This window comes from Clarias gariepinus, chromosome 23 (genome assembly GCF_024256425.1).
Source record: "Clarias gariepinus isolate MV-2021 ecotype Netherlands chromosome 23, CGAR_prim_01v2, whole genome shotgun sequence".
Lineage (NCBI taxonomy): Eukaryota > Metazoa > Chordata > Actinopteri > Siluriformes > Clariidae > Clarias > Clarias gariepinus.
In genome coordinates this window covers 25,530,001-25,645,151 of record NC_071122.1, presented here as the reverse complement: position 1 = coordinate 25,645,151, position 115,151 = coordinate 25,530,001, and the positions used below count along the sequence as shown (strand labels likewise).

The window sequence follows — 115,151 nt, the reverse complement described above, 5'->3', positions numbered from 1 at the left end:
AGAGAAAGAGAGAGAGAGGGAAATTTCAGAGAGATTTCTTTACTCCCTGACCTAATTTGATGCTGTACAGTACATAGCCTTATTAAAATAATAACAAATTTAAAATATATTAAGACTACCAAAAAAAATGGTCATCTAGTATTACGACTTGAATAGGTATTAAAAAAATCATTTAGTGGTTGGTTTCTCTGTGGAGTCCTCAGATGACTGTTCTCCAGCTGAACACACCATCCTCTCTTTTATCTTCTTATTGGTGCTTATCATGAGAAAAGGACTGAATGTGGCATAGCATGATTAAAAAAATGCTCTCATGTCCACCACCACAGATGGGACCCGGGCCACAGTCAGCATATAGATCCAGATCATGTTATCGATGCCAAAGAACATGGTGTACAGCACCACCAGCATGACAACGGCTTTAGCTGCCTGCATTTCCATGGAGGTTCCATGCTGAGTACGTCGGATGGACCTTACCTGTCTGCTGTGTTTTTTTAGGAGGATGAGGATGTAGCCGCTGGAGACCAGCATGACAGCCACGAAGGCAAAGTCTCGTGTTGAGAAGATTGCACCATTCACCACGTATGTCAGGCTGTCACGGAAGTTTACATAACAGAAGCCGAGGTTGAGGGTAAAAGCAGGTACTGTGCCATTCTGAGGTGCTATGGCGAAAAGTGGACAGGAGATGCAGACAGCCATGTTAAGGAGCCACAGACTTATAAAGCTGGGCACTACCAGCTGTGAAAGACGAGATTTCAGTTTAGTCAGGAGTGGCCCAACTGATGGTGCAATGGTAAGTGCTTGGAAGACGCTCAGCATGCAGGTGAGGCAGATAGAAAGGGCGCGGCTGATGCGGTATGCGTAGACCACCAGTTTGCAGCCTGGATCATCCAGCAGGTTGTGCAGGCCGAAGATGACCATTGTCTTTGGAATACCACGTGTCAGCATTTGCAGCAGGTTGCTGAAAGCGAGGTGAGCCAGGATTTTATCCACAGGCTGCAGGCATGCCTCTACTAAAGCGATTTGAACGTATGCCGTCAGCACAGATGTGTTACCCAGAATGCCCAGACCTGTCTGCAGGAGGAACGAAACTCCTTTAATGGTGTTGCAGAGATCCATGGTGCCTGGTTTCTGATTCACACAGAAAGACAGAGACAGTCAGGAAATGCAGCATGGAACAAATTATTGAAGAACTAAAAATAATTTTAACTCAACTATATGTATTGGAAGATTTTCCTGCCATGAATTAAAGGTCACCTGGAGCTTCTTGGAGCGACGACTCACACGCATTTGTAGTCTTCTTTGCCAGACTTAAATTCAATATGTGCATATTTATAATGTGTACATTTCCGCTGGGGCCTGACGCACCCCAGAAGAAAACACAACAAGATTTCAGGTAACCATGGAAACCAGAGTCACCAAGGAAGGTTAATTTGAGTCCCACTTGCTGAACACATTAACCTGGTGTTGGTAATAATCAGAAGTTATTTAATGATGAATGAGGGCTTGTGTGGTTCAGAATTTGACACACAACCTAGAGATGATGAATCCCACTTCCTTGATGTCTTTCTCTGTCTTTCTCTGTCTCTCTCTCTCTCTCTCTCTTTGAAAATTGATAATTACGTTGATCATACAGCCCACTTGCAATACCTAAACTTTGGGAAACTCTAAATACAGTTACGTTTTTACTTATAATTGTTAATTTTCCTTTTGTATAACAACTTGTGACACCCTTACATTTAACAGTTCATTTACATTTACATTTGCATAATTTACATTTAGGAATTTGGCAGACGTTCTTATCCAGAGCGACTTACAAAAGTGCTTGAGTTTCTGCTATTGGATAGATCCTTACACTAGGTTGCTACAGTAGGTTACTAACTGTGTCAGTCAAACTCCGTTGGTAAGGTTTTTTTTTTAATTAGTACTGAAGAAACAGATATGTCTTAAGTTGTTGTTTAAAGATTGCCAGAGACTCAGCTGTACGGACATCTAGAGGAAGTTCATTCCATTATTCAGAATTCATTATATCTTACTTTTGATAAAGTAGTTATAAACATTGTGTTATCACCAGCTCCCTTTTTCTCTCGTTTGAAATCTATCATAAAATTGTCTTGGGTTACTTTGCTGTAACCCTGTTCCCTGAAAATGCAGGAACAAGATGCTGCGTGAAAACCTTATGGAAACATCTTTTTGTGTTGCCGGTTGTGAAGCATGTGTGTGTCAAACACGCCAAATTTTTTACTTATGTAATCTCGGTCAGGTGACGTCATCTGATGAATTACACCTGCAGGTTATAAATAGGAGTCAACTGAAAACATTTCTCAGAAAAATTTTGTCTGAAAGGACGTCCAGTCACCCAAGCAGTGCGGCATTAGAGCGCAGCATATTATTCCCGCTTTTTCAGGAAACAGGGTTACAGCAAAGTAACCCGAGACGTTCCCTTTTAAAAGCTACACTCGATGCTGCGTGAAAACGCTATGGGAACGAGAATACCAACGCCGCCGCACTGCAAGTGTCTGGACCCCCAGGGTTGTGTTGCCTGTGCGCACAATAGCCAATGAGGTCTCATACCTAGCTCTGGGAGGCTGTCTCGAGGACCTGTAAGCCCGGAGTAGCATGAATATCCAAACTATAGAATCTAACAAATGTGTGCGGAGAAGACCAACCTGCCGCATAACACACTTGCTGCAAGGGGACACCTCTTGCCAGTGCAATAGATGAGGCAATCCCCCTGGACGAATAAGCCCTGATTCCTAGAGGCAAAGTGTGACCACGCGTCTTGTAGGCTAGGGCAATAGCAACTCTCAATTCTCTTGAAAGAAGTAACTATAAGAAAAACCATCTTAAGGGTCAGAAGCCGGACAGGCGCTGACTCTAGTGGTTTGGAAGGGGTGTCAACCAGAGCCCATCAGTCAGAACATGACAAGCCGAAATAGCGACTACGTAATAGGGTACTAGGGCATAAGCCTAAGGACAACTTTTCTTGCAGAACTCCAGCACTGAAAAAACTCGGCAGTGGACTAGGACATGTTTCGCCATGCACCACTTTCAAATCCCCTCACCTTGAGGGCATACGTTCTTTTAGTGCGTGAAGGTTCCAGGGCTCCCAACTCCATATGCCCTGGAATGTAAATCACCTTGAGGGACAGGAACTCTTCCTGTGCCCAAAGCAGAATCTAGTGCACTAGCTTATTTAAGTGGCGCGAGCACAGTTCACCCCGGCAATTATGTACGAGACTACCGTAGTGTCGTCCACTCGCTCTAGGACATGGTAACCTCTCATCTGCTGAAGGGAGTGTTTCAGGGCCCGTAATAAAGCCATCATTTCGAGGCAATTAATGTGCCACGTGAGAAGATGGCCTCTCCAGCTCCCTTGGGCTGGACGGCCATCTAAGACGGCACCCCAGCCCATAAGGGAGGCGTCTGTCGTTAGCGCCTCGCGACGACAAAATGCACCTAGAGTGGAACCCAAAGTCAGAAACCGGGGTCTAAACCACATAGAAAGGGTACAAAGCCACCTGGCGAGTTACTGGTATTTGCATCCGGGGATTGACCCTTAAGTTAATCCCCTGGCTTTTAGCCAAAATGTACATCGCCCTGCGGGACAGGAACTCCTTCTGTGCCCAAAGCAAAACCTGGTGCACTAGCTTATTTAAGCGGCGCAAGCACAGTTAGCCCCGGCGATTATGTACGAGACTACCATAGTGTTGTCCACTCGCTCTAGGACACGGTAGCCTCAACTGCTGGAGGAGGTTTTTCAGGGCCAAAATAAAGCCATCATTTCGGGGCAATTGATGTGCCACGCGAGAAGATGGCCTCTCCAGCTCCCATGGGCTGGACGGCCATCTAAGACAGCACCCCAGCCGGTGAGGAAGCGTCTGTCGTTAGCATCTCGCGACAACAAAAACGCACATAGAGTGGGACCCAAAGTCAGAAACCGGGGTCTGAACCACATAGAAAGGGTACGAAGCCCTTGGCGCGTAACCCCTTATTTGCCTCCGGGGATTAGTAAAATCTCTTTGCTTTTAGCCACAACTGAAACGGTCTCATGTGCAGAAGGCCCAAAGGTATCACCGTGGATGCAGCTGCCATGTTCGGCATCCTGAAACATGGCAGGAAAAACATGGCAGGAGCATGAACACCGACCTCCTGGGGGGGCCAGGGAGAACAATTCATTCTTGAAAGGAATTCTACTTGCCCCTCCCCTAGGTAGCCACCCCCACGGTCCTGGGCGAATGAGCCTCAGGACTTCTTTTTGAAGAAGACTTCTTTGAGGGCGATTTGCGAAGCGCGGCGCGCCGCACCCCAGTCTAACGAGGGGGTGCCCGGCTCATAACACTCTCTTTCTGTGCTTAACGCCTCGCGAGACATCATCATATAACCCCGTGCCTTTGCATCAACGATATTCGAATAAATCGAGGTTGATGGCATGAAAAACACGGGATGAATAAGGCTCATTCCATGAAAGAGTTAACTCGTCATGAAGGTTGCCAAAAAAAAGGGAGAGAGAGAGCATTGCTGAGGCTCCTCCCCCCAGCTACCTGACAGAAACCTGTCGTCTAAATTTTGAGCGCTTGGGGAAAAATCCCGTTTCCGCAACATTGTTTGTAAATTAATTTAATAACATGTAGGTTTATTTAAATTAACTGAAATATGTTAGAAATTCAGGCCTGGAGCCTGTGTCAGGAAGATTGGTGCACAAGGCAGGATATACCCTTGATGAGGTGCCAATCACTGCACCAGCACACATACTTAGTCATACACTATGGGCACTTGATCAGCCTACACAGCATGTCGTTGGACTATGTGAGTAAACCAAAGTATGCGAGAACATTTAAACATGCACAAAGACAACAACCAAACCCCCTTTGGAGATGAGTTTCAAATCAAACTGTGGAGATGCGACCATGCTAATCATTAAGCCACTGGGCTGCTTGTAGAAAGAATCAAAAGAAAAATAGATTTACCATGGAGTAAAAGCAATGATGTAAGTCCAGGCTTGCATTTATTAAACAGTGGCAATGCAGACTTTCTGCAGGCAGAATACAGAAGCACTGCATTGGACTGAGGAAAAAAAAGGAAAAGTGTGTTATTTTATTTTATGATGTATGTGGCAAAGAAATATGGGAGAATTTTATTATTTTTTTAATTGGTGCAAATTTATAGTTGATATAAATCAGTTGACAAACTCCAAAACACAAATGAATCAGATAAACAGAACATAATAATGTGACCTGAGACCCAGGTGCTATCTGGGATATTACCCCCTTATAGTATGGCTCCCTAATTATGGCTACCACATTCCATAATGGGTCTAGGACCATCATTTTATTTCCTGGGGTCAGCTTTTCCAAAGCCCAAGTTGTTGTTGAGGTACAGTAAGGTCTGGAGGCAGGGACTGTGCTTTGTGTAACCCAGGTTACTATCCAGCCTGGAGAGGCTTAAGATTTGTGTGTGTATGTATTTGTACACACACTCATTTTGAATTGAGTGATTAGATATCACATTAGACGTCATTAGATATTAGAAAACATCACAGTTTAAACAAGTATATATAAATATGTGTAGTTGAATTGCCACGTGTAGCTCCGCCCACTGTCGATTGCGTCATTGCACAACGCGGTCTGCTTCACTAGGTCAGAGAAGTAATGGCAGACAGCGTGCAGTTCATTTAAATTTGTGATTCCGATGCAAAAAAAGGATAAAAAGAAAAAGTAAGAAATTAATTAAATAAAACACTTGAGTTTAAAATTGTTGTCATGAAGGAGAAAGTATTAAGCTGTATTATTTCCATAAAGTAATCAAGGAGCTGGGCAGTTGCATCTGGTGAGATCTGTGTAAAACAGCCTTTCTGTGGTGCAGGAGGATTTATGCTAACTGATATCACTCATTTCTTGGTGAGTAAGCTCATGGGTTATTTTATATGCTTTTTGGAGTTAATATTATTTACTTTTTTTGAGAGTTAAGTGAATTTAAAACATGCCATAGCTATATGTTCAGTAAGTGTAAAGAAAAAAAGAGTAAAGAGGTAAAAAATAGGTTTATTTATTGGTTAAATTAAGGATGTTTCGTTTTAAAAGAATTGTACTAAGTTATTTAGGTGATAAGTGCAATGTTTGTAACCTAGCCTGCATGAGGCCTATGCTAACCACGTGGTCTTGGGTGTTTTTATCTATAAGCTAATTAGGTACACTTGCAGCAGTTAAAAATGTTTTTTTACATTAATGCTATGCTCTGTGTGGAGATTGTAAATGGAATGCTAAAAATGTGTTGATATTATTGTGCTTTACCGAGTTGGAAATGTTCAAGTTGAAATGTTGGAAGTGGTTAAATGGGAATTATTTCTGATTAATTGTTTTTGCCTTGTTTTTGCAAGGTTGGTTTTTTTTTTCCCCTTTACTTTCTACTTTGAGTCTTTTGCCTGAGTTCTTGGGAGTTGGACAAGAGATCCTGGATTTCATAAAACGTTGTTTCTGCCATCTGCAAAGAGCACAACGTTGGCAGGAACTGGTGAGCCAGACCATTTCGGAACTGGGAAAATTGTCAATCATTAGAGTAGGGTTGTGCCGATAGACGATACTATTGTCTATCGACGATAGTCTCGTCTATCGACGATAGTCAGCTATATGGACGATACAGATGTCGCCATTAAAAACCCACGTTTCAAGAAAAGGAATCCCGTGACTTGCCACGGCTGCGCACGGCAAGCTGTGAAAATGCCCTTCATTACCTGTAGGGGGCAGTCGTGTTTCAGTCTGAAGTATTGTGTGTCTACTGAAGCCGAAAATGTGTTCTCTCTCCTAGTCACCCATTGACAGCAAGCGACAGAGCTCATAAACATGTCGAGCTCAAACTGTAAATACTGATAAGTATTAATTCTTCATTTTCTTCTCTCCTTCAATGATGATACTTCTTCGACGGCGCTTTCTTCATTCAGTATAATTATTATTAGTAGTACTGCTCCGAATTGTGATTGTGATTTTTCCTTATTATTGTAACGCACCCGCGCGTGTGTGCAAAAAAAACTACAATGAGGTATGATATGTTAGCCTAAAACAATTGTTTTATTGTGTTTATGCGCTTTAAATATACACTAAACAATAAACACTGCCTTGTGCAAAGTGAAAGTGAGTTGCGCGTGCAACTTTTTGATCAAAAGGCTGATAAACGCGTGCGCAGATATGAGCAGATTTATCGATAAAACAACAGACATGAAATGAAAAAAAAAATAACCACAAAAATATGTACTACTCTCTGAATACAACGCGACAGCACGCAGAATCCCTGGGCTTTGACTACTATCGTGTATCGGCGATCTTACAGGCTGACGATAGGACGATATGACAATGGGCATTATCGCGCAACCCTACATTAGAGCGGTAGGACCATTTTGTAGGTTTTCTGTGGACATTGTTACAGAAGACAGGATTTGTTTTGTCTTTGAAGAATTGCATTCCATACACCTCTTCATTCATCTTATGGACATTTAACCGAAGGGTTTTGATATTGTATTGTCTTTTGTTTCTTTGTTTGTATTGAATTGTATTATTTTATTTAGTATTTTTGTTTTAAGGGATCGATTTAAATATATTTCTTTATACAGAGTATACACAGGTATTTACAGTTAAAGCAAACGAGGTAAATCAAAAGGTTGAGCTCAACACACACACACACACACACACACACACACACACACAGAGGGCCATATATAAAAAGAAAACCATACACATTTCCTAAAGAAAAACATTTTAAAGTCAATTAAATTAAAGATTATTTTATTTCATCATTTCTCAAATCAAAACAAAAAAATAGTATTTTGTGAATTATTTATGTTGTAACTTTCATTTGTTTGTGTAAATATTGCCAATGCAAATAAGAAATCCCTTTTATTTTTGCTAACTACAACTTGGTATTGGTAATTATTTCCCTTGTCTCGTTGCAACACTGGCTCATGAGCGAATGTGGTCTTCTGATATGGTCCATAATGCAGAATTCTTCGCTTAGTGTCTAATACTAAACGTTTGATAATACACAGTAGTGCGGAACCCGTTACATTTGGTACCCTGATTAGGTTGTTAGCAGGGAGGCTGCCCTGTTGGGCTCCAACTGCAATGTTGCTGAAATGGGTGCCTTATTATATGCAGTCCAAAGTGATCCTGTCAATTAATATGGGAATTTGATGGGGGAGCCCAGCTGGGATTTGATGTGTCAGCCAGACTGTGACATGGCATGGGCTCATGGCTGGAGGAGCCAACTATTTGCTCTCTGGCCGGAGCCTGATTGAAAGAGACATTGGTTTGTGAAAACAGAACCTGCCTCTGTTGAGAAGCTGACTGTGAGAGGGCTTGTGCTCCTGGTAGGAGAGGCCAACTCTTTGTTCTTTGGCAAGAGTCCGGCTGGAACAGGACTGGGCCTTTGGAAGTCAACTTGGCACTGATCTGGAAGTAAGCTGCTGTTCGGGCAGTGCCACTCCATCATAGTTTGGACTGCACAGCTCTGGTCAAACCAGTAACTGACACACTGTATGTGGACCCCCCAGTTTCTGCTGGCTCATAGGTTCATTACTTTTTATTTCTATTTGCGATACAAAACTACCATTTGATAGCCTTTATAGCCCCTCTTTGGGCAGCATGAAATATTGTGTAAGGAGAGACACAGCAAGCTCTCTTTACAAAGCAATGACTTATCTCCATAAGATGGCATATGAGACAGAGGTCACGTTAACCAAATGTTTTCCAGCAATAATGTTAGACTTGGTAGATGCCTAACACTCGGTATATCCCGGGTAGAGATAAAGTGGTGTTAATGAATGCTTGTGGATGACTGATTTGGCTGAATGGTGGTTTTGATACCTGGTGTGGGTTAAGCTCTGCACTGCGGTGAGAAGAAGCCTCACTGGAATGCGGAAGCACAGAGTGCCGTCACGAGTGCACTGGGGCAAGGGGCAGTGTGTATGACACTTGCCTTGCGGTGAAGCGGAAGCATGCAGAGCCGATGTGGGAAGAGAGAGAGCTCCATGATGAAAGCTGACATGGGCTGGACCAGGTTGAGTCAGCTGGTGAAAGAAGCACGAGCTCGGCGAGGTGTGAGGATAAATCGTGGTAATAGAACAAACGAGGATGAAAGCCGGAGAGACGAGAGAAAGTCTGTGATCCAAGCTCGTAATCGGTAACATGTAAGAGGTCGATAATGGAAAATAAGAGAAAAGGGCTAGGTGAAGACGTAGTCAATGAAACAAAACATGGTCGGTATCTGGCAGGCTGAGACGAGAAAAACTCTGGAATATTGGCCTAGTGAGGCACACAATAAACTGGTGACGTGGTGGTTTTAGAGCGTGGTTTATATAGGCATATAGTGATAGCGTACAGGTGTGTGGAGAGCCGAGAGTGAGGTGGTGAAATGAAAGGACTGGTTGGGAACATGGAATGGGAGTGCTCAGGTGACCATGGTAGGCTGTGGCTTGACGTCGCGTGACAAATAATGGAATTTTTAAAAATGTATTTATACATTTGAAAGATGTTTGATGTGTGTCATTAATATGCATTTATGCAAATTCAGCACAGAGTATGTATTTGTACCAGTTTGTTTTATGCTAATTTGTAGCTCTATTTTTACATTATCAATTTATAAATAAAAAAGTCTATAAAAATATTTTAAGCTTTTAAATTTAAGTGTATTTAAAATTTTTTATGTGCAGTACTTAAAAGTAAAACTAAAGTTAAGTGATTATTCTGTAAGTTTAGATTTAAAATGAGCCTGAGAGTTTTTATGCTGTTTGTTAGTATCAAAGCCCCTGACTTCATCTTTAAAGTACTGACAATAATAATAATTTAGATAAGTGATCATAAATTAACACAGTTTAGAGGTTTTCCTGTTCATTGAAGGTCATGTTTTAGAGTAACATAAACAGTTTCCTCAACTTTGACCTGTGCCAATTAAAACCACTGATCACCTACTTCTACAAGCTCTTTTACTTTATCCACACTATTGCCATATCATTGCTGTTACCTGTGGCAAACTTCTAGGCTTTATTTTAGGTCCAGGTTCATTTCCCATATAAAAAATACACAACTCTTCAGTCTTCAGATTATTCAGAAGGACATGATTTGCCTGTGCTTTTATTCTAATGACCATATGCATCTATCCCTGCTGACTTATTTACTGAAAATCAACTCATAAAATTTATAGCTGAAATTTATGTATATTTATAAAAATTCTTCATGACAGTGTCCATTGTTTGACGTGGTATACAAGTAAAATTGAGTTTAATCGAAATAGAAGCAGAGAGGATTCCTTACTCCCTGACTAATCGAATTAGGAACTAACAGCGACCATAACACAATGACAATTTATAGCTTATCAAGAATGCTAAAATATGTATTATCATTACTCTTATCAAACTTAAATGGAAAGAAATTTATTTAGCGTTTTGGTTTCTCTGAGTCCTCAGCGGACTGTTCTCCAGCTGCACACACCATCCTCGTCTTTATCTTCTTATTGGTGCTTATCATAAGCATAGGGCTGAATGTGGCATAGCACGCGGAGAAAAATGCTCTCATGTCCACCACCGTAGCAGGGACCTGGGCCACAGTCAGCATGTAGATCCAGATCACATTATCAATGCCGAAGAACACGCTGTACAGCACTACCAGCATGATGACACTCTTAGCTGCTCGCATTTCCATGGAGGTTCCTTGCTGAGTGCGTCGGATGGACCTGACCTGCCTCCGGTGTTTGTGCAGGAAGATGAGTATATAGCTGCTGGACACCAGCATGATGGCCACAAACGCGAAGTCTCTTGTTGAGAAGGCGGCACCAACTGCCACGTATGACAGGTTGTTAGGAAATTTGACGTGGCAGAATCCGAGGTTAAGAGTGAAGGGAGGCACAGTGCCATTTCGAGGCGCAATGGAGAAAAGTGGCGCAGCGATACATACAGTCATGTTGAGGAGCCATAGACCTACAAAGGTGGGTACCACCAGCTGTGAGAGTCGAGATTTTAGTTTGGTCAGGTGCGGTCCAGCTGATGGTGTGAGGGTGAGTGCTTGAACGACACTCAGCATGCAGGTCAGGCAAATGGAGAGGGCACGGTGAATGCGGTGTGTGTAGACCACCATTTTGCAGCTTGGATCATCCAGCAGGTTGCGTAGGCCGAAGATGACTACTGTCTGTGGCACACTACGCGTAAGCAGTTGCACTAGATTGCTGAAAGCCAGGTGAGCCAGGATTTTGTCCACGGGTTGCAGATATGACTCAACGTAAGCAATATGAGCGTATGCCATCAGCACCGACAGGTTACCCAGAACTCCCAGCCCTGATTGAAGGAGGAACGAGACTCCTTTAATAGTGATGCAGAGATCCATGGAACCTGGTTTCTGAGTCAAACAGCAAGACAGAGATAGTAAGAAAATGCAACATGCAACAAATTACTGAAGAACAGAATTATTTTAAATAAACTTTATGTATATGTTAATCATGTATCGACATAAATTAAAGGTCACCTGAAACTTCTTCTTGCGACGGCTTACACGCATTTGTAGTCCTCTTTGCCAGGGTTAAATTTAAAGATATGCATATTTATAATGCATACTTTTCCGCTGGGGCCCGCCACACTCCAGTAGAAAACAACGCAAGATTCCAGGTAACCATGGAAACCAGAGTCACTAAGGAAGGTTAATGTGAATCCCACCTGCTTAACACATAATTAGCCTTTTATTGAAAACATCTACACATACAGGACTGAAACACAAACATCCAGCACAAATACACCAGTACAGTATGCCTACTTTAATAGAACATTATCGTCAAGACATCATTAGTGTCATGACTGTGCAATCAATCAAACAAACAAATCAAACAATAAACAACTCCCTGAGATGGAATTAGGTACACACATTGTTTCTGTTATTACTCCAAAGTTTATTACTGTATTTTATACATTTTACACCATACCAATAAGCTGACATTGTTTGACGTTCACAAAACAATGTTCCTGTTCTTACATGAGATTAAAAGATTAAAGTAAATCCTTATTAATCTCAAAGGAATTTGTAGAAGAACTCCCGTCTTACCTCATCAGCCACTTTTTTCTTTCTTATGAAATCAATTAGAAAAAAACACATTTATGCCTGTTCTGAAGTCCTTGTAAATAAAAAAACTGATGTTGCGACTGTATAATGTAACACTGAGCCTCCTTTCATCAGCCTTAATCACCTTACTGATGATTGCACTTGTTCCCCACTGTACAGATTCCTGTGAATAAAATATTATCATGGATACAATAAGGCAGTTAAAGGAGAGCATTAAAAATAAAAATATAAAATTTGATGGCTTGGTCAATGTAGCAGAGAGATGGTCACTTCTTTGGAAGACTTAATGCCACAAAATTAATTAAACCAATTAAACAAATGAACAAAACAGAACTAGTCACAGGACCTCTGCATTATCCTTACCTTTAATATTAGCATAACTTAAAAGGAAACTCAGGTACACAACACAATCATCACAAACTTGTGGAAACATGAATAAAACCACAAATCAGTTGACAAACTGTCTGGGGCAGGAACTCTGCTTTTGTACCCTGGCTATGTTGTAGCCAGGAAGGGTGCCCATTTAAGCTCCAACTTTAATGTGGCTAAAAAGAGTGCCTTATCATCTCCACTGGAATTGTGGCTGACAAATGGTTTGGAAGCCCGGATGGAACTTGTTGTGGGAGCCCATCTGGGACTTGATAGGTGAGCCAGGCTGTGACATTGCATGGGTTTGTGGAAGTAGAACATACCTCTTTGGCCTCTGATGAGAATCTGACTGTAAGAGGGCTTGTGCTCCTGGTAGAAGGCCACTTTGTTCTTTGGCAAGAGCCTGGCAAAGAGCAGGGGCATGGCTAGGACAATGGGCATAACTGGGACAGGACTTTGGACTGCTCTGTAAGCAGGTTGTTGTTCTGGCAGTAGGGACATACATAGTTACTAAAAGCATCCAAAATGTGAAGGATGAGTGTAAGCCCTGGGACACTGGCTGTAGACCATCCAGGTTCTCCTGGCTCACAGGCAAATATTTAAAAGATGCCAGTGGAAGTTTAAAAGTCTAGAGGTAGAAATGCATTGTATTTTACCTTACTTAATTGTGTTATTAGCCCTTGCAATGATTAGACACACATGAAGCTAAAGCATGTATTATGAAACTCTGCCATACAAAATAACTAGTCAATAGCCTTTACCATCCCTCTGTGGGCAACATGAAATATTATAATATGTAAGGAGAAGAAGCAAGCTCTCTTTACACAGCAATAAATCACTCGCACATGAGGGCATATGAGGCAGAACACATCGGTTTTAATGAATCAGTCCAGGAGCACGCTCCTCTCCCCTTCTCTTTTTGGCCACATGGTAGCAGTGTTGGGAAAGGAGGCAGAAATGTAGTCAAGTAGATTGATATGCTTTACATTGTATATTTGTGTCAAAGGCGTATAAGACTTAGTTTGTCTGACTTAAGAACAAATCGGACTAACAAACGTGCTCCTGGAATGGAACTTGTTTGTAAGTAGGGGACAACCTGTAACTGTAGCGAGAAACACACCTGCCTGCATCACTGGTACAGCAGGATCGCATGCTTAAAGTTTTTCTCCTGTTTTGCAGGATTGGGAAATCCCACATTCACAGAGTCTTATAGACTTCAATATCAGTTCTGTGGCTTTATCTTGGTAAAAAAAAAAAAAAAAATTATTTGATTGATGTAATATACCACAAATCTTGTCAGAGCATGGTTAGCATGGAGAGTTCTGTTTGATTTGCACATTTAATATGATCAGTGTTATTAGCCTTGTTAGTCCGGAGAGTTTAGTATTTTTTTACATACCGGGTTAGGGCTTATTGTTCATCTGTGTTTATTTATTGTAAATTTGAAAAATCTTAAAGGTCCTACACATTATATTTTTCATTAAATTTTAATATGATCTTTAGGGTCCTAATGAAAAGTTTGTATTATACGTTAATTAAAAATTCAAAAGGATTGTGTAAAAAAACACTACTTTTACCTGGTAAAAACTAGCTCAGTTCTCAGCAACCTGTTTCAGTACATGCTAATTTAAATGCTCATGACCTGCTGAGCCCCCCCCCCCCCACCCCCCGTTCTGTGGGGCGTGACACGTCGGGTATGGCGACGGAAGTGTAGTCCAGTGCGGGCAATGCTTTGGACTGCATTACCCACAAAGCATTGCCACAACGCAGTGCTTTGTGGGTAATGAAGTCCAAACTGGAAAACTATGGATTATAGAGCCCGAGCCTGTTTTCTTCAGTCGTTTTTGGTTTGATTTAAGTACGGAACCTACGCGGAAGTTTGTAATATCGCCTGACAACACAGAAATTAAAAGAATGGACATGCATCGACTCGATTTGTCTTTCTCATCACTGCATGGGCATGAATTAACGGGCTGTTGCGCTGCCGCGAGCAACAACAACAAAAGCGGAGAAACTTACTGAGAGAGATACGGACGCGATGTGTTTACTGATGTGTTTACATGACTTTTTAATCTTCGACAGACATCGTTATAAACCATCTAACGTAACAAAGGTAAGCATAATATAGTTTTCCGACTACGTACACAGTTTGCAACTAGACAATCACCTCAATGCATTGTTTATTAAAAACGGGCGATTAGGGATTATATAGAGACGGATGTACACAGAGAAGAAGCCATAACCATGTTCTATTAGAGTATAAGTTAACTTACACTCCGCATTCATCGTGAATATTAGAAAAGGCGATCTGCAAAGAGTCATAGTAAAATAAATTACACTCACCGAGCCTGGTGAAGATGAAGCAGGAACACGAAGCGTTAGTACAGATCCGTTTTTTAGGAGCAGCTTCCTAGTAAAACCTGCTTTATATTGACCCGCGTTTATAAAGCAGTCTGGTGAAAAATGATTATCGCAAACATGGCGGGGACGTTAGCTTTAAAAACTAAATTCAGCCACTGCGTCCTCAGTGGCTCAGATACCTAACCCTAGGTAGGTACCCTAGGTCGCTAACCCTAGGTAGTGAATGACGACTGCTGTGTTCGCTATTACACCCAACAACTGTACACAACACTCGCTTAGGCGACATTTTGCTCCAGCGGCGAAAAAACAATGGCCGACAGCGTCTTCTCACTCGGGGCGGGTCTTTGCTAAAACACCAGTGTCAATCAACTTGTGTAGGAGCGTCCTCTGTCGGTTTGGCGTCACATCGACAGGCTTTTGCCATTGGCCTGATTTCAGAAGGGGGATGTTACTGTAATAAACGAAAAGAAAACCACTGGGCGGCTCTTTATCATCGTAGAGTGGTTGTGTACGCACTCTCCTAACACACAGTTCAGTCCAAACAGCTTAAAATAGTGCATGTAGTGCTGTATGACCCCTTTAAAAATATGAGTTTACATTTATGATGTGACGGGGTGATTTGAAATCTTTACACAGGGTCATTAATATTCATTAATATGCATTTATGCAAGTCTTAACATAGTGTGTATTTATACTGATTTGTTTTATTAATCCAGTTTTGTTTGCAGCTCCATTTTATAATAATTAAATATGTAAAGGAAAATTGCAGCAATGTGAGGAAACAAAAAGCAGCAAGTGGTACATTTAAATGTTGACTTTGCGATGAAATATATTATTTTAATGTTGTAAATTTCAGTGTACCTTTTAATTTTATGAGCAATACCTAAAAGTAAAACAAAAGTTAAGTGATAAGCTGTGTGTTTAAATGAGATAGAGATTTAACAAACAGCCTGAAATCTGCAATCATAATCCTGACTGCATCTTCCAGTGCCAGTGGATGTTATATTGTATGTGCTGTTTTAATCAGAGAGAAAGCAAAAAGCAAATTTGTGGACAAAGCAGATTAGTTTCAAACTTGGAAATGAAGATCCAAACTACAAAATGAATGGGGACAAATTCACATAGAAACACTCCAAAATCTTGTGGACAGCCTTCCAAGAAGAGTGGAAGTAGTTAGAGTTTCAAAATGGAGACCAACTCCATATTGAAATACATGCATTTGGATACGATGTAATTGCAGATTTGGCCAAAAACTTTTGTCATAATCATAATTTTCAAAATGCATTTTGATGTGTTTAAGTCTTTTCTAATTTAATGATTTAGATTAATGATCATAAATAAAGACATTATTGAGGTGTTTCTGGGCATTAAAGGTAAATTATTTAAATGCATTGTGGACTGTTTACCTGGATGACTCTGACTTTGATCTGTGCCCATTAAAACCACTGACACTTCCACTTGTACATGCCCTTTTTTCTTTGGCCACACTTTGGGCACAAGTTTTGTTTTATTTTAGGTTCAGGGTCATTTCACATATAAACTCTTCAGTTAGATCAGATCTTTCAGAAGCACATGATGATCAAAATTGAATTCAATTGAAACATAATTTTTTCTTAAGATGCAGCAATTATGACTACGTGATACAACAGACTGACTGAAAAAGTGGTTTTACAAAACAGATATTTTGGAGAGACTTCCTTAAACCCTGACTAATCAAATAAAAAGGAAATAGCATAACACAACAATAACAATTTATAATATATCAAGAATGTTAAAATATTTATCTATTATCACAATTTAAATGTAAAAAATCATTTAACATTTTGCTCCTCAGCCGACTGTTTACCAGCTGCACACACCATCCTTTCCTTTATCTTTTTATTGGTGCTTATCATGAGAAAAGGACTGAATGTGGCATAGCAGGCAGAGAAAAATGCTCTCATGTCCACCACCATAGCCGGGATCTGGGCCACGGTCAGCATGTAGATCCAGATCACGTTATCAATGCCGAATAACACAGTATACAGCACCACCAGCATGACAATGCTCTTAGCTGCTCGAATTTCCATGGAGGTTCCTTGCTGAGTGCGTCGAATGGACCTGACCTGCTTGCTGTGTTTGTGCAGGAGGACAAGGATGTAGCCGCTGGACATTAGCATAATGGCCACGAAGGCAAAGTCTGTTGTTGAGAAGACAGCACCAACCGCCACATATGACTGGCTATTAGGAAATCTGGCATGGCAGAAGCCGAGGTTGAGGGTAAAGGGAGGCACGGTGCCATTCTGAGGTGCCATGGAGTAAAGTGGAACAGGGATGCATACAATCATGATGAGAAGCCACAGACTTACAAAGGTGGGCACAACCAGCTGTGAGAGTCGAGATTTTAGTTTTGTCAGGTGTGGCCCGGCTGATGGTGTGAGGGTGAGTGCTTGGAAGACGCTCAGCATGCAGGTCAGGCAAATGGAGAGGGCGCGGTGGATGCGGTGTGTGTAGACCACCACTTTGCAGCTCGGATCATCCAGCAGGTTGCGTAGGCCGAAGATGTCCACTGTCTGTGGCACGCTACGTGTCAGTAGTTGCAGCAGGTTGCTGAAAGCCAGGTGAGCTAGAATTCTGTCCACGGGTAGTAGATACGACTCTACATAAGCAATATGAGCGTATGCCATCAGCACAGACAGGTTACCCAGAACTCCCAGCCCTGATTGAAGGAGGAACGAGACTCCTTTAATGGTGATGCAGAGATCCATGGAGCCTGGTTTCTGATCACACAGCAAGACAGAGATAGTGAGAAAATGGAACAAATTACTGAAGAACTAAAAATGTTTTTAAAATAAACTATACAGTATGTATTTGAAATTTTTCCTGCCATGAATAAAAGGTTACCTGGAACTTCTTTTTGCGACGACTCGCACGCATTTGTAGTCCTCATCGCCAGTGTTGAAGATGAGATATGCGAATTTATAATGTGAAGTTTTCGGCTGGGGGCCCTGTACACCCCAGAAGGAAACAGCAAGATTCCAGGTAACCATGGATATGAGACACCAAGCAAACTAAATGTAAGTCCCACCTGCTTTCCACATAATTAGCCTTTTGGTGAAAACAACTAAACGTACAGAACAAGAACGCAAACATGCAGCATGTTCTACTTTAATGGAACATTACCAATACATCATATATGTGTGTATGTATATGTATATGTATATATATATATATATATATATATATATATATACACTACCGTTCAAAAATTTTTGATCACTTTCTAACTCCATGATCGTTCCTGATTTTTATTTCTTACTACATTGTAAAGGAATGCTGAAGGCGTCCAAAAAATGCATTAATCTCCTTTGAACAGTTAATGGTGAGATGTTTCTGCTACTTCTGCTCTGTAAAGACTTCATAACGCCTCTAATCTGAGGGGCTGTTAATTGGTCATTTTTCAGGCTGATAACTCTAAATGAACTTCTCGTCTGAGACAGAGGTAGGTTTTGGTCTCGCCCTCCTGGGACGGCCTTCATGAGAGACAGTTTCATTATGGTGCTTGACGGATTTTGCAAATGCATTTGACAATGCTGTTCTTGCAAGAACTATTACAGAAAGGCTGACCTCTGTGTCTTAAAATAACAACTAACTGTTATTTTTGTTGTTTTTACGTAACTACCTAATTCCATATGTGTTATTTTATAGTTTTAAAATCCCCAGTATTGTTGTAGAATGTAGAAAATAAATCACTAGACAAAAAAAAAAAGGAATATGCAAGTAAAGTAAGCAAAGGCTTTTGTTATTCAGGATTCAAAGCATTTTTAGACCTAAAATTTTTCAAATGCTGCAGTGCTTTTTGCCAAATCTTTGCAATCTAATTAGCACCATGGGCATGAGGTTTTAAACATCCAGTTTCAGTGTGAACAGATATATTACTATATACTGTACTAGTGTATATTATTATATTTAATAGATTATTGAACTATGGGACATACATAGTTACTAAAAGCATCCAAAATGTGAAGGATGAGTGTAAGGAAAATTAAGAGATTTCAGCAAATTTTATTGCAAAATGTCTTATAGTATTTATTTTTTTATATAGCTTTTTAAAATGCACTAGTGAAACGATGACCTTTTAATGATCTTTACATCATAAAGATTATTCAAAGAAACAGATGATCATAAATAGGGGAGGGGACTCAGAGAAATTGCAATTGTAAAACAATGTTTTTGTAAACTATGTTTATTTAATCTATGCATGTAGATTTTTGGGCACCCTTACATTTAATGAACACCTTCTGACCAAAGAAAATGCTGATTTTTACTGCACTACAATGGACACTATTTTAATATTTTTAGCATTTAAATCTTAAAAAACATTGCATTTCAGTAGGCTAGTTGAAAAACAACAAATTAAGCCATTTTGTAAACCCCGTGTTTACCTTTTTTTTTTTTGGTTTGGATGTTGTTACCCAAATTAAGGTGACAGGTTAATAAGATAAAGCCCCATGTTGCATCGGATTTTCCCCAGGTTCCTTGTTTGCTTCAGGAGAAGTACAAGCCTGTGCATGCAAGGGTTCTCTCTAAGCTCTGAGTGCCTTAGCTTAATAATAATAACAAAAAAAATATTCACAGATATTTTCCATCAGGCCTAAGAAGAAAGACCAGAAGATTTGTTTAATGGCATTTTTCAAAATTAAATAAACTGAACTCCAGTCCAGTCATCCAGTCATGACTACAGTGCTGTTTGGCAATTTGTCACATATTTAAAAAAGTCTCCTGGAACCCACCAGCAGAACCCAGATGAGGTCAATTACTGCATGTATATGCTTATGCAGCAGTAAGTAATTGAATGAGTGTTAATGACGTTTTAAAGATTCTATTAAAACAGCCTTGGTTTATTAATAATAAAAAAAATCACCTAAAGCACTGGAGAAATCAGCACAAAGCCTGGAACTTGAGCTTGAATAACGACTATAACTGAATTCAGAGTAAACCTTCACATGCAAATTTACACAAGAAATAATTATTTTTTATATGATTTATATGTTATACCATAAAACTGCAAATGAATTTATTAAAATATCTTTGAATTTATGTGAATATGATGTGACAATGAATTTAGAGTTTATAACATAATAAAATAGAATGAATCATATATAAATATTTACACTTTCATAGAATGTAAGCATGAATGTAGACTGTTGGCTGATGCATGCTTATATTCATTAATTATATTAAAACAATCAAACAAACAACTAAAACACAAGTAGACATAAGAACAGCGACTATGACATTAGTTCATTGCATTAGCAGTAGAGATTAGTGTTTACAAAAAGTATTAACAAATCCTTTAACTCAAGATTACTGTTCAACATACCTATTCTCTTGTTTGTTTGTTTTTTTGCCTTGTGGGTAGTTCCTGATCTATATTGTTATTAAAAAGAATATTTTTTTGCAACTCTTTAAAATGATTGTGTAAATCCCTCACAAAATTAGACATTGACCAGAGTGCTGGTTTGTTTAAAACCTCTGCAGGATAGTGGAAGGACATTGTGTTGTGTGATTTGTCATTTATTTATTATGTCAACATTTATTATGTTTTGATGGTTTTCAAAGAGAGCTTTGGTGGTCTGTGCATGAGAAGCCCAACATGTGATGGACTGTTCTTTCAATGTACTGTATTTAAATGGCTTTTTAATTTGGTTTGAGAACATCTATGAGAATCTTTCACCGGCAAGGGGATCTTGAGGAAAAACTATAGCACAATTATGTAAATTGTGTTATAAAAGTTGTCGAACTCCATCAGTCCACGCTAATGATTTCAACTAGATAAATGAGCTATGCCAGAGAACCAGTCCACTGCAAGCCATCAGACAGTTGTAGATGCATATCTCTCAGAATCTCTGACATGGACACAAACTTGTGTCAAGTCAGGGGCAGAATCCATACTCTTGAAAATTATGTCTGCACTTGGAAAAAAAGTAAAAATAAATTCATTGTTTATCATATTTGATAAATAGGAGGTTGCTTTCCTTCCCTTTGTTTCTATATAGTTTTTAATATTTTGAGATGTAAGGGTCAAGGACCAGATTTAAATACCACTATGTGGTGGTTATGTGGATGTGTGGACACAGGCTTATTAATCTTTGAATTAGAAAATTCAGCACATTGTATATATCCATACGGATTTATTTTACAGGTTTAACCTTATGCTTAATGATTTTTGTCTTGATTTATAATTTTATTTTATTTTATTAAAGACATCTGTAAAACATATGTAAACTGTAGTGACATACAAATATAAAATTAACAAATATAAAATAAAGATTAAAGGTTAACTTTAAGATAAATGTAACTTTTTCTGTATCTATTCATCATATGTACTGTACATAAAAGTAAAACTAACTTGTTTAGAGTTATAATAGGGCTTTGTAAAAAATCTGTATCACGGTCATTACTTTATCTCTAACCCTTAAAACTCAAGTGGCACTGATCCATGCCGGCAACACAGCATAGGTAAATTAATAATAAAAAAAGGTTTATGTGGAAGCCTTGTCGGTGTGTGTCAACGGGAAGGCTTTAGACTTTAAACATTGTATTTTTCTTTTTCGGATATGTTGGGTAGAATAAAAGTTATAGTATCATTACTTTTATAATGTGTAAATGTTACCACGGCCAGAATTTGGGAAAGATGTCGCAAAAATGTAAAACTCTCAAAATTAGCATATTATATTATTATTATTTTTTGGTCATCGAAACAACTAAAAAAAAACAGAAAAAAATGCGATTATATGTTATCTGTGCTATTTATTTGCCTATGTGACCTATTTCTTAGATTTAGGCATTTGGCAGTCGCTTATATCCAGAGCTACTTACATTTTTATCTTATTATATAGTACATGTGAGCATTTCAAGATTAAGGGCCTCTTTAAGAACAACTTGGCAGTTGTGGGATTTGATTCTTGGACCTACTGAACTTTAGTCTAATGGCTTAACCACTGAGCTCTTCCAGCTCTTAATTTATTGCCATTTCTTTATGTATTAAAGTCATGTTTGGGTAATTGGATAAAATGAACTCAAATTCAGTTCATCATATTGCCTGTTTTGTGTAGAAAAAAAAAAAGATACGAGCAATGCAGAGCATTGAAAAAAAAAAACAATAACTAACAAATAATGGCTAAAATGCTCTGAGATTTAATTCAATTAAATTTTATTTATATAGCGCTTTTAACAATGGTCATTGTCTCAAAGCAGCTTCACAAAAATTACAGAAAATGTTTTTTTTTTTTTTTTTTTAAAAAGAAAAATTTAAGGAGTACTATAGCACTGACATCATACATGTACTGTTTTCGTGCTGGTAAATAAACACAGTTCTGTCTTACTGTTTACTCAAAGATATTTGTAGTGTAATATTTCCAGTTACCTGATATAACTCTGACTTTGATCTGTGTGACTCTATTCTATTCCATAATTTATTCCTTATTGTTAATCTTGATTTTCCATTGTTATTGTTATTTTGATTTTAAGGATTTCAGGAGCATTTTACTGCATAGTACAGTATACTGTGTATGACTGTGCATGTGACGAATAAAATTTAAATTTTAATAAAATTTTAATTTGACCCATTGGGAAATTAATGGAGTAACAATATTACCACTGACTTGTTCACTTTTAGATCATTTTTTTATTTTAGCTGCACAAATGCCACTTCACTGCTGTGACCTGTGGTGATCTTCAGGGCTCTATTTTCGATAGTATCAGAAAGAAAATAACAGAGGCTCAACCTCTAATAGCATCTCATGATCCAGTCCAGTCTTCAGTTCCACATTTAGATTTTCAGTGCTTTACATGTTTAGGACAGGAAGACCTCCATAAACTTATCACCTCGGCTAAATCAACAACGTGCTTGTTACGTCCAATCCCATCCAGATTTTTAAAAGAAGTGATGCATATGGTTGGAGAGCCGCTCCTAAACATTATTAATTCTTCATTATATTTAGGTTGTTGTTGTTGTTGGTCTTTCGGCTGCTCCCGGCAAGGGGTCGCCACAGCGGAATACCCAGTCCACACTACAACTTGGCACAGGTTTTATGCCAGATGCCCTTCCTGATGCAACCCTCCCATTTTATCTGGGCTTAGGACCGGCACTGCATATAGGTCATGTCACGTCCCTAAACCTTTCAAGTTGGCAGTTATTAGGACTTTTCTTAAAAAATTCTAATTTAGACCCGAATGAAATAACAAATTACAGACCATTTCAAACCTTCCGTTTATATAAAAAATATTAGAACAGGTAGTATCAGCTTAAAAATGCTCATTCGTTCAGGAAAACAATATCCTTAAAGAATTTCAGTCAGGTTTCAGGCCCCATCATAGTACAGAAACTGCACTAGTTAAAGTTGCAAACGACTTGATTTTAGCTTCGGACCAAGGCTGCACCTCGATACTAGTCTCACTTGATCTTAATGCTGCATTCGACACTATAGATCATAATATTCTCATAGATTGCTTACAAAATCACATAGGTATTCATGGACAGGCATCAAAATGGTTTAGATCATACCTGTCTGATCGATACCATTTGTAGATCTAAATGGAGAACTGTCTGGTGTAATGCCAGTGAAATATGGGGTCCCACAAGGGTCAGTTTTAGGACCTCTGCTGTTCTCAATATACATGCTTCCCTTGGGTAACATCATTAGAAGACATGGGATTAGTTTCCATTGTTATGCCGATGATACCCAGTTAAATATCTCAACAAAACCAGACAAAACACCCAAGTTGTCTAGACTAACTGAGTGTGTCCAGGATATAAAAGACTGGATGACCAATAACTTTCTTTTACTACATTTAGATAAGACGGAGATATTACTTATTGGCCCAAAACCAGTACACAACAGCTCTCACAATTCAGCTTGTGTTTTACTACCAGCTCGACAGTAAAAGACCTGTGCGTAATATTAGACAGTAATTTGTCCCTTGAAAATCATATTTCCAATATCACAAAACAGCCTTTTCCACCTTAGAAATATTGCCTTAAAAAAAAACATCTGAGTTAAGCTATTTCATGCATTCATGCCCTCCAGACTGGACTATTGTAATGCATTACTAGATGGTTGTCCTGCATTCTCAATAAACAAGCTTCAGTTAGTCCAAAATGCAGCCGCCAGCGTTCTCATTAGATCAAGAAAATATGATTATATAACTCCAATATCCCTGCACTGGATACCCGTTTAGTTTAGAATTATTTACAAAATAGTATTACTTACATACAAGGCTTTAAATGGTTTAGCTCCCACATACCTAACCAGTCTTCTGATACGCTACAATCCACCACGCTCCTTAAGATCACAAAACTCTGGACTTTTAGTAGTTCCCAGAATATCAAAATCTACAAGGGGGGTAGGGCGTTTTTTCACATTTACAGTATCTCCAAAGCTTTGGAATAGCCTTTCAGACAGTGTTCGGGGCTCAGACAATGTTTCCCAGTTCAAAAGTAGGCTCAAGACGCATCTCTTCAATCTGACATACAAATAACTTATCCCATAACCTAATACTCCAGTACATCTATCCTGAATGGCAACTACGCTAATTCTTTCCATCTATTCTACCATTAAAAATGAGGTATCTGAAGATTGTGCCGGATTGTGAGGCATCCAGAGAAGGACCAGCTCCAGCTGGATTCTGCTTTATGACGGTTGGAGCTACACATCCTGCTCCTTTGCTCCCAGTGATCCAGACCCCATCTGCCCTCTGCACCTACTGACTCATCCCAATGCTGAACTTGACTTTATATTAATTTAAATAACGTCTGTTATATTGAACTTTCAGCTGCATGTTAATTTTTATCCATTATTACCCAAATGAGTCTGGTTCCTCTCAAGGTTTCTTCCTATTGCCATATCAGGGAGTTTTTCCTTGCCACTGTTGCCTTCACCCTTGGCTTGCTCATCAAAGACAATCTTATTATTATCTAGACACATTTTTCTTACACATACACACTTTAATAAATTTTCTTTTCAAATGTTCTTTTCATTTTTGTAAAGCTGCTTTGAGACACTGACCTTTGTTAAAAGCGCTATATGAATAAAATTTAATTGAATATTTTAGGTCTAGGTTTATTTTCCACAGATACAACCCTCTTTAGTTAGATCATATTATTTAGCAAGATGATGCAGCAATCATGATGCTTGATCAGCCTAAATAGATCTTAGCACCTAAAAAAAGCTGATTTGTACAAAGCAGAGATATTTCCTCACTCACTGACTGTTCAGAAGCTAATTAGATGCTATAAACTTAGCACATTAATAACAATAAATAATATATCAGGAATACTAAAGTAGTTGTCATCTATTATTACAACTTAAATGTTTCTTTTAAAAAATCATTTAGTGTTTTGTTTCTCACTGTCCTCAGCTGCCTGTTCTCCAGCTGCACACACCATCCTCTCCTTTATCTTTTTATTGGTGCTAATCATGAGAAAAGGACTGAATGTGGCATAACATGTGGAAAAAAATGTTCTCAGGTCCACCACCACAGACGGGACCTGGGCAACAGTCAGCATGTAGATCCATATCACATTATCAATACCGAAAAACACGCTGTACAGCACCACCAGCATGACAACGGTTTTAGCTGCCTGCATTTCCATGGAGGTTCCTTGCTGAGTGCGTCGTATGGACCTGACTTGCCTGCTGTGTTTGTGCAGGAGGATGAGGATGTAGCCGCTCGATGCCAGCATGACGGAGACAAACGCAAAGTCTCGTATTGAGATGATGGCACCATTCACCACATAAGTCAGACTGTCATGGAAGTCAATGTGACAGAAGCTTAGATTGAGGGTAAAAGCAGGCACGGTGCCATTACGAGGTGATATGGAAAAAAATGCAAAGGTAATACAAATAATCATGTTGAGGAGCCACAGACCTATAAAGGTGGGCATGACCAGCTGTGAGAGACGAGATTTCAGTTTGGTCAGGAGTGGCCCAACTGATGGTGCAATGGTCACTGCTTGAAAGAAGCTCAGCATCCCGGTGAGGCAGATAGAGAGGGCACGGTGAATGCGATAGGTGTAGATCACCACTTTGCAGCCTGAGTCATCCAGCATGTTGTGCAAGCCAAAGATGACCATCGTCTGTGGAACGCTCCGAGTCAGCATTTGCAGTAGGTTGCTGAAAGCCAGGTGAGCCAGGATTTTGTCCACAGGCTGTAGGCGTGACTCTACATAAGCGATATGAGTGTATGCCATCAGCACAGATGTGTTACCCAGAATCCCCAGCCCTGTCTGCAGGAGGAACGAGACTCCTTTAATGGTTATGCAAAGATCCATGGATCCTGGTTTCTGGTTATTTACATAGGAAGACAAAGACAGTGGAGAAGTGCAACATGGAACAAATTTCTGACGACATGAAAATTATTTTAAAATTCATTATATTTATTATCACATTGACCTCACCTTAGTGAAAACTTACCTGGAACGTCTTCCTGCGATGACTCACACGTGTTTGTAGTCTTCATTGCCAGGCTTAAATGTAAAGATATGCACATTTATAATCTGTACTTTTCCGCTGGGGCCCCAACGCACACCAAAAGAAAACCATGGAAACCAGGAGTCACCAAGGAATGTTAATGTGAGTCCCACCTGCTTACCACATAATTAGCCTTTAAGTGAAAACAGTTACACAGTTAACGGTTACAGGACTAAAAAACAAATATTCAGCACTAACAAACCAGTTCAGTGTATCATCAGTGTATAAACACTGTCATCTAGAGATAAACAGTGACTTCTGTGGTTCAGGATTTATAGCATTTTAAATACAAAGATTTACAACTGAATTTTCTAATTAAGTACGCTATAGTCAAGGCTGCCAGACCTGTGCAATCAAATCAGCACAATTTACATGAAACATTTCACACACACACACACACACACACACACTGAGATTGTTGCCTGGTGTATCGCAGTTGTTGATGAGCCTCTAGAAATATGTGACCCCTTGACTGACATGTCCAGATGTGTACTGGATCATTCAGATAATGAGAAGCAGATGGAATTAAGGCCTCAGAGGGTGAGCACCGTACAGAGGGCCGTACAATGGCTCTCGCTCCCTGTACCTATTTGTTTTCAACTTTAAACCTGCGTGTCAGTATTAGCTTTACAGGTTTTTGCTGTAATGCTGCATTTATTTTTTTTTACTGTGTGTGTGTTTGTGTGTGTGTGTGTGTCTATGCTTTTTGAATGAAATTTAAGGAGACCATTTGTGATATTGAATCAATGTTTCCATATATTTATATACATATACATTTAAAAGGTGTCAAAAATACATGTGTACTTTTGCGATGTGCCCAGGTGATGTCTGATGTTCATATTAAGAAGTGTTTAATGTTCTCTTTGTCATTAATGCACATCAATGTTCTCTTACATACATTTATGCTCATACATTTATGATAAATGTTCATAAATTATTTACACCTTTATACATTTACCTTGCTTTTACTAATTTTAGCTTCACTTCTACATTTTATACAGTTAATTAGAAACCTACAAAAATAGCAGCGACATAAGGACACAAAAAACAGCAAATTGGGAATAAACACAGATTGTTAATTTAAGTCTTATTTTTGTTGTATGTACTGTACTTTAAATACACACCTCAGTTGGTTTCAGCTAAAGTATCAAAAACCTGACTGCATCTTTAAAGCACTGACTTATGGTACATATGTTGTTTTAATCAGAGAGAAAAATAAAAGAGTTTTAAAAGAGGTTCAAAATGGGTACATGCTTGTATAAAATAAAATATAAAAAAAAACAATTTTGTAAATGTATATTTTATTTTGTATGGGGCAGGGGCCACATCATTAGGTACTTGACGCTCTGGACTGCAGATTAGAGGGTTAGGGGTTTGAGCCACTGATGAGACATCTGGGCAAGGGCAGTAACAAAATACCCCCATATATAAAACCCAGCTGGCCCTTTACATGAAATGACTCTGGCTTAAGTAGTAGAGTAACAATAATACTCACTAGGACTAGTTGGACTACAAAGGCTCCTAGATACATGGATAATTCAGAAGCATGTCATTACATTCTTGTTCTTATTCTGATGGCATGATAATATTTTTCTTCCACTGTCACTGGCTTTCTTGTTACACATAAAAGAATACAATTCATGTCAAGAATACTAAAATATTTATCATCTAATATTAAAACATAGACATGTAAAAAAAATTATTTTGTGTTCTCGGTGGAGTCCTTAGCTGTCTGTTCTCCAACTGCACACACCATCCTCTCCTTTATCTTCTTATTGGTGCTTATCATGAGGAAAGGACTGAACGTGGCATAGCATGACGTAAAAAACACTCTTATGTCAGTTACCACACCTGGAACCTGGTCCACAGTAAGCATGTAAATCCAGATCAGATTGTCAATACCAAAAAACACAGCGTACAGCACCACCAGCATGACAACAGTCTTAGCTGCTCGCGTTTCCATGGAGGTTCCTTGCTGAACGCGTCGGATGGACCTGACCTGTCTGCTGTGTTTGTGCAGGAGGATGAGGATGTAACCGCTGGACACCAGCATGATGGCCACAAAGGCAAAGTCTCGTGATAAGACGGCCACGCCGTTCACAACATACGACAGGTTTTCATGGAAGTTGACATGACAGAATCCGAGGTTGAGAGTAAAGGGAGGCACTGTTCCATTCCGAGGTGCTATAGAGAAAAGTGGAGCAGCAATGCAGATAATCATGTTGAGGAGCCACAGACCTATGAAGGTGGGCACAACCAGCTGCGAAAGATGAGATTTCAGTTTGGTCAGATGTGGCCCACCTGACGATGCAATGGTGAGTGCTTGGAAGACACTAAGCATGGAGGTGAGGCAGATAGAGAGGGCACGGCTGACACGGAAGCCATAGATCAGCACTTTGCAGCCCGGATCGTCTACCAGGTTGTGCAGCCCGAAGATAAACATAGTTAGTGGAACACCACGTGTTAGCAGCATAAGCAGGTTGCTGAAAGCCAGTTGAGCCAGGATTCTGTCCACAGGCTGCATGTGCGACTCTATAAAAGCGATATGAGCGTATGCCATCAGCACGGAAGCGTTACCTAGAATTCCAAGCCCTGTCTGCAGTAGGAACGAAACTCCTTTAACGGTGATGCAGAGATCCATGGAGCCTGGTTTCTAATTCACACAGCATGACAGAGTACCATGGACAGATTAATTTGATTACCATGTAACATCCTATGTATTAAGGAAGTGCTAAAAAGCTATACGTATTGGGCCATTTTCCCAAAATGAATAAACGCTCACCTGGAACAACTTTTTGCGACGACTCACACGCATTTGTAGTCTTCATCACCAGGGATGAAATTGAAGACACATGAATTTATCATGTGTACTTTTCCACTGGGGCCATGACACACTGACACAAAACAGCAATAAACAAATACTGTGCATTAGACAGCAAGATGATGTTATGGATGCACAATGAGACCGACGAAAAGAAAAGTGGAAAATGCGTTTATGGCCAAATATAGTGAAAGTAGTAATCATCCAAGTCAAGAAAATATCTGGACAGATAGGGACACAACAGACAACAGTATGAAACCCAACAAATATAAAAAAAAAAAACAATGATTTTTATTTTAGGAAACTGAACAGAGAAGACTTGAGAAGATTATTTTTGAAGGGATAATCAGTATATACTTTGCAAATGGCTTCAGACAGTCACACTCATTGCAAAATGCTTTTGATTTAGTCTCAGTGCTTGATGAGACAAATGTTTAAAAATGAAAGTTTATCCCACTGTCCAATGACACAGTTACAAGGAATATGTGTGACATTTTAAATTATTTGAAATAACAATTAATGAAAAAAACCAAAAAACATGGGTTGTTTGGCGTTGCAAATGGCGACTGTAATCTGAAATGTGCGTTTAAACAGATGGTGCACAGGCAATGGTAGGGAAAAGGACCCCTGGACAAACCAAGGAACTGAAAGATGTTAATAGCATGCTAAAAAATGTGAGAGCTAATCAGAGCTAAAATCTCAGTGAAATATTTGAAAAACTATATGAATTTATTCTTTAGCTGGAAGCCAAAGACAAGGTCAGCTCATTGTGGGGCAGGAGACTTGCCAAATTGTTAAGTTTAAATTAATTAAAGGAAAAATTATTGATAGAACGATGAGAGATGAAAGAGATAAAGGCATGGGAAAGGTCACACAATGTCAGAAAACCTTTCAGTAATGTTCTTCCTTTGTGAATATTCAAATGCGAATTTGCTTAGACCATTAATTCTTGAGCCGTGACAGTGATTCTAGAAGAGGATTAAAAAAAAAAAAAAAACTACTTCCCACTCAAAAGTGCTCACTATAATCGGGTAAGTGCTTTATTCAACATAGCTACACCTGATTACATCTTGAGGTTGGGGTTTATACCAATTCACCAGAGTCAGGGACTGATGTGGGTTAAAGACAGGAGGCCTTTGTCTTGCAGGAATGTTACTTGCATGACATTGTCATTGCATGGCTATGGTTCTGAACAACACATCAGTTATAGTCCTGCCTAAAAGAATCTGATCTATCTGGTAGTGTTAGTAACCAGTTAGGTAAGAGCAAATGCTTGTGTGGATCGAAATGGTGAAATGATGTGAAATTACACTGCACTCAGGGACACCAGATCTATGAATTCAAATCAGCATCATGGACAAACAATACTAAAAACTGACTTTGCTTTAAAATGTTCATGAAAACAGTCCTTTACTTTAAAAAAAAAATCAAGTTCTTGATGTTAATCAGGAACAAAAATGCACTTTGTCTTGGTGTTGAAAAACCACAAAGTAGTGAACTCCTTTGTTCTGAGGATGATATACCTCTGGTAAAGATATACCTCTGACTGTTACAAAGCGGTGATACTGGTGACTTTACAATTTAACATCTGAAAAACTTAACCATATTGATGAATACACACACACACACACACACACACACACTGAGATTGTTGCCTGGTGTATCGCAGTTGTTGATGAGCCTCTAGAAATATGTGACCCCTTGACTGACATGTCCAGATGTGTACTGGATCATTCAGATAATGAGAAGCAGATGGAATTAAGGCCTCAGAGGGTGAGCACCGTACAGAGGGCCGTACAATGGCTCTCGCTCCCTGTACCTATTTGTTTTCAACTTTAAACCTGCGTGTCAGTATTAGCTTTACAGGTTTTTGCTGTAATGCTGCATTTATTTTTTTTACTGTGTGTGTGTGTGTCTATGCTTTTTAAATGAAATTTAAGGAGACCAATTGTGATATTGAATCAATGTTTCCATATACTGTATTTATATACATATACATTTAAAAGGTGTCAAAAATACATGTGTACTTTTGCGATGTGCCCAGGTGATGTCTGATGTTCATATTAAGAAGTGTTTAATGTTCTCTTTGTCATTAATGCACATCAATGTTCTCTTACATACATTTATGCTCATACATTTATGATAAATGTTCATAAATTATTTACACCTTTATACATTTACCTTGCTTTTACTGATTTTAGCTTCACTTCTACATTTTATACAGTTAATTAGAAACCTACAAAAATAGCAGCGACATAAGGACACAAAAAACAGCAAATTGGGAATAAACACAGATTGTAAACTTAAGTCTTATTTTTGTTGTATGTACTGTACTTTAAATACACACCTCAGTTGGTTTCAGCTAAAGTATCAAAAACCTGACTGCATCTTTAAAGCACTGACTTATGGTACATATGTTGTTTTAATCAGAGAGAAAAATAAAAGAGTTTTAAAAGAGGTTCAAAATGGGTACATGCTTGTATAAAATAAAATATTAAAAAAAACATAATTTTGTAAATGTATATTTTATTTTGTATGGGGCAGGGGCCACATCATTAGGTACTTGACGCTCTGGACTGCAGATTAGAGGGTTAGGGGTTTGAGCCACTGATGAGACATCTGGGCAAGGGCAGTAACAAAATACCCCCATATATAAAACCCAGCTGGCCCTTTACATGAAATGACTCTGGCTTAAGTAGTAGAGTAACAATAATACTCACTAGGACTAGTTGGACTACAAAGGCTCCTAGATACATGGATAATTCAGAAGCATGTCATTACATTCTTGTTCTTATTCTGATGGCATGATAATATTTTTCTTCCACTGTCACTGGCTTTCTTGTTACACATAAAAGAATACAATTCATGTCAAGAATACTAAAATATTTATCATCTAATATTAAAACATAGAAATGTAAAAAAAAATATTTTGTGTTCTCGGTGGAGTCCTTAGCTGTCTGTTCTCCAACTGCACACACCATCCTCTCCTTTATCTTCTTATTGGTGCTTATCATGAGGAAAGGACTGAACGTGGCATAGCATGACGTAAAAAACACTCTTATGTCAGTTACCACACCTGGAACCTGGTCCACAGTAAGCATGTAAATCCAGATCAGATTGTCAATACCAAAAAACACAGCGTACAGCACCACCAGCATGACAACAGTCTTAGCTGCTCGCGTTTCCATGGAGGTTCCTTGCTGAACGCGTCGGATGGACCTGACCTGTCTGCTGTGTTTGTGCAGGAGGATGAGGATGTAACCGCTGGACACCAGCATGATGGCCACAATGGCAAAGTCTCGTGATGAGACGGCCACGCCGTTCACAACATACGACAGGTTTTCATGAAAGTTGACATGACAGAATCCCAGGTTGAGGGTAAAGGGAGGCACTGTTCCATTCCGAGGTGCTATAGAGAAAAGTGGAGCAGCAATGCAGATAATCATGTTGAGGAGCCACAGACCTATGAAGGTGGGCACAACCAGCTGCGAAAGATGAGATTTCAGTTTGGTCAGATGTGGCCCACCTGACGGTGCAATGGTGAGTGCTTGGAAGACACTAAGCATGGAGGTGAGGCAGATAGAGAGGGCACGGCTGACACGGAAGCCATAGATCAGCACTTTGCAGCCCGGATCGTCTACCAGGTTGTGCAGCCCGAAGATAAACATAGTTAGTGGAACACCACGTGTTAGCAGCATAAGCAGGTTGCTGAAAGCCAGTTGAGCCAGGATTCTGTCCACAGGCTGCATGTGCGACTCTATAAAAGCGATATGAGCGTATGCCATCAGCACGGAAGCGTTACCTAGAATTCCAAGCCCTGTCTGCAGTAGGAACGAAACTCCTTTAACGGTGATGCAGAGATCCATGGAGCCTGGTTTCTAATTCACACAGCATGACAGAGTACCATGGACAGATTAATTTGATTACCATGTAACATCCTATGTATTAAGGAAGTGCTAAAAAGCTATACGTATTGGGCCATTTTCCCAAAATGAATAAACGCTCACCTGGAACTTCTTCTTGCGACGACTCACACGCATTTGTAGTCTTCATCACCAGGGATGAAATTGAAGACACATGAATTTATCATGTGTACTTTTCCACTGGGGCCATGACACACTGACACAAAACAGCAATAAACAAATACTGTGCATTAGACAGCAAGATGATGTTATGGATGCACAATGAGACCGACGAAAAGAAAAGTGGAAAATGCGTTTATGGCCAAATATAGTGAAAGTAGTAATCATCCAAGTCAAGAAAATATCTGGACAGATAGGGACACAACAGACAACAGTATGAAACCCAACAAATATAAAAAAAAACAATGATTTTTATTTTAGGAAACTGAACAGAGAAGACTTGAGAAGATTATTTTTGAAGGGATAATCAGTATATACTTTGCAAATGGCTTCAGACAGTCACACTCATTGCAAAATGCTTTTGATTTAGTCTCAGTGCTTGATGAGACAAATGTTTAAAAATGAAAGTTTATCCCACTGTCCAATGACACAGTTACAAGGAATATGTGTGACATTTTAAATTATTTGAAATAACAATTAATGAAAAAAACCAAAAGACATGGGTTGTTTGGCGTTGCAAATGGCGACTGTAATCTGAAATGTGCGTTTAAACAGATGGTGCACAGGCAATGGTAGGGAAAAGGACCCCTGGACAAACCAAGGAACTGAAAGATGTTAATAGCATGCTAAAAAATGTGAGAGCTAATCAGAGCTAAAATCTCAGTGAAATATTTGAAAAACTATATGAATTTATTCTTTAGCTGGAAGCCAAAGACAAGGTCAGCTCATTGTGGGGCAGGAGACTTGCCAAATTGTTAAGTTTAAATTAATTAAAGGAAAAATTATTGATAGAACAATGAGAGATGGAAGAGATAAAGGCATGGGAAAGGTCACACAATGTCAGAAAACCTTTCAGTAATGTTCTTCCTTTGTGAATATTCAAATGCGAATTTGCTTAGACCATTAATTCTTGAGCCGTGACAGTGATTCTAGAAGAGGATTCAAAAAAAAAAAAACTACTTCCCACTCAAAAGTGCTCACTATAATCGGGTAAGTGCTTTATTCAACATAGCTACACCTGATTACATCTTGAGGTTGGGGTTTATACCAATTCACCAGAGTCAGGGACTGATGTGGGTTAAAGACAGGAGGCCTTTGTCTTGCAGGAATGTTACTTGCATGACATTGTCATTGCATGGCTATGGTTCTGAACAACACATCAGTTATAGTCCTGCCTAAAAGAATCTGATCTATCTGGTAGTGTTAGTAACCAGTTAGGTAAGAGCAAATGCTTGTGTGGATCGAAATGGTGAAATGATGTGAAATTACACTGCACTCAGGGACACCAGATCTATGAATTCAAATCAGCATCATGGACAAACAATACTAAAAACTGACTTTGCTTTAAAATGTTCATGAAAACAGTCCTTTACTTTAAAAAAAAAATCAAGTTCTTGATGTTAATCAGAAACAAAAATGCACTTTGTCTTGGTGTTGAAAAACCACAAAGTAGTGAACTCCTTTGTTCTGAAGATGATATACCTCTGATAAAGATATACCTCTGACTGTTACAAAGCGGTGATACTGGTGACTTTACAATTTAACATCTGAAAAACCTAACCATATTGATGATTACACACACACACACACACACACACTGAGATTGTTGCCTGGTGTATCGCAGTTGTTGATGAGCCTCTAGAAATATGTGACCCCTTGACTGACATGTCCAGATGTGTACTGGATCATTCAGATAATGAGAAGCAGATGGAATTAAGGCCTCAGAGGGTGAGCACCGTACAGAGGGCCGTACAATGGCTCTCGCTCCCTGTACCTATTTGTTTTCAACTTTAAACCTGCGTGTCAGTATTAGCTTTACAGGTTTTTGCTGTAATGCTGCATTTATTTTTTTTACTATGTGTGTGTGTGTGTGTGTCTATGCTTTTTAAATGAAATTTAAGGAGACCAATTGTGATATTGAATCAATGTTTCCATATATTTATATACATATACATTTAAAAGGTGTCAAAAATACATGTGTACTTTTGCGATGTGCCCAGGTGATGTCTGATGTTCATATTAAGAAGTGTTTAATGTTCTCTTTGTCATTAATGCACATCAATGTTCTCTTACATACATTTATGCTCATACATTTATGATAAATGTTCATAAATTATTTACACCTTTATACATTTACCTTGCTTTTACTGATTTTAGCTTCACTTCTACATTTTATACAGTTAATTAGAAACCTACAAAAATAGCAGCGACATAAGGACACAAAAAACAGCAAATTGGGAATAAACACAGATTGTAAACTTAAGTCTTATTTTTGTTGTATGTACTGTACTTTAAATACACACCTCAGTTGGTTTCAGCTAAAGTATCAAAAACCTGACTGCATCTTTAAAGCACTGACTTATGGTACATATGTTGTTTTAATCAGAGAGAAAAATAAAAGAGTTTTAAAAGAGGTTCAAAATGGGTACATGCTTGTATAAAATAAAATATTAAAAAAAACATAATTTTGTAAATGTATATTTTATTTTGTATGGGGCAGGGGCCACATCATTAGGTACTTGACGCTCTGGACTGCAGATTAGAGGGTTAGGGGTTTGAGCCACTGATGAGACATCTGGGCAAGGGCAGTAACAAAATACCCCCATATATAAAACCCAGCTGGCCCTTTACATGAAATGACTCTGGCTTAAAGTAAAGTAAAGTAGTAGAGTAACAATAATACTCACTAGGACTAGTTGGACTACAAAGGCTCCTAGATACATGGATAATTCAGAAGCATGTCATTACATTCTTGTTCTTATTCTGATGGCATGATAATATTTTTCTTCCACTGTCACTGGCTTTCTTGTTACACATAAAAGAATACAATTCATGTCAAGAATACTAAAATATTTATCATCTAATATTAAAACATAGAAATGTAAAAAAAATTATTTTGTGTTCTCGGTGGAGTCCTTAGCTGTCTGTTCTCCAACTGCACACACCATCCTCTCCTTTATCTTCTTATTGGTGCTTATCATGAGGAAAGGACTGAACGTGGCATAGCATGACGTAAAAAACACTCTTATGTCAGTTACCACACCTGGAACCTGGTCCACAGTAAGCATGTAAATCCAGATCAGATTGTCAATACCAAAAAACACAGCGTACAGCACCACCAGCATGACAACAGTCTTAGCTGCTCGCGTTTCCATGGAGGTTCCTTGCTGAACGCGTCGGATGGACCTGACCTGTCTGCTGTGTTTGTGCAGGAGGATGAGGATGTAACCGCTGGACACCAGCATGATGGCCACAATGGCAAAGTCTCGTGATGAGACGGCCACGCCGTTCACAACATACGACAGGTTTTCATGAAAGTTGACATGACAGAATCCCAGGTTGAGGGTAAAGGGAGGCACTGTTCCATTCCGAGGTGCTATAGAGAAAAGTGGAGCAGCAATGCAGATAATCATGTTGAGGAGCCACAGACCTATGAAGGTGGGCACAACCAGCTGCGAAAGATGAGATTTCAGTTTGGTCAGATGTGGCCCACCTGACGGTGCAATGGTGAGTGCTTGGAAGACACTAAGCATGGAGGTGAGGCAGATAGAGAGGGCACGGCTGACACGGAAGCCATAGATCAGCACTTTGCAGCCCGGATCGTCTACCAGGTTGTGCAGCCCGAAGATAAACATAGTTAGTGGAACACCACGTGTTAGCAGCATAAGCAGGTTGCTGAAAGCCAGTTGAGCCAGGATTCTGTCCACAGGCTGCATGTGCGACTCTATAAAAGCGATATGAGCGTATGCCATCAGCACGGAAGCGTTACCTAGAATTCCAAGCCCTGTCTGCAGTAGGAACGAAACTCCTTTAACGGTGATGCAGAGATCCATGGAGCCTGGTTTCTAATTCACACAGCATGACAGAGTACCATGGACAGATTAATTTGATTACCATGTAACATCCTATGTATTAAGGAAGTGCTAAAAAGCTATACGTATTGGGCCATTTTCCCAAAATGAATAAACGCTCACCTGGAACTTCTTCTTGCGACGACTCACACGCATTTGTAGTCTTCATCACCAGGGATGAAATTGAAGACACATGAATTTATCATGTGTACTTTTCCACTGGGGCCATGACACACTGACACAAAACAGCAATAAACAAATACTGTGCATTAGACAGCAAGATGATGTTATGGATGCACAATGAGACCGACGAAAAGAAAAGTGGAAAATGCGTTTATGGCCAAATATAGTGAAAGTAGTAATCATCCAAGTCAAGAAAATATCTGGACAGATAGGGACACAACAGACAACAGTATGAAACCCAACAAATATAAAAAAAAACAATGATTTTTATTTTAGGAAACTGAACAGAGAAGACTTGAGAAGATTATTTTTGAAGGGATAATCAGTATATACTTTGCAAATGGCTTCAGACAGTCACACTCATTGCAAAATGCTTTTGATTTAGTCTCAGTGCTTGATGAGACAAATGTTTAAAAATGAAAGTTTATCCCACTGTCCAATGACACAGTTACAAGGAATATGTGTGACATTTTAAATTATTTGAAATAACAATTAATGAAAAAAACCAAAAGACATGGGTTGTTTGGCGTTGCAAATGGCGACTGTAATCTGAAATGTGCGTTTAAACAGATGGTGCACAGGCAATGGTAGGGAAAAGGACCCCTGGACAAACCAAGGAACTGAAAGATGTTAATAGCATGCTAAAAAATGTGAGAGCTAATCAGAGCTAAAATCTCAGTGAAATATTTGAAAAACTATATGAATTTATTCTTTAGCTGGAAGCCAAAGACAAGGTCAGCTCATTGTGGGGCAGGAGACTTGCCAAATTGTTAAGTTTAAATTAATTAAAGGAAAAATTATTGAAAAATTATTGATAGAACAATGAGAGATGGAAGAGATAAAGGCATGGGAAAGGTCACACAATGTCAGAAAACCTTTCAGTAATGTTCTTCCTTTGTGAATATTCAAATGCGAATTTGCTTAGACCATTAATTCTTGAGCCGTGACAGTGATTCTAGAAGAGGATTAAAAAAAAAAAAAACTACTTCCCACTCAAAAGTGCTCACTATAATCGGGTAAGTGCTTTATTCAACATAGCTACACCTGATTACATCTTGAGGTTGGGGTTTATACCAATTCACCAGAGTCAGGGACTGATGTGGGTTAAAGACAGGAGGCCTTTGTCTTGCAGGAATGTTACTTGCATGACATTGTCATTGCATGGCTATGGTTCTGAACAACACATCAGTTATAGTCCTGCCTAAAAGAATCTGATCTATCTGGTAGTGTTAGTAACCAGTTAGGTAAGAGCAAATGCTTGTGTGGATCGAAATGGTGAAATGATGTGAAATTACACTGCACTCAGGGACACCAGATCTATGAATTCAAATCAGCATCATGGACAAACAATACTAAAAACTGACTTTGCTTTAAAATGTTCATGAAAACAGTCCTTTACTTTAAAAAAAAAATCAAGTTCTTGATGTTAATCAGAAACAAAAATGCACTTTGTCTTGGTGTTGAAAAACCACAAAGTAGTGAACTCCTTTGTTCTGAAGATGATATACCTCTGATAAAGATATACCTCTGACTGTTACAAAGCGGTGATACTGGTGACTTTACAATTTAACATCTGAAAAACCTAACCATATTGATGATTACACACACACACACACACTGAGATTGTTGCCTGGTGTATCGCAGTTGTTGATGAGCCTCTAGAAATATGTGACCCCTTGACTGACATGTCCAGATGTGTACTGGATCATTCAGATAATGAGAAGCAGATGGAATTAAGGCCTCAGAGGGTGAGCACCGTACAGAGGGCCGTACAATGGCTCTCGCTCCCTGTACCTATTTGTTTTCAACTTTAAACCTGCGTGTCAGTATTAGCTTTACAGGTTTTTGCTGTAATGCTGCATTTATTTTTTTTACTGTGTGTGTGTGTGTCTATGCTTTTTAAATGAAATTTAAGGAGACCAATTGTGATATTGAATCAATGTTTCCATATATTTATATACATATACATTTAAAAGGTGTCAAAAATACATGTGTACTTTTGCGATGTGCCCAGGTGATGTCTGATGTTCATATTAAGAAGTGTTTAATGTTCTCTTTGTCATTAATGCACATCAATGTTCTCTTACATACATTTATGCTCATACATTTATGATAAATGTTCATAAATTATTTACACCTTTATACATTTACCTTGCTTTTACTGATTTTAGCTTCACTTCTACATTTTATACAGTTAATTAGAAACCTACAAAAATAGCAGCGACATAAGGACACAAAAAACAGCAAATTGGGAATAAACACAGATTGTAAACTTAAGTCTTATTTTTGTTGTATGTACTGTACTTTAAATACACACCTCAGTTGGTTTCAGCTAAAGTATCAAAAACCTGACTGCATCTTTAAAGCACTGACTTATGGTACATATGTTGTTTTAATCAGAGAGAAAAATAAAAGAGTTTTAAAAGAGGTTCAAAATGGGTACATGCTTGTATAAAATAAAATATTAAAAAAAACATAATTTTGTAAATGTATATTTTATTTTGTATGGGGCAGGGGCCACATCATTAGGTACTTGACGCTCTGGACTGCAGATTAGAGGGTTAGGGGTTTGAGCCACTGATGAGACATCTGGGCAAGGGCAGTAACAAAATACCCCCATATATAAAACCCAGCTGGCCCTTTACATGAAATGACTCTGGCTTAAAGTAAAGTAAAGTAGTAGAGTAACAATAATACTCACTAGGACTAGTTGGACTACAAAGGCTCCTAGATACATGGATAATTCAGAAGCATGTCATTACATTCTTGTTCTTATTCTGATGGCATGATAATATTTTTCTTCCACTGTCACTGGCTTTCTTGTTACACATAAAAGAATACAATTCATGTCAAGAATACTAAAATATTTATCATCTAATATTAAAACATAGACATGTAAAAAAAATTATTTTGTGTTCTCGGTGGAGTCCTTAGCTGTCTGTTCTCCAACTGCACACACCATCCTCTCCTTTATCTTCTTATTGGTGCTTATCATGAGGAAAGGACTGAACGTGGCATAGCATGACGTAAAAAACACTCTTATGTCAGTTACCACACCTGGAACCTGGTCCACAGTAAGCATGTAAATCCAGATCAGATTGTCAATACCAAAAAACACAGCGTACAGCACCACCAGCATGACAACAGTCTTAGCTGCTCGCGTTTCCATGGAGGTTCCTTGCTGAACGCGTCGGATGGACCTGACCTGTCTGCTGTGTTTGTGCAGGAGGATGAGGATGTAACCGCTGGACACCAGCATGATGGCCACAATGGCAAAGTCTCGTGATGAGACGGCCACGCCGTTCACAACATACGACAGGTTTTCATGAAAGTTGACATGACAGAATCCCAGGTTGAGGGTAAAGGGAGGCACTGTTCCATTCCGAGGTGCTATAGAGAAAAGTGGAGCAGCAATGCAGATAATCATGTTGAGGAGCCACAGACCTATGAAGGTGGGCACAACCAGCTGCGAAAGATGAGATTTCAGTTTGGTCAGATGTGGCCCACCTGACGGTGCAATGGTGAGTGCTTGGAAGACACTAAGCATGGAGGTGAGGCAGATAGAGAGGGCACGGCTGACACGGAAGCCATAGATCAGCACTTTGCAGCCCGGATCGTCTACCAGGTTGTGCAGCCCGAAGATAAACATAGTTAGTGGAACACCACGTGTTAGCAGCATAAGCAGGTTGCTGAAAGCCAGTTGAGCCAGGATTCTGTCCACAGGCTGCATGTGCGACTCTATAAAAGCGATATGAGCGTATGCCATCAGCACGGAAGCGTTACCTAGAATTCCAAGCCCTGTCTGCAGTAGGAACGAAACTCCTTTAACGGTGATGCAGAGATCCATGGAGCCTGGTTTCTAATTCACACAGCATGACAGAGTACCATGGACAGATTAATTTGATTACCATGTAACATCCTATGTATTAAGGAAGTGCTAAAAAGCTATACGTATTGGGCCATTTTCCCAAAATGAATAAACGCTCACCTGGAACTTCTTCTTGCGACGACTCACACGCATTTGTAGTCTTCATCACCAGGGATGAAATTGAAGACACATGAATTTATCATGTGTACTTTTCCACTGGGGCCATGACACACTGACACAAAACAGCAATAAACAAATACTGTGCATTAGACAGCAAGATGATGTTATGGATGCACAATGAGACCGACGAAAAGAAAAGTGGAAAATGCGTTTATGGCCAAATATAGTGAAAGTAGTAATCATCCAAGTCAAGAAAATATCTGGACAGATAGGGACACAACAGACAACAGTATGAAACCCAACAAATATAAAAAAAAACAATGATTTTTATTTTAGGAAACTGAACAGAGAAGACTTGAGAAGATTATTTTTGAAGGGATAATCAGTATATACTTTGCAAATGGCTTCAGACAGTCACACTCATTGCAAAATGCTTTTGATTTAGTCTCAGTGCTTGATGAGACAAATGTTTAAAAATGAAAGTTTATCCCACTGTCCAATGACACAGTTACAAGGAATATGTGTGACATTTTAAATTATTTGAAATAACAATTAATGAAAAAAAACAAAAGACATGGGTTGTTTGGCGTTGCAAATGGCGACTGTAATCTGAAATGTGCGTTTAAACAGATGGTGCACAGGCAATGGTAGGGAAAAGGACCCCTGGACAAACCAAGGAACTGAAAGATGTTAATAGCATGCTAAAAAATGTGAGAGCTAATCAGAGCTAAAATCTCAGTGAAATATTTGAAAAACTATATGAATTTATTCTTTAGCTGGAAGCCAAAGACAAGGTCAGCTCATTGTGGGGCAGGAGACTTGCCAAATTGTTAAGTTTAAATTAATTAAAGGAAAAATTATTGAAAAATTATTGATAGAACAATGAGAGATGGAAGAGATAAAGGCATGGGAAAGGTCACACAATGTCAGAAAACCTTTCAGTAATGTTCTTCCTTTGTGAATATTCAAATGCGAATTTGCTTAGACCATTAATTCTTGAGCCGTGACAGTGATTCTAGAAGAGGATTCAAAAAAAAAACAACTACTTCCCACTCAAAAGTGCTCACTATAATCGGGTAAGTGCTTTATTCAACATAGCTACACCTGATTACATCTTGAGGTTGGGGTTTATACCAATTCACCAGAGTCAGGGACTGATGTGGGTTAAAGACAGGAGGCCTTTGTCTTGCAGGAATGTTACTTGCATGACATTGTCATTGCATGGCTATGGTTCTGAACAACACATCAGTTATAGTCCTGCCTAAAAGAATCTGATCTATCTGGTAGTGTTAGTAACCAGTTAGGTAAGAGCAAATGCTTGTGTGGATCGAAATGGTGAAATGATGTGAAATTACACTGCACTCAGGGACACCAGATCTATGAATTCAAATCAGCATCATGGACAAACAATACTAAAAACTGACTTTGCTTTAAAATGTTCATGAAAACAGTCCTTTACTTTAAAAAAAAAATCAAGTTCTTGATGTTAATCAGAAACAAAAATGCACTTTGTCTTGGTGTTGAAAAACCACAAAGTAGTGAACTCCTTTGTTCTGAAGATGATATACCTCTGATAAAGATATACCTCTGACTGTTACAAAGCGGTGATACTGGTGACTTTACAATTTAACATCTGAAAAACCTAACCATATTGATGATTACACACACACACACACACTGAGATTGTTGCCTGGTGTATCGCAGTTGTTGATGAGCCTCTAGAAATATGTGACCCCTTGACTGACATGTCCAGATGTGTACTGGATCATTCAGATAATGAGAAGCAGATGGAATTAAGGCCTCAGAGGGTGAGCACCGTACAGAGGGCCGTACAATGGCTCTCGCTCCCTGTACCTATTTGTTTTCAACTTTAAACCTGCGTGTCAGTATTAGCTTTACAGGTTTTTGCTGTAATGCTGCATTTATTTTTTTTACTGTGTGTGTGTGTGTCTATGCTTTTTAAATGAAATTTAAGGAGACCAATTGTGATATTGAATCAATGTTTCCATATATTTATATACATATACATTTAAAAGGTGTCAAAAATACATGTGTACTTTTGCGATGTGCCCAGGTGATGTCTGATGTTCATATTAAGAAGTGTTTAATGTTCTCTTTGTCATTAATGCACATCAATGTTCTCTTACATACATTTATGCTCATACATTTATGATAAATGTTCATAAATTATTTACACCTTTATACATTTACCTTGCTTTTACTGATTTTAGCTTCACTTCTACATTTTATACAGTTAATTAGAAACCTACAAAAATAGCAGCGACATAAGGACACAAAAAACAGCAAATTGGGAATAAACACAGATTGTAAACTTAAGTCTTATTTTTGTTGTATGTACTGTACTTTAAATACACACCTCAGTTGGTTTCAGCTAAAGTATCAAAAACCTGACTGCATCTTTAAAGCACTGACTTATGGTACATATGTTTTTTTAATCAGAGAGAAAAATAAAAGAGTTTTAAAAGAGGTTCAAAATGGGTACATGCTTGTATAAAATAAAATATAAAAAAAAAACATAATTTTGTAAATGTATATTTTATTTTGTATGGGGCAGGGGCCACATCATTAGGTACTTGACACTCTGGACTGCAGATTAGAGGGTTAGGGGTTTGAGCCACTGATGAGACATCTGGGCAAGGGCAGTAACAAAATACCCCCATATATAAAACCCAGCTGGCCCTTTACATGAAATGACTCTGGCTTAAAGTAAAGTAAAGTAGTAGAGTAACAATAATACTTACTAGGACTAGTTGGACTACAAAGGCTCCTAGATACATGGATAATTCAGAAGCATGTCATTACATTCTTGTTCTTATTCTGATGGCATGATAATATTTTTCTTCCACTGTCACTGGCTTTCTTGTTACACATAAAAGAATACAATTCATGTCAAGAATACTAAAATATTTATCATCTAATATTAAAACATAGAAATGTAAAAAAAATTATTTTGTGTTCTCGGTGGAGTCCTTAGCTGTCTGTTCTCCAACTGCACACACCATCCTCTCCTTTATCTTCTTATTGGTGCTTATCATGAGGAAAGGACTGAACGTGGCATAGCATGACGTAAAAAACACTCTTATGTCAGTTACCACACCTGGAACCTGGTCCACAGTAAGCATGTAAATCCAGATCAGATTGTCAATACCAAAAAACACAGCGTACAGCACCACCAGCATGACAACAGTCTTAGCTGCTCGCGTTTCCATGGAGGTTCCTTGCTGAACGCGTCGGATGGACCTGACCTGTCTGCTGTGTTTGTGCAGGAGGATGAGGATGTAACCGCTGGACACCAGCATGATGGCCACAATGGCAAAGTCTCGTGATGAGACGGCCACGCCGTTCACAACATACGACAGGTTTTCATGAAAGTTGACATGACAGAATCCCAGGTTGAGGGTAAAGGGAGGCACTGTTCCATTCCGAGGTGCTATAGAGAAAAGTGGAGCAGCAATGCAGATAATCATGTTGAGGAGCCACAGACCTATGAAGGTGGGCACAACCAGCTGCGAAAGATGAGATTTCAGTTTGGTCAGATGTGGCCCACCTGACGGTGCAATGGTGAGTGCTTGGAAGACACTAAGCATGGAGGTGAGGCAGATAGAGAGGGCACGGCTGACACGGAAGCCATAGATCAGCACTTTGCAGCCCGGATCGTCTACCAGGTTGTGCAGCCCGAAGATAAACATAGTTAGTGGAACACCACGTGTTAGCAGCATAAGCAGGTTGCTGAAAGCCAGTTGAGCCAGGATTCTGTCCACAGGCTGCATGTGCGACTCTATAAAAGCGATATGAGCGTATGCCATCAGCACGGAAGCGTTACCTAGAATTCCAAGCCCTGTCTGCAGTAGGAACGAAACTCCTTTAACGGTGATGCAGAGATCCATGGAGCCTGGTTTCTAATTCACACAGCATGACAGAGTACCATGGACAGATTAATTTGATTACCATGTAACATCCTATGTATTAAGGAAGTGCTAAAAAGCTATACGTATTGGGCCATTTTCCCAAAATGAATAAACGCTCACCTGGAACTTCTTCTTGCGACGACTCACACGCATTTGTAGTCTTCATCACCAGGGATGAAATTGAAGACACATGAATTTATCATGTGTACTTTTCCACTGGGGCCATGACACACTGACACAAAACAGCAATAAACAAATACTGTGCATTAGACAGCAAGATGATGTTATGGATGCACAATGAGACCGACGAAAAGAAAAGTGGAAAATGCGTTTATGGCCAAATATAGTGAAAGTAGTAATCATCCAAGTCAAGAAAATATCTGGACAGATAGGGACACAACAGACAACAGTATGAAACCCAACAAATATAAAAAAAACCAATGATTTTTATTTTAGGAAACTGAACAGAGAAGACTTGAGAAGATTATTTTTGAAGGGATAATCAGTATATACTTTGCAAATGGCTTCAGACAGTCACACTCATTGCAAAATGCTTTTGATTTAGTCTCAGTGCTTGATGAGACAAATGTTTAAAAATGAAAGTTTATCCCACTGTCCAATGACACAGTTACAAGGAATATGTGTGACATTTTAAATTATTTGAAATAACAATTAATGAAAAAAACCAAAAGACATGGGTTGTTTGGCGTTGCAAATGGATGCAAATGGCGACTGTAATCTGAAATGTGCGTTTAAACAGATGGTGCACAGGCAATGGTAGGGAAAAGGACCCCTGGACAAACCAAGGAACTGAAAGATGTTAAAAGCATGCTAAAAAATGTGAGAGCTAATCAGAGCTAAAATCTCAGTGAAATATTTGAAAAACTATATGAATTTATTCTTTAGCTGGAAGCCAAAGACAAGGTCAGCTCATTGTGGGGCAGGAGACTTGCCAAATTGTTAAGTTTAAATTAATTAAAGGAAAAATTATTGAAAAATTATTGATAGAACAATGAGAGATGGAAGAGATAAAGGCATGGGAAAGGTCACACAATGTCAGAAAACCTTTCAGTAATGTTCTTCCTTTGTGAATATTCAAATGCGAATTTGCTTAGACCATTAATTCTTGAGCCGTGACAGTGATTCTAGAAGAGGATTAAAAAAAAAAAAAAACTACTTCCCACTCAAAAGTGCTCACTATAATCGGGTAAGTGCTTTATTCAACATAGCTACACCTGATTACATCTTGAGGTTGGGGTTTATACCAATTCACCAGAGTCAGGGACTGATGTGGGTTAAAGACAGGAGGCCTTTGTCTTGCAGGAATGTTACTTGCATGTGTAACAGGTATAGAAATTAACCTGTTAAATTGTTAGAATTTACACAAAATTGTTCATTTCATATACCTGATGTAGATGCCTGTTCGAGGTAGGCCCTTTCCCCTTTAAATCCTGTGATGTCATCTAAAGCCAATACAATTTCCTGTTTTGTCCCCTCCTCTTCCCTTTTCCTGATGGAACTGTATGGAAGAGGTATGTTGTTTCTGACTCCCTGTAATCCAATTAAATCTTTATTTTTATTATTCTTTTTATTTCTATATCTTTACTCCAATTTGTGTGTATAGTGTTATAAAATATATTTGCATGATTATTTTATGGCATTTTTCATTTTTTTGGGTTATATTACCAATTTTGGCTTAAACATGTGGAGATCAAGCACATGATGTACATCATATTTATTTTATAGAGAACAAGGGCAATTCTTACTCGAAGGCTGTTTGTTCCTTTGTGTCAGGTATGTTTCTTAATATTTAATTTTTAATTTTATTTACATATGTTCAATTATTTGTGCTGTAATTCTGCCCTTTTCCTGATGGAACTGTATGGAAGAGAGAACAAGGGCAATTCTTACTCGAAGGTTGTTTGTTCCTTTGTGTCAGATTAAATGCTTCCAGTGAACCGCCATCTGTGTCCCGTGTCTGATTCACACAACGCAGAATAAAGTCTAACTGGAGTGACCGGTTACACGTGGTGCCGTGACCCTTTGGATTTTACGTGATTGGCTGCTCGCCGCTCACCGGGAGTGCTGCTTCGGATAAACTGCGCATGCGCTGCGCGTTGATTCAGGGACGCCGGAGGAGTGTTTCGCCGATTGGAGAAGCCGCCTCGCGTTTTGGTCTCGTCTCCCGATTTCATCTTGTCCGTTGCTCACCGTTGGATGGCTTCACCCAAACACTTGCACTTGGTGAGGTATGGTGAAAAACTGTTTAGGCTTTTATCAAAGATTATTCGGCATCTTGTTTGTCTTCGAGAGGCATTGAACTGTTAGCAGCACATTTAACGTGACTGAGTTTTCGCGCTGCTGCACGCTCATTATTAATAAAAAAAAAAAAGTTTTGTACTGTACTCTCGCAGCTGTTTTAGTGATTGTCGCGTGTGGAACTTTTCTTCTCTTTTTCCTACCCTGTACAGCGTTATACTGAACTTCTGATTACTTTGTAAAAGTGCTAGTACATGGTTGTTTCTGCAAGTGCATATACGCTCATCTATGTAAGGTTGTGATTTCATTTTTTAATTCTTTTTCTTATTGCCTTCGAGATAGTTATTACGTTTCTTTTTGTGATCTCTACTTTACTTAAGTCATGTTTGAGGACACTATTAGTCAGGATAACGTTAGCCCTCTGCGACAGCCCAGTGCTGTGTTCTCACTAGGTAGGGGTAGAGGGAATATAGTTAATCATACTGAGAACTTATCTGAAATTTCACCTCGATGTGTTGGTAGGGGGTAGATTCTTCTTTAATGCTGAGACTGACCATACACATGCATCTGATTCAGGTATTGGTGCCTCAGTGGGCCCAGCTGCTTGTTCCACTCCTTTTACGTGTCCAAATACTGATCGTGTTATCACTGAGTCTTTAGGTGGTATTATCTCTGATTTGGCACAGAAAATTGGTGAAAGCATTTCAACCAGTCTCAATTTAACACAACAGCCAGCCCTCATGCAGTCCATGTCAAATGTGCAGCACTCTAGTGGATGTGTTGATGGTTCCAAGCTGAAAGTTATTGTGCAACATGATGTTACGCCTCCACCATTCTTCAGAGGTGATAAGAGTGATTCATTTACCGTGCATGAATGGGAAGACATGATGCGCACTTATTTGAACAGTAGGAAATGCACTGACGATGCTGAGGTCTGTGAGTTCATTTTAGCTAGGTTAGCAGGAAAAGCAAGGGATGTAGTCAAAGTCTCTCTGCGCAGCTTTTCTGGACCAACTGCTGCAGTGCCCCCTAGCAGAGTGTTTGATATTTTAAAGCGTAATTTCAGCGAGTCAACATATTCTAACATGCCTATGGCTGACTTTTATAACACACTTCCCAAGGTAGATGAGGGTCCAATGGATTATTGGATAAGGCTAAATAAGGCAATTGATGTGGCTGACGAGTGTTTGCGTGGGCGGAACAAATGCGTTGAAGACCCAGCAGCTGAAGCTGTCATGATGTTTGTCTCTCACTGTCCAGATCCTGGACTTGCGTTGTCTTTTCAGTTCAAACCTGCTGAACAGTGGAGTGCGGCCGAGGTTCAAGAGCGGCTGGATTGTCACCATAGGGACACGAAAAGAGCTTCTATTAGAACCCCACGTTACCCATCTGTGTCCGCTTGCCATCAGAATACAGTGACGGTTTGTGATGATTCAGTATGCAGTCTTCCGAAACAACCTGAACTCCTGTCAGGTCAGTCACCAAGTTCTAATGTTCTGTTAAACCCCAACGCCGCCCCTTTTGTCTCAAATACCGATACGCAACAGCTGGTTGATATGATGGGTAAAGTTTTAGCGCTATGTACTGCCTCATTGTCAACGTCCAACTCGGCGTGTCCTAGCAGGGCCTCAGGTTTTAAGCCCGACGTTAGTCCGGCGTGTAGAGTATGTCAGTCTAAGGAGCATACAACGTATACTCACTGTATGCGTCATAGGCTGTGTCGTAACTGTTTCAAACCTGGACACTTTAAGAGTAACTGTACAAGGGCAGCAGACTCTAACCCACTTCCTCCTCTTACGCAGTTAAACTAAACAGCCCATGCGTGGAGGGGGTTAGCGTGGGCGGTGACGAACTTCCCCTTAAAGATGCGTTTGACCCAAAAGAAGTTTTTGTGAATAGTTGTAGATTGTTGCCACCTGACAAAACAGTGTTGTATGTGGGATCTCAGAAAATTGATGGAGCTAGTGATCTGTTTTATGCTCCTTTGACTGTCAGGGGCCGGTCCGTACTTAATGGTTTGCTTGATTCTGGCAGTATGGCTTGCACCCTGAGTACAGATGGCGAATCTAAGTTACGTGCTGATGGCGTTCTCCCAGAACCCTCTGTGATTCCCAGTGACATGGTCCTAGTTGGCTGTGGTTTTCTTACTGTTCATCCTAAATGCACGTATGATCTGGAAATTGAGGTATACGGGTCTAAGTTTATTGTGCCTACTTTGGTAGTACCTGGGCAGAAGGATGAGTTTATTATTGGCAGTAATGTCATCAAACATGTGCTTCGGAAGATGAAGGAGGAGAAGAAATACTGGGAGCTAATTTCCAGCCAAAGCGGCAACGCTGAGTGTGAAGAGTTTCTTGAGCTATTGAGCTGTACTTCTCGTTGGTCTGGGTCAACTCGACCTGAAAAACTTGGCTCAGTTAAGCTTCGTCAAGCAGTCACTTTACTTCCCAGGTGTGAGCACCTTGTCTGGGGAAAATTGCCTGGGAATGCTCATATTTCCCCTGGTAGCACGGTCATTGTTGAGCCCACTACATCACGTTCAGCGCCCCGTCATGTTCTTGTTGGGCGTGTGGTATCTCCTTTGTGGGGCGATCGGTGGGTGCCAGTGAAAATACTTAATTCCACCCAGTCTCCAATCACTCTTCGTCGTAATACAAAGCTGGCTGACGTGTCCCCTTGCTTGGCGGTGGAGGATGTTACTGTCACACAAGGTCTGTGCAGACCTCTCAATGTCCCTGATTCAGCTTTCACCAAGCCTTTTCCATCTGTAGACCCAACGCAATTACTGCATGAGTATGGTTTGGGGGATATTGACATTGATGGGTGTGAGGTCTCAAAGTCATGTAAGGAGGAGTTAGCGAGTCTTATTGTGTCCTATTGTGACATTTTCTCGAGAGACAGGCTTGACTGTGGAGAGGTGAAGGACTTTGTCCACAGGATCCATCTGTGCGATGAGCGTCCTTTCCGTCTGCCCTATCGCAGAATTCCCCCTGCCCACTATCTCAAGTTAAGAGAGGTTCTTTCTGACATGGAAGAGAAGGGAATCATTAGTAAGTCCATCAGTGAGTACGCGTCTCCCTTGGTAATGGCCTGGAAGAAAGATGGCTCTCTGAGGGTTTGTACTGATTTTCGCTGGCTTAATGCAAAAACTGTCAAGGATGCTCATCCTTTGCCTCATCAGGCAGATTGCCTAGCTGCTCTTGGCGGCAATCTTCTGTTCAGCTCTATGGATTTTACATCTGGATTTTACAACATTCCTCTCCATGTGGCTGATCGGCATTACACAGCATTCACAACACCCATGGGCTTATATGAATATAATCGTCTTCTGTGTAATAGTCCAGCATCCTTTATGCGCATGATGCTTAGCATATTTGGTGATCTCAACTTTTCCAGCCTTCTTTGTTATCTTGATGACTTACTGATTTTCGCCCGTTCTGAACAGGAGGCCTTAACACGCTTGGAAGTGGTGTTTTCACGGTTGCGGACGAGTAATTTGAAATTGGCTCAGAAAAAGTGTCACTTTCTCAGGCAGTCTATCAAATTTCTTGGTCATGTGATCAGCGGTTCTGGTGTGTCCGTAGATGAAGACAAGGTAGCGGTCATTTCTGCTTTTCAGAAGAAAGACCTGATGAAAGAGGATGGCTCCACGCCTTCTTCAAAGAAAATAAGATCATTTCTGGGCATGGCCCTTTACTACCAAAGCTTTATCCCTGGATGTTCACGAATCGCAAAGCCACTGTTTAATCTGACAGCTGGCCAAAAACGGTTGGTAAAAGGGTCGTTTAGTCGAAAGCGAGCTGGAACTTTCCGTGAGTTGTCTCCCCAAGACTGGACCCCCGACTGTGACGTCGCCTTTGAGGGGTTGAAAAGAGCCGTTTTGGAGAGTGTAGTACTTGCTCACCCTGACTTTGAGCGTCCCTTTATTCTTTGTACTGACGCGTCATTGGACGGCCTAGGTGCGGTGCTTTCTCAAGTTCCTCCTGGTGGGGATAAGGCACGTCCAATAGCCTTTGCCAGCAAGTCCTTGAGCCGCAGCCAAGCCAATTACCCTGCACACAGACTGGAGTTCTTGGCTCTCAAATGGTCCATATGTGACAAGTTCAGCCACTGGCTTAAAGGCCATGAGTTCACTGTGTGGACTGATAACAACCCGCTCACATATATCATGACAAAACCTAAATTAGACGCATGTGAGCAGCGTTGGGTTTCAAAACTTGCTCCGTACAATTTTAAGATAAAGTACGTTCCTGGAAGATCCAATGTTGTGGCGGATGCACTAAGTCGCGACCCGTTCACCAAACCAGTAAGCCAGCGTCTCTTGTCTGAGCCTTATTCTGCATTGTTGGAGCAGGTAAACAGTATGGACGATGATTCTGTGCAGAAGACGTTCCATCTGACATGCCAGCCGCAAACACTTGATGCTGTGGAAAAAAGCTGTGAAACAGATGTTTCCATGACTGCTGAGGATGTGTCATCCATTTTGTCATCTTGCGGTGATTGGGATTTGGGTGCTGTGTCCAGAGCAACATCTCTGGCTGATCACATGAGCTCTGTTGTTCCCGATTGCCAAGATGTCATCCATACCTTTTCATTGTCTGAACTGCAAAGTCATCAACACAAAGATCCAGTCATTTCAAGGGTGACTTTTTATGTCAGTAGGAAGTGCAGACCTTCCAGACGTGAGCGTGTAAATGAGGGTTTGCATGTTTTGAGATTGTTGAGGCAGTGGGACAAACTCTCTTTGCTTAATGGTATCCTGTACAGAGCCATCAAAGATCCTCTCACAAGACACAAGAAATTTCAGTTTGTCTTGCCTGATTCCCTAAAACAGCGAGCTCTTTCTGGTGTTCATGATTTGGCTGGTCACCAAGGGCAACCACGTACCCTATCTTTAGCCCGCCAGAGGTTCTATTGGTCCGGAATGGAACAGGATGTGCGTGATTACGTCAGGAGATGTACCCGTTGTGTCCTGAGTAAAACTCCAGAACCGGCAGCAAGAGCACCTTTGGAGAGCATTAAGACCACTGCACCCTTGGAGCTTGTTTGTATTGATTTCTGGGCTGCTGAAAATAGGCACAATAAATCTGTTGACGTTCTTGTAATCACAGATCACTTCACCAAGCTAGCACACGCTTTTCCTTGCCAAAACCAATCTGCTAAGACCGTTGCAAAGAAACTTTGGGATGGCTTCTTCTGCGTTTATGGCTTCCCAAAACGTATCCATTCAGACCAGGGTGCTAGTTTTGAGAGCGAGCTTATAGCGGAGCTGCTGCTTCTTACCGGTGTTGACAAATCGCGAACTTCTCCATACCATCCAATGGGGAACGGTGGAACTGAAAGGTTTAACAGAACATTGGGTAACATGCTAAGATCGCTTCCTCATAGATCTAAACAAAAGTGGCCACAGTTAGTGCAGACTATGACTTTCGTGTATAACTGCACTGCCCATGAAACAACTGGGTTTGCCCCGTTTTATCTAATGTTTGGTAGGGTTCCGAGATTGCCTATTGATCTGATGTTTCAGAGTGTTCTTCGTGATGAGTCCATCTGTAATTATAATGACTATGTCCAATCTCTTGTCAGAGACCTGCAGTCTGCTATGGGGCTGGCTCAAATGAACTCTACTGCAGAACAAAAGCATCAGTCTGACCAATACAACAAGAAGGTTAAGGGTCTACCTTTGTTAGTTGGTGATCAAGTTCTCATTGCCAACAAAGGCTGTAGGGGTAAACGGAAGCTCGCCGATAAATGGGAGCCCACCATGTATTCCATTGTTTCCTCTAACCCATCTTTGCACATTTATAAGATCCGCAGCAACTCTGGTCACGAGAGAGTAGTGCATCGGAATCTATTGTTGCCAGTTAACTTTCTCCCTTTGCCCACAGATGGGTCTGACTTTTCTGACCGTGAAAGTGGTGATATTGATCACTGTTCCGCACCTTCTCAATCTGCACGTGATCTAGCTGAATCTGCAGTATCAGTTACAGATGATTCGTCACATGCAGATTCTCTGTCCGTCATTTCTCATAGGGCTGTCTGTGATGATGATCCTGTTGCTTCTTGGGTTTCATCCCATTCTTCTCAAACTCTTTCTGAGGCACATGATGATTTGTCAGTTGTCGATCATGATGCCGGTGCAGACGCCCCTTTACCGGTTATACCTGTCTCTAACTGTTCATGTGACCCTGTGGTTACCAGTGATTCCAGAAATCGGTACACCACCAGGCTTGGTAGAGTAATTAGGCCTGTCCGTAGACTAATTGAGTCAATGGTTCAACTTGAGTCCTTCCTAGGTAGTGAGCCTAGATCTCCAGTTATTGATATTTAGAGCTGTGCATTGTATTACATTGTATACTTTTTTTTTACATGCACTGTATGACATGCTGAGTTATTTGTTTTCTCATGTATCTTTATAAATTCTGTCTTTACATCAGGTCTGGATATTTCTAAGTGTAATGGGCACTTTGTATGTGTCTGCAACATGTGTTGAAGTTTGGCCAACTTCATTCATATTTGCACCCCTTTGTTGGGGAGCTTTCTATGCTGATGGTCTGTTTTTTTTCTGGAATGTGGACCAAATGATCCTTCTGACCTGTTCTTTTGTTTGTGTGTTGCTTTTCATGCGTTTATATACTCTGTGAATTTTGTATAAATTCTGGGGGGGTGAGTGTAACAGGTATAGAAATTAACCTGTTAAATTGTTAGAATTTACACAAAATTGTTCATTTCATATACCTGATGTAGATGCCTGTTCGAGGTAGGCCCTTTCCCCTTTAAATCCTGTGATGTCATCTAAAGCCAATACAATTTCCTGTTTTGTCCCCTCCTCTTCCCTTTTCCTGATGGAACTGTATGGAAGAGGTATGTTGTTTCTGACTCCCTGTAATCCAATTAAATCTTTATTTTTATTATTCTTTTTATTTCTATATCTTTACTCCAATTTGTGTGTATAGTGTTATAAAATATATTTGCATGATTATTTTATGGCATTTTTCATTTTTTTGGGTTATATTACCAATTTTGGCTTAAACATGTGGAGATCAAGCACATGATGTACATCATATTTATTTTATAGAGAACAAGGGCAATTCTTACTCGAAGGCTGTTTGTTCCTTTGTGTCAGGTATGTTTCTTAATATTTAATTTTTAATTTTATTTACATATGTTCAATTATTTGTGCTGTAATTCTGCCCTTTTCCTGATGGAACTGTATGGAAGAGAGAACAAGGGCAATTCTTACTCGAAGGCTGTTTGTTCCTTTGTGTCAGATTAAATGCTTCCAGTGAACCGCCATCTGTGTCCCGTGTCTGATTCACACAACGCAGAATAAAGTCTAACTGGAGTGACCGGTTACACATGACATTGTCATTGCATGGCTATGGTTCTGAACAACACATCAGTTATAGTCCTGCCTAAAAGAATCTGATCTATCTGGTAGTGTTAGTAACCAGTTAGGTAAGAGCAAATGCTTGTGTGGATCGAAATGGTGAAATGATGTGAAATTACACTGCACTCAGGGACACCAGATCTATGAATTCAAATCAGCATCATGGACAAACAATACTAAAAACTGACTTTGCTTTAAAATGTTCATGAAAACAGTCCTTTACTTTAAAAAAAAAAATCAAGTTCTTGATGTTAATCAGAAACAAAAATGCACTTTGTCTTGGTGTTGAAAAACCACAAAGTAGTGAACTCCTTTGTTCTGAAGATGATATACCTCTGATAAAGATATACCTCTGACTGTTACAAAGCGGTGATACTGGTGACTTTACAATTTAACATCTGAAAAACCTAACCATATTGATGATTACACACACACACACACACACACACACACACACTGAGATTGTTGCCTGGTGTATCGCAGTTGTTGATGAGCCTCTAGAAATATGTGACCCCTTGACTGACATGTCCAGATGTGTACTGGATCATTCAGATAATGAGAAGCAGATGGAATTAAGGCCTCAGAGGGTGAGCACCGTACAGAGGGCCGTACAATGGCTCTCGCTCCCTGTACCTATTTGTTTTCAACTTTAAACCTGCGTGTCAGTATTAGCTTTACAGGTTTTTGCTGTAATGCTGCATTTATTTTTTTTTACTGTGTGTGTGTGTGTGTCTATGCTTTTTAAATGAAATTTAAGGAGACCAATTGTGATATTGAATCAATGTTTCCATATATTTATATACATATACATTTAAAAGGTGTCAAAAATACATGTGTACTTTTGCGATGTGCCCAGGTGATGTCTGATGTTCATATTAAGAAGTGTTTAATGTTCTCTTTGTCATTAATGCACATCAATGTTCTCTTACATACATTTATGCTCATACATTTATGATAAATGTTCATAAATTATTTACACCTTTATACATTTACCTTGCTTTTACTGATTTTAGCTTCACTTCTACATTTTATACAGTTAATTAGAAACCTACAAAAATAGCAGCGACATAAGGACACAAAAAACAGCAAATTGGGAATAAACACAGATTGTAAACTTAAGTCTTATTTTTGTTGTATGTACTGTACTTTAAATACACACCTCAGTTGGTTTCAGCTAAAGTATCAAAAACCTGACTGCATCTTTAAAGCACTGACTTATGGTACATATGTTGTTTTAATCAGAGAGAAAAATAAAAGAGTTTTAAAAGAGGTTCAAAATGGGTACATGCTTGTATAAAATAAAATATAAAAAAAAAAAACATAATTTTGTAAATGTATATTTTATTTTGTATGGGGCAGGGGCCACATCATTAGGTACTTGACGCTCTGGACTGCAGATTAGAGGGTTAGGGGTTTGAGCCACTGATGAGACATCTGGGCAAGGGCAGTAACAAAATACCCCCATATATAAAACCCAGCTGGCCCTTTACATGAAATGACTCTGGCTTAAGTAAAGTAAAGTAGTAGAGTAACAATAATACTCACTAGGACTAGTTGGACTACAAAGGCTCCTAGATACATGGATAATTCAGAAGCATGTCATTACATTCTTGTTCTTATTCTGATGGCATGATAATATTTTTCTTCCACTGTCACTGGCTTTCTTGTTACACATAAAAGAATACAATTCATGTCAAGAATACTAAAATATTTATCATCTAATATTAAAACAAAGAAATGTAAAAAAAATTATTTTGTGTTCTCGGTGGAGTCCTTAGCTGTCTGTTCTCCAACTGCACACACCATCCTCTCCTTTATCTTCTTATTGGTGCTTATCATGAGGAAAGGACTGAACGTGGCATAGCATGACGTAAAAAACACTCTCATGTCAGCTACCACACCTGGAACCTGGTCCACAGTAAGCATGTAAATCCAGATCAGATTGTCAATACCAAAAAACACAGTGTACAGCACCACCAGCATGACAACAGTCTTAGCTGCTCGCGTTTCCATGGAGGTTCCTTGCTGAACGCGTCGGATGGACCTGACCTGTCTGCTGTGTTTGTGCAGGAGGATGAGGATGTAACCGCTGGACACCAGCATGATGGCCACAAAGGCAAAGTCTCGTGTTGAAAAGACCACGCCGTTCACAACATACGACAGGTTGTCATGGAAGTTGACATGACAGAATCCGAGGTTGAGGGTAAAGGGAGGCACTGTTCCATTCCGAGGTGCTATAGAGAAAAGTGGAGCAGCAATGCAGATAATCATGTTGAGGAGCCACAGACCTATGAAGGTGGGCACAACCAGCTGCGAAAGATGAGATTTCAGTTTGGTCAGATGTGGCCCACCTGACGGTGCAAGGGTGAGTGCTTGGAAGACACTAAGCATGGAGGTGAGGCAGATAGAGAGGGCACGGCTGAGACGGAAGCCATAGATCAGCACTTTGCAGCCCGGATCGTCTACCAGGTTGTGCAGCCCGAAGATAAACATAGTTAGTGGAACACCACGTGTTAGCAGCATAAGCAGGTTGCTGAAAGCCAGTTGAGCCAGGATTCTGTCCACAGGCTGCATGTGCGACTCTATAAAAGCGATATGAGCGTATGCCATCAGCACGGAAGCGTTACCTAGAATTCCAAGCCCTGTCTGCAGTAGGAACGAAACTCCTTTAACGGTGATGCAGAGATCCATAGAGCCTGGTTTCTAATTCACACAGCATGACAGAGTACCATGGACAGATTAATTTGATTACCATGTAACATCCTATGTATTAAGGAAGTGCTAAAAAGCTATACGTATTGGGCCATTTTCCCAAAATGAATAAACGCTCACCTGGAACTTCTTCTTGCGACGACTCACACGCATTTGTAGTCTTCATCACCAGGGATGAAATTGAAGACACATGAATTTATCATGTGTACTTTTCCACTGGGGCCATGACACACTGACACAAAACAGCAATAAACAAATACTGTGCATTAGACAGCAAGATGATGTTATGGATGCACAATGAGACTGACGAAAAGAAAAGTGGAAAATGCGTTTATGGCCAAATATAGTGAAAGTAGTAATCTTCCAAGTCAAGAAAATATCTGGACAGATAGGGACACAACAGACAACAGTATGAAACCCAACAAATATAAAAAAAAACAATGATTTTTATTTTAGGAAACTGAACAGAGAAGACTTGAGAAGATTATTTTTGAAGGGATAATCAGTATATACTTTGCAAATGGCTTCAGACAGTCACACTCATTGCAAAATGCTTTTGATTTAGTCTCAGTGCTTGATGAGACAAATGTTTAAAAATGAAAGTTTATCCCACTGTCCAATGACACAGTTACAAGGAATATGTGTGACATTTTAAATTATTTGAAATAACAATTAATGAAAAAAACCAAAAGACATGGGTTGTTTGGCGTTGCAAATGGATGCAAATGGCGACTGTAATCTGAAATGTGCGTTTAAACAGATGGTGCACAGGCAATGGTAGGGAAAAGGACCCCTGGACAAACCAAGGAACTGAAAGATGTTAATAGCATGCTAAAAAATGTGAGAGCTAATCAGAGCTAAAATCTCAGTGAAATATTTGAAAAACTATATGAATTTATTCTTTAGCTGGAAGCCAAAGACAAGGTCAGCTCATTGTGGGGCAGGAGACTTGCCAAATTGTTAAGTTTAAATTAATTAAAGGAAAAATTATTGAAAAATTATTGATAGAACAATGAGAGATGGAAGAGATAAAGGCATGGGAAAGGTCACACAATGTCAGAAAACCTTTCAGTAATGTTCTTCCTTTGTGAATATTCAAATGCGAATTTGCTTAGACCATTAATTCTTGAGCCGTGACAGTGATTCTAGAAGAGGATTAAAAAAAAAAAAAACTACTTCCCACTCAAAAGTGCTCACTATAATCGGGTAAGTGCTTTATTCAACATAGCTACACCTGATTACATCTTGAGGTTGGGGTTTATACCAATTCACCAGAGTCAGGGACTGATGTGGGTTAAAGACAGGAGGCCTTTGTCTTGCAGGAATGTTACTTGCATGACATTGTCATTGCATGGCTATGGTTCTGAACAACACATCAGTTATAGTCCTGCCTAAAAGAATCTGATCTATCTGGTAGTGTTAGTAACCAGTTAGGTAAGAGCAAATGCTTGTGTGGATCGAAATGGTGAAATGATGTGAAATTACACTGCACTCAGGGACACCAGATCTATGAATTCAAATCAGCATCATGGACAAACAATACTAAAAACTGACTTTGCTTTAAAATGTTCATGAAAACAGTCCTTTACTTTAAAAAAAAAAATCAAGTTCTTGATGTTAATCAGAAACAAAAATGCACTTTGTCTTGGTGTTGAAAAACCACAAAGTAGTGAACTCCTTTGTTCTGAAGATGATATACCTCTGATAAAGATATACCTCTGACTGTTACAAAGCGGTGATACTGGTGACTTTACAATTTAACATCTGAAAAACCTAACCATATTGATGATTACATAAATTTCATCACAGTACACATTCCTGTGAATTAGCCATTACTATGTAAATTATAAGGATTTAGAACGAGGGCATTAATTTAAGCGTATAGTTTGTGGTTGGTTTTACATACTTACTGGGAAAAAATATATATTTAATGGATTAACATCTACAAAGAGCTTTAAGTGCCCTCAGACTTTACAACTCTTTAACCTTTAACAACCTCAAGGGAAATGGAAGGGTTTGGAATTCATTTCTCTGACACTGAGCTCAAAATGATTCGCTTTTCCGTCGGATGAGCTTTTTTTTCTTTCTTTTGGATGCTGTTACCCAAGAGTATGGTGACAGGTTAATTAGATTAGACCTTGTGGTGCCTTTGATTTCCCTCAGGAGTGTTGTTTCTTCTGGGACAGGGACAAACATGCTCGCACAAGCGCTCTACTTCTGAGTGCCTGAGATTTACTTTTATTATTTTAATGTAATGAGCATACACAGATTTTTCCACAAGTTCCGATGAGAGAGATCAAAATATGTTTTTAATACGTTTCACTATTCGTCCAGCCGTGACTGCAAGGTTGTTTGTCTGTTTTGTGTCACAGATTAAATCAATCAGCGCCTCCTGGGACTCATTAGCTGAAGCCAGATGAGGAGCAGTGTGTATCTGCTAATTAGATCATCAGTGATGGGGATGAGTTTAATGATATTCTAAAGGTGCTATAACAACACTGCTTGTTTAGAAATTAAAAAAAGGAAAAATAACATTTCACCTAATGCACTGGAGCCCAAGGCCTTGTGCTCAATAGAAAATAATAAATACATGAGATAAATACATTAACCTTTCCAGCTGTTTGTACTACAGTCGTTCTTCTGTGGGATCGAATCATATTAGTTTACACTCCCACATGCATCGGTGAACCTGCGGGGCCCATGGCCCTGTTGCCAGTTGACCAGTTGTCCTTCCTTGGACCACTTTAATTAGGCCCTGACCACTGCACACTGGAAACACCCCACAAAACCTGCTGTTTCTGGAGTTGCTCTGTCTCAATTGTCTTGGCATTACAAGACCCATGTCAAAGTCATTCAGATCCGTATGCATGCCCATTTTTCCATAGTGAAAACTTAAAAAAAAAAAGTTTTACATAATCAGACGTAAAACACTTCCCTTTATCGCACAATCACTCTATATAAGAGCTTTCAGGATTGGGAAGCATGTGCTCCAGTTTGGTCTAAGCCAGCTGGTTATGGAGCATTATTTTCGTGATTGTTGTTATAGTTTGACCCTGCTGTTTGGTTAGTATGCTTAATATGGACAGTGTAAATAGATACTATAGATAGATACTGATGTGGACTGTGTGGACTTTCTCTCTCTCTCTCTCTCTCTCTCTGTCTCTCTCTCTCTCTCTCTCACACACACACACACACACACACACACATACTGGTGAACATCATTGTGATGAGATGCAGGCGTACAGTAAGTGAGGCCTCAGTGGATGAACACTGGATCATACACTGGATTGACCCCATAATTGTTAAATGATGTCATCTGCGCATATTTTTATCTCTGCATTTTCTTTTTGTCCCTGTGTGCTGCCATGAGCCCTGTCGCCAACAGTGTGTCCAATAAGAAAGCAACTAAACCTTAAAAGTGTGGAAGCAAGGTGATGACAGCAAAGATGACACATGCTGGTCAGTTTAATGCTCAGAACAGCTACGTTGATGATAATCATCTGAATTCTTTTGTATTAGATTCCTGATTACACCTTTAACAGGCCTGAACACTGTAATGCTGAACTTATCTGTATAAAATTTATTTAAAAAGTTTATTTAGTTTAAAAAGTAATTTATTCTTATATATATTACACTTTTAGATAAAGACATAAGTATGTGTGTGTAACGTTTATGATGTGACTGAATGATTAAAGTTAAGATGTGTAGGTTAAATGCACAGTAATATTCATTATTATACATTCATACAAATTCAGCGCAGTGAATGCGTGCATAGTGATTTATTTTATCAATCCACCATTTTTGACAGATTTTTTTGCTTTAGGCTTACATTCTCTACTGTTTATTTGAAAAATGTTAAAAAATATCAGCAACATAAGGATAAAAGAGCAGCAAATAGTAAATTTGCTTTGGGACAGTGGGAGCAGTGGGACCATTGTTAAAAGCGCTATATAAATAAAATTGAAAATTGAATTAAAGAATCACATTTAATATATGTAATGTAATTTAAAATTGTACATATCTAAACTAAAAGGATATACTAATAACCACCAATCTGTCTGATTTTATATTTTCTTTTTATTTTAGCATATTTTAACTCCTGGTTTATTTTCAGAAATTCAATCAAATTATTTAGAAGCATGCCATTACCTTCTATTCCTATTCTCATGACACGGGTATATTTACTCGTGAGATGCAGCAATGACTGTCTAAGTGACTGCTTGAAAAGCATCAACAGATGACGACTGAAAAAAGATTTGATTTGTATAAATCGGTAAGATTTCTGACATATTTCCTCATTCACTGACTCATCAGTAGCTAATCATTACATTATCTACTGTACATACTGTTTTCAATAACAGTAATACCATAATAAACCACATTTACATTTATTACGTTCTGGACGGCATCCTGTACAATGTCTTTTCTCTGCTCTGGTTACGAGCACTCTTAAAACCCCCAATATGTTTTTGTGCAGGAAGTGATTTAAGTAATAATATAAAATTCAGTACAAAAGGCATAAAATTAATTTTAAAAAGTTTTATTAACTTAAGCACAATATCAATTCATAATGTATTAAAAATATAAATATTTGTCATCTACTGTAGTATTAAAACCTGAATAAAAAAAAAAACATTAAGTTTTTGGCTTGTCCGTGGAGTTCTCGGCGGACTGTTCTCCAGCCGCACACAACATCCTCTCCTTTATTTTCTTATTAGTGCTTATTATGAGGAAAGGACTGAATGTGGCATAGCAGGATGTAAAAAATACCCTCAAGTCCGCCACCATAGCTGTGCCCTGCGCCACAGTGAGCATGTAGATCCAGATCACATTATCAATGCCGAAGAACACGCTGTACAGCACCACCAGCATGACAACACTGTTAGCTGCCCGCATTTCCATGGAGGTTCCTTGATTAGCACGTCGGATGGACCTGACCTGCTTGCTGTGTTTGTGCAGGAGGACCAGGATGTAACCGCTGCATGCCAGCATGATGGCAACGAAGACGAAGTCTCGTGTTGTTTGGACTGCGCCATTCACCACATAGGTCATGTTGTCACGGAAGTTGACGTGACAGTAACCGAGATTGAGTGTGAAAGCAGGCATGGTGCCATTCCGAGGTGCCATGGAAAAAAGTGCAGCAGCAATGGGGACCATCATGTTAAGGAGCCACAGACCTATGAAGGTGGGCATGACCAGTAGCGGAAGACAAGATTTCAGTTTGGTCAAGCATGACCCGGATAATGGTGCAATGGTGAGTGCTTGGAAGACACTCAGCATGCAGGTGAGGCAGACAGATAAGCCACGGGTAATGCGGTAGGCAAAGATCACCACTTTGCAGCCTGAATCATTCAGCAGGTTACGCAGGCCGAAGATAAACATTGTATCTGGCACACCACGCATGAGCAGTTGTAGCAGGTTACTGAAAGCCAGATGAGCCAGGATTCTGTCCACAGGCTGCAGACTTGACTCTACTAGAACGATATGAGTGTATGCCATAAGTACTGATGCATTACCCAGTATCCCCAGCCCCGTCTGAAGAAGAAATGAAACTCCTTTAATGGTAATGCAAAGATCCATGAATCTTAGTTTCTGATTCTCACAGTGGGACAAAGACAGTCAGCAAATGTAACATGGAAGTTATAGAATTACTGAATAAATATATTAACACATCTGCCATAACATTTTCTAAATATATAACATAATTTGGTAGGAAGAAAAGTTTAACTGGAGCTTCTTGTGATGGCTCAAGTGTATTTGTAGTCTTCAGTTGGGTAACCATGGAAACCAGCATCACTAAGAAAAAAGTACGTCCCACCAGCCTAAACCACTATCCGCCTTTTAGTGAAACTACACTACACATACAGGACTGAAACACAATCATTCAGCACTAATACACATGTGAAGTTAGCTCACTATAAGAATCTAAGGGTTCTACTGATATTGTAACTGAATCTCATCATTGCATATTCAACTTCAAAATGTAACTTCTTTCTGGGTTCAATATAGTGGCTGATAGCTCACCTTTTCATAACTAAATCTGTTAACTGCCCTTTGTGGATAATAGGAGGAGGATTTGTTAGTGGCACAGCAATTATATTATTAAAGACTGTGGCTGTAAGTGTGTGTCACAGAGATCTGGTGTGAACAGTCAGTAATCAAATAAACCTGAATGTTCATAGTCATTGATTGTTGAATGCTATAGTCCAGGAAAATGAATTATGGCATTAATTCCAGTGTAGACCTGCCAGACACCCCCCACCAATGCACTACCGCTGGAATCATTGTTCTTCCTAGGTCTCCTTCTTGCCCATAGACCTGGCAGATTCAGGTGACATATATGCAACTCTTAACATAACAGAGGGTAATGCATGTCTTGGGCTGGGACTTGGTTTGACTAGTTTGAGTTGGGGAACATGCGATAATGCAGCTGTGATGTGGGAGGTCCAGATGATAGGCAACAATGTTTATATATTATGTATAGGTTAGTATTGTTTGTTAGTATTGTGTGGTGAGTATGGCTAATATGGACAGCGTGGTTAGCATGGCAAACATAGTTATATGGCTAGTATAATTAGTATCTTTCATCTGGAGAGTTCTGTATAATTAGAATGGGCAGTGTATTATATTGTTTTTCAATTCAATTCAATTTATTTGTATAGCACTTTTAACAATTGTCATTGTCACAAAGGAGCTTTGTATGAAATTATGGAAGTTTGTATGAAATGAGAATGTGTATGAATCAAAATAATTAGATGACCCTGATGATCAAGCCGAGGGACGACAGTGGCAAGGAAAAACTCCCTGAGATGGTAATAGGAAGAAACCTTGAGAGGAAACAGACTTAACAGGGAACCCATCCTCATTTGAGTGATAACAGACAGCAGGGATTGATCTCCTGACTTCGTCAGGACTAAGTATGACATCATAATTAAAAGGGAGAGTCCATGACTCTACGTCCATGAGTCCCCCAGATCTGCCCCTTTACCCAAGGCAAACTTATTTATATAAATGCTTGGGTAAATACAGTAAATAGATTTTTAGCCTAGAATTAAGCACTGAGACTCTGTCTGAGGCCTGAACATTAATTGGAAGGTTATGCAATAACTTTGGGGCTTTGTTGGGTTTGTAATTCTTTATACGTCAAAAGTAGTATTTTAAAATTGATATAAATTGCACAGGGAGGCAATGCAGTATGGATAAGATAGGGGAGTTCTAGTAAGGACTCTTGCTAATGGATTCTGGACTAAATTAATCTTGTTTATACTCCTAGTTGAACAACCAGACAGTAAGGCATTTCAATAGTCCAACCTAGAGGTGATAAAAGCATAAACTAGTTTTTCTGCATTGTTTACTGACAATGTATTTTTAATCTTGGCAATATTTCTGAGGTGAAAAAATGGTAAAAAAGGTAAAAATCCTCGTAATATTATCTACATTAGCTGTAAATGAAAGACTGGAATCTATAATCACACAATTTCTTTTACTGTTGGACTTGACCAACATCCGGTATGACGAAGGCGAACGTGACTCTGGCAGACGAGCTGAACACTTTCTATGCTCGCTTCAAGACTGCAGCTAAAGACGCTAGCAATGCTAATGCTAGCGGCGCTAACGGCTGCAGACAGGAAGACAATTATGTTAAAATGCTCTTCATCGACTAGAGCTCTGCATTTAATACCATAATTCCCTCCACACTCACCACCAAGCTGGAGCACCTGGGACTCAGCTCATCTCTGTGTCAGTGGATCTCCAACTTCCTAACTGGTAGACCACAGGCAGTAAGGATGGGCAGACATGGCTCAGCCTCCATCACTCTCAGCACTGGAGCCCCCCAGAGGTGTGTTCTGAGCCCCCTGCTGTACTCTTTGTACACATATGACTGTGTGACTACTACCACCATCATTAAGTTTGCTGACGACACCGTTGTGGTGGGCCTGATCTCTGATAACAACGAGACGGCCTACCTGAAGGAGATTAGGAATCTGGAGAATTGGTGGCAGAGGAACAACCTCCTTCTAAACGTGAGTAAGACAAAGGAGTTGATAGTGGACTTCAGCACTAAGCAGGAGAGAAACTACGAGACGCCCATCATCAACAAGAGCCCAGTGGAGAGGGCGGACAGCTTCAAATAACTCTGTGTTCACATCCCGCAGGACCTGTCATAGTCCTATCACATTAACACCGTGGTGAAAAAGGCCCGGCAGCGTCTCTACCACCTCAGACACTTGAGAGACTTCAGACTGCCCTACACGGTGCTTAGGAACTTTTACTCCTGCACCATAGAGAGCATCCTAATGGGAAACATTACAACCTGGTTGGGGAACAGCACCATGCAGGACATGACCTGCACTCGATCTACAGCAGGCGGTGCTGGACCAAGGCCAGGAAGATCGTGAAGGACCTTAGTCACCCCAACAATGGACTGTTCTCTCTTTTTGATTCCGCTCCCTGAAGGCCAACACAGAGAGACTGAGGAGGAGCTTCTTCCTGCAGGCGATACGGTCTCTTAATCAATACACCACACAGTCCTGACCCACACAAATGTTTTTTACACTCACTCTGGACATTCGTTTACACTAGTGGCCACTGCGCAACTACACTTCGTGATCATTAGTTAAGTCACTCTATCACAAGTCACTTTAAATAAATCACTTTTAAAAGTGCACTGCACAAGACACCTTAAATATGTGGATTGCACAACCCTGGACATTACCATTGTTTTTTACCATTTATTCTAACTTCATTCCACACAAAAATGACATAAACGTGTACAGCTGTTCTTATTGTTCCATATTTCTTGATATATTCTTCATATATTTTCTATATTGTGTATTTTTGTTGTACAGTTATTTTATTTTACCTTTAATTTTATATTTTATTTTATTCTTTCCTAGTTACATTTACCTTTTATTTTATTTTTCCTGTTTATAGTCTTTTATTTTTAAGGTCACAAGCAGTTGTCTAAGCATTTCACTGCATATTGTACTGTGTATGACTGTGTATGTGACAAATAAAATTTGAATTTGAGAAAATGGAACAAATTAAATATTACTGTCAATCTAACTCGGATTGGGGTTTCATGCAAAATCTCGCCTTGTGGAGTATCAATGATCCTGAGGAATCAGCGTGGAACTACAGGGGAGGACCTGGTCAATGACCTGAAGAGCGCTGGGACCGCAGTCTCAACGGTTACATCTTAGTAACACACCATGGTTAATGTCATTAGTAAAACACTACACTGTCATGAATTAAAATTCTGCAGCGCACGCAAGGTCCTCCTGTTAAGCACATGTCCAGGCCCGTCTGAAGTTTGACAAAGACCATCTGGATGATCCCGAGAGGCCATGTTTCATGAGATTTTGGGCAACAACCTCCTTCCCTCAATAAGAGCATTGAAGATGGGTTGTGGCTGGGTCTTTCAGCATGACAATGACCCCAAACACACAGCCAGGTCTGCTAAGGAGTGGCTCTGTAAGAAGCATTTCAAGGAGTGGCCTAGCCAGTCTCCAGACCTGAATTCTATAGAAAATCTATCAAAGGGAGCTGGAACTCTGTGTTGCCCAGCGACAGCCCCAAAACCTGAAAGATCTGGAGAAAGCCTATATGGAGGAGTGGTCCAAAATCCCTGCTGCAGTGTTTGCAAACCTGGTCAAGAACATTATGAAGTCATTACAGAGCAGAAGTAGCAGAAACATCCCACCATCAACTGTTCAAAGGAGATTTATGCATTTTTTGGACGCCTAAGAAATAAAAATCAGGAACCATCATGGAGTTAGAAAGTGTTCTAAAACTTTTGAATGGTAGTGTAGGTGATGGGTCAGACAGGTGGATATCATTTAGAGAAGCAGTCTGCCTGGCTTTAAATCTACCCCATAATCATGAAACAGACAATGTCTCCTGGGCTTGTCTCACCCGCACATCTTCTGGTCCCTGTGCGTTGTCATGAGCCTCATTATCATTAGTGGGTGCCATAAAAAAGTGAACAAACATTAGAAGTATGGAAGCGAGGAGAAGACGACAGGCTGATACTCACTGATCCCTTTTGCTCAAAACAACAAATTTAGTGATGTTAATGAATCTGCATTTCAGTATTAAAGTCCTGATTGTACCTTTAACAGACCTAAACTACTGTAATGCTGTACTTATCTGTGTAACTGTCATATGGAGGTGTGTGTCTGTGTACAGTGATACCTAGCGTGATATGTCATATTTTCATACATATGATGATGGTTTTAGCAATGTTCACAAAAACCCATTTGCGATATAGAGACTGTTTATTTTGAACATTTAATATACTTAAAAAAGGCATTTATGTTGATTTATTTGATAAATTCATGCCTTTTTATAGATTTTATCTTTGACTTTTTTATACATTTAATTTTAAAATCCATTAAAACATCAGCAACATACTGTAAGGACAATAATAAAACATATATATTTATTATTGTGATTTTATTTGTAATATATAATATATTCTTAAACATATTAGACTTCTACAAAATATTTTTGCACATTTATGATGTGACTGGATGTTTAAAGTGTTGTTTGAGATGTATTTTTATTAAATGCAGAGTAATATTTATTCCTTCATACAAATTCAGCACAGTGCATGCATTCATATTGATTTATTTGATCAATTCACCGTTTTTAACAGATTTTTTGCCTCAGTCTTACTTTCTGTACATTTCATTCAATAATCTGTAAAAATAGCTGCAACACAAGGATAAAAGAGGAGCAGAATAATCATGTTTAACATACGTAATATAATAAATATAATCATTTAAAATTGTATTTAATCTTAAGTTGTATTTTTCATTATATGTAGCGTACATAAAACTAAAACTAGCTTAGCTGTGTGTTTTGAGTTAAAATAATCCTGAGAATGTTATTCAGGCTCAGTGTTAACGTCTTTATCAAAGCCCTGACTGCATCTTTACAGCGCTTATATATAGTACATGTGCTGTTGTAATTAGACAGAAAGCAAAAAAGATTGTGCACAAAGCAGATTAGATCAAATGTGGAAAGGTCAAGGGGTAAAATACTTATGTACCACACTTATGTACTGTATGATAAAGGCATAAGTTTTAAAATTATGATTTTGGTATGTTTAACCCGTTTCTATGGTTTCAAATGTAATAATTCAGATTGGTGTTCCTAAACAAAGACAATAATGAGGTGTTACTTGTGTTTTCTATTTATTTATTTATTATTATTCTTTTTATTTTTATAGATTTTTTATTTTATGGCCTTTTACTTAAAATGGCTCTGACTTTGATTTTCACCCAATAAACCTCAACTAAAAGGGTATACTCATAACCACCAATCTGTCTAAATTTATATTTTCTTTTTATTTTAGCCTATTTTCCTCCTGGTAATAAACCACATTTACATTTATTACGTTCTGGACGGCATCCTGTACAATGTCTTTTCACTTCTCTGGTTACGAGCACTCTTAAAACCTTCAATATGTTTTTTTGCAGGAAGTGATTTAAGTAATAATATAAAAGTCAAGACAAAGTTAAGTTTTAGTAACTTTAGAACAACACCAATTCATATTGTTTCAACAATACTAAACTTTTGTCATCTAGTCTCACAATTTGAATTTGTAAAAAACAAAAAATCATTATGTTTTTGGCTTGTCTCTGGAGTCCTCAGCGGACTGTCCTCCAGCCGCACACAACATCCTCTCCTTTATCTTCTTATTGGTGCTTATAATGAAGAAGGGACTGAATGTGGCATAGCACGCAGAGAAAAATGCTCTCATGTCCACCACCATAGCTGGGCCCTGGGCCACAGTGATCATATAAATCCATATCACGTTATCGATGCCGAAAAACAGGGTGTACAGCACCACAAGCATGACGATGCTCTTAGCTGCCCGCATTTCCATGGAGGTTCCTTGATTAGCACGTCGGATGGACCTGACCTGCTTGCTGTGTTTGTGCAGGAGGACGAGGATGTAGCCGCTGGATGCCAACATAATGACGACGAAGGCGAAGTCTCGTGTCGTTTGGACTGCGCCATTCACCACATAGGTCATGTTGTCAGGGAAGCTGACGTGACAGTAACCGAGGTTGAATGTAAAGGCAGGCATGGTGCCATTCCGAGGTGCCATGGAAAAAAGTGCAGCAGCAATGGGGACCATCACGTTGAAGAGCCACAGACCTATGAAGGTGGGCATGACCAGTAGCGGAAGACAAGATTTCAGTTTGGTCAAGCATGACCCGGATAATGGTGCAATGGTGAGTGCTTGGAAGATGCTTAGCATGCAGGTGAGGCAGACAGATAAGCCACGGGTAATGCGGTAGGCAAAAATCACCACTTTGCAGCCCGAATCATCCAACAGGCTACTCAGGCCAAAGATGAACATTGTATCTGGCACACCACGCATGAGCAGTTGTAGCAGGTTACTGAAAGCCAGATGAGCCAGGATTCTGTCCACAGGCTGCAGACTTGACTCTACTAGAACGATATGAGTGTATGCCAAAAGCACAGATACATTACCCAGTATCCCCAGCCCCGTCTGCAGGAAAAATGAAACTCCTTTAATGGTAATGCAAAGATCCATTGAGGCTGGTTTCTGATTCTCACAGTAAAACAAAGACAGTCAGCAAATGTAACATGGATGTTATAAAATTACTGAATAAACATTAGCACATCTGCCATAACATTTTCTACACATATAACGTAATCTGGAATGATTAAAAGTTAAACTGGAACGTCTTGTGATGGCTCACGTGCATTTGTAGTTTTCAGTTGGGTAATCATGGAAATAATCGTCACAAAGAAAAAAGGTCGTCCCACCAGCCTAAACCACTATCCGCCTTTTAGTGAAAACAACTACACATACAGGACTGAAACACAATCATTCAGCACTAATACACAAGTAAAGGGATTCACTATGAGGGATCCTTGGAGGCCTATTATATAGGATGTAAAGAATCTACTAATATTGTCAAACTGAATCTCTTCACTGCATAGTCAAGCTCAAGGCGTAACTTCTGTGTAGGGTTTAATATAGTGGCTGATAGCTCACATTTTCATAACAAGCTGTTATCTTCCTGGTGTTTTTGGAGAATAAGAGGATGTATCCTGAGTTTGGTAGTGGCAAAGAATTCATGCAATCAATCTTTCAATCTATATACTGTATGAACTTCTGTGGTCCATCTAGGTACCATGGAGCCCAATGGTGATTTTCATTTCTATTCTGATATTTTCCAGAATCCTTTTCTTTCCTCAGCCAATTATATTGATGAATGTGATGCCATAACCCTCCCATTAATGCACTACCTTTTGGAATCACTGTTCTTCCTAGGCCTCCTTCATGGCAAATTCAGGTGACAAGAATGAACCCTTACCATAGAAGAGGGTAATGCATGTCAGGAGGTGGGACTGACCAGTTTGAGTCAGGAAACAGGCCAGGTGTGGTAGGTCAAGGTGTTAGACAACAATGTTTACATGGACCTTGGAAGGGCAGGCAGTAACAGTGACCCGATTTCCACCACCCTCCATCATGCACAGGTCACTGTTGGAGTGTGATACTCGGTCACCTGGTGGGAACTCCGGATGCTCATGTGTGCATTGCCAGACCTGCTTGCTCCTCTGAAGCCTACTGTTGATGGTCAGGAGAGGGGTTGGACTTCCAGGGGAACAGTAATGGTTGGTGTAGTGATTTTGAGAAAGTATATATGATGACATTATCATGGTGTTTTCCTGGGATTCAAGAAGGTTTGTGATGAAATCCAGGTCAATGTGAGGACAGGTTCACCGGGCTATGGGCAGTTGCAGGAACTTACTAGGAGGAAAGGGTCTGAGCTTTTTGCATTGTGTGCAAAGTGTACAACATGAACAGTTTTGCACTTTTACACCTTTTGTTTTATTTTATTTTTTTCACTTTCATCTTTTGCCACCTTTAGATTTTTTTCACAGAACACATACATTTTTTCGTCTAAAGACAGCAAGTGGAAGAATTTCATACTGGATCTGTCTGGAATATTATGAATAATGGTGTTGGTTTTTTGGCTGTTTTCGTTGAGAGGTCAACACAGTGGATCAACCGATCTGCACACAACTTGGCACCAGTTTTCTGCCGAATGCCCTTCCTGTATGCAACCCTCTGTATCCAGTGGCTGGGGTTTTGGCATTAGGTGGGAAATTAACCTTTCCATGTTATGTTCTGCAGTCTTTTTCTCTTTGTTTTTCTGCATGATGGGTATAAGGTTCCACAGGCAGGTTGTGACAGCCCTTCTGTGTTTTTAGCATGGTAAATGTGATCTGTGGTTAATCCGGAAAATTCAGTTAACATGGACAGCTCTGTTTGATCTGTAGGATTAATATTGGTAAATATTGTTTTTTTTAGCATAATTAGCATTCTTAATATGGCCAATCTGGTGAGTATGGCTAATATGGACAATGTGGCTAACATTTCATATGGAAAACATAGTCATATGGCTGGTATGATTAGCATGTTTCATTTGCAGAGTTTCGTATAATTGGAATGGGCAATGTATTATATCGTTATATGGTATCAAGTGAATTTAAGGCAGTATTACAGATAAAATGTAGTTTGTAATTAAATTAACACTAACTGTGACTTATGGTGTTTATTATCCAACAGACACACACTCTGAGATTCTTGGAAGTGTGGAAGTATGAAAGCAAGGAGAAAAGGACAGACCGATATTTGCTGATCCCTTTTACTCAAAACAGTAACTTTAGTGATGTTAATGAATCTGCATGTCAGTATTAAAGTCCTGATTGTACCTTTAACAGACCTAAACTACTGTAACTGTCATATAAAGGTGTGTGTCTGTGTACAGTGATACCTAGAGTCATGTATCATATTTTCATACATACTGTATAACGATGGTTTTATAAATGTTCACAAAACCCATTTGTGAGACTGTTTATTTGGAACATTTAATATACTTTAAAACATATTTATCTTAGTTGATATGAATATTTGCAAATCACACATATTAAAAATGCTTATATATTGATTTTTTTGATAAATGAATGCTTTTTATAGATTCTATGCTTGACTTTAACATTTTAAACATTTCATTTAAAAAATCTATAAATACAGCATACGTAAAACAGCAGTTATGGGTACATGAACAAAGTTAAAGTTAGAACTTGAGACGGAATGTAAAGTTTAATATTAAAAATTTAAATGTAATTATTCTTTAATGTTAGTTTTCTAATTTAATTTTCCAGATAAGTGCTGATAAATAAACATTACTAAAATATTATTTGTCATTAAAAGTTATTTTAGTGTAATGTGGCCCGTTCCCAGAACCAGCTCAGGCTTTGATCTGTGTGAATTAAGAATAAGAACAATTGACCAACAATAATAATAATCACCACAAACCTGTCATTGGGCCTTGTACTGTATGTGCTCTTTTTATTTTAGCCGCACTAATGCCACTTCATAGCTTTAAAGCAGAGAGATTTTTAAAGCAGATAATCAAATGCTATTTATTACAAAACTGTACTGCAGTAACAGTAATACTATATTGGACCTGCTTTAATTGTAATGACTTTGATAATGATAGTGGACTTATTTTCCATATTATTACTGGAATGAACTTGTAATGTGTTTTTCTCTGCTCTGATTATTACCCATTACAACCTCCACTTATAAGTGGTGTAGGCAACAAAATAAAAGTAAATGCAAAGGGCATACAATATTTCATTACTATTTAAGCAACCTCACCATAATAATAATGTGATTTATAATGTATCAAAAATACTAAAATATGTCATCTAGTAGAACAGCTTGAATGTTTAAAAAAATTCATTTAGTGTTTGGTTTCTCTGTGGAGTCCTCAGCTGCCTGTTCTCCAGCCGCACACACCATCCTCTCCTTTATCTTCTTATTAGTGCTTATCATGAGAAAAGGACTAAATGTGGCATAGCACGATGTAAAAAACACCCTCAAGTCCGCCACCACAGCTGGGCCCTGCGCCACGGTCAGCATGTAGATCCAGATCACATTATCGATGCCAAAGAACATGGTGTACAGCACCACCAGCATGACAACAGTCTTAGCTGCCCGCATTTCCATGGAGGTTCCTTGCTGAGCGCGTCGGATGGACCTGACCTGCTTGCTGTGTTTGTGCAGGAGGACCAGGATGTAGCCGCTGGAGGCCAGCATGACGGCCACGAAGGCAAAGTCTCTTGTCGATTGGGCTGCGCCATTCACCACGTATGACAGGTTGTCACCGAAGTTGACAAGACAGAAGCCAAGGTTGAGGGTGAAGGGAGGCACGGTGCTATTCCTAGGTGCTATGGAGAAGAGTGGAGCAGCAAGGCAAACCATCATATTGAGGATCCACAGACCTAAGAAAGCGGGCATGACCAACTGTGAAAGACGGGATTTCAGTTTGGTCAGGTGCGACCCAACTGATGGTGCGATGGTCAGTGCTTGGAAGAAGCTCAGCATGCAGGTGAGGCAGATAGAGAGGGCACGACCAAGGCGATAGGCATAGATCACCATTTTGCAGCCTGAATTGTCCAGCAGGTTGTGCAGGCCGAAAATAAACATTGTTTGTGGCACGCCACGTGTCAGCAGTTGCAGCAGGTTACTGAAAGCCAGATGAGCCAGGATTCTGTCCACGGGCTGCAGGTGTGACTCTACATAAGCGATATGAGCGTATGCCATCAGAACAGACACATTACCCAGAATTCCCAGCCCTGACTGCAGGAGGAACGAAACACCTTTAACAGTGGTGCAAAGATCCATGGAGCCTGGAGTCGAAAAGCAAGTTCGAGACAGTCAGCACATATATCATGGAACAAATTATTAAAGAACTGAAAATCTTAAATGATACATGCTCACCTGGAACTTGGGTTGGCTGTGATGGCTTATGAGCATTTGTAGTCTTCACTTGGGTAACCACGGAAACCAGAGTCACAGAGGAAAAAGTGAAAGCCCCACCTGCTTAACACACAACCAGCTGAAAACTATGGATAAAGTGAGCTCACATTTCCATCAAGACATTTTCAGTGTCTAAACACTAATTGTTCAAAAAAAAAGAAAAAGAAAGAAAAAAAACCCTCTCCAATATGTACTTTAAATTAGCAACACATATTGAGTAGAGACAGACAAGACTTATAAAATCTGATGTTATCACTGAAGGTGTGTTGATATTGTTATTTATTAGAAGTTGCTGTTTGGGTGGTTCATGGTGGAATTCAGAGGAAATTTAAATGGTGAAAATATATGTTCTAATGTCAGGTTTGCCAGATTTGTGCAACCAGATCATCCATTATATCATTAAACAGTCATTCCCTCACAAGGCTCTCTTTTTAATTATGACATATTAGAAGGAGAGCCATAACATAAATGTTGTGCTGCTGTTTCAGAAAATTAATCAACACCTTTTGACCAATCAGAATGCAGAATTTTACACTGCTGTGGTGTACAATTCATTGTGCAAACATATATATTTTTGTTATATTCGTTATTATTTTGGTCATTTAGATTAAAAAAAAAAAAAAAAACGTCAGCATCATCCTGAAATTAAATTTATTTTTCTACATCCATTTTTCTCTCCACATTGACTAGTCTCCCAATAGCAGAAAAACATCCACCTACAGTAGCATGATGCTGCACCACCACATCTGACTGTAGCGACTGTAGTGCAGGGCCTGGTTTCCTAAATACACATGGCATGGGGGATTGTGTCATCAGACCAGAGGCAAGTCCTCCAGCCCTACATTTATTTAGGATGTCCTGAAAGAACTCACTTTCACCACTTGAATATGCCCTCACTTGAATTCAACAGCACTCCACCCCTGCTGTAAACGGCTGGGTAAAGCCTTGCTGTCCCTGGGTAAGTCAACTGACACTTTGCCAGAATATCTTAAAGGCCAAATAAAAGCCATTTGTAGAGACTCACTAAACTTCTCCCATAGCCAAGGTTTTGCTTCCGCAAAAGCTACCACTTGGCCAGCTGGTATCTGTCAGCTGCTTCTGGAGTCCCCTGATGGGTTCGGGATTACTGTCATGACACAACCTTATAGCCACAGCTACGTTCAGCTGCTTTAGCAATGGAGATCTTAAACATTGCCCGTTCCAGTTTCTCCCGTTTCATTCAACAGGCCTGGCACGTCTGTTGGCCATTCCCACTTGAGCAGGTGATCCATTAGCTCGGCTCCTCTCTTAACCCAAATGTGGCCTAGGGTGGTGTGATACAAAGTACCCTTATGAACAATTATCAATTCAATTCAATTCAATTTTATTTGTATAGCGCTTTTAGCAATTTTCATTGCCGCAAAGCAGCTTTACACAGTCAAAAGAATTATTTAAGTTTGTATGAAATGTGAATTTGTATGAATCAAAATGGTCAGTTTGTCCCTGGTGAGCAAGCCGAGGGCGACAGTGGCAAGGAAAAACTCCCTGAGATGATAATAGGAAGAAACCTTGAGAGGAACCAGACTCAACAGGGAACCCATCCTCATCTGGGTGAAACAGGAAGCAGTAAATGATCTGCATTTATACAGTGTGTAGGGTGGGAGGCAGTTCAGCTATAATAGCTGATGTTAATTGATGTTAATATGGAGTCCAGGTAGTTATTGAAAACCCAGGTAGACTTGTAAGAAGTTCCAGTCATGAACTATCGAACTGTCAAGTCCCCAGAGAAACAGTTGCCAACACCAGTCAAGGCCAGAACCGTCTTCTAGGTAGAGAGAATCATTCCCAGACACCAGACGCATCCCAGAGAGACACACGGGGCATCCATGTGACGAGATCTTCAGCCAGAAGCGGGGCACCAGGATGGGTCAGACAGGTCCGGAGGGCAGAGGGAGTCTGGATCACTGGCAGCTCAGGAACGACATGTGTAGCTCGACAGAGAGAGAGAAAGAGTGAAAGGGGGAGACAGGAGGAGAGAGGAAAAAGAAAGAGGGGGGGAAAGAGAAGAAGAGGAGAGATGGCAGTTAGGTATGGTCACAGTCACACAATGTATAATGTGAATGTATATTAACTGTAGAGTGCAAGCAGAGACTCCGGCAGGACTAACTATGACAGCATAACTAAAAGGGAGAGCCAGAAGGAAACACAAACATGAGGGGGAACTGACATGTAAAGCAAACAATCACCTCACCGTCAGCAAACCTGAGTGATCAATGAGAGTGAGGAAGACAGCATCCAAACATACCAGTTCACCATAATACTCTACGTCCATGAGTCCCCCAGATCTGCTCCTTTACCTATGGCAAATCTATTTATAAAAATGCTTGGCTAAATAAATAGGTTTTTAGCCTGGACTTAAACACTGAGACTGTGTCAATTATATGTTTCAAAATGGTGTTTGTTATGAATAAACCATTATTAGCACACGAATCCCATTTAAAACATCACTTTGGTTCACCTCCAGGTCTTATTGATGTTACCCATGTTGGTGTTCATGTAAGTCCATCAGTAGGACTAGGGATTCTCTTTTAGGGCACCCTTCAGCACACCAGCCAAAGACTCCAAGAAGACAGTGAAAGTCCATCCCATGACACAGAGCCAAAGAGATGAGGCCCTTTCAGTCACGGTGTTAAACGCCAAAATCACATCTTTGAGTATACCCAAGTATGGCCACACCTGTTCTGCTCCTCTCAGGGCAATTTCAGAGTGTTACACAGTCCAGCCTCTCTTAAGGAGTTTGGTTTCAAAGCCAGTGTAGAGCATTGTGTTGACTTTGAAAATATGTAGATGTTATTTCTTCTCCTCCTGCACTAGTTCTGCTTCCTTTTTCAAACATCATGGTCCATGTTCCTATCGCCAGTTTACAGTACGTAACTCGGGATTTGCCCTAAAACTCATTACAATTTGCCTTTTGGATTAATAGATCTACAGTTGATGCCATCATAACTGTCGTGGTAGACTTCCTCTTGGACTGGCCTTTGAGAGTTCATCCTTTTGGCTACACCTTTGTGATGTTTACGCAAATAGCCATGGTTGTCTAGAAACAGCAAAACACCAGTATGGAAACATCTTGTTCCTTGCAGTACCCTGCTGCCCTCTCAGCAGACTCTTCCATCCATTTGGGCTATGATAAATGTAGAATATCAGTGCTAGCATAATGTTTTAAACATATTTGACTAATAGAACACATACAAATAACCAGAACTGAACACAAGAATAGGATATGATGATATAATAATATTCTTAATATTATATAATGATTATTTATTATCATTATATTCAGTATTGTTATTCATTGTTTTGAGTAGTCTCCCTGTTTAGGGTGTAGGTTTTTTACAGTGTATTTTTTTTACAGTGTTTTTGCTGTGTGTCTTCAGATCCTGTTCCTGTTCAGTTTCTTGATTGCTTGCATCTTATGACAGTTTGCATTTATAGTTCTATTTGGTTAACAAAATTATTATTGTTAATATGGTAAGTTCATTGTAGTTAACATGGCCAAGATAGACCTTGAAGTTAGCATAAAGCATATGGATAGTGTTAATAGCATAGTTAATATGCAGCGTTGTATTTGGGTATCTTGAGCAATCCAATTACAGTATGGTGTTTTAGTAACTTAATAAAATGTAAATATTTGTTAAATATATGTTATTAGAATGATTAATATACACAGGGTTGTTAGCATGGCTAATATAGCCCTGACCTTACATTTTCTGTGGCTTTGAGTTTATACCACTGTTTAATGCCATCATGAGTCAGTCTGTACTTGTCTTAGACCTCCATACCTCTAATGGGCAAGTTTATGCTGCATTTATCTGTATTACATTCTCAGGGAGGTGTGTGTGTGTGTGTGTGTGTGTGTGTGTGTGTTTGAGAACTAGACGGAAGAAATGTAATTTGTAGAAATGAAATGTAATTCTATACAGAAGACAATGGCTTAATGCAAATTAGTAAAACATTAAGAAGCTTATCTTAAAAATAGAATCTATTTATTCTTACATGTATTATGCATTTAACAAAGAACAAATATCAGTGTAAATTTAATATGTAACTAGATAATATTTAATGTTTCTTTTGCCCATACATTTGTACATTTTATACATAAAATTATATATAGCAGCAACATAAAGACAAAAAAAAAAGCAAATATTAAATAAACAGATTTAAATGTTGACTTTGAAAAATGTAATAGTTTAGGATTGTACATATTAGTTGTAATTTTTATTGTATTTTCTGAGAGGTGAAAACTAAAGTTACATAGCTGTTTGTTTGAAATGTAATCTTTAGAATGGTTTCAGGCTGTCTGTTAACGGCTTTATTAAAGCGCTGATGCATCGTACATGTTCAGTTTTATCAGAGCAAAAGAAAGCTTGTGAACAAGGTGTATTTAATCCAAATGTTAAAAGTTCAAGAGGAAATAAATAAAGTTAATACTTATAGAGGACACCTATGTCTGATTAAAACATCATTTTAAAAATGTATATTTTGATATGGTTAATCTTCATGTTAGTTTGTATGTTTTCTGATGTAACGTTACAGATAAGCGCTGATAAATAAACAAGGTACTATTGAACACTGAAATTTATTTTAGTATAATGTGGCCAATTTCCAGAAAAAAGCTTTGGCTTTGATTTAGGTCAAATAATGGAGTTATGATAGTAGTTAATCACTAAATCACCAATTAATACCCATAATTATATGCCCTTGTCGTGCTGTTAGGATAATGATAGTGATGATGATAATGGAAAAGTTTTGCACATCATTACAAGTTACGGAACGAAACTTGTTTTCTGGTATGTTTTCTGGCACGTTAACGAATGCTCTCACAAGCTCCACTTTGTTCAGAAACTGATTTATGCAGCAAAACAAAATTCAGTACAAAGGACACAAAAAAATCATTCTATCTATTTTAGTAAGCATAACAAAAAAACAACAATTTATAATATGACTCAAATATTTGTGATCTAGAGCAAAATCTTCTAATTTTTAAAACAAGTTCATCTAGTGTTTGGTTTCTCAGTGGAGTCCACAGCTGGCTGTTCTCCAGCCGCACACACCATCCTCTCCTTTATCTTCTTATTGGTGCTAATCATGAGGAAAGGACTAAACATGGCATAGCACGATGAGAAAAACAGTCTCATGTCTGCCACCACTGCTGGGACCTGGGCCACAGTTAGCATGTAAATCCAGATCACGTTATCAATACCAAAAAACACGGTGTACAACACCACCAGCATGATGACAGTCTTAGCTGCCCGCATTTCCATGGCGGTTCCTTGCTGAGCGCGTCGGATGAACCTGACCTGCCTGCTGTGTTTGTGCAGGAGGACCAGGATGTAGCCACTAGATGCCAGCATGACGGCGACAAAGGCAAAGTCTCGTGTTGATTGGACTGCCCCATTCACCACGTATAACAAGTTGTCCTGGAAGTCAACGTAACAGAAGCCGAGGTTGAGGGTGAAGGCAGGCACGGTGCCATTCTGAGGTGCTGTGGAATAAAGTGCAGCAGAGATGGAGACAATCATGTTGAGGAGCCATAGACTTATGACAGTGGGTATGACCAGCTGCGAAAGATGAGATTTGAGTTTGGTCAGGTGCGGCCCGGCTGACGGTGCAATGGTGAGTGCTTGGAAGACGCTCAGCATCCCGGTGAGGCAGACAGAGAGGCCACGGCCGATGCGGTAGGCAAAGATGACTACTTTGCAGCCCGGATCATCCAGCAACTTCCGCAGGCCAAAGGTGACCATTGTATGTGGCACGCCACGCGTCAGCAGTTGTAGTAAGTTGCTGAAGGCCAATTGAGCCAGGATTTTATCCACAGGCTGCAGGTGTGACTCTATGAAAGCAATGTGAGCGTATGCCATGAGAACAGAAGCATTGCCCAGAATTCCAAGCCCTGTCTGCAGGAGGAAGGAGACTCCTTTAATGGTGATGCAAAGATCCATGGACCCTGGTTTCTGATTCACAAAGACAGAGACAGTCAAGAAATACAACATAGAATAAACTACTGAAGACCAAAAATAATAATAAAAAAGAAATTAACTATATATATTTGCACATTTGCCTGGCATTTGAATCTATACATGTATGCATCACGTCTAATTAAAAGCTCACCTGTAACTTCTTCTTGTGATACCACACACGCTTTTGTAGTCTTCATCTGGTTAGCCATGGAAACCATACTGTAGTCACAAAGGAAACCAAATAGGAGTCCCACCTGCCTACTACTGTATGTAATCAGCCTTTAAGTAAAAACAACACTAACACACCAGTGCAGTGAGCTCACTTTAAGGGAACATCAGATATATTGTCAGGGTACAAAACCTGACTGTGCAAAAAAAAATAACACTCCCTATAACACAGGATAGAATTCAGTTAATATCATTAATGTGTTGGTAGTGTGTGTGTGTGTGTGTGTGTGTGTGCAGAAATGCATATATTTCTTTTATAAAGTTACAAGAATTAAACATTGTAGAATATCCACAAAACAAGTTGGTGAGTTCTCTTAGATTATTATAGCTATAAACAGCTGTTCCTCAAACAAATTCGGCACCATTTCACCCTGACTCCACAGTCCGGGAGCACAATTCGTCTGAGCTCCCCATTACCTCCCCCTCCCCCAGGCTGTGGACCTGACTGGTTCGGGTACCACATGTGAAACTCTAAGCCTAATGTGGAAAGATGGATTGAGGCTCCTGTGGTGTGACAGTTTCTACCTAGTTACACGGGAGGTTTGCTCCAGATGCCCACTTCCAGACCTGTTAACTCCTCTGGATCCAGCACTTATCATGTGTCCAAGGAAACAGTGTTGTTTAGTATCCCAGGACATGCTGGAATGGGGTAAGCTAGGTTCCAGAGTGTCTGAGCAAATTTTGGGTGTACTTCACTTAGAGAAGGAGTTGGAACCAATCTTTCTGGCGCTCCACAAAGAAATTTCGGAAAAGATTCCAAGCGGGGTTGGGGATCTGGGTCATTTGGCATCGGTTCATGGAAGAGGTGTATGCCTACTGTAAGTCAGGGGTCGGCAACCATATATTCAAATATATATAAATATTTAAAGAGCCATTTGCTCCTGTTTCCCACAGCAGAGAAAACTGGGAGCCACAAAACCCTTTTGACATCTAAAATAAAAATAAGACTATATACTGTATAGGTTTTTACTTTTATGCTATATATAAAAAGCTATAGAAACATTATGAAATCAATAAACTGCTACAGGGAAAACACAATCTTTTTTCCTGCTTGCAACAAAAAACATTTTGTTGAAAAAGGCTGGGTTAAAGGTTACTTTTAAATAAAATACTCAATGACTATTTGAGTCCTCCTCGAATTTATAAAATAAAAAGCTGAACTTAAGTTATCCATCAGCAGCAAACCAAAAATGCCACCTGTTGTCATCCTTTTATCGCATGTACTGGAGCAAAAGATTAATATTAATATTATTATTGACAATGACATCATATTAATATGACAGAATAGTTTTAACTTTCATTAAATCAAGAAATCTTTAATATTATATAGGCTAGTTATCTGTAAAAAAAATCTCTGTACATTTTAATCAATTATTATTATTATTATCATCAATAATACGGTGACGTCAGTGCTGGTGTGTGGAGTGTTCCAAATGGTGGAGCTTTTCCGAGGGAAGTTCCCTTGACCGACATTCACTGTAAACAGAGCAGGGAGCAGGGAGCACCCTGTGTAGGGTGTCACACATCGCCGCTTGTGATGCATATTTTGAGCGACAAAAAATTAAACATGTTTTATTTTTATGTTACAAGATCCCCATAATCGTCAAATTTAGAATTACATTTAAAAAAATGAACAAACTAAAATTTATTTTCCAAAGCCACAGGGAGCTGCAGCAGGCGAATGAAGAGCCACATGCGGCTCCGGAGCTGTGCGTTGCCGACCCCTGGCCTAAGTGTTCAGTGCCTTTTTTATGATAATCATGTCGAATCCCCAGTTGAAGCAGTGATAAAAATTGGTCCAATGGACTGGCCCATTCCCACCGCTTCAGTGATGATGGGAATGGACCAGCCCATGGCTGCCCATATGGCATTAGCATGATCATTGTGGACAGTATAGATATGTATAGTGTTGTAAGCATTGCTTGTATGCTCAGCATGGTTAGTAAGATAATTTGGTTTTAATTAAAGGTAATTTGGAAAGTTTTATATGAGAACATGAGCAATTCCTACGGTTATCATGCTTATTATTGTCAGTGGTACAGTAAGCCTGACGTATATCCACAGTGTTGTTAGTGTGAGTAATAGAGTCCAGACCTGGAGGTTACTTCATGTACAGTTTAATTTAAGGCATAAGGAAGGTGTTAAAGATAAATCCATTGTGGGTAATCAAATTCCACAAACCGACCAAACCCTACGTAACTCAGCGTGTGATGAAAACACTCCTACTGACACATCCGGGTGTGTGTTGGGTCAGACAGGTGAACATCATTCAGATAATGAGAAGCAGGTGGGGGTGAGGCCTCAGAGGGCGAGCACTGGACCATACAGTGCCTCACGCTCCCTGTGGCTTTGGGTTTGCACCACAACTGTAAAACAGACGATGTTATCTGAGCTTTTCCCAGACCAGCATGCGTATCTGCTTTTTCTCGGCCATCATCCCAGGTGTCACCATAGCACACAAAACACTTAAATTTGGTAACACTGATCAATCTGCATGATAGTTTTAAAGTCTTGTCTGCATTTTTACCAGCTGGATCTACTGCAATTCTGTACTTATCATATTAAAGTGTGTGTGTGTGATAGAAAGCGAGAGAGAGAGAAAGAGAAAGAAAGGAAAAGACAGAGGAAATTTTTTTCATGGAAATGCTTAAAGCTTTAAGAAGCACAATTTAAAATAGAATCGATTCTTACATTTATTATAATCTTAAAATCTTAAAATATTTTTTTTGCAATACTCATCACTTAATTTTGAGATGTGAGGACATTAAAGATGCACATTCGTTTTAATATGCATTTGTCCAAATTACATGCACGAGCAGAGATGACAGGAAGTGACAAGGAGGGATAGGATCAAGAATGAGTTTATCAGAGGGACAACCCACGTTAGATGTTTTGGAGATAAAGTCAGAGAGGCCAGATTGAGGTGGTTTGGACATGTTCAGAGGAGAGATGGTGAATATATCGGTAGAAGGATGCTGAGGTTGGAACTGCCAGGCAGGAGGTCTAGAGGAAGACCAAAGAGGAGATTTATGGATGCAGTGAGAGAGGACATGAAGTTAGTTGGTGTGAGAGAAGAGGATGCAGAGGATAGGGTTAGATGGAGGCAGATGATTCTCTGTGGCGACCCCTGAAAGGGAACAGCCCAAAGACAAATTACATGCACTGCATGCACTACATGTCATTTCTACTGATTTATTTGTATTGCATTCACCCATTCTTTAAACAGATTTTTTAGTTTAATTTTTACACTTTTGCATTTCATTATAAAAAACTAATGGTAAACAGATTTACAGGTTAACTTGGAGTCGAAATGTAACATTTCAAGATTTCAAGATTTAGGTTGTATTTTATCCAACAGATGTACTGTACTTAAAGCTACAACTGAACCTAAATGCCTTGCTCTGTGTTAAAGTCTTAATCAGTTTTAATTAGAGAAAAAGGGAGAAAGCTTGTAGATTTCTTGTAGATGTAGATCAGATCCAAATGTGGAAATTTCAAGGGAGTAAATACTTATGTAGGGCACTTATATATAAAATACATATACTGTGTGTACATATTTTGGAAAATGTTTATGTGGGTTTGTTTATTTATTTATGCATTTATGTCCATACTGGACTCAGTAGGAGTAAATCAGTGTGTAGTCGGACCCACTCATAAAGCAGCTCACACTTTAGATTTAATAATATCCTTCGGATTAAGTATAAGAAATATAACCACTGAAGCTCTTTCAGATCACTGTCTTGTCTTAATTAAAGTGTATCATAGTAATAATGTACGCACAGCGCTGCACTAACACATCAAGTGTACATTCATATCAAATACCACACAGAGCTTCAACTTCGATTGGATCACCGTCTGACCGGCTAAATTGCTAGCATTCCAAATAGCATGGAAGGAGAAGCATCCCAAAATATTTTCTTATTGAAAATAACAAAAATAATCCTAGATTTTTATTTAATACCGTGGCTAAATTAACTAGAGACTAGACCACTGCAGAAATCTCCACAACAACAACATACAGTTATAAAGACTACATGAAAAATTTCAATAACAAAATCATAAATATTAGGCAAAACATTTAAACTTTGGAATCAATTTCATTAAAATTATAATAAATTTAATTTTATTTAAGTTATACAGATGATAAACTAACCACACCAAGAAACCAAGAATAGGCCCCTAGAACACTTTACTCCCCTTGAAGAGAGTAATTTAATTTCACTCATCTCTTCTTTAAAATTGTCAACCTGTGTATTAGATCCTACACTAACACATTTTCTTAAGCAGATAGTACCAGCAATAACAGAACCCCTGTTGAAAATAACTAACTTTTATCATTTTATAATTAGTTCCTGAGCTGCCAGTGATCCTGACCCCCTCTGCCCCCTGGACCTGTCTGACTCATCCTGCTGTCCTGGTTCTGGTTGGAGATCTCGTCACATGGACGCCCCGTGTGTCTGCCTGGGATGCGTGTGGTGACTGGCGATGGTTCTATGCAGACAGATGTTCTCTGACTTGTGACTTTAGTCGCTCGATAGTTCAGGACTGAAGTTCAGTCTACCTGAGCCTCCAACAACAAACAAATTTTTTTTACTTAAACACATCTCCTGTTATACTGAACTTCCAATCTCAGACAGTATGAGTGCAGATCAATCCCTGCTATCCGTTATCACCCAGATGAGGATGGGTTCCCTGTTGAGTCTGGTTCCTCTCAAGGTTTCTTCCTATTACCATCTCAGGGAGTTTTTCCTTGCCACTGTCGTCCTCAGCTCGTTCATCAGGGACAAACTGACCATTTTGATTCACACACATTCACATTTCATACAAACTTAAATGATTCTTCTGATTGTGTAAAGCTGCTTTGCGACAATAACAATTGTTGAAAGCGCTATACAAATAAAATTGAATTAAATTGTGTATTCTGTTTGTACCTTTTCTAAGTTAATGTTTTAGATTAGCTCTTATAAATAAACACATTATTAAGTTGTTGATCATTGTACCTGTTACCTTAAACGGCTCTGCACCAGTTAAACCCTCTGATCTGTCCACTTCTCTTCATTTTAGCTTTACGAATAGCACTTAACTGGGATTATCTGTGGTGATCTTTATGGCTAAATGTTTAGGTCCAGGTTTTATTCTTCACATACTCGACACTCGAACAGATTATTCAGAACAACATCATTTCTTTGTGTCCTTATTTTGATGACATGGAGATCATTGCCACTTGGGATGGAGAATTCCTGCCTGCTTCAACAGCCTCAATGCATTTAGTGATGAAAAAGCTCGATTTCTACAAAGCAGAGACATTTCCTCATTGACTGACTAATCAAACGTTGATTATTCCAATTTATCTAATTATTCCCCTTCTGTTCTGTAGGAAAAGTAGTAATATAATGAACCACATTTACATTTATTACACTTCCTCCGTTAATGATAATGATTTTGATGATTATAGTGGACATGTTTTGCATATTATTACTGGGTAATCTCCTATCTATCTTCTATGAGAATGTTTCATGTTAATGTATTTTCTCAGCTCTGCTGTCACTAAGTTTTCTGCAGGAGTTGATTTAAGCAACAAACTAGAAGTCAAACAAATGGCACAATAAAAAAATAGCAACCTTAGCCAAGTAATAACAATTCATAAAATATTAAGAAAATATCTGTCATATATTACAACAATTTAAATGTTAAAAAAAAACAAGTTCATTTAGTGTTTGGTTTCTCTGTGGACTCCTCACTTGACTGTTCTCTAGCCGCACACACCATCCTCTCCTTTATCTTCTTATTGGTGCTTATCATGAGGAAAGGACTGAGCATGGCATAGCATGATGTGAAAAACACTCTCAGGTCTGCTACCATACCTGGGACCTGGGCAACAGTCAGCATGTAGAGCCAGATTGCGTTGTCAATACCGAAGAACATGGTGTAGAGCACCACCAGCATGACGACGCTCTTAGCTGCCCGTATTTCCATAGGGGTTCCTTGCTGAGCGCGTCGGATGGACCTGACCTGCTTATGGTGTTTCTGCAGCAGGATGAGGATGTAGCCGCTGGACAACAGCATGATGGCCACGAAAGCAAAGTCTCGTGTTGTTTGGATTGTGCCATTCGACACATATGACAGGTTGTCACCGAAGTTGACGTGACAGAAGCCAAGGTTGAGGGTAAAAGCAGCCACAGAGCTATTCTGAGGTGCCGTTGCGAACATCAGAGAGGTGACGGAGGTCATAAGGTTAAGAACCCACAGACCTACAAAGATGGGCACGACCAGCTGTGAAAGATGAGATTTCAGTTTGGTAATGTGCGGGCCAGCTGACGGCGCGATGGTGAGTGCTTGGAAGAAACTCAGCATCCCTGTGATGCAGACAGAAAGGCCGCGGCTGAGACGGTAGGCGTAGATCACCACTTTGCAGCCCCAATCATCCAGTAGTTTGTGCAGCCCGAAGATGAACATCGTCTGTGGCACGCCACGAGTCAGCAGTTGCAGCAGGTTACTGAAAGCCAGGTGAGCCAGGATTCTGTCCACAGGCTGCATGCATGCCTCTACAAAAGCAACATGAACATATGCCATCAGCACAGCTGTGTTACCCAGAACTCCCAGTCCCGTCTGCAGAAGGAACGAGACTCCTTTAATGATTGTGCAAAGATCCATGGAACCTGTTTTTTGAGTCACACAGCAAGATTAAGACAGTTAGGAAATGTAATATGTACAGTAATATATTACTGAAGAACTGAAATAGTTTTCATCTAGAATGATTGAAGGCTCGCCTGTAACTTCTTCTCATGGTGGCTTACACTTATTTGTAGTCTTCATTAAGTCACCCATGGAAACCAAAGTCACAAAGGAAACCTAGTGCAACCCCCACCTACTGTACTTAACATACACTTAACTTCTTAGTAAAAACAATTGTACATACATTACACCAGTGTAATGATAAGACATCAGTTGAACATGTACATCAAGGATGGACATTGAGAGAGGCCAGGACATGGGATAGAGACAAAATGTTAATTGAAAATCCCCCCCCAAAAAAAACATTATATAAATGTAAAATAAGTAAAATGTCAAAGCATGTTAGGGACAAGATTAAATAGCAACTGTCCTTAAAAGACTTGGGCCAAATTTAACAGAAACGGGATGCTATTTGGAAACTTATGAGGTTTACTTTATAATTCCACTTATTCCGCTTTAGAATATGAACTAACTTCAGGGGTTGAATACCTCACAATTATAAATAACTAGTTTTTATATTTTAATATGACTGGACTTTCCACTGTTGTCTTTTTTTTTATCTTTGCGCTTTTTGGAGAGTTTCTTCGTCTAAGAACAACAAGCGGTATCCAGCTCCAGACAACAGAACTTCGACTCAGGTACGCTATACCGGCTAATATACAGCTCGTTTAGTGTTTGGAGTGCAAGATGTTTAGACATTCTTTAGGACAGAAGTTCTCTAAGATTCGTCTCATCGTCAGTCAGAGGTGATTAAATTAGCGAAGGCGATGTCTGATGCAGTAATATAGTATCAGAGTCCTACTCATAAAGCGAGTGCACAGCAGCTATGTTCAAATCTTTAATATCTTTCAGATTAAGTATAAAAAAATATAATTACAATTCCACAGTCTGAAGTTATCCAAGATCACTATCTATCTGGTCACAGTTGAAGTGTGTCATAGTAATAATGTAAGCACAGCGCCGCCCCACCGCATTAAACGTCCATTCATATCATCTACCACCCAGAGTTATCAACTTTAATTGACTGATTATTTAAAGTCAATGTTATGTTAAACCTTAGATAATGTAACTTCAGTTAAAAGGAAAATGATTAGAAATAAGAAGCTTGCTCCCTGGTATAATGACCACACATGCACTTTAAAACAGACCGCTTGAAAAAATTAGAATGGAAATGTTGTCATACTAAATTGTTAGTACTGTACAGTACAGTGAAACCTCGGATTGCGAGTAACGCGGTTTGCAAGTGTTCCGCAAGACAAGCAAAGATTTTTAATAAATTTAACTTGGAAAACAAACAAGTCTTGGTTAACTTGTACCGAGTATCATGTATCACGCATGCGCTTTTTATTTTGACCCTGTGATCACAACTGAGCCAAGGATTTTTCTCTCTCTTGCGCTGCAGAATTGTGGGTAATCATCTCTCTGGTATAATCAACATCTGTGCACGCGTGTACTGTTTACTTTAACACTGTGACGACCACATTTGAGCGTAAAACATATTTTATCTTGTGTCTGTATGCGTGTGTGTACAGCGCACATGTACTGTTAATTGAAACACACGTGTGCACGAGTGAAAAAGAAAAAGCAAGTCTCATTACGAGAACTCATTACGAGGACTTATTGTCGAGGTTAAAGATCCATTTTCCCTTTCTGTATCAGTCTGATCTTTGTGTCTGAGTGTGCGCATTGGACACTGTGCCACACACACACACACACACACACAAAGACCCCTCCTACTTTCGCCTTTACAGACACACCCAAACACACAATTAATTGTTTAATTAATTCTTCACTCAGCATTGGTTATGTTCCAAAATCTTTTAAATTAGCAGTTATCAAACCACTAATTAAGAAACCTGACTTCGGCCTGTCAGCTGTCCAGTTACAGGTCAATATCAAACCTCCCCTTTATCTCGAAGATTCTGGAAAAGATAGTAGCTACATAGAAATAGCATAAACGGACTGTATCAGTCGGATTCGGGCCTCATCACAGTACAGAGACAGCACTCCTTAAAGTAGTAAATGACCTCCTAGTGGCCTCTGGTGAGGGTTGCGTCACTAGACTTGTGTTACTTGACCTCAGTGCAGCTTTTGACACAGTTGATTATAATATTCTCCTTTACAGATTGGAAAATGTAGTAAGAATTAATGGAACGGCTCTCTCCTATCCTAATTCATATCCTATTTGACTGATCATTATCAGTTTGTAGATATAAATGGTCACTATTCTTTACAATTTACTCCACTTACAGTACGACAACGATGAATCCTATTACACAGAGGAGGTGGAACAACTGGTACAGTGGTGTAGATAAAAATAACATTTGCATCAATGTAAAAAAGACCAAAGAGATGGTGGTGGACTTCAGAAAGGACAAGCGAACTCCTCTCCCCCTACACATTGATGGAGCTGCTGTGGAAGTGGTCCCCAGCTTGAAGTATCACATAGCTAAGGACTAAACTTGGAGTGTCGACACCTTGGGCCTGATTAAAAAGGCCCACCAGCGCCTCTACTTCCTCAGGAAGCTAAAACGATCTGGGCTTTGGAGCCTGGTTCTGAAACGTTTCTATTGAGGTGCGGTAGAAAGTATTATCAGCTCATATGTACATCACTGTGTGGCACGGCAACAGCACCGCAGCTGAGAGGAAAGCCCTGCAGAGGGTAGTTAAGGCTGCACAGAGGACAGTGGGGAGCAGGGGAGCAGGCTTCCCTCTATTACTGAACTGTACACTGCAAGATGCAGAAGAAAGCCCTCCGCATTATAAAGGACTTCACACACTCTGCACATGCTCTATTCCAACCTCTCCCCTCAGGCAGAAGGCTGAGGAACCTTCAGTGCAAGACCACCAGGCTCAAAAACAACTTTTACCCTGAAGCAATTAGACTGCTGAACTCTAGCCGTGCTCTGTCGGTCCTCTCCCATCAAACCCAAGCTGCTAACAATGGATAATATTTAATTATAATATCTATCTCTATATTTTTAGTGCAATATATAACCCTATGGTGCAATACATATATAACCCTATAGGTCCAATGTACAAAATGTCCAGTATAGTTTTTGAAAATGTGCAGTTTACGTCTTAATTCTTGCATAATAATGCTATTATTCATATTCATGTATATACATATATATATATATATATATATATATACACCCTTATATTTATATTATTCTGTTATCTATGTGGCTTAAAACGGGACCTGGGTCTTAATTTCGTACCATAACATGGGAGTGCGCTGCTATAGCAATAAAGAATCCTTGAATAGGATATTTTGGGCTCTCAATAGTTGTAGATGCTACTGTAACCAAAGTGGTGCAGAGATAGTCCAAATGACAGTATGATGACCAACATCTCAGTCTTTCTAAAAGATCTGAGAATTATGATATTGCATCCAAGGGTAGCACAGTTTGACACAAAACTTGTGACAGTTATCAGAATTGAAATGTGTTTCAGTGGGGCATATTGAGTTGGACTGGGAGTAATGGCACATCCCCTGATGGGTCCCCCCCATCGGAACAAGTGTCAGAACAAGTGTTAGACTGGGTTTGCAATGGAAATTTTTAGGCATTTTCTATAAACTGATTCCAATATGTGTATTTTCTTTATAATCTTTTGAAATAATATGAAGAAACAATTCCTGTATCTTTAAATTTTGGGTTTAACACAGTGCAGACAGCTTGTTGCCTCATTTTGCCCTTGTTTACACAGTTAACATGGGGGCAGTAATGGGTCACCGATTGGAAAACCGATCAGAAAAAAGGATGGTTGAGCCCTTGAACAAGGCCCTTAAAAAGATTTGCTCCAGTGATGCTGCATCCCGTAACTCTGACCCAGGCTCCAAGGTGCTTGGAACATCTGGCAGCTGGTGTGGCAGTGAGGAGAAGATCTCACGCTGAAACTCGCTGATCAGCTACTGTATAAGCACTAAAACAGGAATATCGCTAATCAAACTGCATGTTAGTGTTAAAGTCTTGATTGAACCTTTAACATTCAGAACTACTTTAATGCTGCACTTTTCTGTATTACATTCATATTAAAGTCTGTATGCTAGAGAGAAAGAAAGAGCGAGAAGACTAAAGTGGAAAAATCTTGTGGAAAATGGTTTCAGGAAAAAGCTTAAAACATTTATAAAATCTAATTTATGCTTACATTTATTATACTTATGCTTATTTTCCCTGGCAATATCCAGGCTTCGAATCAAGACTGGTGGACATTTAAGACACACATTCTTAATTAATATGCGTTTGTGCAAATTACATGCATCGTATGTACTGTATTTATCCTGAAAAAGCAGCAAAGGGTAAACGGATTTAAAGGTTAACTTTAAGTTGAAATGTAATATTTTAGGATTTAAACATTTAAAATTTCATTAAAGTTGTATATTTTTCATCAGATGTACTGTACATGAAGCTAAAACTAAACCTAAATGCTCTGTGTTTAGAGCTAGACTAAGACTGAGAATGCTTTACAAGCAGATGTAGAAAGTTCAAGAGGGGTAAATACTTACGTAAGAAAGTTATGTATGAAAAAACAAACATATTTTAAAAAGCACATCATTTCTTTGTGTTCTTATTCTGTTGACCTAGGGTCATTGTTTCTTGCGAGGCAGCATTCCTGCCTCCTTGAACAGCCTGAGTGACTGAAAAACTTTGATTTGTACGAGTAAGATAGATTTTAGAGACATTTCTTCACTGAATGACTAATCGGAAGCTAATTATTACAAGACTTCTAATTATTTCACTTCTATTCTGTAGTAGCTGTAACAATATAACAAACCATATTTATGTTTATTACACATCATGTCACTTTCTGCTTTAATGGTAATGATTTTGAAGATTATAGTAACTCGAACAAAATTAAAAACACAAAAACACAACCTTAGCACAATAATAAAAATGTATAAAATATTAAGAAAATATTTGTTCTATATTATAATGACTTAAAAAAAGTTCATTTAGTGTTCGATTTCTCTGTGGACTCCTCACTTGACTGTTCTCCAGACGCACACACCATCCTCTCCTTTATCTTCTTATTAGTGCTTATCATGAGGAAAGGACTGAGCATGGCATAGCATGATGTGAAAAACACTCTCAGGTCTGACACCACAGCTGGGACCTGGGCCACAGTCAGCATGTACATCCAGATCACGTTATCGATGCCGAAGAACACGGTGTACAGCACCACCAGCATGACGACGCTCTTAGCTGCCCGCATTTCCATGGAGGTTCCTTGCTGAGCGCGTCGGATGGACCTGACCTGCTTGCTGTGTTTGTGCAGGAGGACGAGGATGTAGCCGCTGGAGACCACCATGATGGCCACAAAAGCAAAGTCTCGTGTTGTTTGGGCTGCGCCATTCAGCACGTATGACAGATTGTCACCAAAGTTGATGTAACAGAAGCCAATGTTAAGTGAGAATGCAGGCACGGTGCCATTCTGAGGTGCTGTGGCATACAACAGAGAGGTTATGGCAAGAATCATGTTGAGGAGCCACAGAAATACAAAAGTAGGCACGACCAGCTGTAAAAGATGAGATTTCAGTTTGGTCAGATGTGCCCCGACTGATGGTGCGATGGTGAGTGCTTGGAATAAACTCAACATGCCGGTGAGGCAAACAGAAAGGCCCCTGCTAAGGCGATAGACATGGATCACCACTTTGCAGCCCCAATCATCCAGTAGGTTGTGCAGGCCGAAGAGAAACATCGTCTGTGGCACGCCACGAGTCAGCAGTTGCAGCAGGTTGCTCAAAGCCAGGTGAGCCAGGATTCTGTCCACAGGCTGCATGCATGCCTCTACAAAAGCAACATGAACATATGCCATCAGCACAGATGTGTTACCCAGAACTCCCAGTCCTGTCTGCAGGAGGAACGAGACTCCTTTAATGATGATGCAAAGATCCATGGAACCTGGTTTGTCAGTCACACAGTCAGGAAATGTAACATGTAATGTATTACTGAAGAACTGAAATAGTTTTTATAGATACATCTGGAATGATCAAAGGCTCACCTGGAACTACTTCTTATGGTGGCTTACACTTATTTGTAGTCTTGATTTAGTCACCCATGGAAACCAAAGTCACAAAGGAGACCTAGTGCAACCCCCACCTACTGTACTTAACATACACTTAACCTCTTAGTAAAAACAACCGTACATACAGGACTTAAACAAAAACATCCTGCACTAATACAGTACACCAGTGTAATGAGCTTACTTCAGTTGAACATGCACATCAAGGCAGCATCAATGTCTAAACCCTAACAGAAAATAGAGAGGCCAGGTCTCATACAATCCACAGTCAGCATGATACTGTCAGAAAAATAATTACTTGATCCCCTACAGATTTTGTAAGTTTGCGCAATTACAAAGAAATAAAGGCTCTATATATTTTTTTTATTATAGGTAATTATAGGTTTTGCTCATGTGGTACACAGTTTCATTTAAGAAGGTGCCCCTAACAACAATTTATTATTTGTTTAAAAATACACCTGTCCACAGAATTTTTATCTTCCATTTAAACCTCACCACAAGGGGCAAGACCAAAGAGCTGTAAAAGGAGGTCAGGAACAAGATTGAAAAAGGGTGCAATGGGCTCCCAGACAATCAGCAAGAAGCTTGTTGAGAAAAGGACAACTGTTGGAGCGATTCCTGACAAATGCATTATGTTTTATAAGAATTTATATATATATATATATATATATATATATATATATATATATATATATATATATATATATACTGCTTATATATAGTCATGTTACTTGAATAAGAAGAGGCAGATTAGAATTCATGTGACCTTGTGTTTCACCGCATAAGTAGAGCACTGATTTCATCAATTAGAGATTTTATATACTCTATACTAGCAACAGCTATAGCAAGGCGTCTGCCTTTCTTCCTTCTTCTGGACCTCAACAAATACAGGAGATTAACTGCTTGCTGCCCTCCAGAGCAAAACCTCACGCATGATTTTGCTAAAATCAGATCTATTGTTTGAAATGGAACGAATGTTTTAGCCCATATGGCGTATCAATGTGTGCATGAGGATAGATGTTTCCACATTTCAATCAATAAAATCAATCTGAGGCCAGAACTGGCCCAGACATTACCCAAATCTATAACATATGTGTGTGTTTGTTTGCCCAAGAGGGCAAAATATGAAGTAAATGACATCAGCCAGTATACATTTCAGTCCAGCTCATTCAATTCTGTGACAAAAATCTATCGCTAAAATTAACTTACTTAGACTGGATAAACCAATGAGTAAACTGATCAAAGTAATAAATAACATGTTTAATTTATTTCTCCATAAATTATGGCAGCCCCAAAATTTCCCATTTGTATAAAATAATATAAAAATACAAATCTACTTACAAAAATGCTCGGCTACATAAATAGGCTTCTAGCCTGGACTTAAACACTGAGACTGTGTCTGAGTCCTGAACAATAATTGGAAGACTATTCCATAATTTTGGGGCTTTGTAAGAAAAAGCTCTGCCCCCTGCTGTAGTTTTCATAATATGCAGTACTGACTAGCATCCTTTGATTAAAGTAGGCGTGGCGGATCGTAAGGGTCCTCAGATACTACGGTACGAGACCATTTATTGCTTTATATGTCAAAAAATATTTTTTTTAAATCGATGCAATGTTTTAAAGGTAGCCAATGCAGTGTGGATAAGATAGGGGTGATGGGCTCTTCTGCTTCTAGTAAGGACAGTCTCTGCTGCATTCTGGACTAACTGAAGCTTTTTTATGCACCTAGTTGAACAACCAGACTGTACAGCATTACAATAGTCCAACTTCGCAAAACTAAATTTTTTTGCATCGTTTAGTGACAACATATTCCTTATGTTGCCAATATTTCTGAGGTGAAAGAATGCTATCCTGGTTATCTAAATGTGCTTCAAATGAAAGACTGGAATTTATTATTACACTGAGGTCTTTTACTTTTACACTTGATGGGACAGAAAGGCCATCTTAAGTTACAGTGTAATCAAAAAGCTTGCTCAAACATTGCTCAAATGTATTAATCTGGTTTTTCTCATCTGCTTTTGCTGAGACGTATAACTGTGTCATCAGCATAACAATAAAAACTAACACCATGCTTATGAATTATGTTGCCTAGAGGAAGCATGTAAAGAGAAAAAAGCAGGAGGCCTAACACTGAACCCTGTGGAACACCAAATTCCAATCGAGAACATGCAGAATAGTCACTATTTAAATCTACACACTGATAACGATAAGTCAAATAGGATCTGAGCCAGAAGAAGGACATTCACTTAATTCCTACAACATTTTCCAATCTGTGAAGAAGAATACTATGATCAAGGGTGTCAAAAGCTGCATTAAGGTCAAGTAACACAAACATAGTGACACAACCCTGATCAGAGGCCATTTATTACAAGTTCTGTCTCTGTGTTGACATGAGGCCTAAATCCTGACTGATACAATTTGCGTATGCTATTCTTATATAGATTTGACCATACTGTAGCTGCTATGCTACTATCTTTTGAAGAATCTAAAAAGATATATGGGAAGATAAAAGGGAGATTTGATATCGACCTGTAACTTTTGACAGTCAACAGGGTTGAGGTCATGTTTTCTAATTAGTGGTTTAATAACTGCTAATTTAAAAGATTTTGGAACATACCCACTGCTGAATGAAGAATTAATGATCTTCAACTTGGGTTCCGTTATTGCTGGAAAAAAAGTTGTCAGTATAGAATCTAATACACAGGTTGATAATTTTGTAGAAGAAACGAGTGAACTTCATTCTTTTCAAGGGTAGTAAAGTATTCTAAGTTCTAATCCGATATGGTTAGTTCATCATCTGCATCCATTAGTCGTTGGTGATAACTTTATTTGTAATAGGTGTCTATACAGTAAGTTAGCTCTCTGACGGAGAAGATATTAGCGTTAGAGGAGCACATCCAAAATTTAGAGAGAGTTACAGTAGAGAGCGCAAGAGTAACATTATTCCCGTTGCGAAAAGACTGGGTGCTGCAGGCGGAGATAACCAGCCCCTGACTTCGGCATTAGAGCCACACTTACTGTACATCACAGCGGGGTAAGTGGTTAACAAGTTGGCAGCATACTCGTTCAGCCAAGCTAAGGCTAGCCCACTGGAGCACACCTCCTTTGCCCTTCACATGTCCAACAGGTTTGCTCTCCTCAGTAATGCTCCCTCTAAAAAACCTGAAAGAGCTCTGGTTATAGGAGACTCTATATTGAAGCGCGTGAAATTAGCTATGCCTTTAGGGGTGCTATACCACACATGCCCTTTAAAACAGACTGCTCGAAAATTTTAATGTAAATGGCGTAAAATTTAATTGTTAGTATTTCAAATAGGATAGAGCATCTTGAGTTATAAAAAAAAAACTCTTAAAGGGGTCATACGGGCCTACATGCACTTTTTCAAGCTGTTTGGACTGAAATGTGTGTTAGAAGAGTGCATACACAACCACTCTACAATGATAAAGAGCTGCCCAGTGATTTTCTTTTAATTTATTACAATAAGACGCCCCTTCTAAAATCAAGCTAATCGCACATGCCTGGCAATGTGACACCACACCGACAGAGGCCGCTCCTACTCTAGTTGATTGACACTGGTGTTTTAGCAAAGACCTGCCCCGAGTGAGAAGAAGCTGTCGGCCATTGTTTTTCGCCGCTGGAGCAAAATGTCGCCTAAGCGAGTGTGGTGTACAGTTGTTGGGTGTAATAGCGAACACAGCAGTCGTCATTCACTACCGACATCTGAGCCGCTGAGGACGCAGTGGCTGAATTTAGTTTTTAAAGCTAACGTCCCCGCTGATTTACCTAAATGCGTTCATGTTTGCGATAATCATTTTTCACCAGACTGCTTTATAAACGCGGGTCAATATAAAGCAGGTTTCGCTAGGAAGCTGCTCCTAAAAAATAGATCTGTACTAACGCTTCGTGTTCCTGCTTCATCTTCACCAGGCTCGGTGAGTGTGATTCCTTTTTCTATGAATCTTTGCAGATCGCCCTTTTAATAATCACGATGAATGTGGAGTGTAACTTAACTTACACTCTCACAGAACATGGTTATGTCGTCTTCTCTATGTACATCCGTCTCTATATAATCCCTAATCGCACATTTATAATAAACAATGCATTAAGGTGAATCCATTCTTTTAATTTCTGCGTTGTCAGGCGATATTACAAACTTCCGTGTAGGTTCCGTACTTAAATCAAACAGGCTCAGGCTCTATATTCCAGCGTTTTCCAGTTTGGACTGCATTACCCACACTGGACTAGACTCCTGTGGCTATACCCCATGTGTGTTGTGAAGACACACCCCACAGAACTGGGGGGCGGGCTCAGCAAAGATCACATGCACTGAAACAGGTTGCTGAGAACAGAGCTACTGTAGTTTTTACCAGGTAAAAGTAGTTTTTTTTTTTTTTTACACAACCATTGAGAATTTTTAATTAAAGTATATCACAAACTTTTCATTAGGACCCTAAAGAATCATATTAACATTTAAAAATGGGGCTGGATGACCCCTTTAATGCTGCTAGATGGATGAATCTCTCCACTCTGGTCTGCTTGGCATGCGTGTGAGGATTGGAGACAGTTATACTTTACTATGAAGATGGTCCTGGCCTCGACTGATGCCTCCAACAATGAACTGGACTCCATATTAACTTTAAGACATCTGTTATATTCCTGCAATTCTGTTATCATCCAAATTAGGATGGGTTCCCTGTTGAGTCTGGTTCCTTTTAGGGTTTCTTCCTATTGCCATCTCAGGGAGTTTTTCCTTGCCACTGTCGCCCTCGGCTTGTTTATCAGAGTCTAATTTATAGACATTTTCTCACATTTCATACACATTTCCATAATTTTGTAAGTTATGGCATGTTCCCTGATGGGTCCCCCAACTAGAACTTGCAAATATAGGGGATGCGGCAACAGTAATAGTCCCAGCTGGAACTTCTTGGCAGTGGCACAGTTAAAGAAGTTGCCAGCATCACTGTCAGTAGGTAGAGTAACATAAGAATTCCATTTTAAGTTTGTATCCAAAGGGATAATGCAAAATTATGGTTATAGGAAGTGCAGTCATTATTCACCAGCAGGACGGAAGACTAAGGGGTGCTTGCTCTGGCTTGGTTCTGGATGATTGGGGCATTGGCCTTTCTGTGCATTGTGCCTTAAAATGCCAGGTCTGCCACTTATCTTCGCATTTTGACAATTCAGCTTCCCCTCTTTCTCTTTAATCTGCCCTTAATGCATGAGCTTAGGATGGGGTGCATCTTAAACTGGGCTGCATCTTCAAATTAGCTGGCTCATATCAAATGACAGCTTTAAAGCAGATGACAAAGGTGGATTGACATGTTGCTACTGTACACATGATAAAGGCTTGCCTGGTCATCTTTGCACATCAGTTTTGTGAACAGTTCAGTGCCGAGTTCCAGGCAATACGCAGCCTTGAGTGTCACCTTACTCTATTTGCTATAAGAGCATTTGAGCATAAAACCCTTGCACTCTCCAGTTTCTTCTGTTGTTTGTCAGGACATGTGTTGGACTGGGGTGATTCTGTGTTTGCAATGGAAACCTATAATCTGGTGAAGGTCGAATCCCATTTATGCCACAGGTATCAGAGTGCTCTAAGAGGCAAAAGGTAGTGTACTTGCACTTCACACATCTATCATACTGACAATAGCCGATCACAGGTGTCTGTTAGCACTTTATTTGTGCTTTAAATGTAAAATGCACAAAGCTTACACCAGCCTTTCTGGTATGCACTAGATAGCAATATAGGATGTCTAGTGCTTAGTGTCTCTTCCTTCTAGGGTTTGATTACTGGCAAGGGTTTAATTACTAACAAGTTTGAGCCAGTGTCTCTATCTCCTCTCTCTGAAGTGGTCCAGCTGTTATGCCCAACTAACTGTCCTCTGGGCATTATTCCATCAAGGGTGCTGAAGCAGGTTTTTAACAGTGTCCATGTATCCTCTCTCTTATTAACAGTTGCCTCAGTTCAGGGTTTGTTCCAGATGTCTTCAAGCATGCTGTGGTCTGGTCTTATCTTAAGATTTAGTATTTAAGTATTAAGTATTGTTTAAGTATTGTTTAATTTTAGACCGGTATCTCATTCATCCTTTTTATCTAAGGTCTTAGAAAAAGTTGTCTCTATCCAGTTGCAGTCTTTTCTAGAAAAAATCATGTTCTAAAGAAATTCTAATCTGGCTTTAGAACTCGCTACAGCACTCAATCCGAATTAAAATTCAAATTCAAATTTTATTTGTCACAGACACAGTCATACACAGTACAATATGCAGTGAAATGCTTATCTGACCGCTCGTGACCTTAAAACCTTTAAAAACAATTAACAAGAAACAAGAAATAAGAAAGAGAAATAAATAGCTGAACTATAAGAAAGTAAAACAAAATATATATTTTTTTTTAAATATATAGGAAATATAAACCCTATCTGTACAAGACAAAATAAATTTAAATGCAAATAAAAAGTGGAAATGAATAAAAAATGTCCAGAAGTGTGCAAATGGAAATAAAAATGGAAATGAATGGAAATGTCCAGAAAGTGTGCAAATGTGCAATGTGTGTGCAAATGTGCTATGTCCATGATTGTCTACAGTGTACTGGAGTATGTGCACAGATGAATAATGTCCATGAGTGTCCATTTCTGTGCAGTGTTGCAAAAACGTGGAAATGATTAGTCCTGGGTGTTAATCTGGTTAAGAGACCGTATCGCCTATGGAAAGAAGCTCCTCCTCAGTCTCTCTGTGTTGGTCTTCAGGGTGTGGAATCGCTTTCTAGACCGCAACAGAGAGAACAGTCCATTGCTGGGAAGGCTGAGGTCCTTCACTATCTTCCTGGCCTTGGTCCAGCACCGCTTGCTGTAGATCGAGTTCAGGTCAGGGAGCTCGGTGCGGATGATGCGCTCAGCTGATCGCACCACCCTCTGTAGAGCTCGTCTGTCCTGCATGGTGCTGTTCCCTGTCCCCGTGTGGAGGGAATTATGGTATTAAATGTGAGCTGTAGTTGATGAAAAGCATTTTAACATAATTCCCCTTCCGAGTGTCTAGGTGAGTGAGTGATGTGTGGAGAGGATGAGAGATTGCATCGTCTGTGGAGCGGTTCGGGCGGTATGCAAACTGTATTAGGTCCAGTGTGTCCGGTAGTGAAGAGATGATGAGGTCTTTGACCAGCCGCTCAAAACACTTAATTACTACAGTGGGCTACAGGGCGATAGTCATTGAGGGAAGCAGGATGAGGTTTCTTTGGGACAGGAACAATGATGGACTCTTCGAAGCATGTGGGGATCACCGACTGAGATAAGGAGAGGTTGAATATCTCAGTGAACACAGGTGCTAGCTGGTCTGCGCAGGCTCTAAGGACTCGACCTGAAAAGCTGTCTGGTCCTGCTGCTTTCCTGGTGTTCACTCTCCTGTAGGCTCTCCTCACGTCATAGGGCTGCTTCGCCTCTTTTACCGCCTTCCATGACGCAGCCTTGTATGGGTCCATGTTCTCCGACGAAATCTCAGAACGTCACGGATGTTTTTATCCACCCACGACTTCTGGCTGAGAACTTAGTTCTGATAGTTGTTTCCTTTATGGTATCATCCGCTAGTTTCCCGATGAATCCCACAACCGCTTCCGTAAACAGGCTGCTGTCATTGAAGCTGTTTCGGGAACATGTCCCAGTCTGCGTCATCGAGTGCGTAACGCGACCACCGATTGGTCCATCCAGCACATGACCTCCCTCTAAACTGGAACTTGAGCCATTGTTTGTATTTTGGCATGAGGAAGATGGCGGCGTGGTTGGATTTCCCAAATGGAGGGCAAGATTGTGCCTTGTAGCCATCCTTGACTGTTGTATAACAATGGTCCAGCGCCCTTTCGCCCCTGGTGGGGCAGGTGATGTATTGCCAAAAGTTTGCTGTTGCTATAGTTGCTATAAGACTCACTTATTTAGAATTTTTTTTATATTTTATAATTTTATGTTTTTTTCATAATTTTATCATTTTGTTTTATTTATTTATTATTATTATAATTATTATTATTACTATTATTATATTTTTCATTAACTTATTTATAACTATTTGTTTTATTTTGTTCCTGTATTTTTGTTTCTATTTTTATTGCCATTTTATTGTAATTTTTAGTGCTGTGAAGCATTTTGGGTTCAATTTAGGTTGCTGTAAAGTGTTATATAAACAAATGTTGATTGATTGGTTGAAGGGTGTGACATTTAAGATGGAACACAGAGGATGACTTTCAAGATAAAAAACATAATTTTTATTATAGGATTAATATTATATGAAACAGCCAAAAAACTTATGCCCTAAATTCATGGTTAAGCAATTCTTACACACTAGTAGAGACTAATAACAAGATAGATCTACAATAGAGAGAGTTTAACTATAGATTCTACCACTGTAGGAATTGATCAAGTTGTGTGACAACACTACACATGAGTGCCGTTCTACTGTAGGTACGGGGCACCTAATAGCAAAAAGAATTTTATAGCCATTTCCTGGAAACTGATTCCTACATCTGTGTTCTATAGTTCCCCCACCTTTAAATTTGTTTCATCATGGTGGATTTAACACAGTGCAGACAGATTGTTACCTCATTTTGTCCTTGTTTACACAGTTAACATAGGGGCAGTAATTAGAAGACCAGGGTTTCACGGCCAAGCTGCCACTGTAGAGCCCTTGAGCAAGGCCCTTAAGCAGATCTGCTCCAGTCGCAGTTCAGTGTGGTTAGGATGAATACAGTATGAGCATGTGGTTAGGATGGACAGTATGACCTATATGGCTAAGACGTATGTTGTTTTTAGCATTGTTTGTATGGCCAGTATATGGTTAGCATGGGTAATATGGAAAGATTTATTATGGTTAGCATGCTTATTATTGTCAGTGTGGTTAGCATGACTAATATCCAGTGTTGTTAGCATGATTGGTATAGTCCAGGCCGGACGGTTACCTCATGTACATGTAAATTTAGTTCATAAGAAAAGTGTTAAAGACTTAACACTACCCCAGCGAGGAGAAGACAACAAGCCGATACTCGCTGATCAGCTACTGTATTAGCACTCAAAACAGGACATTTGCTAACGCTAATCAAACTGCATGTTAGTGTTAAAGTCCTGATTGCACCTTTAACAACCAGAACTACTTTAATGCTGCACTCTTCTGTATTACATTTATATTAGAGTCTGTAGGGTACAGAGAAAGAAAGAGCGAGAAAACTAAAGTGAAAAAATCTTGTAAGACAGTGAAGAATAGTTTCACGAAAATGCTTAAAACATTTATGAAATATAATCCATGCTTACATTCATTATACTTACATGCAATATGCAGTCTTCAATTTAAGATTTGTGGACATTAAAGACACACATTCTTAATTAATATGCATTTGTGCAAATTACATGCATTGCATGTACTGTATTTGTCCTGATTTATTTGTACTGCATTCACATGTTTAAACTGATCTTTAGTTAAAAAGAAAAAATTACATTTTATACATTACATTATAAAAATCTATTTAAAAAAAAATAGCATTTAGCATAGAACCTGAAAAAAAGGTAAACAGATTTAAGGGTTAACTTTAAGACCAAATGTAATATTTTAAGATTACAGAAGTAGTTTTTTCATCAGATGTGTTGTACTTAAAACTAAAACTAAACCTAAATGCTTAGCTCTGTGTTTAGAGCTGAAATGAGACTGAGATTGGTTTATAGACTGTGTGTTTAGGTCTGTGTCAATCCCCGACTGGATCTGTAAAGCAATGACAGATGGTACATTTTTTAGAGAGAAAGCTTGTGGATGAAGGAGGTTAGGTCTGAAAGGGGTAAATACTTATGTAAGACAGTTATGTATGAAAAAAAAATTATGGGGTGTGTAGTTTGTGCTTTTTCTAATTTAATGATTAGCTCTGATAAATGAACACAGTATCGAGCTGTTGTTTAATATTAAACCTGTTACACATTATTACTAAACCTGTTACATGATTGTCAGTCACTCTGTCACTTTCTGCTTAAATGGCAATGATTTTGAAGATAATCTTGTAAAAGTATGTTATAATGTATTTTCTCTGTTCTGGTCTCATAAACTCCACTTGATTTCGTGCAGAAATTGATTTAAGCAACAAAAAAAAGGCAACAAATGACACATTTAAAACACAAAAACATAACCTTAGCACAATTATAATAGTTCATAAAATATTAAGAAAATATTTGTTCTATATTATAATGACTTATGAGTTTATTTAGTGTTCGATTTCTCTGTGGACTCCTCACTTGACTGTTCTCCAGACGCACACAGCATCCTCTCCTTTATCTTTTTATTGGTGCTTATCATGAGGAAAGGACTGAGCATGGCATAGCATGATGTAAAAAACACTCTCAAGTCTGCCACCACAACTGGGACCTGGGCCATGGTCAGCGTGTTGAGATAGATAACATTATCAATACCGAAAAACACGGTGTAGAGCACCACCAGCATGACGACGCTCTTAGCTGCCCGCGTTTCCATGGAGGTTCCTTGCTGAGTGCGTCGGATGGACCTGACCTGCTTGCTGTGTTTGTGCAGGAGAACAAGGATGTTGCCACTGGAGGCCACCATGATGGCCACAAAAACAAGGTCTCGTGTCGTTTGGGCTGCGCCATTCAGCACAAACGACAGGTTGGTACCGAAGTTGATGTAACAGTAGCCTAGGTTGAGTGTGAAGGCAGGCACGGTGCCATTCAGAGGTGCCGAGGCGACCAGCAGAGAGGTGATGGCGAGCATCATGTTAAGAAGCCACAGAAATACAAAAGTGGGCACGACCAGCTGTGAAAGATGAGATTTCAGTTTGGTCAGATGTGCCCCGACTGATGGTGCGATGGTGAGTGCTTGGAATAAACTCAACATGCCGGTGAGGCAGACAGAAAGGCCCCTGCTGAGGCGATAGACATGGATCACCACTTTGCAGCCCCAATCATCCAGTAGGTTGTGCAGGCCGAAGATGAACATCGTCTGTGGCACGCCACGAGTCAGCAGCTGCAGCAGGTTGCTCAAAGCCAGGTGAGCCAGGATTCTGTCCACAGGCAGCATGCATGCCTCTACAAAAGCGATATGAGCGTATGCCATCAGCACAGATGTGTTACCCAGAACCCCTACTCCCGTCTGCAGGAGGAACGAGACTCCTTTAATGATGATGCAAAGATCCATGGAACCTGGTTTGTCAGTCACACAGCAAGACAGGAACCGATTTTATATATACATCTAAAAGCATTAAAATCTCAGCTACAACTACTACTTGTCATGGGTCACGCTTATTTGTAGTCATCCATCCAGTCAACCATGGAAACCAAAGTCACAAAGGAAACCGAGTGCAAGTCCCACCCACCTAACATACAATAAATCTTTTTTGTAAAAACTACACATATGGGACTTAAATATAAACATTCTGCACTAATATACCAGTGTACTGAGCTGGAACATTTCTATTAAAGCATCAATTTATAAACCCCGACTGTGACAAAAACTAACCTGGACATCGAGAAGAGCCCAGACGCATAAAATCTTCAGTCAGCATGGTATGTGTGTTGGCTGTGTATTTGAAACTATAGGCTGTTTTTGCAAAACTCCAAAAACAGAAACTAAACCAAACCAGCAGCGATCAGTTCTCTTAAAACTCCTTAAAATTTGTTTTGTTGTATTAATAGAGCACACACAATCCATAGTAAATAAGAACTAGTAGTATACATAAAAAATTACCAGTTGCTTTATGCTTTCTTGTGTGCAGGTCAAACAGTCATCCATATGAAGATCACAGCAGTCTAACAATGAGACCTAACCTGAAAATGTACCTCAGGTGCTCTGGCTCCTGGTCTTTAGGAATCAGTTTGTTCTGGATGGTGTCCAGAAATGTGATAATGTGTATAATTGTTGTTTGGGCATATCTCATATGTTAGATGGCCTGATGGCAAAGGATACTTTTTAGCCTTATGTCCGCACACATTATGTTGCCACCATGTTGTCCCAGGGTGGCAATGTGTTCAATGATTTTTCTGATGCAGCCTCTTGTTTTTGCAAGGTTGAAATCTGAATGGTACACATAAACCAATCATTCATAAGATTACAACACAAAACATTATCCCCAATATAATGTAGGTTCCTGTTGTGCCACTCCGGCAACTCTGGCAGCAGATCTTTTGGATGCTGTGGGTTGCGGTATGGGGCCTCCAAGGATCAGAATCGTTTGTCCTGTGCATCCTATTTTTGTTTGATCAGATTGGGATTTGTGGTGTTTGATCTGTGAGCCTGGGCCATGCACAGTAGGCTATGGTGCACTATAAATAAATAAAACTTAAATAAATAGAATTGTTTCTGTTTGTAATAAACTACTAAATAGGCTCTTTTGGTATGATTGTTTATCAATTTGAAATTATGCTTTTGTAGTGGTTTAAACTTCTCTAAAGTACCTTATGGTGAACTCATATGGGTAAAAAAAAAATTTATATGTATGAACTTGAAGATAATAAACACAGTACAGTGGTCACCACTGGCCACCACAGTCATTAGTTGATTACAGAGTTTCCTAGATAATAAAAAACAATGTTTTTTTTTTTTTTTTTTTTTTACAATTCATCCATCCAGTGTGAGAATAAAGCAGGTAAAGACGAATTGCGTATAAAGACAGTATGTGCACCTATAGAAAGACTCTAAAAGCTGCTACTGTAGGACCGGGCATCTTAGCCAACTGATGGCTCGCCTAACTAAACCTAAGATGCCTGCAGAGAGTATCCCATCACAGTTTAGAAGTGAAGACTTTATGGACTTCTTCAATGAAAAAATCGATAGTATCAGGAAGAAAATAATGGTGGTTCAACCTCTAAGAGTTTCTCATGATTCAGTTCAAAAAGCTTCACATTTGGATTTTCAGTGCTTTACAGGTGTAGGACAGAAAGAGCTTTATAAACTTATCACCTCAGCTAAATCAACAACGTGCTTGTTAGAACCAATCCCAACCAGATTTTTAAAAGAAGTGATGCATACTGTTGGAGACTTCTAAACATTATTAATTCCTCATTATATCTAGGTCACGTCCCTAAACCTTTCAAGTTGGCAGTTATTAAGCCTCTTCTAATTTAGACCCGAATAAAATAACAAATTACAGACCGATTTCAAACCTTCTGTTTATATAAAAAATATTAGAAAAGGTAGTATCAGCAAGAAAAACAACATCCTCTAAGAATTTCTGTAAGGTTTTAGGCCCCATCATAGTACAGAAACTGCACTAGTTAAGATTGCAAATGACTTGTTTTTAACTTTGGACCAAGGCTGCATCTCAATACTAGTCTTACTTGATCTTAGTGCTGCATTCGACACTATAGATCATAATATTCTCATAGATCGCTTACAAAATCACATAGGTATTCAGGGGCAGGCATTAAAATGGTTTAGATCATAGCTGTCTGATCAATACCATTTTGTAGATCTAAATAGAGAACCGTCTGGTGTAATGCCAGTGAAATATGGGGTCCCACAAGGGTCAGTTTTAGGACCTCTGCTGTTCTCAATATACATGCTTCCCTAACATCTTTAGAAGGCATGGGATTAGTTTCCATTGTTATGCTGATGATACCCAACTATATATTTCAACTAAACCAGATGAAATATCTAAGTTGTCTAGACTAACTGAGTGTGTCCAGGACATAAAAGATTGGATGACCAATAACTTTCTTTTACTAAATTCAGATAAGAGAGATATCACTTATTGGCCCAGAAACCAGCACACAACAGCTCTCACAATTCAGCCTGTGTTTAGAAGGATGTATTGTTACTAACAGCTCAACAGTAAAAGACCTGGGCGTAATATTAGACAGTAACTTGTCCTTTGAAAATCATATTTCAAATATCACAAAAACAGCCCTTTTCCATCTTAGAAATATCGCCAAACTTAGGAGCATCTTATCCGTATCTGATGCAGAAAAGCTAGTTTATGCATTCATGACCTCCAGACTGGACTATTGTAATGCATTACTAGGTGGTTGTCCTGCATCCTCAATAAACAAGCTACAGTTAGTCCAAAATGCAGCCGCCAGGGTTCTCACTAGATCCAGAAAATATGATCATATAACACCTATATTATCATCCCTGCACTGGCTACCTGTTCAGTTTAGAATTAATTACAAAATAGTATTACTTACATACAAGGCTTTAAATGGTTTAGCTCCTACTGTACATACCTAGCCAGTCTTCTGATACGCTATAATCCACCAAGCTCCTTAAGATCACAAAACTCAGGACTTCTGGTAATTTCCAGAATTTTAAAATCTACAAAAGGGTGCAGGGCTTTTTCATATTTAGCTCCAAAGTTTTGGAATAGCCTTCCAGACAGTGTTCGGGGCTCAGACACAGTTTCCCAGTTTAAAAGTAGACTCTAGACGCATCTCTTTAATCTGGCATACGCGTAACTCATCCCATAACCTCATACTCCAGTACATCTATCCTGAATGGCAACTACACTAATTGTACTTTTCTACCCATCCCGAGGCATCTGGAGATTGTACCAGCTTCAGTAGACAAAGGCCAACTCTGTGAGGATCCTGAGGCATCCAGAGAAGGACCAGCTCCAGCTGGATTCTGCCTTATTATGATGGCTGGAGCTACCATCCTGCTCCTGTGCTCCCAGTAATCCAGATCCCATCTGCCCTCTGCATCTACTGACTTATCCCTATGCTGAACTGGACTTCATGTTAATTTAAAGAATTTCTGTTATATTGTACTTTCAGCTCTCAAGGTTTCTTCCTATTGCCATCTCAGGGAGTTTTTCCTTGCCACTGTCGCCGTCACCCTTGGCTTGCTCATCAGAGACATTTCATTCATCATTCAATCATTCATCTCATTATTATCTAGACACATTTTTTTCACACATACACGCAAAAAAAATAATCTTTTTTAAAAACATTTCTCTCATTTTGTGAAGCTGCATTGAGACAATGACCATTGTATTGCGCTATATAAATAAAATTTAATTGAATAGGTCACTGTGAAGTGAATGTAGGTTTCTTTGTCTACCAATTTAAATTGTCCCTTTTATAATGCATTGGATTCGCCTCTTAGCTCATTTATATTGACACATAAGCAACTACTTTCTTTGTACAGTTAAATTATTTTTTAAATATAAGAATAGAGGAGGTAATTCTAAACTAATATGTGTGTTCTATTCTTTTATACCATTTAGACGTTTAAGTTATTTTTTATAATAATAATAATAAGAAGAAGAAGAAAAAAACAAAAAAAATTATAAATAAGAGCTGGAAAAAGCATATTTCCTATTTACCGTCCTGTGTTCAACCAGAAATGAACATGTATTGTTCAGTACATACACACCTTTTCTGTTTTGATTTAATGTTGTTAAGTTCTTGATTTTTCTCTAGTGTTTTAATTTAGCTGTTTTTTGCTTGTTGTGTTTTGCACTTCAGGGCCATCATAGAAAAAAATATTTTTTATGTAAATGTACTTGATGAATTTCCATTACCATTTTCAAAACAAAACAAACTATCACAAACTATTAGTCCAGCCACGACTGGGATGTTGTTTGTCTCTTTATTTGTCACAGATGATAAAATTAGACTCTCCTGGGGCTCATTAGCTGAACCCAGATGAGAACCATTACAGTGTGTACCTGCTAATTAGATCATCGGTCATGGGACCTGTGTTATTGATGTTCTAAATGTGCCATAAAAACACTGCTTGTTTCTTAATAAAATAAAAAAACAACAACACAATTTGACCTCATGCACTGAAGAAATCAGGACAAATAAATGAGTTGACTTATTATTGAATTACACAGAAGGAGAAGACACACATGTTTCACATTTTAATGAGATTTTCCATTGTCCACAAATCCTGGCACCACCGATTAGTAAAAAAAAAAGTTTCATGTTTTAGTGAAGTAGCTTCATCTCACACTTGCAAAATGAGAAAAATCCCTTCTTTAACTGAAATACATTTATTGTAAGAAAAACAAATCCCCAATAATTACTTTTAACAAAACACGTGCTAAAAAGCGAGGTTGCACAGATGATTAAATGGAGGGAAACACACTGAAGGGCCCTCTCTTGTACACTTTCCCCTTCAGCTTGTTTTCAGTGGGGTTACAGTCAGGGGACGGAGAGGGCCGTGGCAGAAGCCTGATTCTGTGGTCAGCTAACCCTATTTGCATAAAACACATGTGTTAAATCTATTAACACATGAATCTATTAAGCATCTGTGCATATCTGTGTATGGAAAAACTTAAGCTATAGAAAATATAGATATACTGTAGAAGATAAGAACTAAATATGAAATATAAAAAAACTTGCAAATATAGAAAATATTAAAAACTTAAGTTGTGGAAATTGTACATATACTTTTAAATAGAAATATTTAGGGAGTGTGCAAATATGCATGAATGTGTAGATGTCCATAAATGTGAAATGTGCAAAAATTAAATAGAAATATCCAGGGTGTGTGTAAATGTGCATGTGTATTTTTAACCACTCTTACCGTTCTCCTTACTGTATAGTATATGGGTGCCAAGTATAGGGGTAACAGTTCCAGTTGATGTCAATTTTTTTATTGTTGCCCAAATAGAAGAAATTGACATTTCATGGCTTGATGTCCGCTGTTCTTTTCCCATGTTGGTGATGAATTTGACCTCAGTGGATCTCCAATTTCCTAACTGGCAAAACACAAGCAGTACGGAGGGGTGGATGTCTACGTTTACACTGTCGGGTAAATGTGACCTAATTCCGATTTTTTGCTCATATGTGACACATATCCGATATGTTCTATGTCCATGTAAACAGGAAGAAAACGCATGCATTCCGATATTTTGTGATCGGTTTCAGGCCTCCTTCATATGTGGAAATAAATCAGATATAAATCAGATATGTGCAAATGTGATTGTCAAGTAAACGGACAGATCGGATTTCCTGAGTCATTGCGTTCTGTACGTCATTAAAACTGCGATTTCTTCGCGGTTTAATGACGTAATGTTATTCTCCGGTGGAAGCACGTGTGGAATTATAACATAGCAGGTGACATGGAAAAGGAAAAGCACCCAGCCCCCCCTTTAATGCTTATTAGGGCTAAATAAAATTAGGAATTCAGTATTTGGTGAATGAACCATATGCGCAGGCTGCAATTATGTCGTTTTTTTTCTCGTCCTCCGTTTTAAAACCATGGTGACGTTTCGCAACTTTGCATATATCGCAGAACCTCAAGCATACTTCACCTCCGTCTATCTTGGCTAGTTTGTAGCGCAAGAACCTCCCTTTAAGTATGCGCGATGTTTCAGATGGCATGGCAAGTGTAAACACGTGTATCAGATATGAGTCATAGTTAAAAAAATGTGTAAACAGACGGTCAAAAAAAATCTGATATAGGCAGCAAATCAGAATTGGGCATCGAGACCTGCAGTGTAAACGTAGCCTTAGCCTTCCTCACTCTCAGCACTGGAGCCCCCCAGGGTTGTGTTCTGAGCCCCCTGCTGTACTTATTGAACATAGTAGTGGCCACTCATCTATACAACTTCACGACTGTCATCAACTTTTCTGACTGTCATCAACTTTTCTGACAACACCATTGTAGTGGCCCTCTAATCAAAATAATCAGTTTGTCCCTGATGAACAAGTCGAGGGCGACAGTGGCAAGGAAAAACTCCCTGAGATGGTAATAGGAAGAAACCTTGAGAGGAACCAGACCTAACAGGGAACCCATCCTCATCTGGGTGATAACAGAAAGCAGAAATTAATTTGCATTTATACAGTGTGTTAGGTGTGTTAGCCAGTTCAGCTCTAACAGTTGATGTTAATGGTGTTCACATCACGCAGGACCTGTCATGGTCCTGTCACATCAACACCGTGGTGAAAAAGGCCCGGCAGCGTTTCTACCACCTCAGACACTTGAGAGACTTTAGACTGCTCTCCAGGCTGCTCAGGAATTTCTATTCCTGCACCATAAAGAGCTTCCTGACGGGAAACATCACGACCTGGTTTGTAAAGAGCACCATGCAGGACAGCAAGCTCTACAGAGGGTGGTTGAGCTGAGTGCATCATTCACACCGAGCTCCCTGACTTGCACTCGACCTACAGCAATCGGTGCTGGACCAAGGCCAGGAAGATGGTAAAGGACCTCAGCCATCCCAACAATGGACTGTTCACTCTGTTGCGGTCTGGAAAGCGATGCCTGAGGGTCATGGACATTAACAGACTCGGCAAGATCATTAAGAAGGCCAGTCAAGTTGTAGGAATGGAATTGGACTCCTTCAACAAGGTGTTGGAGAAGAGAACATTGTCCAAAATAAGGTCAATACTTGACACTCCTTCACACCCACTACACTATATGATGATAAGCAGCCACAGGAGCTCATTTAGCAACAGGCTAAAACTTCCACGCTGCACTACTGAGAGACACAGGAAATCATTCCTGCCGGTCGCAATAAAACTATTAAACTCGCATATCTGATCACACCAGACCATAAACCACACACATATGCACAATTTACCTTAATAACCATGTATAATGTGTATACGTCTGTTGATAATAACAATGTCAATATAATTTAATGTCCATATAATTGCTGCTATAGGTTTTACTTTTATTGGTTATTTGACTATTTTCATTATTTTTATTTTATTTTTATGTTTATATTATTTTATTCTTATTATTTTTATTTTAATTACTTTATTGTTTTATTTTTATTTAAATCTTCTCTACCATCTTTATATGTCTTCCTAAATCTTTATTTTCATCAGGAGTTTGTTTTGTAATGAAAGAGAATTTCCCCACGGGGATCAATAAAGTAATTCTGATTCTGATTCTGAAGGCCAACACAGAGAGACTGTGGAGGAGCTTCTTCACGCAGGCGATACGGTTTCTCATTTTGTTATATTATTATTCTTATCCTAACTAAATTTATTTTCTATTGTATTTTTTTTATTTATATTTCTTTTTTATTAATAATGTTTTATTTTTAAGGTCACTGGCGGTCGTATAAGCATTTCACTGCATGTCGTACTGTGTATGACTGTGTATGTGACAAATAAAATTTGAATTTAAATTTGGAATCACCTCATATTTATTTCCCTGTTAATCAGGAAGTCATGGATAAGAGCTTGAAGGTTAAAAAATATCCATTTACAATGTGGTAATTATAATTTCAGTAATTGTGGAATATCTGTTTTTGTGGAAAATAATTATTTCTTAATGAAGGACATGTTTTTTTCTCAGAATAAAATTATTTCATTTAGAACGTGACCCCCCCCTCCCCCCCAATTTTGTCCTCCTCACCAAAATCGTGGATTTTACCTCTGTCCCTTTTTACTAATCTTCCCATGGGGGTGTCAATAATTGTGGTGTTCTGCTAAAACAGCATGTGAATTCTTTTAGACCTGTGATTTCATGATGTAAAAAGGAATTAAATTTGTTATAAATCATAACGTATAAAAGATAATGAAGAAATAATAAAAATAAAAACATGCATGTGTGAAAAATGCTTTTTAGTAAAATTACATGCATTTTATAAAGAAAATGTAAAAATAGAAATATATCTGATAATTTTTTTTTTAAAGCAAGAAAAAACATTATTTATATTTAACAATTATTTAAATTAATAATTGATATTACTAAAGGTTCCATGCTATAATTATCATTAAAATGTTGATTATGTCTGTAATATAGTGTACATGTACATAGGGACACACTACTGTACTGTACATTAACTCATTACAAGGTCTTTCACAGGTTCCCCACATGAGGGTGCTATAGTGCTGTTGCTTTTACTTAAAAGTATGGTACAGTAGATGTGAACATTTAAATGTGATTCTGGTTATCTGGACATTTCTGCACAGTTAGCATGATTCAGCATTAGGTAACATGTTGACACTGGGTTTAGTGTGTTGGTAAATAGGTACATATATAAATATAAATATATAGTCTTTTTATTTTTTATTTTTTTTTAAGATTTTTTAAATGATAAATTAAGGTTCAGGGTTAAGGTTCAGGGTTAAGGTTCAGTTCCTGCTTTGGGTCTATGTGCGAGGAGTTTACATGTTCTCCCTGTGATTGGTGGGTTTCTTCCGGGGACTCCGGTTTTCTCCCACAGGCCAAAGACATAGAAAGTAGGCTAATTGGTGTTTGTAATGTGTGAATGAGTGTGTGTGTGTGTGTGTGTGTGTGTGTGTGCGTACTGTATATGCCCTGCGATGGATTGGCCCCACATCTACAGTGTTCCCTGTCTCATGACTAAAGTCTGCTGCCATACAGTACTGGGCGAAGTCTTAGACACATGCACATGTCTGCAGTATTACAAGGATGTATTCAATCCACTGACAATAATTACTCTTAATTAATAATTGATGTACAAACAGGACAGTTTGTACTTAAGCACAGGGAGTGAGAGCTTCCAGGCCTGTACAGGATAATAGGGCTTTAAAAACATAAATACATGAATAAATGAATGAATGAATAAATGAATGTTGTAATTGACCACTTTGGACTCATAAGCTCAGTGTGGTTCACATGGCTAGTAAGTAGAGAGTCATTAGCATGGTAAATACGGCGGGTCCATATAAATAGCATTGACATTTCATAACACATAAGAGGTGTGGTGCTGTTTGTGCTGCACATGTACACGGCTAAATCCATAACACATTGTTATAGTGGCCCGTTCTCATAAACACTGCTTCCACAGTGGAATTAATGTACATTAATCAATTATAACTGATATGTTAGACTGACTTTATGAATAGATTTTATTATGTTGAGAATATTCCATGGCCACAAAGTGAAACCTTTCGCTTAGGGAACCTTCATTCTGAGGAATCCTCCTGGGGCTAGGTACGAAAATACAGTACAGTGCACGCTTTGATTTCTTGTTTAAACTTGAACCTTTTTTGGTTTTCCTGAATGAGAGAATGTTAAGCTGTCTTGTCCTTGTTATTAGTTATTAACATGGTAGAAACACAGCTATGGATATCCTTTTGCATACTGTATTACTAAGTGTCTGAGTTTACATTGCGACTCGATTAACAGACCGTAGATATTATTACGATAACTTGGACCATGACACACACTTTACTGAAGATTAAATCTTCATGTGGTTAAAGTTAACACGTTTAGGATTGCTGTTAGCGTGGCTAATATATGAGATGAACTCATACTGTGTGATGGAATTTACTTAATACATGTATGTGGTGGGTGAGTCAGGGGATCGTCATTCCGCTAATGAGAAGCAGGTGAGAGTGAGTCCTCAGTGGGTGAGCACTGGACCGTGCAGTGTCTCACGCTCCCTGTGGTTCCCCCCCCCAAAAAAAAACAAAAAAAGAACGCCTATAAGAATGACATGGAGGTGCTCAGTTCTTGACAAGTCACAGAAAGAGCTGTCTTTAACAACAACAAGTAACAAGTACTTTGAAGATGTTTTTAAAATGATGTATTGATTTGCAGCGTCAGGTTTATTGATATCTTGGTGAGATTAGCGATGGATTCTGAGCTTCTAACACGCGGGCTTCTGTATCTCTCTCTGTCTGTGGTGGGAATCCCGGGCAACGTTGCTGTGATCTATGCCTACCTGATGGCACTGCACCACGAGAAGTGTCTCCTCACTGCCGACGCCATCGTGCTGCACCTGGCCCTGGCCAATCTGCTAGTGGTAGGAGTTCGGTGTGTGCTTGAAACTTTTGCTACCTTTCACATTGCGAACGTTTTCGATGACACCGGTTGCAAAGGCGTCATTTTCGTCT

The 115,151-nt window shown here is 39.3% G+C and overlaps 16 protein-coding genes and 2 pseudogenes across 16 annotated transcripts in view; 1 reads left to right on the top strand and 17 right to left on the bottom strand.

Annotated features, from left to right (window-relative positions):
* Window positions 1-168: 168 nt before the first annotated feature.
* LOC128511275 (olfactory receptor class A-like protein 1) lies at window positions 169-1,287 on the bottom strand (annotated as a pseudogene).
* A 9,134-nt stretch (window positions 1,288-10,421) lies between these two features.
* LOC128511163 (olfactory receptor class A-like protein 1) lies at window positions 10,422-11,534 on the bottom strand. The gene is made up of 2 exons (XM_053483854.1): window positions 11,502-11,534; window positions 10,422-11,375 (listed from the first exon to the last, which is right to left on the bottom strand). The coding sequence occupies exons 1-2, from the start codon at window positions 11,532-11,534 to the stop codon at window positions 10,422-10,424; spliced, it is 987 nt and encodes a 328-aa protein (XP_053339829.1).
* A 5,096-nt stretch (window positions 11,535-16,630) lies between these two features.
* Window positions 16,631-17,735, bottom strand: LOC128511162 (olfactory receptor class A-like protein 1). Its single transcript, XM_053483853.1, has 2 exons — window positions 17,703-17,735; window positions 16,631-17,578 (listed from the first exon to the last, which is right to left on the bottom strand). Exons 1-2 carry the CDS (start codon window positions 17,733-17,735, stop codon window positions 16,631-16,633), a joined length of 981 nt encoding a protein of 326 aa, XP_053339828.1.
* Window positions 17,736-25,188: 7,453 nt separating this feature from the next.
* LOC128511253 (olfactory receptor class A-like protein 1) lies at window positions 25,189-26,299 on the bottom strand. Its single transcript, XM_053484029.1, has 2 exons — window positions 26,276-26,299; window positions 25,189-26,145 (listed from the first exon to the last, which is right to left on the bottom strand). The coding sequence occupies exon 2, from the start codon at window positions 26,131-26,133 to the stop codon at window positions 25,189-25,191; it is 945 nt and encodes a 314-aa protein (XP_053340004.1). The 5' UTR covers window positions 26,134-26,145; window positions 26,276-26,299.
* A 1,732-nt stretch (window positions 26,300-28,031) lies between these two features.
* LOC128511257 (olfactory receptor class A-like protein 1) lies at window positions 28,032-29,147 on the bottom strand. Its single transcript, XM_053484034.1, has 2 exons — window positions 29,115-29,147; window positions 28,032-28,985 (listed from the first exon to the last, which is right to left on the bottom strand). The coding sequence occupies exons 1-2, from the start codon at window positions 29,145-29,147 to the stop codon at window positions 28,032-28,034; spliced, it is 987 nt and encodes a 328-aa protein (XP_053340009.1).
* Window positions 29,148-32,086: 2,939 nt separating this feature from the next.
* Window positions 32,087-33,193, bottom strand: LOC128511266 (olfactory receptor class A-like protein 1; the record flags this gene model as incomplete). The annotated part of the gene is made up of 2 exons (XM_053484043.1): window positions 33,161-33,193; window positions 32,087-33,031 (listed from the first exon to the last, which is right to left on the bottom strand). Coding segments are annotated over exons 1-2 (978 nt in total), but the record flags the coding sequence as incomplete, so codon positions are not given.
* A 2,933-nt stretch (window positions 33,194-36,126) lies between these two features.
* On the bottom strand, window positions 36,127-37,242 carry LOC128511263 (olfactory receptor class A-like protein 1). Its single transcript, XM_053484040.1, has 2 exons — window positions 37,210-37,242; window positions 36,127-37,080 (listed from the first exon to the last, which is right to left on the bottom strand). Exons 1-2 carry the CDS (start codon window positions 37,240-37,242, stop codon window positions 36,127-36,129), a joined length of 987 nt encoding a protein of 328 aa, XP_053340015.1.
* Window positions 37,243-40,174: 2,932 nt separating this feature from the next.
* On the bottom strand, window positions 40,175-41,290 carry LOC128511265 (olfactory receptor class A-like protein 1). The gene is made up of 2 exons (XM_053484042.1): window positions 41,258-41,290; window positions 40,175-41,128 (listed from the first exon to the last, which is right to left on the bottom strand). Exons 1-2 carry the CDS (start codon window positions 41,288-41,290, stop codon window positions 40,175-40,177), a joined length of 987 nt encoding a protein of 328 aa, XP_053340017.1.
* Window positions 41,291-44,223: 2,933 nt separating this feature from the next.
* On the bottom strand, window positions 44,224-45,339 carry LOC128511264 (olfactory receptor class A-like protein 1). The gene is made up of 2 exons (XM_053484041.1): window positions 45,307-45,339; window positions 44,224-45,177 (listed from the first exon to the last, which is right to left on the bottom strand). Exons 1-2 carry the CDS (start codon window positions 45,337-45,339, stop codon window positions 44,224-44,226), a joined length of 987 nt encoding a protein of 328 aa, XP_053340016.1.
* An 11,245-nt stretch (window positions 45,340-56,584) lies between these two features.
* Window positions 56,585-57,700, bottom strand: LOC128511262 (olfactory receptor class A-like protein 1). The gene is made up of 2 exons (XM_053484039.1): window positions 57,668-57,700; window positions 56,585-57,538 (listed from the first exon to the last, which is right to left on the bottom strand). The coding sequence occupies exons 1-2, from the start codon at window positions 57,698-57,700 to the stop codon at window positions 56,585-56,587; spliced, it is 987 nt and encodes a 328-aa protein (XP_053340014.1).
* Window positions 57,701-62,182: 4,482 nt separating this feature from the next.
* LOC128511161 (olfactory receptor class A-like protein 1) lies at window positions 62,183-63,127 on the bottom strand. Its single transcript, XM_053483852.1, has one exon. It carries the CDS (start codon window positions 63,125-63,127, stop codon window positions 62,183-62,185), a length of 945 nt encoding a protein of 314 aa, XP_053339827.1.
* Window positions 63,128-69,173: 6,046 nt separating this feature from the next.
* Window positions 69,174-70,127, bottom strand: LOC128511160 (olfactory receptor class A-like protein 1). Its single transcript, XM_053483851.1, has one exon. It carries the CDS (start codon window positions 70,116-70,118, stop codon window positions 69,174-69,176), a length of 945 nt encoding a protein of 314 aa, XP_053339826.1. The 5' UTR covers window positions 70,119-70,127.
* A 3,219-nt stretch (window positions 70,128-73,346) lies between these two features.
* On the bottom strand, window positions 73,347-74,297 carry LOC128511261 (olfactory receptor class A-like protein 1). The gene has a single exon (XM_053484037.1). It carries the CDS (start codon window positions 74,292-74,294, stop codon window positions 73,347-73,349), a length of 948 nt encoding a protein of 315 aa, XP_053340012.1. The 5' UTR covers window positions 74,295-74,297.
* Window positions 74,298-79,462: 5,165 nt separating this feature from the next.
* Window positions 79,463-80,625, bottom strand: LOC128511256 (olfactory receptor class A-like protein 1; annotated as a pseudogene).
* Window positions 80,626-86,362: 5,737 nt separating this feature from the next.
* Window positions 86,363-87,319, bottom strand: LOC128511270 (olfactory receptor class A-like protein 1). The gene has a single exon (XM_053484048.1). It carries the CDS (start codon window positions 87,308-87,310, stop codon window positions 86,363-86,365), a length of 948 nt encoding a protein of 315 aa, XP_053340023.1. The 5' UTR covers window positions 87,311-87,319.
* Window positions 87,320-92,344: 5,025 nt separating this feature from the next.
* On the bottom strand, window positions 92,345-93,298 carry LOC128511259 (olfactory receptor class A-like protein 1). The gene has a single exon (XM_053484035.1). The coding sequence runs from the start codon at window positions 93,290-93,292 to the stop codon at window positions 92,345-92,347; it is 948 nt and encodes a 315-aa protein (XP_053340010.1). The 5' UTR covers window positions 93,293-93,298.
* A 10,337-nt stretch (window positions 93,299-103,635) lies between these two features.
* On the bottom strand, window positions 103,636-104,589 carry LOC128511271 (olfactory receptor class A-like protein 1). The gene has a single exon (XM_053484049.1). It carries the CDS (start codon window positions 104,581-104,583, stop codon window positions 103,636-103,638), a length of 948 nt encoding a protein of 315 aa, XP_053340024.1. The 5' UTR covers window positions 104,584-104,589.
* A 10,258-nt stretch (window positions 104,590-114,847) lies between these two features.
* The window catches only part of LOC128511695 (olfactory receptor class A-like protein 1), a 966-nt gene continuing 662 nt past the window's right edge, over window positions 114,848-115,151 (top strand). Inside the window, exon 1 of the mRNA XM_053484672.1 lies at window positions 114,848-115,151. This exon is cut by the window's right edge and continues 662 nt beyond it. Within this exon, the coding sequence (XP_053340647.1) occupies window positions 114,890-115,151 (262 nt within the window). The 5' untranslated portion in view covers window positions 114,848-114,889.

What these genes read in the sequence shown, in the direction of transcription:
- LOC128511271 (XM_053484049.1), bottom strand. Translation starts at nt 104,583, where the DNA reads ATGGATCTTTGCATCATCATTAAAGGAGTCTCGTTCCTCCTGCAGACG.
- LOC128511264 (XM_053484041.1), bottom strand. Translation starts at nt 45,339, where the DNA reads ATGCGTGTGAGTCGTCGCAAGAAGAAGTTCCAG. An exon ending in GTCGCAAGAAGAAGTTCCAG is followed by an intron (nt 45,178 to 45,306) that starts GTGAGCGTTTAT and finishes TGTGTGAATTAG; the next exon opens with AAACCAGGCTCCATGGATCT.
- LOC128511257 (XM_053484034.1), bottom strand. Translation starts at nt 29,147, where the DNA reads ATGCGTGTGAGTCGTCGCAAAAAGTTGTTCCAG. An exon ending in GTCGCAAAAAGTTGTTCCAG is followed by an intron (nt 28,986 to 29,114) that starts GTGAGCGTTTAT and finishes TGTGTGAATTAG; the next exon opens with AAACCAGGCTCCATGGATCT.
- LOC128511261 (XM_053484037.1), bottom strand. Translation starts at nt 74,294, where the DNA reads ATGGATCTTTGCACCACTGTTAAAGGTGTTTCGTTCCTCCTGCAGTCA.
- LOC128511262 (XM_053484039.1), bottom strand. Translation starts at nt 57,700, where the DNA reads ATGCGTGTGAGTCGTCGCAAGAAGAAGTTCCAG. An exon ending in GTCGCAAGAAGAAGTTCCAG is followed by an intron (nt 57,539 to 57,667) that starts GTGAGCGTTTAT and finishes TGTGTGAATTAG; the next exon opens with AAACCAGGCTCTATGGATCT.
- LOC128511162 (XM_053483853.1), bottom strand. Translation starts at nt 17,735, where the DNA reads ATGCGTGCGAGTCGTCGCAAAAAGAAGTTCCAG. An exon ending in GTCGCAAAAAGAAGTTCCAG is followed by an intron (nt 17,579 to 17,702) that starts GTAACCTTTTAT and finishes CTGTGTGATCAG; the next exon opens with AAACCAGGCTCCATGGATCT.
- LOC128511263 (XM_053484040.1), bottom strand. Translation starts at nt 37,242, where the DNA reads ATGCGTGTGAGTCGTCGCAAGAAGAAGTTCCAG. An exon ending in GTCGCAAGAAGAAGTTCCAG is followed by an intron (nt 37,081 to 37,209) that starts GTGAGCGTTTAT and finishes TGTGTGAATTAG; the next exon opens with AAACCAGGCTCCATGGATCT.
- LOC128511163 (XM_053483854.1), bottom strand. Translation starts at nt 11,534, where the DNA reads ATGCGTGTAAGCCGTCGCAAGAAGAAGTTTCAG. An exon ending in GTCGCAAGAAGAAGTTTCAG is followed by an intron (nt 11,376 to 11,501) that starts GTGACCTTTAAT and finishes TGTTTGACTCAG; the next exon opens with AAACCAGGTTCCATGGATCT.
- LOC128511253 (XM_053484029.1), bottom strand. Translation starts at nt 26,133, where the DNA reads ATGGATCTTTGCATAACCATTAAAGGAGTCTCGTTCCTCCTGCAGACA.
- LOC128511259 (XM_053484035.1), bottom strand. Translation starts at nt 93,292, where the DNA reads ATGGATCTTTGCATCATCATTAAAGGAGTCTCGTTCCTCCTGCAGACA.
- LOC128511265 (XM_053484042.1), bottom strand. Translation starts at nt 41,290, where the DNA reads ATGCGTGTGAGTCGTCGCAAGAAGAAGTTCCAG. An exon ending in GTCGCAAGAAGAAGTTCCAG is followed by an intron (nt 41,129 to 41,257) that starts GTGAGCGTTTAT and finishes TGTGTGAATTAG; the next exon opens with AAACCAGGCTCCATGGATCT.
- LOC128511161 (XM_053483852.1), bottom strand. Translation starts at nt 63,127, where the DNA reads ATGGATCTTTGCATTACCATTAAAGGAGTTTCATTTCTTCTTCAGACG.
- LOC128511270 (XM_053484048.1), bottom strand. Translation starts at nt 87,310, where the DNA reads ATGGATCTTTGCACAATCATTAAAGGAGTCTCGTTCCTTCTGCAGACG.
- LOC128511160 (XM_053483851.1), bottom strand. Translation starts at nt 70,118, where the DNA reads ATGGATCTTTGCATTACCATTAAAGGAGTTTCATTTTTCCTGCAGACG.